At 33.8% G+C, this 103,944-nt stretch overlaps 6 protein-coding genes across 8 annotated transcripts; all 6 read left to right on the forward strand.

Moving 5' to 3' along the window:
* The first annotated feature begins 647 nt into the window (after positions 1-647).
* On the forward strand, positions 648-32,565 carry LOC134258412 (organic cation transporter protein-like). The gene is made up of 10 exons (XM_062740958.1): positions 648-823; positions 22,142-22,337; positions 23,470-23,573; positions 25,337-25,491; positions 25,677-25,845; positions 28,879-29,103; positions 29,868-30,091; positions 31,461-31,642; positions 31,790-31,947; positions 32,242-32,565. The coding sequence occupies exons 1-10, from the start codon at positions 681-683 to the stop codon at positions 32,354-32,356; spliced, it is 1,671 nt and encodes a 556-aa protein (XP_062596942.1). The 5' UTR covers positions 648-680; the 3' UTR covers positions 32,357-32,565.
* A 4,469-nt stretch (positions 32,566-37,034) lies between these two features.
* LOC134258378 (C-type lectin domain family 3 member A-like) lies at positions 37,035-58,983 on the forward strand. Of its 3 annotated transcripts, none has more exons than XM_062740906.1 (5): positions 37,035-37,337; positions 53,543-53,622; positions 58,357-58,444; positions 58,561-58,780; positions 58,894-58,983. In XM_062740906.1, the coding sequence occupies exons 1-5, from the start codon at positions 37,274-37,276 to the stop codon at positions 58,916-58,918; spliced, it is 477 nt and encodes a 158-aa protein (XP_062596890.1). In that variant the 5' UTR covers positions 37,035-37,273; the 3' UTR covers positions 58,919-58,983. The 3 variants fall into 3 exon arrangements, with proteins under 3 accessions (XP_062596890.1, XP_062596887.1, XP_062596888.1); XM_062740903.1 differs by lacking the exons at positions 53,543-53,622; positions 58,357-58,444; positions 58,561-58,780; positions 58,894-58,983 and adding exons at positions 37,456-37,535; positions 44,116-44,203; positions 44,321-44,540; positions 44,685-44,781 and having other exon boundaries at positions 37,066-37,337; XM_062740904.1 differs by lacking the exon at positions 37,035-37,337 and adding an exon at positions 53,304-53,424.
* Positions 58,984-64,629: 5,646 nt separating this feature from the next.
* Positions 64,630-69,929, forward strand: LOC134258379 (C-type lectin domain family 17, member A-like). Its single transcript, XM_062740907.1, has 5 exons — positions 64,630-64,766; positions 64,885-64,964; positions 69,310-69,397; positions 69,514-69,733; positions 69,861-69,929. Exons 1-5 carry the CDS (start codon positions 64,718-64,720, stop codon positions 69,883-69,885), a joined length of 462 nt encoding a protein of 153 aa, XP_062596891.1. The 5' UTR covers positions 64,630-64,717; the 3' UTR covers positions 69,886-69,929.
* A 3,673-nt stretch (positions 69,930-73,602) lies between these two features.
* On the forward strand, positions 73,603-75,736 carry LOC134258380 (uncharacterized). The gene is made up of 3 exons (XM_062740908.1): positions 73,603-73,804; positions 74,684-75,193; positions 75,497-75,736. The coding sequence occupies exons 2-3, from the start codon at positions 74,684-74,686 to the stop codon at positions 75,506-75,508; spliced, it is 522 nt and encodes a 173-aa protein (XP_062596892.1). The 5' UTR covers positions 73,603-73,804; the 3' UTR covers positions 75,509-75,736.
* Positions 75,737-83,667: 7,931 nt separating this feature from the next.
* LOC134258381 (uncharacterized) lies at positions 83,668-85,906 on the forward strand. Its single transcript, XM_062740909.1, has 3 exons — positions 83,668-83,744; positions 84,320-84,875; positions 85,812-85,906. Exons 2-3 carry the CDS (start codon positions 84,321-84,323, stop codon positions 85,821-85,823), a joined length of 567 nt encoding a protein of 188 aa, XP_062596893.1. The 5' UTR covers positions 83,668-83,744; position 84,320; the 3' UTR covers positions 85,824-85,906.
* Positions 85,907-91,187: 5,281 nt separating this feature from the next.
* On the forward strand, positions 91,188-92,136 carry LOC134258382 (uncharacterized). The gene is made up of 2 exons (XM_062740910.1): positions 91,188-91,426; positions 91,756-92,136. Exons 1-2 carry the CDS (start codon positions 91,421-91,423, stop codon positions 92,101-92,103), a joined length of 354 nt encoding a protein of 117 aa, XP_062596894.1. The 5' UTR covers positions 91,188-91,420; the 3' UTR covers positions 92,104-92,136.
* Positions 92,137-103,944: the final 11,808 nt, after the last annotated feature.

A 103,944-nucleotide genomic window follows, 5' to 3' on the forward strand; every position in this document is an offset into this window, starting at 1 on the left:
GGAATTTCTCCCCGTGCAGTATGGGGTTTTCCAGCCTAAGTACAAACTAAGTATAAACTTTTTAAGATATGTTACAAACACGGTTCAAAAGAAAACCAAAGTATTCGGTTTCATTCCAACTGAAATTTTTTCCAACTTCAGTGTGCTTTATTGTTCCTGTTTATATGTTGTAGGACAATAAAGGTCTCCTGTAACAAGAAGCGTGGAACACGCACCATCTCCATCTCAGGTAAGCCAGTCAGGGGACTTTTCTTTTTAGTCAGGCCGTGGGCTGGTTAATTGTCTGGTTACTGGATCTGTTTGTAAACTCCCGGGATCGTTCTTCGCTTTTAAGCATGTGAGAGGTTTTCTTTACTGCAATTTTTGTTATGATAAAGAGACAAATATACAATAGAATCTGCATGCACAAACGCTTTTGTTCCTATGTGGAAAACTGTTAAGACGAGGTTTTTAAAGTAGCCTTATCTGCTAATAATGAAAAAAAAATGTTGAAAGCAATTTTTATTCAGTTACCTATTATTTTTTTAAAACATTATCACAGAGAAGAAAATCCTCTGGCTGACTCTCTAAACTTTTTATAAAAGCTAAACTTGTTAGAAATGTATTGTGTTCATTTTGTGCCTCATTGATTCTTTCGCCACAACCGCTTCCTACGTAGGAACAAATGAGAAGCTGAGACAATGGATTACGATGCCCTCATTAAGAAGTTGGGAACTTTTGGTCCTTATCAGAAGCGTCTTTTTTTCATCGTTTTCTTTCCAGTAATATTCAATTCCTTTGGTACGCCAGTTTCAAATTTTTTACTTGGAGACCAACTCTATAGGTAAGAAAGATGTTAAGTTTCTATGGATAAGCATTGTAATTCTTGCTAATGCTAAAGAACAATTTTATGTCAATGGTCTACCTTTCAAAATACTCAAATCTTGGGCGCATGAAATTTTTGATCAATATTTATTAGCTCAGTTGATGGAAATTAAGTTTAGATTTTCTTCCACTCAGTAAATTTACAGCATGACATAATTCTCTACTCAACGCGTAACACTATGACACAATTTTCTACTCCACGTATAGAAGTATGACAATTTTCAACTCAGTGCGTAAAAGTTTGACCAATTTTCAACTCAACGTGTAAAAGTATGGCACAATTTTCAACTCTACATGTAACAATATGACACAATAATCCACACGTAAGAATATGACACAATTTTTAACTCAGCTTGTAAAAGCATGACACAATTTTCTACTCTATACATATATATGTCATAAAAGTATGACACAATTTTCAACTCAACGTGTAACAATATGACAACATTTTCTACTTTATGTGTAAAAGTATGACCCATGTGTGAGTGGAAAAATGCAAGTTTTAAAAGAATCAACACTTTCCTGATCAAAAATACCGATAAAACCAGAGGTACTGTGAGCATTGAGCTTACTAAATCATACCCTCGCCTCCCATATGAATATAATGGCACAGTCCATGTTTCGCTCTGGGAAACCCGAACTATTAGGTATCGTGTTACATCAAAAAGTAGAAGTAAAAATAATATATCACCCACAAAGACACCGAAAGCGGGGGACCACAATTCTTTGAATTTGCTTCTTTTATATTTTTATTTGATCTGCATCATGTTTTGTATGTTAAGAATGAGTAAAAAAAATACTAAAGTAAATATTTGATAAATTATCATAAAGGGAAGTAAATCCTTGAAAATCCTTTAACCAGCAGAAATATGATAATCATTTTAATATGCAGATATCCTTAGTGCAAATTAAAAACCATGGCCCCAAGGGATAGGTGAAGTGGGCCAATATAGGGGTTAAATAGATAAAAAAATATTTAAATGTTCACAAGAACCCCGGAGCTTATGATAAGTTATATTCAAATATTTCTACAGTGTATCTCTTTTTGTTGTCCCCCGCTTTCGAGAAAGCGAGGGGACATTAAATCTCATTCGTCTGTCCGTCAGTCTGTCTAGCTGTCCGTCCGTCACAAAATCTTTAACCTTTCTCATAACTTTTGATTCAGTCAAAAGTAGGTCAATCTCCAAGGTCAAGGTCAAAGTTCTTGGTACCCAATGAAAGATATTCTCACATTACATATGTGAAGTACGAGAGCCCTAGCCCTTACCGTTCAAAAGTTATGGTCAAGGTTAAAGTTTTTTTTCATAAGTACAGTAATCTCCAAGGTAAATGTCAAAATTGTTGGTATCCAATGAAAGGCCTTGCCACAAAGAATACATATGTGAAATATGAAAGTCCTAGTTTCTAGCATTCATAAAATATGGTCAAGGTTAAAGTTTTTTCATAAGTACGGAAATCTCCAAGGTCAAGGTCAAAAGGTCAAAGTTGTTGGTATTCAATGAAAGGTCTTGCCACAAAAAATACATATGTGAAATAGGAAAGTCCTAGTATCTACCGTTCAAAACTTGTGACCAAGGTCAAAGTTTTTGAAAAGTAGGTCAATCTACAAGGTCAAAGGGTCAAAGTTGTTGGTATCCAATGAAAGTTCTTCTTACAAGGATTACATATGTGAAGTATAATAGCCCTTACCGTTCAAAAGTTATGATCAAGGTTAAAGTTTTTCACAAGTACGGAAATCTCCAAGGTCAAGGTCAGAAGGTCAAAATTGTTGGTATCCAATGAAAGGCCTTGCCACAAAGAATACATATGAGAAATATGAAAGTCCTAGTTTTTACCATTAAAAAGATATGGCCAAAGTAAAAGTTTTGAATTTTTGTGTAAAAGTGGGTCAAACTCGAAGGTTAAGGTCAAAAGGTCAACTTTGGTGGTACCCAAAGAAAGGTCTTGTCACAAGGAATATACATGTGAAATATGAAAGTCATAGCTCCACTAAATCAAAAGTTATGAGCAAGGTTAAAGTTTTTGTTACGAACGGACAGACTGACGGACAGACGAATGAGATTTAATGTCTCCTCGCTTTCGTAAAAGCAGGGGACAATAATGCGGCTGGAAAGTTTGTCAGGAGACCAACGGCCTCGAACTTAAGGGCCCTGAGCCCATGACTTGTAAGATTTAATTTTACTAGTGTGCCTAGTAAAGCGTTCGTCGTGATTAGTAAACATTCTGTTAGTGAGAATTGGAGTGGAGGTCGTAAAGATATTTAGATACCCAGTTAAAGTTACTTATAAATTCTAGATTTACTAATCTTATCTAGTAAATCTACCCAATACCTAGTAAAACTACTTTTGAGGTAGTGATTGTATGTACAGTAAGTTTACTAGTCTTCTTCTTAGTGACTTTAACTAGATATTTTGTTTCGGTGATGTTGATAATAATCATTTTACATATATACTATATATATATGTTCTAAATCCTGGTATAATAAACTGTATGGGTTTTGTTAATCAAAATATTTCAAATTTTTTATCCGTTCTAAATGTAATTTTAATCCAAAAGGTTATCTATTATGTTACCGTGATTCAATAAACATAATGCATACTGGTTTAAAAATCGTCATATGATAACTCGCGTTAATTTGTGAGACACAATCGCAGTAATATGAATTACCGGGAGTTTTATTTTGACATTGTACACCCCGATATTTACAACCTGATGCTGCGTTATAAATTATATGAAGTCTACATAAGCAATAAAATGCTTACTTTGATTGTTAGAACGGTAATAAATGTCGTAGCTGTTAAAGGAAAAATGCATAAAAAATGCTTTCTTTAGCTGTTTTTTAAATAAATGTCGCAAATTTTGCAGAAAATAGATATAAATTGCTTACTTTGGTTGTTAGCACATTGATCACAGTACTTCTAGTTTATATATATTATATATATGTATGTTTTAATAATCATTAAAATCAATAATCAATGAATTTAATAATCATCAAATAAAGTAGGATAAAAAAGGTATATTATTATATTATTGATATTTGAAACAATGTATTCGACAAATGGTGCAAATTGGAAATTTTGAAATTACAAGACTTTACCAAATCGACAGCTTAAAAACTTGCGACTTTTCAACTTTATACACGGCCATTCCCCATGATAAATTAAAGTCCAGACTTGTTGATATCATTGACAGCTGCTTTTCCAATAAAAATGGAAGTCGACAATTTGCTTACATCACAGGGGCTTGTCACGAAATATTTATCTTCTTTTAAGGTGATTCCACCCTCACAATTTTATAGGTTCAAAGTACAAAAACTGCATTTATTTTCATTTAATATACTTTAATCTTTCCACTTATTGCAAAAATTGTATAGGTCACCATATTATTTAAGATGCGAAACATAAATAAACAGAAGTGTATGTCAACATAAAAAAATCAGACATTGTTTGTAAACAGTATATATATATGTACCTAAACACTTCCTACTTAAAAGATACTTTTGAATTATGAATATCAGGGACACTATTTTACAATAAAGCAAATGCCTGAATGAAGAGACCTTAGAAGGAGTTATTGCCCTTGTCAACATTTTTTAAAGATTGAATAATTGATTAAATATAGAAAATATGCATTTTTTAAATTCTTAAACTTAACAATATTTATCATTACACCTATTGTAAAGCATTCTTCCTAGAGATATTGTTCTATTAGGTATGAATTTAAACTAATTACAGGTTTTGCCAAAAACCTATGACATCATAGGAGGGTGGAATTACTTTAATAAAGTTACCCCTACTATAAAAATACACAAGGGAGGAATCTAAAAATAGGAAATTCGCTACCACAAATTTTGACCGGACTTTCTATCTTGTTTCTGGGCGACTTTCGTTGCGGACCAAGTAGGAGTGAGTGGAGTATAGATTCAATTTTAATATTCTTCAGTCAAATTCTAATCAACGCGTACCGTTAGTCATATAACTAACCTCTTTTCTCGATATTTGGATCTGGCGACAGCTCTTTACGATAAATCCCGGTGAGCTTGAGATAAAAGAAGCCACAGACAGAGTAATGGTAATCCATTAATTAAGCTCTATGATAAACGTGATGACCTTAACTTTTCAATCGTCAACTTCCCTTACTTATGCAGCAGTATACCTTCATCACCTGCATACGGCGCACTGGTTTATATCTCTCAGGTAATTCGATAAGCAATAGCATGATTTACCTATGTACAATTTCTAACGCGTCGTAAATTATTGACAAACAAGTTGATGAAACAAGTCATCATTTCGTAGTTTTAGGGTCGATACATTGACCTTATCAGCAAATACTAAAAATATTTATTTCAAAAAGGATCTTAAAATTTACCTTTTTAAGCTAGCCTTTAATTTGTGATTCTCTTTTAAATATAAATTAGACAGTGACATCATGACTAGTTTTATTTACATGTATATATATATTCAATTACTATCTCTTTGACATATTTTAATTGTAAAGCGCTTTAGAGGACTCCAATCGATAGAGCGCTATATAAATTTTATATTACATTTACAATTACAAATTACTATTTATCATTTAATCAAATGCTTACTGACGTTTTCATACTAATTATTAGACCATTATTTAAACATTAAATTGTCGACAGATTTTCCTGTCACTTTCCAATCATGATAAGGAGCACACGGCGGATGTGACCAGTTGGCAGGAGATGCTCACTCCTCCATGGCACCTGATCCCACCTCTGTTGTTTTGGAGGTCCGTGTTTGCTCTGCTCCAATTTGTATTGTTCAATGCATATACACTAGACAAAATTGCTAACGCACCACCTAAGAGAATTAATATTGTACTTTTAAAAACCTGTTTATGATGCATTTGATATATAAATATTTTACTTTAACAAAAAATAAGGCATATTAATTTCAAACCTTATAAATAACTACAATGTTTATTGAAGTGTGACCAATTCAAAGAATAAGATAAAATCGTGTCTATTCCATTTTTGAAGAAAAAAAATTCAATTTTGTCTTTGTATTTGTGTTCTTTCCATTTGTATTAATTGAAAACTCAGAAAAAAAAAATTACACCGTATGCAGCGTTTGACGCTAAAAGAGCGTGCAAAAGCAGACAAGATGGAATCTGTAAATCTGTAAAAAATAAAACAATAAAAAGCTTATGAATTCCACTCATGAAAAATTGTTCCAAATAGATAAATAAACATAAAAATGTTTTAAAAACTATAGAAAACCACGGCATTAAGTTGACAGCATACAATAAGTTGAAAATTGTTCGACAAAACTGGGTCAACCGGAAGTGGAGTGGATTTGGTATGGACACTAAGGTATCAGATGATTACTAGGAGATATTAGAGTCAATGACTGTTTGTTATTTTATTTTTAACTGGGGGACTACTCCTGTGGCAATCTCACAGACCCCTATAGTGATCAAGAATTTCTATCTGTGCAAAAATGGTGCGCAGTGCACAACTGGAAATTGGTTTTCGGACAAGAAGGTCATTCAAGGGTTTTTTATGATGCCAAGACATTTGTCAATCCCACTGCTTTTGAAACAACCTAATTCAGAGAATTTGTGTCCCCCGCTTAGGGAAAAAGTAAACCATGCACAGTTCGGAGGGGGGGGGGGGGTCGGATCCCCTTGACTGAATTTGTATGATTATTAAATGTATACATGTATACTGAAGCAATAAAATATGCCAATATGAATATAAAGGTTTCATTTCTTATTCTTTATTATGTGTATAGAAGATTTTTTTATAGGGAGTATTTATCACACTGTAATGATGATTTTGAGTTTGTACAAGCCAGACCTCATAAATTTTTCATTTCACATGAATACTATCATTTAGTAAAAAAAAGTATTTCGAAAAAAAAAAAAAACTTACATCGCCTGGGATGCGAACGCCTCTCTCACATGTGAAGCGAGAGACATACCACTAAACCACAGAACCGCTTTAAACTAGTGAAAATTATATGCAAAGATGAAGTCACATACATGTATACATTCACGTTCTATATTGTCAAAATTTTACACAATGTATGGTATCTAATTTAACCTTTATTAAACAGTTCTAATAGATGTAATAAGAATATAAAGTCCACCGAGAACCTGTTTTATACGTAATAACTCTCCTCATGCCCCTGTGCTAAAAATAGCGACATGTAATACAAAAAATACCTACAAGCTAATTCAGAGAATTTGTGTCCTCCGCTTAAGGAAAAAGTAAAACATGCGCAGTTCGGGGGGAGGGAGGGGGGAGAGTTGGATCCCCCTCACTGTATTTGTAGAATTATTAAATGTATACATGCATGCATACTGAAGCAAATAAAATATACCATTATGGATAAAAAGATTTAATTGCTTATTCTTTATTATGTGTATAGAAGATTCTTTTTATATGGAATATTTATCACACTGTAATGATGATTTTATGAGTTTGTACAAGCCAGACCTCGTAAATTCTTCATTTTGCGTGCTGAATACTATTGTTTAGTAAAAAATAAAAAGTATTTAAAAAAAAAAGTTGTCCGTCTGGGACTTGAACTCGGGATCTCCCACACTGGAAGCGGGAGACATACCACTAGACCACGGAATCGCTTTAAATAGATGCAACTATATGCAGAAGTGAAGTCACATACATGTATATATTCATGTTCGGTATTATCAAAATTTTACACAATCCATGGTGTTTGATTTCTTTATTGTTTATTAAACAGTTCTAATAGATGCAATAAAAACATAAAGTCCGCCGAGAACCTGTTTTATATGCAATAACTCCCCTCATGCCCCTGTGCTAAAAATAGCGACATGTAATACTATAAATACTAATAAAACAAACGGGGTGGGGCACTTTGAGAGGGGTGAGAGAGGTCCTAGAGAGTTTTGGTATAAAATTACATTGCATAAGCTCAAAATCGTTTTGAAATATCGCCCGAAATGATAGTGTTACACACATAGAGAATGCATAAATTTACGACCTTGAACTTTGACCTTTTGACCTCAAAATCAAAAGGGGTCTTCCTTCGGCCAGAGGGAGTTGTTATGTAAATTTGCATTGCAATAGCTCAAATGATTCTAGAGATATCGCGTGGAAACGAACGTATTATAACAGACAGAATTTGCTTATTTATGACCTTGACCTTTGACCTTTTGACCTCAAAATCAATAGGATTCTTCTTTAGTCCATAGGGAGTTGCTATGCAAAATTTCATTGCAAAAGCTCAAAGGGTTCTCGAGATATCGTGTGGAAACGAAAGCGTTACAGACAGACAGAAAGACGGACAGACGGACGGACGGACAATCCCAAATTAATATCCCCCACTTTTCAAGCGGGGGATAATAAAACGAACGGGGCGGGACACTTTGAGAGGGGTGAGAGAAGTTCTAGGGAGTTTTGGTATAAAATTTCATTGCAAAAGCTCAAAATCTACTTGAAATATCGCCCGGAAATGATAGTGTTTCATACAGACAGAATGCATAAATTTACGACCTTGAACTTTGACCTTTTGACCTCAAAATCAAAAGGGGTCTTCCCTCGGCCACGGAGAGTTGTTATGTAAAATTTCATTGCAAAAGCTCAAAGAGTTCTCGAGATATCGCGCGGAAACGAAAGTGTTATAAAAGACAGAATTTGCTTATTTATGACCTTGACCTTTGACCTTTTGACCTCAAAATCAATAGGATTCTTCTTTATTTCATAGGGAGTTCTATGCAAAATTTCATTGCGAAAGCTTAAAGGGTTCTCGAGATATCGTGTGGAAACGAAAGCGTTACAGACAGACAGAAAAACGGACGGACGGACGGACGGACAGACCCAAATTAATATCCCCCACTTTTCAAGCGGGGGACAATAATGTCATATCATATTCACTAGAACCGATCCGGCAAATGTTCAATTCACAAATAAAAATTTATAAGTAGTGCGTTAGCAATTTTGTCTAGTGTACATGTATTTCATGTACTTCGTACTATTGATGGAACAGCCACGTCCGTCCGTCCGTCCGTCTTTCTGTCTGTCTGTAACGCTTTCGTTTCCACAGGACATCTCGAGAACCCTTTGAGCTTTTGCAATGAAATTTTGCATAGCAACTCCCTATAGACTAAAGAAGAACCTTATTGATTTTGAGGTCAAAAGGTCAAGGTCGTAAATAAGCAAATTCTGTCTGTTGTGGCAGAGTCATATATTTTATTTATTTAGTCCAAGTTATAATCTCAAGTATTTTTCATATTTTTGAAAGAAAGGTATTTTAAACTATGAAATTGACGTTTTGGGCTTCGTAAACTTAAATTTTCTTATTTTTGAAGTGAATAGGAAATAAAAGTATTTTGTCTCAGTGTCTATGTGTATTATGATATTGTATATATGTTTTTGTATTTGTAGATCTGCCATTGCTTTTTCATTTCCAAATAAAGAACTATATGCGGTATATTGCATGTGTTTGCCCCCACAAAAGTCAAATTTTGAAAACTTCCTGAAATGTGCTGAATTCAATAAATTGTACGAGAAATATAAGTTAACAGAAAATATTATAGTTCCAGAGCAGTGTATTCACAATTTCTGTTTTTATGACGTCACAAACTAGTCCGATTTTATATCCTTTTTCAGAAAGAGGACAAAATGGACAAAATTTCAACAATTTAAGCTTTAAAATTTATAGAGCGCATGTGTGTTCAGGAACAATATTGACATATTTCATTGATATTATCATTCTACACATTATATCAAAATATTTATCCTGAACACACATGCGCTCGGTGACTTTTATTTAAAATATCGACAAAATATGTACATTTTTCTGCAAAATTCATAAAAAACTTAAATTTACGTCATATTTGTGACGTCATTACGTACATATGACGTCATTACTTATGAAATTATTCAGTGCTTTGAAGTCAGCATATACTCCCCTGTTTAAGGACTTAATTAAATATTACTCCATCAAAGTTTGATTTTGGGGGGCAAATGTTGGTAAATACCGCCTATAGTTCTTTATTAAAATGAACCTCCATCTCCGCTTGGTTACACTGTTATAACACTTTAGTTTCCACACGATATCTCTAGAACCGTTTGAGCTATTGCAATGAATTTTTACATAACAACTCCCTGTGGCCGAGGGAAGACCCTTTTTGATTTTGAGGTCAAAAGGTCAAAGTTCAAGGTCGTAAATTTATACATTCTGTCTGTGTGTAACACTATCATTTCCGGGCGATATTTCAAGACGATTTTGAGCTTATGCAATGTAATTTTATACCAAAACTCCCTAGGACCTTTCTCACCCCTCTTAAAGTGCCCCGCGCCGTTTGTTGTCCCCCGCTTGAAAAGTGGGGGATATTAATTTGGGTTTGTCCGTCCGTCCGTTTTCTGTCTGTCTGTAACGCTTTCGTTTCCACACGATATCTCGAGAACCCTTTGAGCTTTTGCAATGAAATTTAGCACAGCAACTCCCTATGGACTAAAGAAGAATCCTCTTGATTTTGAGGTCAAAAGGTCAAAGGTCAAGGTCATAAATAAGCAAATTCTGTCTGTTATAACACTTTCGTTTCCACACGATATCTCTAGAACCATTTAAGCTATTGCAATGCAAATTTACATAACAACTCCCTGTGGCCAAAGGAAGACCCCTATTGATTTTGAGGTCAAAAGGTCAAAGTTCAAGGTCGTAAATTTATGCATTCTCTATGTGTGTAACACTATCATTTCGGGCGATATTTCAAAACGATTTTGAGCTTATGCAATGTAATTTTATACCAAAACTCCCTAGGACCTCTCTCACCCCTCTCAAAGTGCCTCACCCCGTTTGTTTTATTAGTATTTATAGTATTACATGTCGCTATTTTTAGCACAGGGGCATGAGGAGAGTTATTGCATATAAAACAGGTTCTCGGCGGACTTTATGTTCTTATTACATCTATTAGAACTGTTTAATAAACACTAAAGAAATCAAACACCATGGATTGTGTAAAATTTTGAGAATACCGAACATGAATATATACATGTATGTGACTTCACTTCTGCATATACTTCACTGTTTGTAAAGCGATTCCGTGGTCTAGTGGTATTTTTCTCGCTTCCAGTGTGTGAGGTCCCGAGTTCAAGTCCCGGACGGACCACTTTTTTTTTTAGAAATACTTTTTTTTTTACTAAATAATAGTATTCAGCACGCGAAATGAAAAATTTACGAGGTCTGGCTTGTACAAACTCATAAAATCATCATTACAGTGTGATAAATTTTCCATACAAAAGGAATCTTCTATACACATAATTAAGAATAAGCAATCAAATCTTTATATCCGTATTGACATATTTTATTTGCTTAAGTATACATGTATACATTTAAGGTAGGTCCGTACTTTCAGAATTTTCTGTCAAACTGATAATTTTTTAATTTGAATACCTTGAATAAGTCTTAAACTAACTAAAACACCCATAAAAGACATATCTTTGCAGGTTAATTTTCATACATGTCTCAGAGCACATACCTCTAAAAACTCAACAGCCAAAATTGAACATAAAGAAGTGTGATACCATATTTCTTTTAGTTATGCACCAAATCACATCAAATTTATGTTAAAACTTATGAAGATAAAAAATATCCATTTGCCAAGAGAATATTTGAAATTTTTACTTCGAAACATTAACAAATTGATGTTGAATCTGTCCATGTCTTTCAGAAAAAAATCTCAAAATATCTTTATTTTTTATAATTCTCAAAATCCAAACTGTTTAGATGCCATTTTCTCTATAAAACTATTAAGAATTATATCCAATGTTAACAAAAACACATACTTTATTATGGTTGACCAGAGAATTTTAAGAAAACAGTCTTTTGAAGACGTATACCCCCATTTTTGGAATATAATTTTTTTCAATTATTCATTGCAAATTTTTTTAAAAAGTAAAAATGAAATGGATGATATAGGCTCTAAATCAATAAAAATAGATTTCAGGTTAGTTTGCTTAAAAGAAAATTAAAAAGATTTAGGTCCATAAAAACAATTTAGGATTTTGTGTCTGTGTATGTACAATGTACTAAATGACATATAGATCTTATGGACAGAGTGCAAAGTGTTAATTTCCATAAAAAATGTATATTAATTAAATGCTTTGTTTGCACAATAACACTATAATAAACAAATATATACTTGCTAAATCATTTTCAATCACCAAAAAAGATTTTATATCAATAGACAAGTGAAAATCAGAATTTTATGCTGATGTGTAATATTAGAACCGGATCCGTAAAAGTGTGGGCCTTCCTTAATAATTCTACTAATTCAGTCAGCCGACGCCCCCCCCCCCCCCCGAACTGCGCATGGTTTACTTTTTCCCTAAGCGGGGGGCATAAATTCTCTGAATTAGCTTGTTTTATTAGTATTTATAGTATTACATGTCGCTATTTTTAGCACAGGGGCATGAGGAGAGTTATTGCGTATAAAACAGGTTCTCGGCGGACTTTATGTTCTTATTACATGTACATCTATTAGAACTGTTTAAAAAAGGCTAAATAAATCAAACACCCTGGATTGTGTAAAATTTTGAGAATACCGAACATGAATATATACATGTATGTGACTTCAGTTCTGCATATACTTAACACCATTTAAAGCGATTACGTGGTCTAGTTTTATGTCTCTCGCTTCACATGTAAGAGGTCCCGGGATCGAATCTCAGTCGAACTTTTTTTTTTTAAAAATACTTTTCTTTTTTTTTTTACTAAATGATAGTATTCAGCATGTGAAATGAAAAATTTATGAGGTTATAAAATCGTCATTACAGTGTGATAAATATACCATATAAAAAGAATCTTCTAAACACATAATAAAGAATAAGCAATCAAATCTTTATATGCATATTGACATACATGTATTTTACTTGCTTCAGTATACATATATATACATTTAATAATTCTGTAAATTCAGTCAGGGGGATCCGACTTCTTCCCTAAGCGGGGGACACGAATTCTCTGAATTCGCTTGTACTTTTTGATAGGATGTTTATTTTTTTTAGTCTCCCAGAGCAAAACATTGACTTTGCCATTATAATCATATGGGAGGCAGGGGGTATCATTTAGTGAGCTAAGTGCTCACAGTACCTCTAGTTTTCAATAGATTTTGTGGTGGCGAAGAGAAAGTCAAAAACCACAGCGATAGCAAAGGCGCCGGATTATTATAATATTTAAGAAGAGGTTTAAATTATAACAAGTTAAGGATTCTCAAAAACTCCAAGGAAAATTTAGGAAAACTAATAAGAATGTTTAAACCGTCACGGTAGCTCAGTCGGTATAGAGCCCTCTGCATGATCCGAAGGAAGGTCGTAAGTTCAAATCTCGGCCGCGACTGACCTAAGTCGATAAAAATGGGTTACTTTGCAAGCCTCTCAGCACTATGAAGTGAAAGTTTCGGTTCCTTTGAATGAGATCTTAAAAACGGAGGCCCCGTGTCACGACAGGCGTTGGGTTAGGCTAAAGATCACCCCTCACTGCCTTATGGTCCGAGTAAAGTTCTTTACCGGGATATGATGACATCGAGTGAAAAATTATCTTAAAACAACAAACAATCGATCAAAATTTTAAAAAATCAAAATGACTAAGATCAAACGATAATCTTTCCAGTTCCGGTTATAGATGCACGGTTGATGAAAAAATAGCCAGCGTTGTTGTCCCTTTCTATGGAATAGAAGTGTATGAATGTAGATTGGCACAAAGGTATACAGATATTTTACGCTGGAAATTAATTTACAAACAGTACATTGACGTATAGAAAATGGATGAAAGTGAAATCTATAAACAATAACGATGACAGGGATGGCGCCAAAGTCAAAATGGCGGAGGTAGTGAGTTTACCTTTCAAAATAGATCTAACGAAGGTGGATTTGTCTGTGAGTGTAATTTACAAGGAATACCCTCAAGAGTGCTTAACTGATAACTTCAAAAACCCATCAGGGCCTAAAGCAAAGAAACTAGAAATTGAAAAGATCGACAACTCCATGTATGATCAGGCGGCTCACATGGTAGCATTTCGTATCACTAGGGAGAGATTGGAAGCATGGATACGAGCTTTGGGAATATTCTATTATGAACATTATGGGAAGGTAGAGGCTTTATCATATCTAGTAGACTGGTATGACGAACCGAATGACTGGGTGGCTGAAAGTAACAAAGCAATTTGTATTGGTTTAGTACAGGACACACAACTAATGTACAAGGTCACCCTATTTATTACAACTGGAGTGATACAAGCACAAGGGTTGCATCACAACATTTTTTCAAGAAATGATTTCCCAATCCTTCTATCCCTTGTGAACGCCATTTGTCATTATGATATCGAAGGATGAAGTAGAGGACCCTGATCATGAAACCTGATTAAAAACTCTTGATCATGAACATATGCCGAAAGATCAGATAGAAGATTTGTCACAACCAGAAAATACCGATACCTGTACTCCGCAAGTGACGTACAAAGATTTTGATAAATTACAAACTATTTTCGTCGAATCTTTGACCAAGTTAACTGAAACACAATCAACACTAATGTCAAAAATTGAGAAAAACTTGTCCGACGCCTTACAGAAAGTGACCAGAACTGTAAATAATTTGCAGACAGAGTTAGATACAATTAAATCTCTGAAGTTTAAGGATCAAACAGTAGAAACTGCAAGACTGGAATCTCAGCTAAAAACAGAAAAAGCAAGAAACAACACCACAGATGAGACACTGAGAGGAGAACTCAAGAATTTGAAACATGAAAACGAATATCTGTCAGAAAAGCTTAACACAAAAAATGAAGAAAATGATCAGCTCACGGATGACAATAGATCACTCAGAAAAAAAACTGATGAACAATTCAATGAGATTTTGTCCCTAAAATCACAGCTATCCAGCATGTTCATAAGCAGCAGAAACAATACCAAGGATGAGACGGGGAGAAAAGTCAAGAATTTGGAGCATGAAAATGAACACCTATCAGAAAAGTTAAGCATGAAAAATGAAGAAAATGATCAGCTCATGGATGAAGATAGATCACTCAGAAAAAAAGCTGACGACTACTGCAATGAAATTTTGTCCCTAAAATCGCAGTTCTCCAGAATGTTCATAAGCAGCGAAAAGGACATTGAAATCAGCAGGGCGAAAGATTTGGAAACCAATACCGAGAAGAATCGAAAACCAATGGCGTTATTGATGGGTACTTCTAATGTGAATGGCATTAAAGAGGATAAACTTACATCTGATGTAAACGTTTCCAAAGTTACAGCATATACTCTGGATGAAACAAAGGATGTTATTATTAATTCTTCTTGCATACCTGATGTAGTAGTCCTCCACCCTCTAACAAACGATGTTAGGAATGTTAGTCCCGAAGAATGCGCTGAGAAACTGAACGATGTGGTTGAGGTCATTAAAAAGAAGTGGAAAGATGTCAACACCATCATATCTCTAACCACTCCAAGAGAAGGCAACTCCTTGCACAAGGTTAACTGTGAGATTCTGGATGGAATCATAAAGAGGGACTACATGGAGTGTCCTGGAGCTCATATTTCTGACAACGAAAACATGTGGCACGGATATCTACCTACAATCCAGTTACTGAATCCCAAGGACAAATTTCACCTGTCTCCAAAGGGAACATCCATACTAGCGTCCAACATGAAGAGAGCAATACACACCGTATTAAAAATAAGCAACGTCTCTAAGGGAAATGCGAATAAATACCAAAACAGATTCAACTACACCAGGAAAAGCATTTCCAGTCGAATAACGGGGACCATTACTACAAGGGCAACCCGAGCTGGAATTATGGATACCAGGGCAATAGTTATAACCGTAAATTTAAACAAAGTCCAAACTTTTTTCGCTGAACATAGAAAGGGCCATCAACACAATGGTGATAAATATTTGAAATTGTAAATCAAAACTTGTTTTACATCTGAAACTAGAGAATCTTAGAATTTATATAACTTAGTTAATTTTACTTATTTGTATAATTTTTTATTCAGTAGTATACAATTAAGAGTCCAATATGGACAAGTATATGTATAAATACAGCATAAAAATTTGTTACTGGAATGTTGGAGGAATTTTTACACAAGGTGAGAATAAGCTAAATGATGAATTATTTTTGAAGGAGGTAAAAAACTATGATCTTATTATATTAGGTGAAACACATGTTGGGTATCATACGAATCTTTTTATTGATGGTTTTTCATACTTCCCTGTATGTAGGGACATGTCTACAAATGGAAGATTTTATGGGCAAATTGGCATTTTTCGTAGAAATTGTATTAAGGAACATATCAAGTTGTTACCAGGTACCCAGAAAGATTTTCAATGGATTAAAATTCAAAAACAGTTTTTTAATCTTCAACAGGACATTTATCTTTGTGCATGTTATATTCCACCCTCAAATTCAACCTACTTTCAGAAGTTAAATTATGATGTTATTGAAATTATTGAGAAAGATGTTAATAAGTTTAAGACTAAGGGGGAAATAATGATCTGTGGGAATATGAATGCACGCACTGCTGCATCAGATGATTTTATTGTACATGATGATGTAAGATACCTTCCTCTGTATAAAACTTACAAGGTTGATAATGATTTTTGTAAACGTAGTAACTGTGATGTCATTTTAAATGAAAGAGGAAAAGAATTGATCGATTTTTGTATTAGTAATCAGATGAGAATTATAAATGGTAGATGCATGGGGGATTTGTTTGGTGATTACACATGTTTTTACACGCATGGTCAAAGCACAGTAGACTACCTTGTTGCAAGTGAAAACTTAGTTAAACTATATTTCAGGGTATCTAGTTTTATTCCTACTCTTTCTGACTGTCACTGTAAAATATCATGGGAAGTTCTAGCAAAGTTTCAGGAGAGTTCAAATGTTACTAATACTAAAACCTTACACCCTGCCCCTCAGAATTTTAAATGGAATGATGATTCCCCTATTAAATTTCAATTGGCTCTAAGTTCAGATAAGATACAAGAAAAAATCATCATGTCTTTTTTAGATTCCTTTATTACAGAAGCTACATCTACTGATATAGAGAAAAAGGCTTCAATGATATAATCATAACTGCTGCTAACATGTCATTAAATAGGACAAGTTATAAAAGAAAGAATGTTAAAAAGCATAAAAATAAAAAGTGGTTTGATTCAGACTTGCAAACAATGCGCTGTAGACTAATTGCACATGGAAAAATTTATAGCATGTTTCCTAAGGATCCACTTGTTAAGAATCATCACTATAAACTTTATAGAGAGTACAATAAATTAAGAAAATTTCCAAAACTCTATTCTAAATCAACTTTAAGCACTTCAAAATTAACAACCAAAACAATATTGGAAATTAATCAATGACCTAAAGTATGATAATAAAGATAATTCTGCAGCAAACATAGATCCTGAAACATGGGTTAATCATTTTCGCAATCTTCACTCTGTGTGTGATAACTCTTTTAATTCTAGGCTACAAGACAGTGGCGGATCCAGAAGTTCATGTGGGGGGGTTTTGAGGCCCAAAGGGCTGAAGGGGGACGCCATGGGAGGGGGTGTCCCCTCCCATAGGTGGGGGTTCGGGGAGAAAATTTTGTTTTAAATGGTTCTAAATGGTGCATTTTCCAGCATTCTTTTGTACTTTTTGTAGCTTTTTTAAAGACCAATCATAAGAATCCAGAAAAATAAAATGTTTCAATTTGATTTAACTTTAACACAAGACTTTAGACCTTGTTTAAAAAAAATGGAGTGGGGGGGGGGCTCCCCCCGAAAAAAATGTTTTAAATAGTTCTAAAATGGTGCATTTTCCATCATTTCTTGTACTTTTTGTAGCTTTTTTAAAGACCAATCATCACAAATATTTAAGAATTTAGATAAATAAAATGTTTCAAATTACATGTAATTTAACTTTAACACAAGACTTTAGACTTTGCTTTAAAAAATTGTTACATCTGACAATTTTAGGAATACAAGCAGTTGACTTCAAGTTGTCTTTTAAATGCATTTTCAATTAATTTAGTCAAGCTGACTTCTAAGATACAACTGATGTGCAATTTTAAACACTTTCAAAAAATCAAACATTGGATTCTTTTCAGAATTCCTAATTAGTGCTTTTCAATTTACTTGAGTATACTGTCAATATGATGTAAAAAAAAAAAATGTATTAATTTAATTTTTAAAACGGTAAATAAAAAACCCTATATATAATAGTTTATTCAAATAGTTAATAAAAAAAACCATGCATTTTATCAGCAAAGGAATATTACTGAGCAGCACCGTAACTATGCAGTTTTCTGTTGTTAATACTTGACTACATTGTACTGCACAATGATACCCAGTGACTTCACTAGACTCACGGATCACCCCTCTCTCTGTTGATTACCTGTGTATTGTGTGCGTTCAAGCGGAAAGTGATTTCCTGTTACGTGGCTGAAGTATATTTCACAGTTGTACAGAACAATGGATTCGTGTATATTAGAGTCTTATCAATGCAACAAAATGATAAAATGACACTTGTAAAAAAAAAAAATTCAATGAGCGGGGGGGTTTTCCCGAACCCCCCCAAACCCCCCTGAATCCGCCCTTGCAAGAGATAGATTTAATGTTGGCTAACATGGAGAATAACCCATCCTTCAATGAATTGGATTATATGATTACAAATAAAGAAATTGTTGATGCAATAGCAAATTCAAAATATGGAAAAGCCAAGGGACTTAATTTGATATCTAATGAAATGTTAAAGCATAGTCAATCTTATTTACTTCCCTGTATACATAAACTTTTTGATAGCTGTTTCACATATGGTTTTTATCCTCAAGCTTGGAGTAATGGGTACATAAGTCCAATTTTTAAGTCTGATGATCCAAATAATCCTTCAAATTATAGGGGTATCACAATTACCAGCACTCTTGGCAAGTTATTCAACAGTGTTTTGAACTTTAGACTAGATGAATTTCTTCAAGAACATAATTTAATTCATCAATCTCAGATGGGTTTTACCAAAAATGCAAGAACATCTGATCATCTATTTGTTCTAAAATGTCTAATTGATAAATACTGTAGCACAAAAGAAGGAAGACTCTATGCGTGTTTTGTTGACTTTCATAAAGCTTTTGACAGTGTTATACATACAGGATTAAAGCTAAAATTACTTAACATGAATGTTGGATCTAAATTTTATAATATCATTAGTAATATACATAAGAATAGTCAAGCATGTGTGAAAATTGGGAGATTCTTCTCAGATCCATTTCACATAGCTATAGGCGTCCGTCAAGGGGATAATTTGAGCCCCTCCCTATTTAAAATATTTATCAATGATTTCCCATCATATTTAGATTCATGTATTGATGAAGTATCGCTTCAGACACAAACTGTTAATTGTTTAATGTATGCAGATGACATTGTTATTTTATCCTCATCAGCTAAAGGTATACAAGCAAGACTCGCTAAACTTGAAAAGTATTGCTTTGATTGGTGTTTAAAGGTAAACATTCAAAAAACAAGTCCTGATCTTTAATAAGGCTGGTCGTAATATTACACAAAAACTAATGTTTCAAAATAATATGATAGAATGTTGGCCTAGCTACAAATATCTTGGAGTCCACCTAAGTGTATTTGGAAGCTTTCATTTAGCAAGATTAGTGCTTTATAAAAAAAAAAGCATTAAAAGCATATTATAAGTTAAGAAAGGATTTTATTGATTTGAACCCTGGGATTAAAACCAGTATACATGTATTTGACTCTACCATTAAACCAATTCTTTTGTATAATGCAGAGGTGGGGGGTGCAAGTAATATAAATACTAAAAAATTCCTAAACTGCCAAAATTTAACACTTGAAGACTGTTTTAAAAATCTACCCTGTGAAAGAATACACCTTAAAATCTGTAAATATATTCTCGGCGTTCATAAGAAAAGCACAAATTTTGCAGTACTGTCTTAATTGGGAAGGTTCCCCCTGCATTATGATATTGTCAGATTGTTGATTAAAAGTTGGTATAGATTTGAAAATTTGTCCATAGAATTTCCTTTACTTAAAGATGGATATGAATGTAGTGAAAAAATTTTTGTGAATGGAAAGAACTCATGGTTTGCATTTATACAGAAATTAAGAAAATTACTGAATATTAAAGATGAAGTTATTTGTTATGGGAAATATAAATTTAAGTCATTTTGTCATAAAATTTTATTAGATTATTATGTGAAGAAATGGTATACAAGTCATCAAAGTTACTAGTATACCGATGGCAAATTATCCACATATGTGAAACTCAAACAAAATTGGGGTTATGAGAATTATTTATCAGTTGTTAAAAATTTTCATCACAGAAAATCTCTTTGTAAATTAAGAATTTCCTGTCACAGATTACAAATTGAAGTGGGAAGATTTACCAATATTCCTCGAGAAGATCGATTATGTAAGAGATGTAATTCTAACAACATAGATGATTAAACTCATTTTTTAATAACATGTAAAAAATTTGATCATCAAAGAAAAGAAATATTGTAGTTAATTAATCATAAATTTCCACTATTTTCAGCTTTAGATGCTGAACAAAAACTTTATTGGTTACTCAATACAGAAGATAAGGAAATTTTAATTTTGTGGGCAAATTTTTTAATGATAACATGTTATAGTAGCAATAATCTTTTACACATACATGCATATTTGATGTATTCCTTTTAGACAGGATAATGTTGAAATGATTTATATCAATTACTAATTGTATAATTGTTTTGCTATTCATTGGCTTATTAAGGTCTTCCGTCTCCAACGGAAGACCTTATTGTTTTCGTTCGGTTTCTTTTTCCCTATTATTATTATTTTTTTTCTTACCGATTTTGTGCACGCGATTTCTCGGAAACGGCTCGCCCGATTTTCACCAAACTTTCAAACCTGATAGATATTCATCTGAACCTTGTCGGAAATTTTCGTCGCTGATGACGTCACTTCCGGTCGTGAGATATGGACGATTTTCTGATTTTTAGAGGGTAGGCTTGTCCTGTGATCTCCTCCTAAACGACTGAAGATATCGACTTGAGATTTTCAGTGAAGGTAGAGGAAGGATTGTAGATGTGACATTTTGCATAGAGAGCTTTCCAGGTAAAAAGGAATCGACGCTCGCCTAGGCTCAAAAAATAGGTTCATACGTATCTCGCAAAAATTGATACGTTTTCTTTTATATCTTTTTACTGGTTAATATTTTGTTAAGACATATATAATAAAAAATGTGCAATATAGTAAGACCTTTCATTTGATATGAAGAAAATGGGGTTAGCCCTTCAAATTAGGGGCAAAGAGGGGCCAAAAGTCTCTCGTCTTTAACTCTTTGATGATCAATATTTTGTGATATATTACTGAAGCAAAGATACTCAACTTAACTATTTGCAACAATATATACTAAAAATTTGATCATATGTTACGTAATAAAGGGTCACAAGGGGCTAGAATGCTAAATCTTTGACGCTTTATATCTCGAAAAGCGTGAATATTTTGATAAGCAATAATGAACAAAAGATGGTCAAAATAATGTTCCCAACAATATGCATACATTAAATTTGTTCGTTTTTTCCGTCGACACTTCTGTTGTATACCGGAAGTACATTAAATTTAAATACATGTACATGTATCGCGATTTTTTTTCATTTTCTAATGAATGTAATTGTTCATTATAGAGATTTAAAGAATGCGTAGCATCTTAATATTTCCACCGGAAGTACGGTTCGTTCAAACCGGAAGTTGTCTAGAAATGAGTATTTTCCATCGAAACTTTCAGGGATGATTACTGCATGCTAGATGTAGAGTTGAAAGTAGTTTTTCACCGGAAGTGAAGAAATAGAACCGAAAGTTGATTGGAATTGATAGATCCTACATTTTTGTGTTTCTAAACATATTTTGAAGAATTCTTGTGCCTTTTTGACATTTTTCATCCTATCAGTGGAACTATCCCAACACAGGTCTTATTCAATCAGATATCGGACGGAAGACCTACTCGTTGCTTGCAACGAGATCGCATCTAGTCTTTTTCTTATTATTGTAACAAGCTCATACTTGTCTGTTATGGGCTCTAAATTAGTAATAAAATGTTCTGTTCTGTTCTGTTCTATTTGTTAACACCCTCCATGATAAAGACCATGAATTCCATTTTACAAAAGAACTTGCTTTAAATTGAAGTCAGTTTAATAATACTTTATATATTTTTACATTATTTTGACCTGCGTTGTGTGTAGTTCTATTTCTCATGCCTGTGTTGTTTGTGTATACAGGTGCAAGATCCCAGGTTTACAGAACGATACATATGCAGTTCAGAATCAGTTCCACGATGACGTCATTAATGCGACAATCCCCAAGCATCCAGATGGCAGCTACTATCAATGTAAAATCTTGGTCAATGGAACGATTGAAAAGTGTTCCGAGTGGGTGTATGACCAATCAGTTTTCACACTAACAGTCAACTCCCAGGTAAGCTTTTCAGAATACACACACATCAGTTCGATATCTGAAAGCGTTTAGAAAAAAAAGCTCGGGGAACCGACTTGAACAGACTAACAGACAGACAAAGGGACAGCTGGACGGACTGAAAGACAGACATAGGGACAGCTGGACAGACAGACAAAGGGACAGCTGGACAGACTGAAAGACAGACAGAGGGACAGCTGGACAGACTGAAAGACAGACATAGGGACAACTGGACGGACTGAAAGACAGACATAGGGACAGCTGGACAGACTGAAAGACAGACATAGGGACAGCTGGACAGACTGAAAGACAGACATAGGGACAGCTGGACAGCTAGACAAAGGGACAGCTGGACAGACAGACATAGGGACAGCTGGACGGACTGAAAGACAGACATAGGGACAGCTGGACAGACAGACAAAGGGACAGCTGGACGGACTGAAAGACATACATAGGGATAGCTGGACAGACAGACATAGGGACAGCTAGGCAGACTGAAAGACTACAGGGGCTTGCTCCTGGCGTGTAAAAAATATTTATTAAAAAACATTAACGATATACTATAAAAGTTTTATAGTATATCGTTTATGTTTTTTTAATAAATATTTTTTACACGCCAGGAGCAAGCCCCTGTAGACAGACAGACAAAGGGACAGATGGACAGACAGACAAAGGGACAGACTGACAGACAGACAAAGGGACAGTTAGACAGACAGACAAAGAGACAGCTGGAAAGATTGACAGACAGACAGACAGACATAGGGACAGCTGGACAGCTAGACAGACAGACATTGGGATAGCTGGACAGACAAACATAGGGGCAGCTGGACAGACGACAGACAGACATAGGGCCAGCTGGACAGACGACAACATGCAGACAGACGAGGAGGAGACCTATGGTTCCTTCGGGACTCACTGGTAGGGAATTAATGAACGTCATTTAATGAAAATCGTCTTCCTATTTTCTTTTCTTTTTTTTTTTTAGCATTTTATTCTTCTTTGCATTGTTGTGTAAATTTAAGTCAATAAATGTAATATGAAAGGTGTTATATAATTTTGTTTGTTCGTAACTTTCTCTTCCTTCATTTATGAATTGGGTACATGTAACTCATTTCAATTTTTTCTTTCCCTTTAGTTTGACCTAGTTTGTGACAACGAAATCCTACACTCGCTGTCCATTTCTGCGTACTTTTTTGGCTATGTCTTTGCCACAGTAACTTTGTGCCCTCTGGCCGATGTGTAAGCAATCATTTGTGTATAAATCTTAAAGTTTTCTCTAACTCTTGAGAATTATTGTGCCATTTATTTATTGCATGATGTTCATAAATTCACAGTTCCAAGTCAAAGTTTGATTTTACTGGGTTTAGTGATGAAATATTAGGAGACAACGAACAGCATTCAAGTCCATAAAACAATAAAAACAGGAGGGAGTAAACACGGACCTCCAAAACATCTTCTTGTCCAATATGTGTAGCTTAGTTATACCATAACATAATATTTCCTCAGCATATACATATGCCCTTTAAAATTTCTCTTTAAGTAGTGTGATGACACTTTTTTTAAACCAGAAGTCTCTGTCGAGACTGAAGCTCTACTGGTTTGTACTTATAGCAAAGGAAGAGAAAAGTTCTTAAGCAGTTGGAAATTGAAACTTTTCAACAGCGATAAATAGAATAATGATCCTTGATTAAGTCTCTTTATGTTCTTAGTGCAGTCTACTTGCATACCACATTTATATTATAATCAGACTAAAATTGTAGGAGGAGTAGCATTTTGAAAGAATTTCACAGAAATTTCTATTTTTAGTAACCACGGCAACACCGTTCATCGAAATCAAAAACCGATACACAGAATTATGTATCTTATTGTAGTCTACTTGTGTGCCAAGTTATATTGAAATCAGACTAAAACTGTAGGAGGAGTAGCATTTTGAAACAATTTCACAGAAATTTCTATTTTTAGTAACCACGGCAACACCGTTCATCGAAATCAAAAACTGATACACAGAATTGTGTATCTTATTGTAGTCTACTTGTGTGCCAAGTTCTATTGAAATCAGACTACAAATGTAGAAGGAGTAGCATTTTGAAAGAATTTCACAGAAATTTCTATTTTTAGTAACCACGGCAACACCGTTCATCGAAATCAAAAACCGATAGACAGAATTGTGTATCTTAGTGTAGTCTACTTGTGTGCCAAGTTATATTGAAATCAGACTAAAACTGTTGGAGGAATAGCATTTTGAAACAATTTCACAGAAATTTCTATTTTTAGTAACCACGGCAACACCGTTCATCGAACTAAAAAACCAATATACAGAATTATGTATCTTAGTGCAGTCTACTTGTGTGCCAAGTTATATTGAAATCAGACCAAAACTGTAGGAGGAGTAGCATTTTGAAACAATTTCACAGAAATTTCTATTTTTAGTAACCACGGCAACACCGTTCATTGAAATCAAAAACCGATATACAGAATTATGTATCTTAGTGTAGTCTACTTGTGTGCCAAGTTATATTGAAATCAGACTAAAACTGTAGGAGGAGTAGCATTTTGAAACAATTTCACAGAAATTTCTATTTTTAGTAACCGCGGCAACACCGTTCATCAGAATTATGTATCTTAGTGTGGTCTACTTGTGTGCCAAGTTATATTGAAATCTGACCAAAACTGTAGGAGGAGTAGCATTTTGAAAAATTGTTTACAGACAGACAGACAGACGGACAGACAGACAGACGGACAGACGGACGGACGACGGACGCATTACTATCGCATAAGCTCTTCTGGTCTCTGACCAGTAGAGCTAAAAATCCTAAACTTTTTCCAGTCAAGAGTTATTTGCTAAATTTTGGTGAAAACCAAATGGGCATGGAAATTCAATAAATTATACAAACTTAACATTGTACGACGGGCTAAAATTGATCAGGAAAGCTTACTCGAGTCCTTGACTCAAAAGAGTTTCAAAACCATTTAATAATATGAATTTTAATGATTTGTTTCAGGATCGGTAGGCGTAAGATGGTGATTTTGGCTACCACCCTACAGTTCGTCGTTAACATAATCATGCCTTTCTCCTACAATGTGGTCATGTTTATCATTCTCCGCTTCTTTGATGGCACCTGTGGGTTATCGTATTATCATGGAGCCTTTATAATCGGTATGCATGTTTTTGTATACTTAAATACGTACATACTTTTTTGTTGATTCATTAAAAAGGGGGACCATGTTATACTGTTTCTACTCAAAAATTTCTTACTCACCTTTGTTCTCCCACTTCGAGTCTGTTGAACGAAACAAAATTGTAGTTAAAATTGATAAAAAATTAAAGATCTACACTTGTAGGTATGGAGATGGTTGGGCCATCAAAAAGACTGTTTTCTGGGACGATGATTTTAGAGGTGTATGTGTTTGGGGAGTTTCTGCTGTTGATTTTTGCCTACTTTATCAGAGATTGGCGATGGCTACAACTGGCACTGGCTGTTCCGATGGTGTCTACGCTATGTTATTGGTGGTACGTTCTTAAAATGCTGCTAAAGTCTACCGTATTTATGGGTGGTATGCTATGTTCTTATATCATGTCTCTATTGGTGGTACTTTATTATAATGTTGCTAAAGTCTATCGTATCTATTGGTTGTAACGTCATAAGCCGATAGTCCCTTCAATTTAGGCCTATGATATATTTGAATGTCGAGTTAAAGTCCACGGCAAGTTTTTTCCTTTTTGATATGTAGAAATTTTGAAAAATAATCTGCTTAAAAATGGACCAAAATTAGTGTCAATCAGATCAATTCTAGGAGTTTGTTGGAAAAGCCTGTCTCCGAAGACTACTGCAGTGTTGCAAGAAGGGTGATAAGAGTAAGCCTGCAAACTACCGCCCTGTGTCCCTGACCTCTGTGTGTTGCAAGGTGATAGAGCACATCATCCACAGCCACCTGATGAATTTCTTCGAGCATCACAGTATCCTAACCGACTACCAGCATGGGTTCAGGAAGAAGCGATCCTGTGAGTCCCAACTAATAACAACAATCCAGGACCTCGGCATGAGTATTGAAAACAACACCCAGGTTGATGCAGTGCTCTTGGACTTTTCCAAAGCATTTGACAAGGTCCCACATGAGAGATTGCTAGCCAAACTAGACCACTACGGGGTACGAGGCAACCTACTCAATTGGATCAGGAGTTTCTTGTCTGGACGAACGCAGAAGGTATTGGTCGAGGGCCATTTCTCACCAACCGCACCGGTTACATCTGGAGTGCCCCAAGGAACGGTCCTCGGCCCTTTGCTATTCTTGGCATACATAAACGATCTACCCTCCAGAGTGAGGTCCAAGGCCAGGTTATTTGCAGATGACTGCCTTCTGTATAGGACCATCACTACAGAGGCTGACGCCAGACAACTCCAGAAGGACCTTGACAACCTCCAAGATTGGGAAACAGACTGGCTAATGCATTTCAACCCAGACAAGTGCGAGGTTATCCGTATCACCACCAAACGGAAGCAACGCATTACCCCATATTACATCCATGGGAAGGAGTTAGCCACTACCACCAAGGCTAAGTACCTAGGGGTCAACATCTCCAACAACCTATAGTGGAACCATCATATTGATAGTGTATGTAAGAAGGCAAACAACACCACTGCCTTCTTAAGGAGGAACCTCTCGTCCTGTCCCAGTAACATCAAGGACAAGTGTTACAAGACATTGGTCCGACCCCAGGTAGAATGTGCATCCACCGTCTGGGACCCTCACACAAAGAAAAACATTGACAAACTGGAAACTGTACAAAGAAGGGCAGCTAGGTTCGTGACCAATAACTACAACACCACCAGTAGTGTCACAACGATGATTGACAGGCTAGAATGGGAAAATCTACAACAACGCAGAATCAAAGCAAAGGCTATTATGATGTACCGTGTCATCCATTCCCTTGTTGCCATAGACCTGCCTCCCCAATTCAGCCAAACAGGAGCAGCCACAAGGGGACACCAACAGCGCTACAGGATCCCATTCTGCCGTACCAACGTCTACAAGGAATCGTTCTTTCCTACTACCATCAGGATATGGAACCAGCTGCCAGAAGATACCATCACAGCCATATCCCTGGAGTCCTTTAAGACCAGGATTCAGGGATACAAAGCACCATAACAAAGCAGGACATGTTTTTATCAGTTTTTAAAATTGTAAATAGACGCTTGGACTCCCCCTCACGTACACGTTTTTAAACAAAAGTGAGAAAATGCCGCAGCAGCGGCCCTTCACTTGACAGGAAGAAGAAAAAGAAGAAGACTCCAGGTTTTTTAAGATAATACTTGTATTGTACATAGAAACAGAATGTTTTTACAAAGTTATTTTGTATCAACCACTACAAAAAAGCAGTATTTTGTCAAATATTTTATTTACTTTGAGTAGATAAATTCATAAGATTAATTGAAAATACTTTAATTTCTGGTTAAGTGTAAATATTATGAATGACTTTCGAAAACATGGATCTATTATCATTTGCATTAAAAGATGTGGTATGAAATGCTCTTGTAACTACGAGGGGTGATCAAAAAGTTCGCAAACTAATTGAATAACTTCCATACAAGAAACAATATTTGGTTTTAATGTTGATTATATTTTAAATTAATCCTCCCCGATTTTAATGCACATCAACCACCGTTCTGCGCATGCGCGAATCACGTCATATTGGCGGTCACGTGACCCCCTCCGTAGCGTTCTGTCACAAATGTTAAAAGATTTTTCCGAGTTTTATATTTCTTTTCATATGAGTTAATTTTTATGACAAGAACAGTTAATTTTTCAGAAATGGTCATATCTCAGCAACAGAATGGGTGGATAATAACATCCTTTCCAAAAATAAGCATGGCGACCATTAAAACACAAATCTTCTGTCTCAGGAGAGATCTTTATTCAATGTGGATAGAGAATGGGTGCATCCTTTTTATCATATCTAATATGTTTAAAATCTAAAGTAAACGATATCTTAGGTATTTAATACTTATATCATTGTTCAAATATTCAACTATTTTTCAAAGTGCTAACTGGAGGTCTTTGGTAGCAAATTGCTTAATTAAAAATACATACCATTTCAAACTTGCTTTCACTGGGCAAGATGACAAGTATCATTTTTAACCATCAGCCTTCCTTCACTAAAACGATTAATCCAATCATTAATTGAATTTATAGGAACTCATTTATCTCAATAAACTGTGTACAAATTATTATATGATACTGTAGAGGGATTTCTAAGATATTACAATAAATTGTACAGTCGTTTGTTCAACGAGTTCGACTGAGACAACCATTTTTCGTCACAAGTGACCTAAATAGTGACGTAATTTTCACATTGTGACGTCATAAACAAGGAGAGAAACTTTATTCAGCATATGCTATTTATAGACCTTGTGTATGGCTATGTGTGTACCGAATTTCATTCTAATCTGAATTGTGGTTTTATAGATATAGAGATAATTTGCGAACTTTTTGATCACCCCTCGTAACATTAAAATTTCTGATATGATTGTCATTTTTTGTACAGGCCTCAAGTCCTACCAGAATCACCCCGTTGGCTGCTATCCCGCGGAAGAAACACAGATGCCGTTAAGATATTACGGAAAGCGGCCAAAGCCAATAGTACGGAGTTTGAGGATTTACCACGTGACTTTAAACTGGAGGAGGAGGATAGAGGAGTTCGGGAGATCCTGAGAGAACTGTTTCACTCCAGAAAGCTGCTGCTCAGATGGATTATCATTTTCTGTAACTGGTTTGTAGTCTGACAGAATATCCAGCCTTTCCTGTTTTCGGGATCAAGATTCAGGTCTTTGAATTTCAATTATTTGTTTTTAATATGTAGAATGTGTATGAACTTATAATCACGAAACTCACCTGAATTTTCTGTATTCATAAAAAGTTCTAGTAGGGTTCATCCCTCATTGATGTAAGTTATGGGAGGAACTGTTCAACTGTATTTTTTTTTTTAGAATTTGAATTGATCATTCCCCAGAATTCGGCATAGTAAGTGTGCGCCCTTAGATGCGTCGCCTACATTATATGCAAGTTTAGTCAGCATAAGATTATAGATACCTTAGAATATTGACCAACTCTAAAATCTTCAGCTGGTATTCATATGAAAATGTACGTCAAATTCAGCAAGTCTGGTTGTGTCCATCCCTAGCTGCCTCAAATGACTAAGAAAGTTGCTTAAATACTAGCCTTTTCAATCATTCAAAAAGTTGCGAGACAAATCCAGCTGTCTGCATTCTATGATACATCATCCTTATTTATCATCAAGCGTAGAGTTAAACATGTTATAAAGCATTCTGGATAGACTTGATATAAAAACGTTAATCTACTATAAAGCGTCAGGCTATACCGTACTACAGTAGATGCATTATTGTTCAACTTTCAATAAAGTGGGGCACAAAAAACTGCACCAAAAGAAAGCCAAGGGTATACCATAAATTCGTCTAACTACAATAAATGAAATGAAATTACAGATTTTAAATACACGATATATTATTTTATCAGGTTCATTATATCGTTTATTTACTACGGATTAACTCTTCACATTGGGAAGTTAGGAGGCGACTTGTACATCAATTTTGCCATATCCTGCGTGATGGAATTCATTGGTTACTTCCTCTGTATATTTATGGACAGAACAGGACGAAAGCCTATGCATCTGACAGTGATGTTCCTCAGTGGAACTGCGTGCCTGGCCTCCGTGTTTCCCGTCCTCTTTGGAGACGAATGTAAGGCTCATTGATGGGGTACATTCTACCCACAATTCAAGCAAGCTTTCTTTGAATATTGTTTAGGCAAAAGCGAATAAAAAAATCCCAATGCATTGTCATTAGTTTCAATTATCAATTGTTTTATTCATATGGACACAAAGATTCGTTACCATGGTACATCAAATAATCCCCTTAAATCCTTGATTGAACCTGAAAAATATCTTTTTGTGCGTTACGTTTTTTAGCAGGCCTATTTTTGTATTCATATGAAGCAGAATCTGTTCAAAATCTTATGCGTGAAAAGAAGAAACACTTGCTTTGGCCTTCAACTCGACATTCAGATATATCGACGACGTATTGTCAATTAACAATGGTAATTTTCATTCTTATATCGATAAGATATATATCCTGGTGAGCTTGAAATAAAAGATAACAGAGTCTGACACATCTGTTGCAAATTTGGATATTTCAATTGAAAAAGACGTTAATGGTCATCTATCTACCAAGCTCTATGATAAACTTGATAACTTAACTTTTCAATCGTCAACTTCCCTTACTTTTGCAGCAATATACCTTTATCACCTGCATACGGAGTTAATTAATATTTCTCACTTGATTCATACGCAAGAGTATGTTCTACGTATGAACAATTTCTAAAACGAGGTAAATTATTTACAAGCAAGTTGATGAAACAAGGATGTCATAGAAATTATTTATAAACAAGTTGATGAAACAACAATATCAGTAGTCTCGTTGAAAGTCATCATTTCGTAAGTTCTATGGTCGATACAATATGACCTTGTCAGCAAATACAATTTGTCATTGAATCAAATACTGACTGGCGTTTTTATACTAGGCCTAATTGTTAGTCTATTATTTTTTATACAATGAATTGACGACGGATTTTCCCATTATTTCCTGATCATGACAAGGAGCACACGGCGGGTTTGACCGGTCGGCAGAGGATGCTCACTCCTCCATGATCCCACTTCTGCTGTTTTGGAGGTCTGTGTTTGCTCTGCTCATATTTTTTTTATTGTTTTATGGACTTTTTGATTTTGAATACTGATCGTTGTCATCATATTGACCATCGTCTCAAACCACGGTCCTGAGTCCGCATATAGGTCTCTCCAGAATGAGAGAGGATCGTACATTTTGGCCGTGGTTTGCGACGATGCATATTGCCATGATAAGTAAAAATGCACTTCACCAACATCAACATGATGTCACATTATCGGCAAGCCTCACCAAAAAGCCATCTCGACTTGATAAATCATATATAAAATCAGTTAATTAAATCACACAATATTTTTTCTATAAATTTGAAAGTCAGTAGAGATTAAATTTTAGACATTTTAAATGTACTGAAACATGCATTACACTTCAGCTCACAACTGGATAATGATAGCGTTTTCCATGGTCGGGAAACTGGGAATATCAGCGGGATTCGGTGAGATCTTTATCTACACCGGAGAACTATTTCCTACAGTCGTCCGGAGCTTGGTGATGGGAATTTGTAGCTGTGGAGCTAGAATTGGTTCTAACATTTCACCTTATATGTACCAACTAGTAAGCTATTGGAATTTTTAATGAAAGAAATTCCATTCATCTCTCTAAATCTAGTTAAAGTTATTTTCTACATGCACCATCTATAATTAGGGATTTTTTTTTATCCTAGTCCTTTACATATATAAATATAACACCAATCTATTGCAGACGGATGGTAAAATGCAAACAGCTCTTCCATTGTTAATTTATGGAATCATTACCATTATTGTGGCTCTCCTATCGATAACTCTACCGGAAACGAAAAAGCGGAAGCTGTTGGAGCAGGTAGAAGACGCAGAGCACGAGGAAGATTTAGTGACAGAGAGGTTGGTTTTAAATTGTATATGTAATTTTACGTAATACTGAGTAATTGTCGACCAACGACAATAATTTACCGATGCGGGTGGCCTTTGTTGATGAAGTAATATAAAATCAAGTCTGTAGGTGCCAGGTAGAATTAATAAATCAATGCCAGGGCATCAACGATAGTGGGAAACATGGAATAATATGCATCGACTTTATTTTACTAGTAATTCATTCGAAGCAAAGTGAGGTTAAATTAAGGTTACAACTAAGTATATTGGCATCAATATGGATAATCTGAATCTTTTATATTTCAGTGAGACTTCTGAGAATGAAGAAAATTCATATGTACCAAAGAGGATGGAAGAAAATGATAGTGAATACTTAAAATTGACAAAGACCAGTAATGGAGAACACAATGATATACTGTAAAGTACTGGACGAAAACAAGACTTGAAGATTCATTAAGCAGTTGTTAAAGGCTATACCGACTTATTCGACTTATTTTCTTGTATTCTATAATCTAAATCGATTGTATTTCATAGACTTTGTTAAGTTTTGAAAGGAAAAATTCAATTATTTTCCAACAATTTATTACATATGCATTTGTTTATTTTTGTATTTTTTAATAATAACATTTCTTACCTACATATAGTTGTTATGGTTTTTATCCGTTTAATTTATATATATCGTTTTCCATTCTCGGCCTTATTTAAAAATAAAATTGGTATTGCTCAGATTGTAAGAGAAGTTTTAAAAAGGATGTACAGAAGAGAGGCTAGTTCATGGACAGAATAACAGCAATTTACCCTAACTTTATTCGGAAAATGTAAGCACAAAAGAAATTCACAAAAGAAACATGGGTAAAATCAAACGATGTTTTGTTTTATATTAAGCTGAAGTGGGTAAATTTAATCTTTGTTAATTAATAAAGAGCTTCTAGGCGATCGATTTTCCCTTATGACCTCAGTAACTCGAAGTTATTGTTCTACACTCATTCACTCTCAGAAAAATTACATAACTTAATGTAAATGTTAATAAAAGTTCAATGTTTCGTGTGAACTATAAGTGTAAGCAATCAAATTTTATTTCGATCCTGATTTTTTAAAAAAAGAAGACAGGTATAAACTGTAAAAATCGGAAATACTGTTGCAGATAGCACAGGATATTTCATTCAGCATGGTTAGTAGAAAACAGTTTATTTCAAGTTTCAACTCTTTTTGAATTGACACATGTCATTAGATACAAACTTTTCTTGTAGCGGCGACAATGCATTGGGATTTTAATTCTCCTCCTCACCACACGGATCCAAGCTCTTCCACAAGGAGGTAAGTGAAAATACAGTGCTGCAAAAGGGATTTCGTAATACTAGTATGCAATTATTTTCGTGGAATAAAAGATTCAGTTGTATTCCTTACCTGACTCCATGTTTGTTCATGTTCTGGTTCTCATACAATGGATAGCTCCAACTGTTCCAACTTTATTTAACTTCAGTCTCGCCAGGGTTTAAAACAGTCAGATTTCACAGTAGATATACATGTGTATCGTTCGGTTAATTGCAAGATGAAAAATATTCAATTGCAATGTACGACCCCTTCAGCAAGAACAGAAATATAAGGAATTTTTTTTTTTTTTTTTAAATTATACTGCATAGAAAATAAATAAAACTTATTTCAACTTCATGTATCACAAAAGAAGGAAATGTCATTTGTTTTCATTTCAATTTATACTTAAGGGGACGAAGGTTTGGTGTATTTTCAAAACCTTCTAGGCCTAAGTTATAAATTGAATATCCAGTGCTAAAAAAAATCATTCTTTGACTGAAACAAGAAATAGAAATATACTGATATTAGCTTTTGATTCTGACTGTATTTTTAATTAATTTTCTTTTCCCAGCAAACATTTCTGATTGGCGAGAACGCACCATTCATTGGCTGAGAAGCCGAGGTTTTGTAGGCCAGTATTCTGACAGACAATTAGACAGAAGATATGGTTCACCGAGAAAACAAAGCCCAGCGATGCAGAGATTCAAAGGCTTTGATCAAAGGAGCTATAACTTAGGATGAGCTTTTAAAAAGATTTGTTTATCATTGTGACATATTTGTAGCAATCATGTCACTGCATGTATATAATGTTGACACGCGTTCAGGTTTTGTGATGAGAACGTAAGCATGATATGTCAATATGACCATGATTTGATATCTAATAATATCTCAAATCTGTGTTTAACCGTCATTTTATATTAAAAATTTCGTATGCATATAACAACTTGTGTTGAGATGCTTTTTAAAGGAATATGTGGAGATAACAAACAGTATTCGAGCTCAAAAGTCCATAAAACAATACAAAATAGGAGCAGAGCAAACACGGACCTCTAAAACATCAGAGGTGGGATGAGGTGCGATGGAGGAGTGAGCATCCCCTGCCGACCGGTCACACCCGCCGTGTGATCCTTTTCATGATCGGGAAATAACGTGAAAATCCGTCGTCATCTCTGTGTGTAAATGATGGACTAACAATAAGTATGAAAAACGTCAGTCAGCATTTGACTCAATATGACTAAATTGTATTGGCTGTCAAGGCCATTGTATCGACCATAGAACTTCCAAATAATGACTTAAAACGAGACTGCTGATATTCTTGTTTCATCAACTTGTTTGTCAATACTTATCTAGTTTTAGAAATTGTTTAAATGTAGAGCATGCTCTTGCATATCGAAGCAACTGCGAGAAATAAACCCCATATGCAGGTGATGAGGGTATAATATATTGTTGCATAAAATGGAGTCTCAACTAATTTTTTAAACATTAGTAGTAATGACTTTGAAAACTTCATAAGTCAAAGAACATAGTTCATTAGCGTAAGGATTTTTGATAATCAGTGTTACCGTCGTTTCTACACATACCAGATAAAGCAGGAGAGGGAACCAGACTGGCCTACTATTTTTTTTATTCAAAAATCATCTTTTTCAGTGATCAAATATTAATGATTCATTCTTGAAGTTAATAAAAAGCGTCATATGGCACAAAATTGAAATGAAAGAAATCAACAATTATAATTTGTGGAAAATATGCTAGAAGTTGTAAAAGAAAATAAATGAATTTCCACTTTGGGATGTTTTTATTAAAAACGTTTGCATTTTTCACTATTAAGATCAGCATAGTTACAATGCCATATAAAGTTGTACATCTGTATGTGGATGCAGGCAATTCACACTTTCCTTCTCAACATTCCTCGATGCAGGGAATTATTGATTTTGAGAAGGTAATGCAAAGCTTTGATCAACAATTCAATCTCTCAATTCAGGCATTATCTAGCATTATGATTTCTCAAGGCATTGGCCAACTTCAGTGTTTCTCAATGCAGGCATTGGCGGACTTCAGTGTCTCTCAATGCAGACATTGGCCGACTTCAATGTCTCTCAATGCAGGCATTGTCCGACTTCAAGACTTCTCGATGCTGGCATTGGCCGACTTCAATGTCTCTCAATGCAGGCATTATCCGACTTCAAGACTTCTCAATGTAAGCATTGGCCGACTTCAATGTCTTACAATGCAGGCATTGGCCGCCTTCCTGAGTTCTCAATGCAGGCATTGGCCAACTTCAGTGTCTCTCAGTGCAGGCATTGGCGGACTTCAATGTCTCTCAATGCAGACAATGGCTGACTTCATATACTCAATGCGGGCTTGATAATTCGTTTCAATTAGACTAGACTAAATTAATTCTTGCAGTCATCATTGACTGACTTAAGAAATTTCTCAGAGGTTTTCATGAAGATTCTTACTAGAATCAAGGGTATGTTATTTTCCCATTTAATATTACAGGGAGTCAATGTTTTAAAATCTTTTTTGCAAAAAATAACTCTTTACAGTAAAACCACACATCATTAACACACGTTCAAACAAATGGACACTTAATCAGAATTTTTATTAATAGTTTTATGCATTGATATTGACCTTAATCTGAATCCTTCAATGCCCCCACCACCAACTACAAAAGATGAATCCGCAGTATATAATTTGAACGCTGCAAATAGAGATAAAAATAATATTTATTCATGTAGTTCAGCCAGCTGTTTTCCTCTTCTTTTGTTTTAAGTACCTGCCAGTGTATACCTGAAATTAAGAAGATATGCTTTAATCAACTTTGGTCTCATATACCAAACTTTTCTTTAAACAGATTCATTGAATCAGTAAAATAATATTTGGGTATTAATGTATGTGTTATGAACAAAACTGTGTTTCATGAAATATCTTGATAATTTTTGTATATATAAAGTATGCGTTATGCATAAAACGTGTTTCATAGAAGATCTTAATTTTAAATGGTTCATTATTATACCGTCTACAGGAAATTTTCATGTCCGTTTTATTTTCGCCCCTTTTGCCCTACTCACAGGTGGGCAAATTTAAAACGGGGTGAATTCAAAGAATACGGCATAATTTCTTAAACAGAACTTTCATGTAACTGGGCGAATTTAAAACAGGGCAGAATTGTTTGCAAGTAATGTGCCTTACTTCAACCAGAAATAAATTCTCCAGTCTGAATTTATATTCGATCAAAAAGGGTCATTGGTTATCAAGAGAAATTTCCACCAAGACATTCATGCACCTTTCTTATCGGAGAGTACTGAAAGATTGCCTCACTTACTTATGCAGCAATATACTTTCATCACCTGCATACGGAGTGCATATATCTCAGTTGATTCGATACGCAAGAGCATGCTCTATATATGAATAATTTCTAAAACGAGGTAAATTATAGACAAACAAGTTGATGAAACAAGAATATCAGTAGTCTCGTTTTAAGTCATCATTTCGTAAGTTCTTTGGTCTATACAATGACCTTGTCAGCCAATACAATTTATCATTGATTCATATGCTGACTGACGTTTTTCATACTAATTGTTAGTCCATTATTTATACACTGAATTGACGACGGATTTTTCCGTTATTTCCAGATAATGACAAGGAGCACACGGAGGGTGTGACCGTCAGCAGGGGATGCTCGCTCTATCATGGCACCTGATCCCACCTCTAATGTTTGGGAGGTCCGTGTTTGCTCTACTCCTATTTTGTATAGTTTTATGGACTTTGATATTGAATACTGTTCGTTATCTCCATATCTTTCTCAAAGGATATGCTTTTTATATTCACATAACAGTTAAATATTCCGAATGTCTTTTATTAAAATGTAGGATAAAATCTAAAGTATGGGTTAGTTGAAGTGTCTTGTGATTTTGTCATGTTTAATTGTGATATTATATACCTTAAACCAGTGCGCATTTTGAACGCTCTGTAATAAGGTCGCTGTTTATCGCGTAAGGAGAGCGACAAAATCATCAGTCTAATGGAAGACATTACAATGATCCGAGTGTTAATATTATGGTCGGCTCCTTTGCTTATTTGCGCAGGTTAGTCACTTTCTTAAACAATTGGAATCTGGTTGCTGTCTCATTATTATCCGGTTAATTCTAAATATTTCCAAAGACTGGATGGGCATGGTGATTACTATAACTTGATATTTTTCAGATTGCCCGACAGGATGGAGGAACTTCCAAGACAAGTGTTACTTTTTTTCGCATACTTTAGAAACCTGGTCGGGGGCCTCGGTATCATTTTATTTTAATTTAATTTTTCAATCACTTGATTGGCTAAAAGATTTAGTTCATATTGTATAACATAAGTTGAGTTTCGTCAAAAATGTATTACTCCGCTTAACGTGTCATTATAAAAATTAGCTCAATTCGAAGCCATTTCTGAAGGGAACAGTTGTCGTATCATCTACACGAATGAGTGATGGAAAATTAAAAGATGAGGAATGAATTTATTAGTTATCAAAGTTATAGTGGTATAACAAAGCTTACAGTTAACGCATTTTATGAATGCTTCGGTTTATAAGGCGTTAATTGTCACAACCCATATTATATGGGCATATAGTTTTATATATGTCATTACAGGGTACATGGTTTATACTGGTTACATAAAAAGATAAGTATTTTTGTGTGCATGTGAGACGTTAGTCATTCATGTCAAAAGTTAGTTGTATCCCATTCGTTTTATCCATCTTAAAGAAGCAACAGTGTCACATTATGCCCGTTACTAAAAACTTAATTTTGTATTTATATGGAGCAGAATTTGTCCAAAATCTTATGCCTGAAAAGAAGAAAACACTTGTTGTGACATTCAACTCCACATTTAGATATATTGACGACGTATGGTCAATTGACAATGATTATTTGCATTATTATGTTATTTACATATATCCCGGTGAGCTTGAGATAAAAGATACAACAGTGTCTGACACATTTGTATCATATTAAGATATTTTACTTGAAAAAGCCGTTAATGGTAATCTAACAACCGAGCTCTATGATAAATGTTCCCTTACTTATGTAGCAATATACCTTCATTACCTTCATACGGTTTTATCTCTCAATTGATTCTATACGCGAGAGCATGCTGTACGTAAGAACAGTTTCTAAAACGAGTAACGTACAACTCTCGATTACAAAAGGCTATCAAGTGAAACGAGTTTCATTTACAAACAAGTTGCTGTTAAGTCATCCTTTCTTAAGTTCTTTGGTCGATGCACTGACCACTTGTAAGTTATTGCAATTTATCAGTCAGTCAAATGATGACTGACGTTTTTAGTACTAATACTTATTTCACAATCATGACTAGGTTGTTCAGCTGTTTAAAAGAGTGTTGAATATTTCAGATTTCTAGAAAACAGCAACGGTAACACTTACATTTCAGATTATTTGTAAATCTTTTCTGTCAAAGCTCGCAGAACATAAAACTCAATCCGAAATTGGATATTTATCTAGTGAGGTATCGCATGTCAGTAAGTAACATAGATCAATGAAATAAACTCAGTAAATATTTTCCCACTATGCAACTATGATGAAACTATTGTTAACTGATAAAAGTCATAAAGTTGAAGGCCACAGCAGTATTTTCCCATCTATTATAGACATATTTTAATGTGAATATAAATACAGGTTGGCTAATTAAAGAGTACAGTTAATACACATCGGAATTCCAACAGATAAGAAGGATGTGGTCTTTCAAGACTTTTTTAGCAATGTTCCAATATCACATGCATCAGGTAGTGGTAATTCACTACTGGCTTTTAAAACCCCTGTCCGTGTGAAAATCCACTGTCTTTCTCTGTATCCTACAGCATTTTTACAGTAATCTACGGTATATCTACAGTATGCTACGGTATACTAGCTTTGTATTTACAGTAAATCTCTGTATGCCACTGTATGTATCCCCAGCATGCCACAGTAACATACAATAGGCCCCGATACGCCTACAGTATGCCCCTATATGGCTACTGTTTCCTACAGACAACTACGGTAAACCACAGTATATGCCCCAGTAAGCCCCTGTATATGTTCATTGAAGCAAAAATAAGAAGTTTATACGCTCCCAGAGCACTGTAGGTTTACCTAAGATGTAAGATTATCAATTTAGTACACATAGTTACTTACCTTAGAAATTTTTGAACATTATTTTAAACACATAGTAGTATTTTTCTAACTTGTTAGGAAACTTATTGTGTTCTTTTATAACTCTGAAATAACTACGAAAAATAATTAAATCATTGTTTCAAAGAATATTTATCTATCAATTTTTTAAAATTAATTATTTAATTTATTCTTTGGTTTGATTTATTAGTTAATTAATTAATTTTAAATTATTTATTTTGCGAACATTTATTTGATCCATAAAATACTTGGAATGATTTTGTAACTTTTGTAAAAAAAAAAAAAAACACAACCGGGGTATTTCTTGTTTGTTTTTTTTTTTTAACTTATTGATGTTCTTTAAAGAAAATAACCTAATTAATTGCAGGTAATCAATCATTTTTTTCTTATTTTTAAATTGAATAAACAAACAAAATTATTAATTGTATACCTGAAAGTTGGATTTATTTTGCTAACTTTATGTAAACAATTTTACGCTAAAATGTCTCTCAAAGTCTTTTTGAAGCATATTTATACTTCTTTTAATTATTTTACTTCCGCGTTGGATATTAAAATAATCGTCTCATTATGCACAATCTTAAGCCGTCAATAGCTTTTTTGATACTATTTTGTTTTGATTGAAAAAAATCGATTCTCTCACAAAGAGAAAATGTTATTTCAAACAGCCTCAGAGTGGACACGGTCGCTCTCTGTCACAAAATAAACAAGGTATAGTGATCAGGTGTCATTACTGGGTTTATTCCCACTTAGCCAACATTTTGAAAAAACCTATTCCCACATAGCCAACATTTTGATTTTTACACCTGAGTGACCAACAGGCTATAGTCTGTTTTCAGGTATGAGTATAATTATATAGATTACCTGAGAATTACCGTACTACCATTGAAATGTGTAAAAATACATAAATTGAAATTAAAATTTGAATCAATATAATTATAAAATCAGAGTAATAAAATTAAAGTTCCAGAATTTTTTTTGTAAATATTGTAAAATCTGCAATTTTTAAAAAATTAAATATTAATAAAATTATAAAATTAATTTTATAAGAAATGAAGTATTTAATGATGAAACAAAAAAGAAAAGTGAGAGAATTTTGAATATTCTAATATAATTAACATTTGAGATTAGAAATATTATTTTATCTGAGTATGTAATATTTGATCATGGTAATTTATGAACACAGTAATCAAAGCTGATGCAATGTGATTTATTATCTGATGAAGACACCAGCTTAAATATTCATTTTATTTGTATAGTTTTACTCTACTATGGAAAATGCCCCAAAATTATTAAATAATTTTGGGGCATTTTCCATAGTAGAGTAAAACTATACAAATAAAATGAATATTTTAATATGAATTAAAAAATTATAAAATGAATCAATTAAAAATACATGTATCAATGTTTGTACATTTTAAAATAGGCATGTTGCAGCGTATTTTGTCTTTTTCATTTTAAAACAATAAAAGAAGGAAAGACTATATACAATCTAAATATAACCAATGAATTATGCATTTTTATTTTATAAGAATTATACCTAAATCTACATGTTTATATGGCATATCTGAGCTAAAATATGAAAAGGGATTAAGTGTAAATATACGAGTGTAAATATACATGGTAAAATTAATCTGATATATGTTTAAATTCAAATTCTCACCAATTTTGAACTTGTAAAACCTAGCGTTTCTAGAGTTTAATTGACTTAAATTTTTTCTCCTCTCTAAATGTAAAGTCGACAAATAAATGGGTTATTGTTAAAAATCCTTGATATCTTTACTTTGAAATGTGCATGATTATGTAATTTACAAAATAACCCTATCTTTACACAAAATAATCAGAAAGTTTTTTTTTTTTAAATTTTGATTATCTGATGTAACTGTTCTTAAATAAATACATCAAATTAAAATAGACAAAAATTAATAAATATTTTATTCATCTTAAAACAGACTATAGCCTACCTGTAATTAATTTCTTTTGTTCTCCTCCTGTACCCCATTCCCACTTAGCCAACACAGATTTACCTGTGTTTTACCTGTATTTTTTCAAAATGTTGGCTAAGTGGGAAGACACCCATTACTGTGTACCCCATGACACTTGTAAACAATCAATGGCTTTGAAGTTCTTTCATAATCGTGTTAGGGTTTTGAAAACCGATTTTTTTTTTCAATCAAAACAAAGTAAAAATATGAAGTTGCAATTGACAAATAAAGATTGTGTATAATCTGACGATTATTTTGATTTTCATCATGGACGTAAAATAACTGAAATTTGTTTTAATATGCTTTAAAAAATACTTTGTTACATAGTTAAGGATAAAAATATTTGTGCAAAAAACCCTAAAATATCTCATTTTCGGGGATATAATTTATTTATTATTCTGTTGTATTGTCAATGTAAAACATTTTATTAAATATTTGAACATTTTTATGGTGATTAATTAATTAATTAATTATTTTATTTATTTACCATTTATTTAATATTTATTTTTCTAACACCTGCTTAATCCATAAAATAATTGGAATGGCTTTTTTGTTCCTAATGTAGAAAAAAAATACACAAACACACACCTACACAAGAAGAGTAATGCTGCATTTTAGAAAATTTTAGCTTTCAAAAACCATCTATAATTGATTTTTAAATGGTTAGTGAATAAATTAATAAAACTGATTTAAAGCACGTATTTAAACATTGTAAAAAGAACAATTTATTTATCTATTATTTTTTAAAATTGACGATACAACAAATTTAATAATTATAACCCCGAAAGTTGGATTTCATTGGCTTATATCATGTAAACAATTTTCCGCTTAAATGTCTCTCAAAGTCTTTTTGAAGCATATTTATACTACTTTTAATTATTTTACTTCCGTATTGGATATCAAAATAATCGTCTCATTATGCACAATCTTAACCCGTCAATCGCTTTTTTGATACTTTTATTTTGTTTTGATTGAAAAAAATCGGTTCTCTCACAAACAGAAAATGTTATTTCAAACAGCCTCAGAGTGGACACGGTCGCTCTCTGTCACAAAATAAACAAGGTATAGTGGTCAGTGAAAAAGACAATAGGTGTCATTACTGTGTACCCCATGTCACTTGTAAACAATCAATGGCTTTGAAGTTCTTTCATAATCGTGTAAGGGTTTTGAAAACTGATTTTTTTTTCAATCAAAACAAAGTAAATATAAGAAATTGCAATTAACAAATTAAAATAGTGCATGTTCTGACGATTATTTTGATATCCATCATGGACGTAAAATAATTGAAATTTGTTTTAATATGCTTTAAAAAATACTTTGTAGCATATTTTAGGAGAAATAATTTTCATATAAAAATAAAACCAAGAAAAAAAATGCATTGGGGGGGGGGGGTATATTTAATCACTGTGTTGTCTTGTCAATTACAAAAAAATCAATATTTTTTTTTATATTTATTCTGTTTATTTATGTATTTGTAGATAAATTGATAAACAGAATAAAAAAGAAGATAAATAATTAGTTCATATATTAATTTTGTTTTTTTAAAGTTATTTATTTTATTTAATTTTCACTTTCCACTTCACCTTATTAATATTTTGCCATGTCTACTATGCACTCTGCATTTGTCAAGAAATAGATTGATTTGATTTTAAATGATTAATTTCATGCCGTTAATTATTTTTTTTGTCAAAGAAACTATATCAATTTTAAAAACTACAATTTTGCAAAATGCAGAATTACCCCGGCCGTAATTTTTTTTTTTTTCAAAAGTACAAAGTCACTTCAAGTATTTTATGGATTAAATAGGTGTTTGCAAAATAAATAAATAAACAAATTAACTAATAAATCAATACAAAGAATAATTTAATAATTAGTTTTAAAAATTGATAGATAAATATTTTTTGAAGCAATGATTTATTAATTTTTAATAGTTGTTTCAGATAAGTGTTCGCAAAATAAATAATTTAAAATTAATTAATTAACTAATAAATCAAACCAAAGAATAAATTAAATAATTAATTTTAAAAGATTGATAGATAAATATTCTTTGAAGCAATGATTTAATTATTTTTCGTAGTTATTTCAGAGTTATAAAAGAACACGATAAGTTTCCTAACAAATTAAAAAAATACTACTATGTGTTTAAAATAATGTTCAAAAATTTCTAAGGTAAGTAACTATGTGTACTAAATTGATAATCCCACATTTTAGGTAAAAGTACAGTGCTCTGGGAGCGTATAAACTTCTTATTTTTGCTTCAGTGAACATATACAGGTGCTTACTGGGGCATATTCTGTGGTTTACCGTAGTTGTCTGTAGGAAACAGTAGCCATACAGTGGCATACTGTAGGCGTATCGGGGCCTACTGTATGTTACTGTGGCATGCTGGGGATACATACAGTGGCATACAGAGATTTACTGTATATACAGAGCTAGCATACCGTAGCATACTGTAGATATACCGTAGATTACTGTGAAAATGCTGTAGGATACAGAGAAAGACAGTGGATTTTCATACGGACAGGGGTTTTAAAAGCCAGTAGTGATTATGTCTCTAAGCTGAATCTGTACAAGAAAGCTTGGTCTGGTGACGATAAAATTTATATGAGACCAGCTACTGACAAACAGATTGAGATTACTTTTGCTTTGTCCTGTTCAAGTTTCGATTTGTTCAATGGATTTATGCTATTGATAATTTCATTGATATGTTTCAGATTATTTGTCAATCGTACCATTCAAAGCTTGCAGAACCCAAGACAAACTCTGAAATTGGATATTTATCCAGCGAGGTGTCAAGCGTCGGTAAGTATAGCATAGAACAAGGAAGATATGAACAGTAAACATGGTAAATTACAGTAAAGTTCTCAACTGCTTTCTTGAAAGATGATTAGACGTACTTTTTAACTTGTCTCTTTCGAGGTGCTGGTGACTTCTGGGTTGGGATTACCGACATTATTTTGGAAAATCAGTGGATCTACGATTCATCTTTAACTCCGATAGAAATAACAAACTGGGGTCCAAACGAACCCGACGGACATCAGGGAGAGAACTGTGTTGTAATGTCTTTGGGGTATCATGGAAAATACGCCGATGTTGAATGTCACACAAAGCGCAAATTCATTTGTGAACGAAACGAATTGTAAGTAATACAAAATTAAATTCTGTAATTGTTCAGTAAAAGGAAGAAATAATTCGCGACATTCTCAAAAACAAGTTTGTTTCTGTAGCATTATTTCTTTCCAATGTTCTTTCAGATAAATATTTTTTCCTTCATTGCTTACAGGTTGACAGGAGAAATTATTGGATAGATTGTATGACATCAAAGGAATAAACATTTTTATACCCCTTTGTGTGTTGATATTACCTTTAATGTAGAAATTGTTGAAATAATAAATTCGTTACGAGTTTGAGATAACAAAACGTTTTAAAAAAGCAAAAGTAGTACCAACAGCTGTTTTGAAGACTTGGTTTTCAAGGACTACCTAGATATTGTCATTGAAGTACATTTAGCACCAAAGTTCTTATTGTGAAGAATGAAAAGGATGAAAATAACGAACAGTAATCGATCAATATGAAATCAAACTATTTTGTCATCTTTAACATTCAGAAGGTGAATAACTTTGTCAGATTTTGTTCGTGGGAATACTTACATTGCCCGACAGGATGGAAAAGCTTCCAGTAAAAGTGTTACTTTTTCTTGCACACTCTAGAAACCTGGATCAGTGCCTCGGTATTCACATTGTTTATTACGACGATAACGAACAGCTGCTACTGCAGCTGGATCATAGTTCATTAGGAGGAGACAGATTGCTAAAATATCAAATGTGTCATGGAGGAGTTAGCATCCCCTTGGTGACTGGTGTCGCACTAGACGTGTGCATCTTGTCATGGTTAACGGGAAAATCCGCAGAAAATTCAGTGAGAAATAACGGACTAATCATTAAATTGTATGAAAACCATTATATGATTTCATGATGTAGTTGTTAACGAGTTCAGTATATCGACCATAAAATTCGCTAAATGTTGACTTAAAACGAGACAGTATAATTAACTTATTGTTAAGAATTTGCCATTTTTAGATATTGTGCGTACCCAGAAGACTGGGTTGCGTATTGAAAGAGGCATAAACTGCATATGCAGGCGATACGTTTCATGGTACCAGTTTATTGCAAAATTTGATGAAACTTGATTAAAAAAAAGTTGAAAGCCATCGTGTTGAAGAACTTGCTGTGCTCCATGGCCCTGATTGTCTGGTTTAGGTCTAATTTTGAAGTCATTCACCAGTATACATACTATAGTAAGTGAAAGCGTTTCAGGTAAAAAGTAAAAGAAAATGCTAGCAATTTATCTCTTTATCAACTAAAATATCCAAATGTATATTTATTTGGTTGCGGCCATTAAAGTTCTGTGTGTGAGGTAGGAAGGATAGTCAGAATTATTGAAACGCTTTCCAATAGCCAGGATGATAACGATATGTCGAAGTTTTGAGAATAAACATTGGTAATAAAAATTTAAAATTCAATTTAGCACTACATATTTAAAACAATAAATGACATACAAGACAAAGAAAATAGAGGAAAAATCGTTTTAAAAGTAAACAGTTTTGTTTAAATACAATGCTTAATAATACAACCGAGAAACTGTCATGATTTTTATTTGAAAAGTTGGTTCCAATCTCAACCACTGGTCTTCTAAGGGATTCCAAGCTTGTTGATTCATATTTTGACATAATTTTTTATATCACATGACACATTGACTTTGATAAAAACGGCACCACAGATCGTGTCTATCATTAGCACACTATTCTAGGCACATATATAAAAAATAGACTTTCAAATTATGCTATTGGAAGTGAATTCACTTAGAATTGAGTAATTAATTTTGTAAATAGCTGCAGATCTGTAGCTCTCCGAAAAAATATATTGATAGACCGGATAGCTACAGTGCCACCCATTGAAAAAACTGTATATTTATTGCGCACAAAAAAGTGCGCTCGCTTCTCGATTTATTCCTACAAATTCTTATCTCAATTGCAAAAAAAAGGAAGATTTCGAAAAATCCCTTTCTCCTTTATCAAGTATTCTCGTAGTTAACATCTGAACGAAGCATATTGGACCGAATTATCTTTGAAACCAAAATGGATGTATATATAAGCGAAATGTTCGATGATTACAATATAAGAGTCAGGAGGACTATTAACAACAATTATTAGGAATGTTTGGTTGTGGAAACAGTGAATGAATATGTAATGAATATACGGTGAGTAATATTTTGAGATTACGAGGGGTTATCAAAAAGTTCGTGGACTAGCGCCATAAAATTAAAACCGCTTTTTTGGTACATAAATATGACAGTTTTTGAAATATCTAGTGTAGCATCATCTTTTCTATCAAAAGAATAAACCACAAATCATGAATTTTATTTTTTGATAAATTAGTAAGGTTTTTGTAAGCAATGTGTGTCGAAGAGCGGCAGAACCTGATGGAAAAGAAACTGATAACGTTTTAAGGATATCGACCTATTTGTAACTCCAAAAATTAATATTTAATGGTTTGAAATGCATCAAAATGAAGCTTGAAAATTAATTTTTTTCATGCAACAATTTTCATTTAATTCATCTTTATAAGATGCAAGGTCTATGGAAGTCTTAGAAAAGGTCGTATAAAAGTTGACATTTGTAACCTATAAAAGAAGAAAAAAAAATACAGTTTCTGGAATTTCTATGAATTTTAGCAATGCTTTTAGCATGATATGAAAGCAAAGTGATTTGTGGTGTCTTGCAATGATAGCAAAAGCCTTTTACACTATGTATTATAAAATACATGACGGAAATAGAAGGCAAAAAAACCAAATAAGTATAAAAATCATGACAAATTCTCTGAATGCCTGAATACGTATAGTTTTTAAACATAAAATATATTTGTTGATCAATTTGTAATTAGAAAATGCATTGCTGATATTCCAATTCGCTTTTTCTGCAAAAATATTGGAGATTTGACCATTTTTACCTATATAATATGATAAACTTTAATCTTTAACTTTAAAGAAATACTGTGGATAAACTTACATAACTTTGTGGATTCAGAGTTATTCTTATGAGTATTTTTGATTACTAAACTGCTAATTTTATAAACCTGAGGATCGGACTACCTTAATAAGAAAAGGCACAATATTTAAAAACAATTATGTGCTCAATTTTTCGTCCCTCAGTGCGCTAATTAACAAATACAGAAATCTTGAGTCAAATGATATTTTAAGAGCATAAAGCCTATCATGAAAGAGAAAAAAAATAATAAAATGTTTTTCGATTTTGATATACAATTATAGTTAATGAGTAGCTGAAATATTAAAAATCTTAACTGAAAGCAGAATTGTTTCCAGTGGAAAAGTTGAAAATAATGAACGGTGATTAATCTGAAGAAATCGACAAACGATACAAATCTGTGAACAGGGGCATAAAACACGGACACCTGGTATTCCAGAAACAGCAACAGATGCTTGGACGTTTGAGGAAGCATCCCTTGTCATTACCGGTCACACCCAATGTATAAAATATCAGTCAAAATACGACCCAGTGTTAAAATATATGCTAACAATGTCATTATAACTAGCCTTTGATTTACTAAATACTGACCTTTAACGAGGTCTTGGAAATGTCTCGATTTGATAATTAATCGAACATGTTCCTGAGTAAAGAGTAAATTGGGGAACCTGAGGCATATGTTCACGAAAGTAGAATACTTCTACAATATTAGAAATGGTGACGATTGAAAATCTGAAGTCACCCTGTTTGTCATTCAATTTAGTTGTTTACTGGCCCTTATAGTCTATAGTTAGCAAAACATACCTGTATGAATATGAAAAGATACTGCACACTCTATGGTGTGTCTTTTTCCAGTTTTCTGGGATATATCGAGTCGACTAGGAATGGAAGCAACTATGATGAAACTATTGTTAACTGATAAAAGTCATAAAGTTGAAGGCCGCAGCAGCGTTTTCCCATCTATTGTAGACATATTCTTATAAATTCGGCTTCATGTGAATATAAATACAGGTTGGCTAATTAAAAGGAATACAGTTAATACACATCGGAATTCCAACAGATATGAAGGATGTGGTCTTTCAAGACTTTCAGCAATGTTCCAATATCACATGCATCAGGTAGTGGTATTTATGTCTCTAAGCTGAATCTGTACAAGAAAGCTTGGTCTGGTGACGATAAAATTTATATGAGACCAGCTACTGACAAATAAATGAGATTACCTTTGCTTTTCCTGTTCAAGTTTCAATTTGTTCAATGGATTTATGCTGTTGATAATTTCATTGATACATTTCAGATTATTTGTCAATCGTACCATTAAAAGTTGACAGAACCTATACAAACTCTGAAATGGAATAAAATAATACAGTTTTAGAGACAAGGAAGATATGAACAGTAAACATGGTAAATTACAGTAGAGTTCTCAACTGCTTTCTTGATAAGTGATTTGTCATTTTTAACTTGTCTGATAGCAAAAGCCTTTTACACATTATTTAAAATACATGTGGAAATAGAAGGCAAAAAAACCAAATAAGTATAAAAACATGACACAGGGAGAGATTGTGTTATAATGCGTGGTTTCATGGAAAATACGCCGATTTTTTAAAAATAAAATATATTTGTTGATCAATTTGTAAGTTAGAAAATGAAGTTTTTGCTGATATTCCAAAAATTCCTTTTTTCTGCAAAAATTTTGGCAGACAAACAAATAACGTTCCTATATGTTCACAAGCTGACTGGGAAACTTGTTGGATAAAATGTATATATTTGAAGGATTTCCAAAAATGTCCTACAATTTGTGTTGAAAAATATTTTCTTGAAACATGAAACGTGTTGTTCTAAAATGTGTTGTATCTAAATTTGCGAGAAATCATGAGACACAAATGACATTTTTGATTACTATCTCTCTGCTAATTTTATAAACCTGAAACTGGATTTCCATGAGTTTGTAAATTTTTGAAAAGGCACAATATTTAAAAACAATTACAGTGCTCAATTTTTGTCCACGGGCCAGTGCGTAATTAACAAATGCAGAAATCTTGGTCAAATGATAGCCAAATAGACTTGATTAAAGGATATGGATGATAACAAGAAATTAAAATAGAAGTTACAAAATGCCGACTTTAAACGAAGGTGTTGAAAACTCTTGATATACAATTATAGTTAATGAGCATAGCTGAAATATCAAAAACTTAACTGAAAGCATGAATTATTTTATAAGTTTGGAATAAAATAAAATGTGTAATGAAAACGGGATATTACTACAGAAATACACCAATCAACAATTATTTTCTTCCAAATCTGTGAACGATATATAGGTGAGCTTGAAATAAATGAACCACGTCTGACAAATCTGTTTCATATTTGATTAACAGCAAAAGATGTTTGGACAAGTTATGATAAAGTGATTACTTTAAATTTTACCGGTCACACCAGCAATGTGTAAAATATATCTCAAAATTCGATACGCCATGTGTTGAACAATTTCCAAAACAATGTCATTACAAACAAGTTGATTTACAAGAAATAGCTGTACCTTTAAAGTCATCATTTTGAAAGTCTCGATTGTCAGCAAATAATATTTATCATTAAGTCATATGCTGACTGAAATTTTTCATAAATTGGGGAACCTTAACACACAGTTCACGGAAAGATCATGACATGGAGCACATGGCTGTCTACAATATTAGAAACTGGTGATGTTTGAAAATCCGTGTCACCCTGTTGTGTAATATTCAATTTAGTTGTTTACTGGTTATCTCCTTATGTTTCTATAGTTAGCAAAACATACCTGTATGACCATATGACAGTTAAGATACTTATATGCACAGTAAACTATGGTGTGTCTTTTTCAAGTTTTCTTGGATATATCGAGTCGACATAATGAATGTAACTTTGATTAAACTATTGTTAACTGATATAATCATAAAGTTGAAAGTCGCAGCAAGTTTTATTTTTGTAGACATACATTATTGTATTCTTATAAATTCGGCTTCATGTGAATATAAATACAGGCTGGCTAATTAAAGAGTACACTTAATACACGTCGGAATTCCAACAGATAAGAAGGATGTGGTCTTTCAAGACCTTTTTAGCAATGTTCCAATATCACATGCATCAGGTAGTGGTAATTATGTCTCTAAGCTGAATCTGTACAAGAAAGCTTGCTCTGATGATGATAACATTTTTATGAGACAAGCTACTGACAAATAAATTGAGATTACCTTTGCTTTGTCCTGTTCAAGTTTCGATTTGTTCAATGGATTTATGCTATTGATAATTTCATTGATACATTTCAGATTATTTGTCAATCATACCATTCAAAGCTTGCAGAACCTTATACCCCATTCATACGACATGATTTGCATACCTCAGTGTATTGTACACATAAGTAAATGTACTCATATGTGCAATTTTTGTGATATGAACTGATTTACTCATATGCAAATTCTGCACTGTTGAGTAAATTTAAACCTGGTCAGGACTAGGTGCAAATTAACTTTTGGATACACTTTGTAGCAAATTATTAGTTCATGTGTGTAAATTTTGTCGTATGAACACACAGCAAATTTACTTATGTATGAATTTTGGTTTGTTTATTGCATAAATCTCCATGTTAAGTGTTGTTTCGGTTGTGTATGCAATGGCGTGTAAAATATCAGTTGGTAAACATGGTGGTTAGAAGGCAAAAGTCTGAAACATGGATTCAACTCCTCCGAGATAAATTTTCGAGTTTGCAAAAACGAGGGCATCTTGCACCCTCTCTTGCAAACTTATGTTTATGTCTATGAAGTAGAAAGATACAGCAATGGTCGCAGACACATGCCTTGTAGGATCAATAAGTAATGTCCTTACTATTCAAGTTGTTTCCTTGGGAATGCTCCGGAGCTATGATATATAGGTACATGCAATCCATCAATCGCTCGGTCCCCATTACCGTTTAGCTCTTGATGACTTTCCTCTACCTTTCTCTGTTTTTAATTCAGGCAAGCTACTCACATATAAGTTAATGTTACAGGAATTTCAATAAACTCTTTGAAAGTAAGCATTCGTAAGTATCTTGGCAATTGATCCCACCGTGTATTTCTAGGGGTTGGTGTTAACTTCCTATTCACATATTTGTATTGTTCAAATATTTTTGAGATCGATCACTTAGTTTTCTTCATCCTTTTCATTCTTTTGGAAAATACATAATTATCCTATTCAAGCAGATATTTTATAATGGCTTTGCACACTTGATATACTGTGGATTTCTCAACACCAAAGAGATTCCAATAGTCCCTTTTCTGCTGAAGACGTCATCCAGTAGATGGCAATAGTCACTTTTTTCATTACACCCCAAAGATTGCTATTACCTTCCTTTAGGACCAAGGCGTAAAACATTTCCAAACATTAAACAAAATTTTAATAATTTTTTTTCTTCGTGTATAAATTCTTAGAATACAGTTCTTTGTCCTTAAAATCATAAACAAAGTTGAAAATTTGTTTGACATGTTCATAAATCTAGTGGTGATAGGTCCTCCTGGATTTCATGATTTTGATGAAGGATTCAAAAGTTAGTCTTTTATCAAACAGTAAAAAAATACCCTTTTTCTATAAAAATCATAATTCTGAAACTGTCCATCTGCCTTATTTCATATGAAAATGGTCACACCGGCTGTATGCTCCTTGTCATGATCAGGTACATAAATCTCGTCAACATGTATAAATAATGGATTAACAATTTTACTAAAAAACGTGTGTAAATTTATTATATGTAAATTTGCACACAAGGTCATTTTCGACCATCGACCTTATGAAATGATGACTTTAAACGAAACTCTGAAATTGTAATGTTAGCATTTTATTATCCTTTTTATAGTTTTATTACACTCAGTTAAATATTCAGATATATATTCTTCATTTTGAAGGTATATTGCTGAAGATAGAAAAGTTAAAAATTATCATATACCATTTTGTTGCCATTTTGACCATTAACGCAAGTAAAATTTTCATGAAGGCCAGCATATTTTTTCGGATTCAGCATACAGGATATATCGTATCGATAGTAGTTATGAAAAACCTTGTTAATTGACCAAAAATAATTATTATGGAGTTAGAAGTTATTTCAAGCTTCTTTTTAAAAGGTCCATAAAACAATACAGAAAAGGAGCATTGCAAACACGAACCTCTAAAACATCAGAGGTGGGACCAGGTGCCATGGAGGAGTGAGCATCCCCTGTCGTCCGGTCACACCCGTCTTGTGCTCCTTGTCATGACCGGGAAATAAGGGGAAAATCCGTCGTCAATTAAGTGTGGAATTAGTGGCCTAACAATAAGTATGAAAAACGTCAGTCAGCATTTGACTCAATGATAATTATATTTGCTGAAAAGGTAATTATATAGACCCTAGAACTTACCAAATGATGACTCCAAACGAGACTGTTGATATTTTTGTTTTATCAACTTGTTTGTCAATACTTGCCTAGTCTTAGAAATTATTTATATGTAAAGTATGTTCTTTCATATCGAACCAAAAGCGAGAAATAAACCCCATATGCAGGTGATGACTGAGGGTATATTGCTGCATGAGTAAGGTGCTTAAGTTCAACTCGAAATAAAGTCTCCAGTCTGAATTTCTATTCGATCTTAAACAGGTCATTAGATATCAAAAGAAATTTCCACCAAGACATTCAACTTTCTTATCAGAGAGTACTGAAAGATGACCTCAAAGGATATGCTTTTTATATTCACATAACAGTTAAATATTCCGAAAATCTTTTATTGAAATATATAATAAAATCTAAAGTATGGTTTAGTTGAAGTGTCTTGTGATTTTGCCATGTTTAATAGTGATGTTATACCTTAAGCCAGATTTTGAACGCTCTGTAATAAGGTCGCTGTTTATCGCGTAAGGAGAGCGACAAAATAATCAATCTAATGGAAGACATTACAATGATCCAAGTGTTAATATTATGGTCGGCTCCTTTGCTTACTTGCGCAGGTTAGTCACTTTGTTAAACAATTGGAATCTGGTTGCTGTCTCATTAGTATCCGGTTAATTCTAAATATTTTCAAAGACTGGATGGACATGGTGATTACTATATCTTGATATTTTTCAGATTGCCCGACAGGATGGAAGAACTTCCAAGACAAGTGTTACTTTTTGTCGCATACTTTAGAAACCTGGACGGGGGCCTCGGTATTATTTTATTTTCATTTAAAACTATGCTCATTCATTCAATTCGAAGCCATTTCTGAAGGGAACTGTTGTCGTATTATCTACACGAATGAGTGATGGAAAATTAAAAGATGAAAGAATTTTATAACAATTCTAGTTATAGTGGTATAACATGGGTTAGAACAATTAACGCTTTTTATGAACGCTTCGCGGTTTTATAAAGCGTTCACTGTCCTAACCCACGTTATATGGATATATAGTTTAATATCTGTCATTACAGGGTATATGGTTAATACTTGTTACATTAAAAGATAAGTATTTTTGAGTGCATGTGAGACGTTAGTCATCCATGTCAAAAGTAATTTGTATCCCATGCGGCCTACATCATTTTTGTTTATCAATCTTAAAGTAGAGTAGAGTAGTACAGTGTCACATGATGTCTTCCTTTAAATAAATAAATAGAGCTTTTTTTAGCAGAATATTAATCCATTGGAATTCCCATGGGTACCAATTCCGCCCCGTTACTAAAGACCAATTTTTGTATTCGTTTGGAGCAGAATTTGTCCAAAATCTTATGCCTGAAAAGAAGAAAACACTAGTTGTGGCATTCAACTCCACATTTAAAGATATCGACGTAGTCAATTGACAATGATTATTTGCATTATTATGATATTTACATATATCCCGGTGAGGCTGAGATAAAAGATAAAATAAAGTTCGACACATCTGTATCATATTAAGATATTTTACTAGTAAAAGACGTTAACGGTAACCTAACAACCGAGCTTTATGATAAACGTGATGACTTTAACTTTTCAATCGTCAACTACCTTTACTCATGCTGTAATATACCTTCATCACCTGCATACGGAGTTTTTATATCTCAGTTGATTCGATACGCGAGAGCATGCTCTACGTATGAACAATTTCTAAAACGAGTTGATTCACTTACAAAAAAGTTGCTGTAAAGTCATCCTTTCTTAAGTTCTTTGGTCGATGCAATGACCACTTGTAAGCAAATACAATTTATCAGTCAGTCAAATGCTGACTGATGTTTTTAGTACTAATACTTATTTCACAATCATGACTAGGTTCAACTGTTTCAAAAAAGTTTTGAATAATCCAGATTTCTGGAAATCAGCTACTGTAACACTTACATTTCAGATTATGTGTAAATCCTTTCTGTCAAAGCTTGCAGAACCAAAAACTCAATCTGAAATTGGATATTTATCTAGCGAGGTATCTCATGTCACTAAGTAACATAGATCAACGAAAGTAAAATCAGTAAATATTTTTCAACTATTTTCTGTTGAATTATTAACCATTTAAACCTGTGCATACCTTTTGAGATGCCAATTTTGAGTTGGGACTTACAAACAAGTTGTGGATAATCAGTCCTTTCTTAAGTTCTTTGGTCGATGCAATGAAAACTTGTAAGCAAATACAATTTATCCGTCAGTCAAATGCTGACTGTGTTTTAATGTCTAATACTTATTTCATGGAAAATATGACGATGTTGAATGTTTCAAAAAAGTTTTGCATAATTCAGATTTGTGGAAAACAGCTATTGTAACATATTTCCATTATGTGTAAATTTTTTTCAAAGCTGTGAATAACTCAATCTGAAATTGGATATTTATCTTGATAAGCTGAGGAATGTAAATTAGGCAAGTCGATAGGTCAACTAAAGTAAAATCAGCAAATATTTTTCAATCTTTCTGTGTTGAGATTAGGAACCAAATATTGTAAACCTGTGCATATGTGTTTGAGATGCCGGTGGGGGTTGGGATTACTGAAATTGGCATGGGATAATCAGTGTAATTTAAGTCTATGTCTACATTTTCAAAGTCTAAATCTACAGTTTTGTTTCACAATGAAATGGAAATATAAGGAATCATTGTCTAGTTAGTATAGTATGCCAGGGACATCAACGATAGTGGGAAATATGGGATAATTTGCATAACGGGCGAAGTAACGAATTGTAAGTAATTCAAAATAAGATTCTGTTATTGTTCAGTAAAAGGAAGAAATAATTCGCGACATTCTCAAAAACAAGTATGTTTCTGTAGCAAAATTATTTGCCAATGTTCTTCCAGATAAATATTTTTTCGTCCATTGCTTACAGGTTGACAGGACGACATATTGGATAAAATGTATGTTATCAAAGGAATTTTATTCCCCTTTGTGTGTTTATATCACCTTTAATGTAGAAATTGTTAAAAGAACAAATTCTTTACGAGTTTGAGATAATAAAACGTTTATAAAGCAAAATAATTACCCAACAGCTGTTTTGAAGACTCGATTTTCAAGGACTACCTAGATATTGTCATGGAAGAACATTAAGCATCAGAGTTCTTATTGTGAAGAATGAAAAGGGTGAAAGTAATGAACAGTAATCTATCAATATAAAATCAAACTATTTTGTCATCTTGAACATTTTGAAAGGTGAATTAACTTTGTCTGTTTTTGTAAAATAAAATAACATCGATTTTTGTATCATAAATCCAACTGTAAAATTTGCCTCTTTTTTCTTTAGAATTTAAACGTCTTGAATTTATCGAAATAAATGTTAACGAAGTCAATTTAATTGATAATAAATAATAATTTTTTTATAAATAAGTATAAGAATACCTATATAAGTTACTCCAAAGAAGTGATAACACTCAAGTCTTGAAAGCAGTAGATAGATGTTTCTCACACACTATCATGCTAATCGTCGTTGTGAGTCTGGGTTTGAGACTTTTTTTGTGAGTGTTTACGAGATCCGGAAATGTTTCGTCTTCGCGGAGCTCTAAGCTCAGATAAGATGCTGGATATGTCTGGTTGAGATGCGTTCTTTGTAATACGCGGTGTGGAGCTCGAACGCTGGGAATTACGAACTTTGTCGCTAGAATGAGAGACAAGGACGTTACCGAGGATTTCCCCTAATTTATTTTGGCCAGGCCATGCTGAGGGAACTGTATGGATGGTGCCATCTTTGTCCAACTCGGATGCCCAATAGTCGTCATATGTAGCCTCAACAAAGATTGTCGATTTTTTTTGTTTACAAAGAGCCTCGCGAAAATCAGACACTTATTCGAATTTAGCCTCGATTATTTCAGTCATGAGAGCCACTTTGTTGGATTCGAAGTTGTCAGAGGGCGAAATCTTACCAATTCGTTTTGCATCAAGAGCAGAAGACGCAGACTAAATGGCGTTGGCTCTGAGTATGTCCCCGCTCCTATTGGCTTTCACATACTGGAAGGCGTGTTCAGATGATTTGTGTTGGACACCGAAAGTTTTTATTTCGCATGGAAAGAAGTTGGACAATGCATCATCAGCGCTTGCAAACGACACAACTTTAGGGGAGTCTTCTGTGTATCGGTCACAAGACTCATCTCCCGGGGAATGCCCCTCCTCTTTGCACACTTTGTATCTGGGCTGGTTCGGACAGTCTCGTCTATAGTGGGAAACTTCCCTGCAATTTGTACATTGTGGAGTACGTTTGTTAGAAGGCTGTCCGTAATGGTAGATAAAGCACTCCAAGCCAGCACATCTGCATGTACGAAAGAGAAATTTTCCTTCTGGGAGCGCACTCACATAGATAAAACGGTTTCCATTCAAAATCTCAGTCATTTTCTGTATTTCTGGATGCCTTATTTTCTCAAACTTCAGATCACTTGTGAAATTAAGATCGAATTGTTTTAGCATTTTCATGATTTCCTCATCATCCACAGACAGCGGAATCCCTTTGACAGTTTTCTTCAATACCTGTTCAGATGGGTCCTTGATTCCCGCAGAGAAGGGATTGTTGTCTTAGACACTGTGTGTTTGTTTCTAACATCAAAACCCTCCTGTAGAAGTTTCGATCTGCTCTCTAATGTTTTGACATAGACTCTCCACAAATATCTGTCTTTTTGAACACAAAGAATATCTGGCACAATTTTACCAACTTCGACAGATACATGTAACTCATAATCAGAAATACGGTTAACACCGTTAATTGCATTTACTTGCACTTCCTTCTCCTTGAAATATGTAGGTTTGATTAACTCCGTGTTTTTACAGTTGAGTAGATAACGGTCAAACACTCAGGCTAGACTGCTAAGCTAATGAACTGTTGCACACAAACACGGGTGACAGTTCAGGATAGGTAACAAGTGGACACGGTAATCACTGATCACTACTCACGGTGTTCTCACAAGTTAAAGATCCAAACAAATAGTTAGATAAGTTAAATAAATTCTTCAAATTCACGAAAATCAAAATCAAAAACATATATACACAAGCGCAGAAAGCATAAGAATAGTGCAGGAATACAAATTCACTACAAAAGCACTTAGACTTCCAAAAATAAGCCAAAACACGTTCTCTCGGCTCAGTATCACGTGGCGTTAATTCTGGATGTCAAGTTGAAGGTCACACCAGTCTTTTCTCATCTATTGTAGACATTTCTTTAATAAATTCGGCTTCATATGAATATAAATACAGGTTAGCTAATTAAGGAGTACACTTAATACACGTCAGAATTCCAACAGATAAAGGATGTGGCCTCCTAAGACATTTTTAAGCAAAATTCCAATACCACTTGCTTGAGATAGTGGTATTTACGTCTCTAAGCTGAATCTGTACACAAAAGCTTGCTCTGGTGACGATAAAAGTTTTAACGAGACACGCTAGTGACAATTAAATCGAGATTACCTTTGCTTTGTCCCGTTCAAGTTTCGATTTGTTCAATGGATTTATGCTATTGATAATTGCATTGATACATTTCAGATTATTTGTCAATCGTACCATTCAAAGCTTGCAGAACCTAATACACACTCTGAAATTGGATATTTATCCAGCGAGGTATCAAGCGTGAGTAAGTATAGCATAGAACAAGGAAGATATGAACAGTAAACATGGTAAATTACAGTAGAGTTCTGAACTGTTTTCTTGAAAGATGATAAGACGTTATTTTTAATTGTCTCTTTCCAGGTGCCGGTGAGTTTTGGGTTGGGATTACCGACATTATTGCGGAAAATCAGTGGATTTACGATTCATCTTTAACTCCGATAGAAATAACAAACTGGGGTCCAAACGAACCCGACGGACAACAGGGAGAGAACTGTGTTATAATGTCTGCGTGGTTTCATGGAAAATACGCCGATGTTGAATGTCACACAAAGCGCAAATTCATTTGTGAAAGAGACAAACCGTAAGTTATGCAAAACAGAAGTTTTTATGTATCAGTTTAGCGCAAAACATTACCTTTCCTAATTCTTAACAATTTTGGCAGACAAACAAATAACTTTCCTATATGTTTTACAGGTTAATTGGGCAAATTGTTGGATAAAATGTACGTATTTCAAGGATTCCCAAAAATGTCCTACCATTTGTGTTAAAAATATCTTCTTGAAACATGAAATGTGTTGTTCTCAAATGTGTTGTTCTAAAATGTGTTGTTCTAAATTTGAGAGAAATCAAGAAACACAAAACACATCCAGGATCTAAGGATGGTCTATCCCTCTTGGTCCCTGAAATTAAGTAATCAGAATGATACTGGATTTCCATGACTTAGTAAATTTTTGCAGTTGGGCAACAGCAAGAAAAGGTTCGAGAAATTCGAGAGGTGGGTCAGGACCCTAGAAACAGTAAGCCTCCCTTGTCCACTGGTCACACCTGTCGTGAGCCTTATGTAATGATCAGTAGACGGAACATTCTCAAGTCAAAGTCGGTAATATGAGTATAGTAAAAAAGGCCTTACAATTAGTATAAAAAACAAGTCAGCCAAATACGACTTGATTAGAGGATATATAAGTATGATAACAAGATCATTTTTAAAATAGAAGTTATAAAATGCCGACTTTAAACGAAGGTGTTAAAAACTCTGTAACATCTGCTTGTATGTCAGGAGCATCCCTCGATTCAAAAACTGATTTCTCTCGGAGCATGCTCTTGAGTATTTTATAAGTTTGGACATATAAATACCAAATGTGTACATAGGTAAAACGGATATTACTACATAAATACACCAATCAACAATGTTTGTCTTCCATTCTTATGTGACACGATCCCGGTGAGCTTGAAATAAAAGATACCACAGAATCTGACACATCTGTTTCATATCTGAATATTTTACTTGAAAAAGACGTTAATGGTAATCAAACAACCAAGCTTTATGATAAACGTGATTACTTTAAATTTTCAATCGTCAACTACTTATGCAGCAATATATTCTTATCACCTGCATACGGGGTTTACATGTATATCTCTAAGTAGATTCGATACGCAAGAGCATGCTCTAATTATGAACAATTTCTAAAACGATGTAAGTTATTGACAAACAAGTTGATGAAACAAGAATATCAGCAGTATCGTTTAAAGTCATCATTTTGTAAGTTCTGTCGTCGATTGTCAGCAAATACAATTTATCATTAAGTCATATGCTGACTGATATTTTTCATACTAATTGTTAGGCCAGGCCATTATTAACACAAAGAATTGTGGACGGACTTTTCCGTTATGTCTTGATCATGACAAGGAGCACATGGCAGGTGTGGCCGGTCGGCAGGGGATGCTCACTCCTCCATGGCACTTGATCCCACTGTGATGTTTTGGAGGTTCGTGTTTTCTCTGATTTTATTGTGTAATATTAAATGGAATTTTGAGCTCGAATACTGTTCGTTATCTCCATATGTTTCACACGGAAGATTGACGATGGGGACAACAAAATCATCCTCCCCTTTTTTCGAAACATCCCTTTTCACACAGTTAAGATGGCCCTTATCTTATATAGTCAGTAAGTAAACATCCATACGTGAAACCAATTTGGCAGACTTTGTAGTGTCCTTACTTTCAAGTTCTCTTGGATATATCGAATCGACATAATGAATGTAATTATTTGAATTAATACGTCGTAAATATATCATAATATCGAGTTGAAAGTCACAGCAAATGTTATTTTTGTTCTCATACAAAAGATTTTGAATAAATTCTGATTTATGGGAATATAAAGACAGGTCAGATTATAAAGGGTCCCAATAAGTACCGCTCGAAATTCCAACGATAAAACCTTATTATACCCCACGCAACTAGTTGCGTGAGGTATAATGTTTTTGACCCGTCTGTCAGAGTGTCAGTCAGTCAGTCAGTCCGTCCGTCAGTCCTGTTTTTTGTCAGCGCATCTCCTCATAATTAAACCGCTGCACAGAATTTCGTCAAACTTTGCAGATATTTAGGACACAATGTGTAGATGTGCATATTACCAGAAAATTCCGATTCCGTTATTTTTTCCGGGAATTTCCGCACTTTTTAACTTAGGCATTTGGCTATACCTTGAATAAAGAGATGAACATTTTGTCAGCGCAACTCCTCATAAACCGCTACACAGAATTTCGTCAAACTTTGCAGATATTTAGGACACAATGTGTAGATGTGCATATTACCAGGAAATTCCGATTCCATTTACGCGTTTTTTTTAGGGAATTTCCGCATATTTGAACCCAATTTTTAATTTCCTTATGGTTTTGGCCTATACCTTATATATAAAGAGATGAACATTTTGTCAGCGCAACTCCTCATAAACCGCTACACAGAATTTCGTGCAAACTTTGCAGATATTTAGGACACAATAACTTTTCACACGTGTAGATGAAAGCATATTACCAGAAAATTCCATAATGAAATTCGTTATTTTTTCAATTGAAATTATTTAAAAGATGAATTTCCTGCACTTTTTAACGATTTTAAAGGCATTTGGCTATACCTTGAATAAAAAAGAGATGAACATTTTGTCAGCGCAACTCCTCATAAACCGCTACACAGAATTTCGTCAAACTTTGCAGATATTTTGGACACAATGTGTAGATTTGCATATTACCAGGAAATTCCGATTCCTTTATTTTTTTTCCGGGAATTTCCGCACTTAAACCTCAGGTTTCTGGCCATACCTTTTACATAGAGATGAACAGTTTGTCAGCGCAACTCCTCATAAACCGCTGCACAGATTTTCGTCAAACTTTGGAGATATTTAGGACACAGTGTGTAGATGAGCATATTACCAGGAAATTCCGATTCCTTTATTTTTCTGGGAATTTCGGCACTTTTCAACTTAGATTTTTTGGGATATCTTGAATGTAGTGATGAACAGTTTGACAGCGCAACTCCTCATAAACCGCTGCACAGAATTTCATTAAACTTTGCAGATATTTAGGACACAATTTGTAGATGTGCATATTACCGGAAAATTTCGATTCTTTCATTTTTTTTTCCGGGATTTTCAGCACTTTGAGTTTTGGGGGAGCGTGGAGTATGTGAGCTTGCTCACTTTTTCTTTCATTCTAATGGTTAGAGGATACATGTATTTAGAAAAACGAATTAGGGTGAACCAGCTGTGACAAGAACCTATGCAATTCTTGTCCACCCCGAGCGGAGTAATATTTGAAAAATCATCTAAGACCCATGCTAAAAAGCTCATGTTTGAAAATAAAAACAGAGAGGAAGCAAAACATATTAATTGATTTTATTGTTTTAAGAAATATTTCTCATAAATCCAATATTGAATGTGAATCATGAACAGGGGCAAAAACACTTATGCCTGGAGACACCAGATGTGGGAATAGGAACCTATCAACTACGGACACCAGAGGTGGGAACAGGTACCTATCGGCCAGGGACACCACAGGTAGAATGGGTACCTATCATCTAGAAACACTAGAGGTGGAAACAGGTCCTAAATATCGGCTAGAGACACCAGAGGTTGGAACAGGTTCCTATCGACTAGATACATTACAGGCCAGAACAAGTACCTATCGACTTCAAATGCCAGAGGTGTGAATTAAGTATCAGCAAAAGACACCAGAGGTGGGAACAGGTCCTAAGTATCGGCTAGAGACTCCAGAGGTGGGAACAGGTCCTAAGTATCGGCTAGAGACTCCAGAGGTGGGAACAGGTCCTAAGTATCGGCTAGAGACTCCAGAGGTGGGAACAGATACCTATCACCTAGAAACATAAGAAGTGGGTACATGTACCTATCACATAAAGACATATGAGGTGGGAATAAGTACCTATCGGCTAGAGACATCAAAGATGGGAACATGTACCTTTAACTAGAAAGACCAGAGGCGGGAACGGGTAAATATCGGCTAAAGACATCTGAGATCAGAACAGGTACAAGTTCCTGTCGGCTAAAGATACCAGAGGTGGGTAAATACCGTTATGTTTTATAGGTGATACTGACACTCTCGTGAGGGCCACTTTTGTGACGGAATTCAGAAGCAAGGTAAGCTGGGATACAGAACTGGCCCACGAGATTGATGTGTTTTCTCCATTCTGTTTATGTCATCTGACACCTTTGTGGCCTATGATTGCTATTGTCCTTCCTTTTATATCGCACGTAAAATTTTGTGCATTTCATTCTTTGTTTGTTAATTGATGAAACAGTTTGTGTTTTTATTTTTTTTTTTATGGAAGATAAATATACTTAGAATTTTTACAGTTATTAGGCTTCAACCAAATCATAAACAATGAGTTCAAAATTTGTGCTGACATGTTCATACTATCTAGTGGTGATAGGTACTAAAAAGCAACAGGATTTCATGATTTTGATGAAGGATATGGAGATAACGAACAATATTCAATATCAAAGTCCGTAAAAAAAACCAAATAGGAGCAGAGCAAACACAGACCTCCGAAATATCAGGGGTGGGATAAGGTGCCATGGAGAAGTGAGCATCCCATGCTGACCCTGGTCACACCGGCTGTATGCTCCTTGTCATGATCAGGATATAATGGAAAAATCCGTCGTCAATTCAGTGTATAAATAATGGACTAACAATTAGTATGAAAAACGTCAGTCAGCATTTGACCAAATGATAAATATTTTATTTCCTAACAAGGTCATTGTATCGACCATAGACTTTACGAAATGATGACTTTAAACGAAACTGCTCACACATATTCTTGTTTCATCATTTTGCTTGTCAATAATTTACCTCGTTTTAGAAATTGTTCATACGTAGAGCATGCTCTTGCGTATCGAAATCAACTGAGATATATATACTCCGTATGCAGGTGATGAAGGTATATTGCTGCATAAGTAAAGGAAGTCGACGATAGAAAAGTTAAAGTCATCATGTTTATCATATACCTTGGTTGTTAGATTACCATTAATGTCTTTTTCAAGTAAAATATCCAAGTATGAAAGAGATGTGTCATACTCTGTGGTATCTTTTATCTCAAGCTCACCGGGATATATCGTATCGACGTAGTTATGAAAATTACCATTGTTAATTGACAATAAGAAAATAAAAGAAGTATACATGGAGATAACGAACAGTATTCAAGCTCAAAAGTCCATAAAACAATACAGAAATAGGAGCAGAGCAAACACGAACCTCTAAAACATCAGAGGTGGGACCAGGTGCCATGGAGGAGTGAGCATCCCCTGCCGACCGGTCACACCCGCCGTGTGCTCCTTGTCATAACCGGGAAATAAGGGGAAAATCTGTCGTCAATTAAGTGTGGAATTAATGGCCTAACAATAAGTATGAAAAACGTCAGTCAGCATTTGACTCAATGATAATTGTATTTGCTGGAAAGGTAATTATATCGACCCTAGAACTTACAAAATGATGACTCCAAACGAGACTGTTCATATTTTTGTTTTATCAACTTGTTTGTCAATACTTACCTAGTTTAAGAAATTGTTTATATGTAGAGTATGTTCTTTCATATCGAATCAAAAGCGAGAAATAAACCCCATATGCAGGTGATGACTGAGGGTATATTGCTGCATTAGTAAGGTGCGTAAGTTCAACTCGACATAAAGTCTCCAGTCTGAATTTCTATTCGATCTTAAACAGGTCATTAGAGATCAAAAGAACTTTCCACCAAGACATTCAACTTTCTTATCAGAGAGTTCAAAGGATATGCTTTTTATATTCACATAACAGTTAAATATTCCGAAAATCTTTTATTGAAATATAGAATAATATCTAAAGTATGGTTTTAGTTGAAGTGTCTTGTGATTTTGTCATGTTTAATTGTGATGTTATACCTTAAACCATTGCTGATTTTGAACGTTGTGTAATAAGGTCGCTGTTTATCGCGTAAGGAGAGCGACAAAATAATCAATCTAATAGAAGACATTACAATGATTCGAGTGTTAATATTATGGTCGGCTCCTTTGCTTATTTGCGCAGGTTAGTTACTTTCTTAAACAATTGGAATGTGGTTGCTGTCTCTTTAGTATCCGGTTAATTCTAAATATTTCCAAAGACTGGATAGGCATGGTGATTACTATGTCTTGATATTTTTCAGATTGCCCGACAGGATGGAAGAACTTCCAAGACAAGTGTTACTTTTTTTCGCATACTTTAGAAACCTGGACGGGGGCCTCGGTATTATTTTATTTTAATTTAAAACTATGCTCATTCAATTCGAAGCCATTTCTGAAGGGAACAGTTGTCATATTGTCTACACGAATGAGTGATGGAAAATTAAAAGATGAGGAATAAGTTATAGTGGTATAACATGGGTTAGAACAATTAACGCTTTTTTATGAACGCTTCGCGGTTTTATAAAGCGTTAACAGTCCCAACCCATAATATATGGGTATATAGTTTAATATCTGCCATTACAGGGTACATGGTTAATACTGGTTACATTAAAAGATAAGTATCTTTAAGTGCACGTGAGACGTTAGTCATCCATGTCAAAAGTTAATTATATCCCATACGGCCTACATCGTTTTTGTTTATCTATCTTAAAGTAGTGACAGTGTCACATGATGTCTTCCTTTAAATAGAGGCATAACTTTTTCTTGCAGAATATTAATCCATTGGAATTCCCATGGGTACCAATTCTGCCCCATTACTAAAGACCTATTTTGAATTCATATGGAGCAGAATTTGTCTAAAATCTTATGCATGAAAAGAAGAAAACACTTGTTGTGGCATTCAACTCCACATTTAAAGATATCGACGTAGTCAATTAACAATGGTTATTTGCCTTATTAAGTTATTTACATATATCCCGGTGAGCTTGAGATAAAAAATCAAATAAAGTTTGACACATCTGTATCATATTAAGATATTTTACTAGTAAAAGACGATAACGGTAGTCTAACAACCAAGCTTTATGATAGACGTGATGCATTCAACTTTTCAATCGTCAACTACCTTTACTGATGCAGCAATATACCTTCATCACCTGCATACGGAGTTTATATATCTCAGTTGATTCGATACGCGAGAGCATGCTCTACGAATGAACAATTTCTAAAACGAGTTGATTCACTTACAAACAAGTTCTATAAAGTCATCCTTTGTTAAGTTCTTTGGTCGATGTAATGACCACTTGTAAGCAAATACACTAATACTTATTTCACAATCATCACTATGTTCAGCTATTTCAAAAAAGTTTTGAATAATTCAGATTTCTGGAAAACAGCTTCTGTAACACTTACATTTCAGATTATTTGTAAATCCTTTCTGTCAAAACTAGCAGAACCCAAACTCAATCCGATATTGGATATTTATCTAGCGAGGTATCGCATGTCAGTAAGTAACATAAGATCAACGAAAGTAAATTCAGTAAATATGTTTCAACTATTTTCTAGAAAGATTATTAACCGTTTAAACCTGTGTGTGTATTTTGAGATGCCGGTAGATTTTGGGTCAAGATTACAGACATTGTTGTTGACAATCAGTGGGTTTATGACTCCTCTTGGACTCCGACAGAAGTAACAAACTGGGTTCCAAATGAACTGAACGGATACCTCGGGGGAAACTGTCTTATTATGTCTGCATTCCACGGAAAATACGCCGATGTGGAATGTCATAAAAAATAGCAAATTCATATGTGAACGAAACGAATTGTAAGTAATACAAAATAAAATTCTGTTATAGTTCAGTAAAAGCAAGAAATATATAATTCGCCACAATCTCAAAAACAAGTATGTTTCTGTCGAACAATTTCTCTCCAATGTTCTTCCAAATAAAATTTTTTTCGTCCATTGCTTACAGGTTGACAGGACAAGTTATTGGATAAAATGGGTGTTAGCAAAGGAATAAACATTTTTTTATATCCCTTTGTGTGTTTATATCACCTTTAATGTAAAAATTGTTGAAAGAATAACTTATTTACGAGTTTGAGATAACAAAAAGCAAAATTATTACCCAACAGCTGTTTTGAAGACTTGGTTTTCAAGGACTACCTTGATATTGTCATGGAAGAACATTTAGCATCCCAGTTCTTATTGTGAAGAATGAAAAGGGTGAAAGTAATGAACAGTAATCGATCAATATAAAATCAAATTAGTTTGTCATCTTGAACATTCGCAAGGTGAATAAACATGGTCAGTTTTCTTGGACCAGATTGCCCGACAGGATGGAAAAGCTTACAGTAGAAGTGTTACTTTTTCTTTCACACTTTAAGAAACCTGGATCAGAGCCTCGGTATTCGCATTGTTTATTACGAGGATAACGAACAGTAGTCTGGATCATAAGTTCATTAGGAGCGGAGGAGATACAGATTGCTAAAACATTTAAATGTGTCATAGAGGAGTTAGCATCCCCTTGGTGACTGTTGTCGCACCAGACGTGTGAATCTTGTCATGGTTAACGGGAAAATCCGCAGAAAATTCAGTAAGAAATAACGGACTAACCATTAAATGGTATAAAAACCATCAGTCATTTTATGATTTCATGATTTAGTTGTTAACGAGTTCAGTACCATCTATAGAATTCGCTAAATGTTGACTGAACGGTATCAAAAACTTATTCTTAAGTAGTTTGCATTGTTGAGGGAGACATAAACTGCATATGCAGGCGATGCATGAATAGTACACGTATATTGCAAAATGTAATGGAAGTTGAGGATAAAAAAATTAAAGAACTTTCTGTGCCCCATGGCTCCGACTGCCAGGTTTTGGTCTTATTTTGAAGTCATTCACCAGTTTACATACTATAGGTAGAAAGTAAAAGAAAATGCCATCGATCAATCTCTTTATCTACTAAAATATCCAAATGTATTTTTTTATTGTGGTCATTAAAGTTCTGTGTGTGGGGTAGGGAGGAGAGTCAGAGTTATGGAAACGCTTTCCAATAGCCAGGATGATAAAGATATGTCAAAGTTTTGAGATTAAGCGTTGGTAATAAAAATTTAAAATTCAATGCAGCACTACATATTTAAAACAATAAATACAGGAAAATATCGCTTTAAAAGTCAACAAAGTATTTAAATACAATGCTTATCAATATAACCGAGATACTATCATGATTTTTAAATTGAAAATGTGGTTCTAGTCTCAACCACTGGTCTTCTAAAGGATTCCAAGCTTGTTGATTCATATTTTGACATAATTATTTGTATCACATGACACACTGACTTTGATTGATAAAAATGGTACCACAGATCGTTTCTATTATTAGTATACCATTCTAGGCGCATATATAAAAATAGACTTTCAAATTATGCAATTGAAAGTGAATTCACTTAGAGTTGAATAGTTAATTTTGTAAATATGACCACAAGAGCTTTTCAGGAGATGTGGTCATTGAACCAAAACCTGATAGAAAAATAAATTGATAACGAACTTAATAAGAAACGTGCACAATGTTTAAAAAACAATATGTACTCAATTTTTCTTTTCCAAGAGCGCTAATTAACAAATACAAGAATCTTGAGTCAAAATATATTTTAAGAGCATAAAGTATAACATGAAAGAGAAAAAAATAATTCAAAGTTTTTCGTTTTTGCTCTACGGTTATGGTTAATGAGTAGCTTAAATATTAAAAATCTTAACTGAAAACAGAATCGTTTCCCGTGGGAAAGCTGAAATTAAAGAATGGTGATTAATCTCAAGAAATTTACAAACGATACAAATCTGAACAGGAGCATAAAACACGGACCCCCTAATATTCCAGAAACAGCAACAGGTGCTTGGACAAGAAAGCATCCCCTGTCAACCGGTCACACCCACTGATATAAAATACTAGTCAAAATACGACCCAGTGTTAAGATATATATACTAACAATGTCATTATAACGAGCCTTTAATTTACTAAATACTGATCTTAAACGAGGTCTTTGAAATGTCTAGGTTTGATAATTAATCAGAGTATAATATAAGAAATGGTGACGATTGAAATTCTAAAGTCATCCTGTGCTGTTTGTCACAAATTGTAGTTGTTTATTAGCCCTTATCGTCTTTAGTTAGTAAACTTTAGGTGTAAAAATATGAAAAAAATACGGCAGACTCTGTGATGTGTCTTTTTTCTAGTTTTCTGGGATATATACACTGTAGAGTCGACTATGAATAGAAGCAACTATGATGAATCTACTGTTAACTGATAAATGTCATAAAGATAGAAATATGGATGTCAAGTTGAAGGCCACAGCAGTGTTTTCTCATGTATTGTAGACATTTCTGAATAAATTCATGTGAATATAAATACAGGTTAGCTAATTAAGGAGTACAGTTAATACACATCAGAATTTCAACAGATAAAGGGTGTGGTCTTTCAAGACTTTTTTTAGCAATATTCCAATATCACATGCATGAGGTAGTAGTATTTATGTCTCTAAATTGAATCTGTACAAAAAAGCTTGCTCTGATGATGATAACATTTTTATAAGACAATCTACTGACAATCAAATTGAGATTACCCTTGCTTTGTCCCGTTCAAGTTTCGATTTGTTCAATGGATTTATGCTATTGATAATTCTTTTGATACATTTCAGATTATTTGTCAGTCGTACCATTCAAAGCTTGCAGAACCTAATACACACTCTGAGATTGGATATTTATCCAGCGAGGTATCAAGCGTGAGTAAGTATAGCATAGAACAAGGAAGATATGAACAGTAAACATGGTATATTACGTTAACTTTTCAACTGTTTACTGGAAAGATGATAAGACGTTATTTTTAACTTGTCTCTTTCGAGGAGCCGGTGAGTTTTGGGTCGGGATTACAGACATTATTGTGGAAAATCAGTGGATCTACGATTCATCGTTAACTCCGATAGAAATAACATACTGGGGTCCGAACGAACCCGGCGGACAACAGGGAAAGAACTGTGTTATAATGTCTGCGTGGTTTCATGGAAAATACGCCGATGTTGAATGTCACACAAAGCGCAAATTCATTTGTGAAAGAGACAAAGCGTAAGTTATACAAAAAAACAAAAACAAAAAAAAAACAAAAAAAAAACAGGAGAAGTTATAATGCAAAACTTTCCTAATTCTTACCAATTTTGACAGACAAACAAAAAACTTCCTTATATATTTACAGGTTGGTTGGGCAACTTGTTGGATAAGATGTTCGTATTTCAACGATTCCCAAAAATGTTCTACCATTTGTGTTACAAATATCTTCTTGAAACATGAAATGTGTTGTTCTTAAAATTTGTTTTTCATTTAATGTGCTGTTCTAAAATGTGTTGTTTTAAAATGTGTAGGTCTAAATTTGCGAGAAATCATGAGACACAAAACACATCCATTGTAAGGATGGTATATTCCTCTTGTTCCCCGAACTTAAGTAGGCCTACTAGTAATCAGAATGAAACTGGATTTCCATGAGTTAGTAAATTTTTGCAGTTGAGCAACAGCAAGAAAAAAGTTCCAGAAATTCCAGAGGTGGGCACAGGACCCTAGAAAGAATAAGTATCCCTTGTCGATGGGCCACACCGGTCGTGAGCCTTATGTAGACAAAGATCTTACAATTGGTATAAAACAAGTCAGCCAAATACGATTTGATGATAGGATATATATAAGTATGGTAACTGACTTTTACGAGAAGCGCTGACTTTTACGGTTGACGAATTATTCTCACACTAGGACAGTGTACGGAAGCTCTTTTACGATATAATAATTTAGCTCAACATTTAATTCAACGAAAATAACGGGCTATTTCAGAGAACAGATAAGCTGTCCTTGAAGAAAACGACAAGCATCCTTCCCGCAAATTCAGGCCTTCACATACAAGGGCCCCTAACACCATTACCATGGCCACTAGAAAGGTTTTCTTATCCATTATCAATTCTGTACCTCCGTAGATGTGAATGTTAAATATGTCCAAAACAACAGTCAACTGTAAAAGTCAGTGCCTCTCGTAAAAGTCCAACAAGATCATTATTACAATAGAAATGCCGACTTTAAACGAAGGTGTTAAAAACTCTGTTACATCTGCTTATCTGTCAGGAGCATCCCTCCATTCAAAAACTGATTTCTCTCGGAGCATGCTCTAGAGTATTTTATAAGTTTGGACATGTGTACATAGGTGAAAACGGGATATTACTACATAAATACACCAACCAACAATGTTTTTCTTCCATTCTTATGTCCACACGATATATCCCGGTGAGCTTGAAATAAAAGATACCACAGAGTCTGACACATCTGTTTCATATTTGAATATTTTGCTTGAAAAATATTTTACTTTAATGGTAATCAAACAACCAAGCTTTATGATAAACGTGATTTCAATCGTCAACTACTAATGCAGCAAAACACTCTTATCACCTGCGTACGGGGTTTATATCTCTAAGTAGATTCGATACGCAAGAGCATGCTCTAATTATGAACAATTTCTAAAACGAGGTAAATTATTGACAAACAAGTTGATGAAACAAAAATATCAGCAGTATCATTTAAAGTCATCATTTTGTAAGTTCTATCGCTATCATCGATTGTCAGCAAATAAAAATTTATCATTAAGTCATATGCTGACTGATATTTTTTATACTAATTGTTAGGCCATTATTAACACACAGAATTGTGGACGGATTTTTCCGTTATTCTTGATCATGACAAGGAGCACATGGCAGGTGTGGCCGGTCGGCAGGGGATGCTCACTCCTTCATGGCACTTGATCCCACTCTGATGTTTTAGAAGTCCGAAGTTAAATTAATACATCGTAGATATATCATAATGTCGAGTTGAAAGTCACAGCAAGTGTTATTTTTCTTCTCATACAAAAGGTTTTGAATAAATTCTGATTCATGGGAATATAAAGACAGGTCAGTTTATAAAGGGTCCCAATAAGTACTGTTCGAAATTTCAACGATAAAACTTTATTCTAGTGGTTAGAGGATATCTAGAAAAACGAATTAGGTGGAACCAGCTGTGACAAGAACCTATGCAATTCTTGTCCACCCCGAGCGGAGTTTGGTAAAAATATTTGAAAAATCTTTTAAGACGCATGCTAAAAAGGTCATGTTTGAAAAAAAAAAACAGAGAGGAAACTAAACATATCAATTGATTTTACTGTTTTAAGAAATATTTCTCATAAATCCAATATTGAATGCGAATCATGAACAGGGGTAAAAACACTTATGCCTGGAGACACCAGATGTGGGAATAGGAGCCTATCAACTAGGGACACCAGAGGTGGGAACAGGTACCTATCGGCCAGAGACACCACAGGTAGGAATAGGTACCTATCAACTAGAAACACTAGAGGTGGAAACAGGTCCTAAGTATCGGCTAGAGACACCAGAGGTAGAAACAGGAAAATATCGGCTAAAGACATCAGAGTTGGGATCAGGTATCTATCGGCCAGAGACACCACAGGTAGGATTAGGTACCTATCGACTAGAGACAGTAGAGGTGGAGACAGGTCCTAAGTATCGGCTAGAGACACAACAGGTAGGAATATATATAGGTACCTATCAACTAGAAACACCAGAATTGGAAACAAGTCCCAAGTATCGGCTAGAGACATCAGATGTTGGAATAGGTTCCTATCAGCTAGATACATCACAGGCCAGAACAGGTACCTATCGACATCGACTTGAAATACCAGAGGTGTGAACAGGTACCTAAGTATCAGCAAAAGACACAAGAGGTAGGAACAGGTCCTAAGTATCGGCTAGGAACAGATACCTATCACCTAGAGACATAAGAGGTGGGTACAGATTTCAATCACCTAGAGACATAATAGGTGGGTACAGATTTCTATCACCTAGAGACATAAGAGGTGGGAACACATACCTATCACCTAGAGACATAAAAGGTGGGTACAGATTTCAATCACCTAGAGACATAATAGGTGGGTACAGATTTCTATCACCTAGAGACATAAGAGGTGGGAACACATACCTATCAGGTAGAGACATAATAGGTGGGAATAAGTACCTATCGGCTAGAGAAATCAAAGATGGGAACATGTCCCTTCAACTAAAACACCAGAGGCGGGAACAGGTAAATATCGGCTAGAGACATCAGAGGTAAGAACAGGTACAAGTATCGTCGGCTAAAGAAAGCAGAGATGGAAACAGGTAAATACCGTTATCGGATTATTATAACTTGCTGTGATCTTTAAGTGCTTTCCTCTGGAAAACATGTAATTTTTAGTCAAAATAAGTGTAAAATGACCTAACAATAGGTTTGATTCACTTCAGTCAACGTGAATATAATAATCATTTTGCCAGCCCATCTTCTTGAATTGTTTCGATATACTTTAACAGGGTGTTTTAGCACCTTAAAGATTTGGTAATCATATCAGGAAATCTACTGTACGGATGGACAGACTTCCTACAAGCGGAAGTATAATGTATGTACTCTATGTAGTCATCTAGCTTACACTTGCATTTTCGTTGTGGACACAAAAAAGTAATAGTGCAAATTTAGGCGTTGTGTGCAAGAAGAACAGAAATAGATTTTTAATAAAAGCACAAGACGTGCACCATTTGACAGGGATCATTGATGTCTGCAAATGTGTCAGAAACTAGACAGTAAAATACTTCTTCAAATTTCCTTTTCGCTTTAATTACGCATATATTTTTAGCAATTTAATATATAAAGTTCATACTTTTCGCCGAGCTGTTAAAAGTAGATCGTAATTTATGGATTCGGTGTATTAATATATTTGACTTCTTGCACACTTCGTTCTGTGATGCTTTTACAGCTTTATTACAAAGCGACACACTTAATAAATCAGACATTAATATTGAACCCACGCGCATGCAGATTTCCAATTAATATAATACACGTCGCGTACATCACACCTGTTCTATGAATGACTGACTTCCCGACCCAAAACTTGATTCGGGAAACTGCATAGCCAAAGAAAATGTCAAGTTTGATAGCTTTTGATCTTTGATGTAGTCTCTTGAATAGACAATGATATTGTATTATGTTTTATAGGTAGATCTGACAGCCCGATATTGTATTATGTTTTATAAGTGATACTGACAATCTCGTGAGGGCCACTTTGTGACGGAATTCAGAAGCAAGGTAAGCTGGGATTCAGAACTCGCTCACGAGATTGATGTGTTTTCTCCATTCTGTTTATGTCATCTGACACCTTTGTGGCCTACTGCTTTTGTCCTTTTATATCGGACGTAAAATTTTGTGCATTTCAGTCCTTGTTTGTAATTGCTGATTATAGAAACAATTTGTGTTTTAAATTTTTTTTTAAATTGAAGATAAATATACTAAGAATTTTTACAGTCATTAGGCCTCTACCAAATCATAAACAATGAGTGTTGACATGTTCATACTTTTTAGTGGTGATAGGTATAAGAAAGCAACAGGATTTCATGATTTGATGAAGGAGGATTCAATACATGACTGTTGCAGATTTTTTGCTGTAGGAAACTTAAGTACGACTGTTTAATAATGATTTTGAAGAAATGAAAGGAATTATATCAAAATGCGAATCCAGAAATGTTTAGAGCTAATGTTTCTTGTTGGTGTACCAGACATTATCTTATCTGATGTAAAAAGGATAGAGATTCCAGAATCTTGTGCATGGCAGCAATTCATGATCATTCAGCTGCATTAATCTAAAGTGTGTCTTAGACTTTTTGGTTCTAGAGAAAAACACTGAAAGCAGCGGGTCTATACTGAAGATGTATTAGTGATAGGCAATCTAAATATAAATAAATTCTAATTTTGCACAATGAGAAGCCCCGATTTTAGCAGACCTAATTTTGTATTCATATGAAGCAGAATTTGTGCAAAATCTTATGCGTGAAAAGAAGAAAACACTTGCTGTGGCCTTCAACTCGCTTAAGTTATCACTTAAGTTGAATTTCCTGTGTGTACATTACATGGTATTGTTTATATACATGCTTAGGATTAAAGGATAACACTACATTTCTTTACTCCTAGATGTCCAGCTTCCCAGATCCTTGGTTAATGATCTGTATTGTTGTCTTCCAAAGAGTGAACGATGTTTTTGGGCAATTTATTCAGCCTTCAAAACCAGCATTGATTGTCCAACCGTCAAGTTTCCAAAGCGCTGGGCAATTGAAACCAAGCCAGATGAACATGTTGGCTCAACGCGAGTACTACAATGGTCTAATGAGCCGAATGTTAGAGATCAACAATAGTAAGTCCACTAAAAACAATCTAAACAATGTTGATGAAATTAAGGAGTGGAGATTCACCGACCCGCACAATTTGATGGATACCTGGGCGCCACCTAGCGGTAGATGGGAGTATTTTGGAGACTGGAGAGAATCAGACCGGAAGAATGACGCACCTTTGCCAAGAGCAATTCACCGAAACAACATCATAAAGTACTTTTTTAGAAGAGGGATATTATTTAGACCAAATTTGGACGGAAGCAATGGGCACCGACCGGCTCACAATATCCCAGTTTTTCATTCGGGACCAATGGTAAATAATGATTCATTGATTAATGATAATATTTATACAAAATTTATTTGAATTGATTTGAATTTGAATGTATTGTTGTTTAAAAATCTTTTAAGCTTTCATGAAATACTAACCCACTGATATCCATCGAAAAACAATACATGACGTAATATCTCTTTTTCATTTCTTGAATATTTTTTTTTATTTCGTATGAAATGGTTGAATGCTTATAAAACATACATAATTTTTTGAGTTAATTTAATTTCCTTTAAGTGTCTTTGACGTATTTAGAATATATATATTTATGATTCTTTTTATTTTCAGAAACTTTTTTGATGATTCCTTCACGTTCCATAACTATTTTATCTTTGGATGATCTTCTGTATGTACATTCGCAGTCAATGTCTTAATTTTTTACAACAGTGAGGAGAGGAATATAACGAGTTTTCTTTCGAAGAGAGCCAATCCTATCGACAAGTTTTTATTTATACATTGAATATATATACTTATATAATTTATTATGTTTTTGTTTTATGTTGCATATTAAAGAATTGTTCAAATTGATGCCCATGTTTTTGAGATTAAATTATATATCAATTAAATAATCAATTCAATTTTTTGTTCAATGTGGTAATCTATGCTCTATCTGTCACGTTGGATGCATCACAAGCTTTGAAATATTTTAAATTGATTTTTAGGAATTTCGGTTAGTGCACAGACAGACATACCTTCTGTATTTCCTGTATAATACAGAAAAAATATTTAAAAGATATATTTAAAATAATAATGATAATACTGACTTCCAACAAAATTTTTAATGAAATAGAAAATTTGGTGTTATTACTATTCAAACTTGCACCATACTATATATGCTTGGATTTTTTACTTTGGTCATACAAGACATACTATGACGTATTCATTTCTTTTTCATATTGTGCTACTCAGAAGACAAATCCCAGTCAATTGATTCTGATAAAATTAACACCACTGGTTATTAGGATTTCTTGAAGTATTATGTAATGATGAGAATGTTTTCAATCCTTGTCAACAAATATGATTCATCATTAAGCCAAATGCTGACTGACATTTTTCATACTAATTGTGAAGGCAAGCCATCATCTGCACATTGAATGTTAGACGGATATTGAGCAGACTACGGGTGTGACCGGACGGCAGGTGATGCTCACTCCTCCATGACACCTGATCCCACCTCTGATATTTTGGAGGACCGTGATTGCTCTGATCCTATTTTGTATTGTTTAATTGACTATTGGCCATGAATACTGTTCTTTATCTTTATGTCCCTCTTCATATAAGTCCAAATAATACTTTATTTCACTTTTAACCCTTAAATAATTTTACTAAAAATTAAGACTAAAATCAAATTTCCACAGCCATACAGTTAACTAATAAGATTTAACATTTCGTCAAGCATCACTACGGTAATTTGTGATTTCTGCATTTTGTAAACACCATATTACCTTTTTGTTTAGTCATTATCAAGTTTTCATATTAAACTCTAATAGACTGTAAAAACATGAAAATATCGAAGAGTTATCCTTCTCAAAAAAAATCTATACACAATACCGAATGAAGAGGGTTTAAAACATGGACTCATGAAAATTGGAGAGGTGGGATCCAGGTGCCTAGGAGAGCCATTTTCGAAGAAATTTTAAGGTCGGCAGGGGATGCTAATTCCTCCATTGTACCTGATCTCTCCGCTGATGTTAATAGAGGTCCGACTTAGCTCTGCTCCGGATATGTATTGTTTGAATGGGTTTTTGAGCTTGCATATTAAACATTTCATAATGATTGGTCTTCTATAATCAAATAAGGAATCAATTACCGCGAAGCGATTTATAAAAAAACGTAAACCGCTCCAACCCAGCAGTATAACTTGGGTTACTATTTAAATCACTCCCTATAATTTAATTTTTCAATAATTAGATGTAGAAAACAAGACAATATCTCCCTTGAGGAGGTTCGATCCTGAGCTTTTGAGCAGATTCTGGTCTGCAACTTTATTTCTAAAATTCTACATCATTTTTAATTTCTAACATTGAATCTGAAATCTACAATGCAATTTAAATTATTTTCAATGAAAAAGATGCGATTAAATTCCATTCAAATAGGATTATGCCGGAAATCATATTTTGTGGCTGAAGGTTTTTTTTAGAAGAAAATGTTCCATTTTTCCCATTTGAACTATATACTGTACTGTTCATTTTAGATTCCTATTGTCTATGCTGGTTGCACACAAAGCTTATTTTTTGCAGTAAAATGTGCTATGCTGGTTCTGAAATATCTATTAAAGTGTTTCGTATGAATTCTTTCAACGAATTGTGACAAATATAGAAAATATCTTCTGAAAGTCCAGGAAAAAATTGAGCCAATTTTAACATTAAATTGACAATTTCTTATTAGTATCTAAAAAAAAATGTACATCATATACCCCACTTTTGAGGTTCTTAAAGATAACTTTGATCTATCTGCTTAAATTCAGCAAAAGTTTAAGACATTTTACTAATCTTCTTGCTTATTAAGTTGTCAATGCCAGAAAAGTAACATTCTGTGAGTACAGAAAGTCAAACAATTAATTGCAAAGCAGTTTGAAACTATTTCTTAGTCACAATTTTAAAGTGATTCTTTTAAAAAAAAAAATAGACTTATAGTATATTTTGTTCCACACTTTATTTTTATAAAAAAATATTGGGGGGGGGGGGGGTTAGACGATGTAATTTTTAATTAAGAGACAAATTTCAATGCAAAAAGGTCATATTAAATGTACTCTAGCGCCAAAAGAAGTATATTGAACCCCATTTTTTTAGTTGATTTTTTGATTAAGCTATGTGTGAAGACACTAAAAATATACTTGACAAAAAAGTTTCAGGCTTGAAATATCAGGATCCATCCTCGTTAATGATGCCTTCAAATTGTTCATATTTTAAACGTACGAGGGTTGTCCAAAAAGTTCGCGGACAATGGCGTTTTCTTTAAAATAAATGATTCTATTTATATCTATTGTATATCAAAATATTTCTTATGAAAAACTAAGTCAGAATGATTTAATTTTTATTGATGGAACTTTATATTTTTGTAAAAATCGGGGTCTTTAATGGTCGCGGATAGTGCGCACGGACCACTTTAAAGTCAAGCTAATTTCATTATAACGTCAACATTTGGATTTTGAATTTTAATATACATGTTCATGGACACACACTACATTTCCTTTTTAATGGTACCACACTTCCAAGTGCTATCAATAATCTTTAAGAATAAATTAGATTTATTATACATCATTTTTATCATAGAGTTTGATTGTTAGATTACCATTAAATTATATTATTTAATTTTAAAAATTCGAATCAATACACAGAAAATTACGAGTGTCATCAACATACACAGTTTGTATACACAAATTGCACAGCCCAGTCAGACGCTGTGCTAGAATTATAACAACGTCATGAATAAAAATCTCCATTTTCAGCAAATTACATGTGTTTTTAAATTCTTTTAGTGTCTTTAAATTTGTACACACCGTTATAGCCTCTTTACTTGTGTTACATATAGTTTTCATTAAGTTTTGACTTGTTTTATATAGAAAATAATCATTTATTCCAAACACTGTATATAAGAGTTTATGGTATTTTAACCTTGGTCCGTAAGCACTATCTGCGATCTTTAAAGACCCCAATTTTTACAAAAATACTAAGTTCCATCAATAAAAATCAAATTATTTTGACTTGGTCTTTCATGAGAAATGTTTTGACATACAATAGATTTATATAGAACCATTCATTTTAACAAAAACTTCATTGTCCACGAACATTTTGGACAACCCTCGTAATGTTAATCGGATTGATACGTTTTTGACGTAAGTCATTGTGACGTAAGCAACCCGGGTTATACAATTTAAATTATTTTTTATCCAATCAAAAAAAGGCGTTATAACCAAATTAAATTATAGTGAGAGAAACAGAGAGAATGCTAATATACAAAAATGTAGACAGGTAAAGGTACTACATTCTTTAGTTGATTATAGAAGACCAATCAAGATCTAATGATTGATAAAGAGAACACTTCCTCGCTGCTGATTATGCTTTCATGTTATAAAAATGAAATACAAACGTTCAGTAAAACAATTAACAAATGATTGATTGTGTTTTAGCGTTTTGAATCTATTATTAATTCTCTCTTGCATAGGTGTTTTCAGCAATTAGTACAGTTTTTAATAAATATTGTACAGAAATTAATTACTGCTTTAAATTATTAAAGTACATGCAAAAGAAATAATGTAACATTGAAGTTCAAGGAAGGAATCTTCCAAGATTCAAAGAGGACGGAAAAATAATGGACGAATTAGTATGAAAAACGTCGGTCAGCATTTAATTAACTCAATGAAAAATTGTTTTTGCTGACAAGGTCATAACATCGACCGTAGAACTTATGAAATTATGACTTAAAACGAGACTGTTGATATTTTTGTTTCATCAACTTGCTTGTGAATAATTTACGTCGTTTAAGAAATTGTTCATACTTTGAGCATGCTCTTGCGTATCGAATCAGCTGAAATATATAAACTCCGTATGCAGGCGATGAAGGTATACTGCTGCATTAGTAAGGAAAGTTGACGATTGAAAAGTTAAAGTCATCTCGTTTATCATAGAGCTTGGTTGTTAGATTACCATTAACGTTTTTTTTTTCAAGTAAAGTATCCAAAGATGAAACAGATGTGTCAGACTCTAGTATGGTATCTTTTATCCCAAGCTCACCGGGATATATCGTATCGACATAAGAAGGGAAATTACTATTCTTAATTGATAATACGTCGTTGATATTTCTATATGAGTTGAAGGCCACAGCTAGTGTTTTCTTCTTTTCACGCATAAGATTTTGGACAAATTCTGCTTCATATGAATACAAAATTAGGTCTGCTAAAAACAGGGTGCAATTGGTAACCATGGGAATTCCAATAGCTTGTTGGAAGATCCCGTCTCCAAAACCCACATAGATATTGTCAACCAGAAACTCAAACATGTTTTTAATATCAACGTCAGAGCACTTGTATGTACAATCAGAATGTTTTTAACTAAATAATTTTGCATTTGACCAATGACAAGGTAAGTAAATTTTCGATTTCCATTTTTATTGAAAAAAAAAAGCCGTCAATGATATCATAAAGCCTGGACTTTAACTTATCGTGGGGAATGGTTGTGTATAAAGTTGAAAAGTCGTAAGTTTTAAAGCTGTTTGGAAAAATCTTTTGATTTCAAATTGTCTAAAAGTTCCTTGGAATTTTTAAGTATCCACATCTTATTTATACCACTTCTTGAATATATTGTTGCACAGTACTGTTGAAGTTTCTCCTTCAATACTATTGATATCTAAGTGAGGAGTAAAAAACGAGTATAGAAAGATTTACTGGGACGCGCTATGTATCTTTGTTTGTAATGATTTTGTGAAGTTTCAGAATCCAAGATAGGTATGGTAATTCAAATTCATTTTGGTTCTTTGGGATCCTTGGGATCTTAAAAATATTCAAAACTGCATTATAATTTTTGAAGAATTTCTTTCTTATTAGAAATCACTGTTGTCATCATGGGATGCCTACTTCTATTTCAACAGATAAAAACTTTCTCCTTTTGCATAAAAATTATCTCACCATAGAGGGTCTATCAGGTGATACTTCCAAATTAACATAAATAATTTAATTAAAATAGTTATTGGCTAACCTTAGCCTTATTAAGTATAAAAAAATAAAGGCCTGCCAATAAAAATGAAATATATCAGCCTAATATGATCCAATGATAAGTAACACTTTTTAACAAGTTCATTATAAGGATCATAGTTCAGTCTTTAAATAGCATTTGATATACAAAAACAAGATATTCCTCTCCCATTTATACTTATCAATTGACCTTTCAACTACGTTTTTACAGAGATAAATTATCATAAGTGAATAGCAAATACGAAAAACTTCTTTCAGTAAAATGTCAACAAATATATTGACCAAGTGGTGCAGTACTTAAAATATTGGTTTAAAAAATACCCTTGCTTTTTACAACTTTATATACTCGGTTTGACTCTTAGATGCCCAAAAAGCAAAGAAATAAATACAAAACATGATTAAAAAAGAAAGAAAAGCACAGGAAGCAATTTCTTAACATCCCTCAAAATATTCCCGGTTAAACTTTACAATCTAAAGTCTTTGACAAGAATTTTTTTGAAGATTCCAAAACAAAAATGGTTTACTATAATATATCCTATTTTGCATATCAATGATATAATTGTTTTTTCATAAGATATGGTAATATATAAGATTAAGAGACAGTTCATTTTCAAATAAGAAAATCACTTGAAGGATGTTGATGAATTAAAATATACATGTATCTACATGTATCTGAAATTCTTAGTGAAAATAATTTAATTTACTATAGCTAATTATAGTACTTTTTGTTAGGGATTGCTCAAACTAATGAACTAAAAAGTTGCTAACTTTCCTCAATGTAATAATAACACGAAACTACCACTGATGGCCCTTTCTTTTGGATGTAGGTTCGAGTACTGAGTATTATCGGGCGTTTTGACCGAAGAGAGAACATGTATTTGTAAGATTTGTTTGCGATTCTTGCCTTTCTTCCTTCGCTATATTTCTTCCTTTTAATCAATTAAAGGTGCACTAATATTTCGACATTCATCAATCAATTTCATATCTTTTGTAATAATGTTTATGTTTTAAATAAATTACTGTAGAAGCACATTCAACTCATGTTTTCTCTTCAGCATCTTTAAGGAGATTAGGAAATCCAACTGATACAGAAATATTTTTAGATTCATATTTACCTTTCTCAGATCTCTCTAAATTTCCATATCATTCATGGTCAGCAGAGCATTTACAGATATCAAGTTGCTCACAACATGTACATTTTTGGTGTTCCTACAGATTTTGATTAACTAGTTCCACAGCGCCCTTATTACACTCCTTTTCCATTTCTGGATTTCTTAATTTTCATGGACACAAAGTCCATAATACTGTCCATCGGAGGAGTGAGCATCCCCCGCCGACCGGCCCCACCCGCCGTGTGCTCACTGTCACGATTATGAAATAACGGAAACATCCGTCGTCAATTCAGATATCAAAAACAATTTTTTTTTTTAATGATAAATTGTAGCAAGCTCAGTTTTTACATATGCCCTCATTTTCATGTTTTTGGCATAGACTTTGTTAAACAGTCTCAGTTTTCTGATCGGTATAGAAATAGTTTAAAATTTCTAAGAAAAATATAGAAAAATGAACGGTGCTTTTGAATTCTTTATTGTATTTTTTGACTGTGAAAAAATAAAATAAATTGCTTCTACGTTTATTATGATAAACTGTGTGTTGCATTATTTATTAAAAGTAATCCTTGAATGGATATAATTATATTTTATTCGAATCTCGATCTTTGCAATTCAAAAGGCGACTTTATAAAGCTAATTGTGTAATTAATTCATTTGATTAAGAACATTGTAAATCATAACCAAATAGGTTTATCTTTTACAAGATTTACTGTCTAAGGAAGCCTCGGTATGAAAAGGTCAACTCAAATGTGTTGCCATTAATCAAATAACAGTTAATCAACACCAGCTTCTGATGGACCGATTTACAAAATAACTTACTAATCAGACATATTTTAACTTCATGCATTATCTTGCAAAATCGTTTATTTTCTTTTTGAAAAAAATGCTTGCGTAAAACTAGCTACAGAGACGTAGATGAGGAATGTTTTGTTCTGGAAATAGTAAATGAATAAGTTATGAATATACAGTAAGTAATATTTTAAAATGGCAGTTTGAAAAACTGGAGAAATAAATCGAGAAACAGCACACTTTTTGTGTGCTATGAATATACATTTTTTTCAATCTGGTTGCTCTGCAGCTCTCTGGTCTGTCATATTACTTTTTGGAGAGAGCTATACAGTTCTGCAGCTAAATGAACCCCTGATCCACCAATAAAATTAATCAGGTTAGACTTACATCAATCGGGAAGAACATTGAAAATTATATAAATTTAGTATCGTATCACGAGTGTTGAGGCAGATTTCACGTTGAAAGTACTGCATCACTACTTGATTTCATCGACGTCATTATTACTTAACCGATTTATTTCCGCCAGAAAGTCGAAAAATTTAACACGTTTTCTAAATTTAGACAAGCATCAACCAAAAGGCTCAATCACTGTCATACCCAGAGAACAAAATACCTTCATCATGGGGTCGTTGATAAAAGTATCACGCCTCGACGGATAGCTCTCACCTGTTTGAAGGTTCTTTTCCATAAATCATTTTATTTACATATAAACATTACAGAAGTCGCAATAATCTTTAAACCAATAATTGAACTATAAAAACCCAATTAAAATGATTTATTTCAAGATTAATCATAACACATTTTTTGTGGCTAACTTGCTATTTTAAGTAAATAAGCGGACGTGAGTCTATTCTGATCAGGTATCTGGAATAATGATGAGGATATAGGGTATATAAATAGGCAGCAAGATAGAACTCCTTCAGTCCTGTCAGCAACCCATAAAGTAAGTAGCATAGGTACTCAACTTAAATAAAATATTTATCTCTAATCTAAAGTATTTTCTCTCTCTATCTCTCCTTTTTTTAATAATATAGCAACTTTCTTCTTTGATTTGCAAACATGTTTCATATTTTGTTTTGCAAACAATATGTTATACCAAATAGAAATTCTTTTCGAAAATCACTACGTGTGCAAATATTTCTTCAACATGTATTTCCATCTGCTAAAAAAACGAAGGATATTATAATAATATTTTTGTTTTATAACATTTTAACTTTATCAATTGTCTTCTTTGACTTATCTGGTTTTAAGTATTGTTTTTAAAAACATATAAAAACAAATTTATCTGATTTATTCATTTTGTTCAGATTTCTTTGTCATATCTTCTTAAAGACAAAAGGAATTTAATATTTCACAAAGAATGAAATTAATATTTTTATACAGCAATCTAAATAAATTAATTTTTTTGCTTATATTTCAAACAAATTATTAAAATGCAAAAAGAAAAAAAAATCTTCCGAAAACGTCAAAAAAATCTTGAAAGCAAGACTAAAGTTTTTTATTGAAATATTTTTCCAGAATGTTCTCCCTGATTTGCGCTGTTGCTTTGGTTGCCTCGGCTGTCGCCGATTCTAGTCCCAGTGACTATGGCAAGACCAAACGCGTCCACAATGCCGTGCCCTACACAGCTGGTCTGGGAACTACGGGTGTGCTTGGCGCTGTACAGACACCCTACTCATACATGGGCGTCAACCAAGGGTTAGCTGGACTCCAAGGACTCCAAGGAAACATGTTGAACCAATATGCTTACCAGGGTCCTCAAGGTTATCTGAACCAAGGATATTTGACACAAGGCATGGTGGGTTTGAACCAGGGAGTTCTTGCTGGTGGCATGAATTACGGAGATGACGATTATCTCCGACTGCAGTACGCCTCCATGTACCAGCCTAACCTCAATCAATATGGATCATATGGTCCATACTCGAACCTCAACCAATATGGGTCATTTGGTCCATACATGAATCTCAACCAATATGGGTCATTTGGTCCATACAGGAACCTCAACCAATATTCATCTGGTCAATACATGAACAGTTATCGACGACCCAACGTTGGAGGGTACGGCCGGAGAAGGGTAAGGCAGACTAAATTCTGTATTGCAATATGAGCTGCATGTTTGACATCGGAAAAAAACGTTACAAATTTGTAATTAACTTTTTCAATGACAGAAAAATAGAATATTAATAAACTTCTCTTGTTCATATTTGCTATGAAAGAACTTTTTATACGCTTTGATTGAAGCAAAATTGAATTATTGTCGTCCGTACAATAATGATTTCTTATATAATACTGTATATTCAGTTGTACAGAAATATTTCTTCTGAAACATTTTAAAATTTTATTTTGGTTTTATTGATCATAAGGGTTTAGATTACATACAAATTCATCATAATAACACATTTTACCAGCAAAATAAAATTCTCAAAAATGCAGCTCATATTGCTTTAAGGACATGAACTTTTTGTCTTTTTCTATAGAGTTGAAAAGTTCCAATTCTTAGAGGAACTGTGTTCTGCACTTTAATGTTTATACGAGATAGTGTTGTACACTTCTAACACAATCTTGGATAAAAGAAACACATCTAGAATATATGTTTAGTATTTTTTAAATATATTTTTCTTTGAATCACCCAAGAATATTCATCAATTGATATCTTTCAAAAAACATGGTAATGCATGCTGATTTTTTGTCTATGAATATCTGATGGTACTATAATCTTAAATTAAGAATATCTTGAAAATTTATTAGTAGGTAAGCTACGTTGCATATGGCCTTAAGTTAATTGTTTATTTTTTTTTCTAATTCTTTTTCTTTCTTCCATAGACACTGAATTTTTATTTTAAAAAAAATAGATTAAAACATTATATACTTTCTAACATATCTATTTAAATTGTGTTCGGACATTCTATTCAATCTGAACACACATTTACACGTTTAATAAAAAAAAAATCATATAAAAAGTTTATCCCTTTCATGATTTAATGATAAACTGTCCTTTTTCTTATTTCAGGGTGTGTATTGATAGACAAGGGCGATTAATCCGCATTGTTGAACCATAATTATGTATGTTTGTGTTTTATGATTAAATACTGCAGTTTAAAACTACTGAGTAATTGTTTCTTATAATGCCATGGCAGACGTTTCCAGAAGTGGTTTATACTTTGATCAATTCATATTTTGACGTATACATCGGTCGTTGTTTAGAAAATAATGTTTCGATCAGAAAATCTTGTCTATGAAGACCAGTGTCTTTAATAAAAATTTTATGTAGTATTTATAAACTCGACCTATAAAGGATTAAAAAGCAATTTGTTTGTCAATAACTTACTTCGTTATAAAATTTGTTCATATGTAGAACATGCATAATTGCGTATCGAATCAACTGAGATATATAAACTCCATTTGACGAAAGGGAATTTGACGATTGAAATGTAAAAGTCATCACGTTTATCATAGAGCTTTGTTGCTATCTAAATATGAAACAGACTCTGTGATATCTTTTAATATCTCAAGCTCGCCAGAATACATGTATATCGTATCGACATAAGGATGGAAATAACCATTTGTTAATTGACAAATATACACTAGACAAAATTGCTAACGCACCACTTGTTGATTCTTATTTCTGAATTGAACATTTGCCAGATCATTGCTAGTGTTTATAATATGCCATTATTTCCAATACAGTGGGACTGACAAGTCTTGCTATCATCAAAAGACCCTTGAGTGACCTTCTTGTACGAAAACCAATTTCCAGCTGTGCATTGTGCATCATCTTTGCCCAGATATGAAATTCTTGATCACTAAAGGTGGTCTGTGAGGTTGCCACAGGGGTAGTCCCCCAGTTATAAATCAAATAACAATCTGTCATTGACTCTCATATCACCTAGTAATCATCCGGTACCTTAGTGTCATACCAAATCCACTCAACTTCCGGTTTATCTAGTTTTGTGGAACAATTTTCAACTTATTGTATGCTGCTAACTTAATGCAGTGGTAAACATTTTTATGCTTGCTAATATATTTGCAACATTTTTCACGAGTTGAATCGATAAGCTTTGCATTGTTTTCATTTTTTACAGATTTCTGTTAAGAAACCCCCTGCAGACGCCATGGTGTCTGCTTTAGCACGCTTTTCTAGCGTCAAACGCCGCATTCGGTGTAACTTTTTTCTGAGTTTTAATTAGTAGGAATGTAAAGAACACGATTACGAAGAAAAAATTGAATTTTTTCTCTTCAAAAATGCAATAGAAACGATTTTATTATTTTCTTTGAATCGGTCACACTTCAGTGAACACTGTAGTAACTTATAAGGTTTGACATTAATATGCCTCATTTTTTATTATTCTAACATATTTATAGATATAGTATATGTGTCGATATATCTAAATGTCAAATTAAAGGCCACAGCAAGTGTTTTCTTCTATAATGCATAAGATTTTGCATAAATTCTGCTTTATATGAATACAAAAATAGGTTTGCTAATAACAGGGCGCAATTTGTACCCATGTAAATTCCAAAAGATTCTATAAAATCTGGCCCTCAAAAACCACAAAGATATTGTCAATCAAAAACTTAAGCATCATGTCAACTTCAGAGTACTTTTGTGTACAATCAGAATGTATTTTTAAAGAAACAATTTTGAAGTTTTATTGCGTAAAATAATTTCGAATTTTAATTAATGTAGAATTCTTCTCATATTTCTTGTATTTAAAAATTAATGAAATTTTCACAGAATCAAGAAGACAATATCACTAAGTGATGGTATCAGTCAAATCAAATTTGAGACAAGGTCAGTTCAAGGTCATAACCTTTTCCCTGGACATTAAGAATTAAAAAATTCTAATCATACGATTCCTACTAGCATTTCGAAAGATTGAATGATTTTCTTTTTGGATAAATACCCCGGTAGATATTGTACCATGTAGGGCCTACTAGATGATAGTAATTACATATTTAACTGAAATGGATATTGGCTAATCCGAAATTCCTCTACTTTTCTTAAATTTTTAGAATATATTAATTAATAGTTATTTCTATATGCTTCTTATGTAGCATAGCAGAATTTTGTGTATATAACTTTAAAATTGTGTTTTTATTTTTATGCGTTTATAATTATGAAATAGAGGTAGATAAATAAAAGTTTTACAAATATATAAAATTACAAAGTTATTAAAAGTGTTTGTGTTGATTTATTTTACAATTTTGTTAAATTAATTATTTTCCCACCAAAACTCTATTGAGCGATTGGTGTGGACATATCACATGACTAGTGACCATAGACAGGTTTTTGAATCTATTGGGGGTGTTGGTCATTCTTGTCCAGCGCTGTGGTACCAGCAGGTTGTGTTTGTTATTTCAATTTACATTAGTGGACTTAGGATTTTTCATTCATGGTATGTTTGACTTTTTGTTTGGTTTTTATCTTTGAGGTTTGAGCATTGTTTCAGGATGAGATTTCTATTTTTCCAGTAGTTAAAACTTGCATGTTTAATTCTTTTAGTTTAGCACAGCACTTAGTAAAATTACCAGATAATTTGGAGAGCCTAAATTCCATAATTTTGGTAAGTCGTTTGTTAAATATTATTTGTAAATGTAAGTGTAAATAATTGTTTTATTTTATCACTAAACTTTCATAGTTAAATAGGTTCAGTGGAGATTACCTTATAAATTAAATTTATAAGTGTTTAAACTATAACGATATTGAGTTAATGCGTTCAGATACGTATTAATCAGTGAAAGACTATTTTATGATTAGTGTTTTGTATTATAATATGAACACTTGATTATTATATACATTGCTGAGGTTTTGTACATTATTTTACAGGGCCAATTATCTTTATTATCAAGGAATATCTATTTACTATGTGTGAGATGAGTTGGAAATATCATAATATATAACCTGCTGAACTTTGAAACCTGTGTTGTCTTCTTTTACTACGCAAACAAGGCGGGACTGAAGAATTGGTTCAGGATTAAAGAACTTCGACAGGTATTCGGAGGGATCTGAGTTCGATTCTCGTCAGGAGCGTCAAGTGTTCTCCTTCCCATTAGAGCCGAGGTTGGCGGCCAAAGGAAATGTGAGTATGCGTCAAGGCGGGAAAATAATTAATTTAACAAAATTGTAAAATAAATCAACACAAACGCTTTTAATAACTTTGTAATTTTATATATTTGTAAAACTTTTATTTATCTACCTATATTTCATAATCATAAACGCATAAAAATAAAAACACAATTTTAAAGTTATATACACAAAATTCTGCTATGCTACACTTATATTTAAGTTTTTCTTATTTTCACAAACAGTAAACTGGTCACATAAAGATACAAAATGATACATAAACAAAAAGTTCTGATGGTTTACTAAGAGAGAAAAAATACTTTTACGGATTTTCGGCTCAAATATGTAGCTTTCAAAAGCTAACATAGTTCTAGTTTGTTTGAAATATCATACTTATTTGATATATTTTGAATGTTTAGTCCCTTATTATTAATTAAACTTAACATTTGTATATTTCTTCAAGTCTTTGATTGTGTAAAAATTATAACTAAATTCATTGTTCTGTAATAATTTTGAGAGACAGAAAAAAAGCATTCCGCCAAAAAGATAGTCCCTGATAGTTTTCAAATAGTTTACCATTTCTATTTAAAGTTGTATAATTGTGATGAGGAAAGAAAAATGTGGTCTTTTAAATCTCCTACACCTAAATATATAAGAAATATGAGCAAATATACTTTGAATATTTCTTCTAGTCAGAAACCAGAGAAGAATCCTACCTTACAAAGTTTTGGAATCAGTATAGGTATGGTAATTCAAATTCAAAACTGACATATGATTTTGAAGAATTTCCACCTCAATAAAGGGAGCTATGGGTATTATTTGGATTACCACTAGTAGAATCAAATCCAAGTTTCTGTAAAATATAATTCATATAATAGACCTTACAAACAAAGACAATTTTGTTATCTGGTTTGTCAGCACTCAGCAGAGACCAGTACATACTGATCGTGTATTCTATCTAATTCTTTCTTCATACGTAAAATTGGATTTCACTACGTATACGACCCTTTTCAGTGTAACAGTCTAACATTGTCCCCTGTCCCGTTCTTTGTACAAAATAAATCTCAAAGCAAATTTTCAGCTAGGATATTTAAATGATCAATCTATACCAAAGCAAGAGGATATGTCTCAAATCAAATTCAACAAGTCCAATGAATCTTTTATAACTTTTCAAAAATCAAATCATTTTTTTTAATTTACGCTTAGAAAATAAAATTGTTCTTCAAAAGCCTTTAACTTTGTATTGAGGTTGGATTGTCTTGCAGAAGGAACCTGATTCATTTTTTAATGTTGTAAACGTAAATAAGTGAAACCACACATTCGAATAAGTAAAAATTACAAAGTCAATTTTAATAGGTAAAATAACTTGATCGGAAAGGTGATACATGTATCATCTACTTACCTACCCATAGCCCTTGTTATGCCCGCGGGCACATACCGGGTAGGGCAAGGACTTCTCCCTATCTTAATCTTGAAAGAGATGCTCAAGAACCTTTACTTTTAATTGATATCTACTTTTTATTTCGGGTAAGTAATATCACCAATACGAAAATGGGATACCATACATGTATACTTGAAGTAAACAGATGAAATGATCTTTTTGAATAGCTGATATCTATTTTCTTAACATTTTTCATGAATTTGTGGATAGTTGTCCGCAAGGGAAAAAAATACGCTAAAATGTTGGGTCCGTATTTGAAGTACTTGTACTGTAATAACTATACTAAAAACTTCCAAAAAAGATTTTCACATTTCACTAAATTGTAAATGACAAACTCTCGATAGCCAGGTGACTGTTCTGGTCTGATGGCCTCTTTTCACTCAACATCTAAGCCCTGAACATTGACAACACTGGCGTTAAATACGTCTAATTCTTTACAAGAAGCTATAAACTGTCCATAAAGCATGCAGGACGTGATGAATTTATAGCCTCCGTGAAATATGTAAATTCTCGGGTTCACTGAGTGACTTTAGATCTGGATATTATCTTTAATAGTATTCATTAATCACTGGGATACGTTCATTAGCAGCATTTTTAAATGATAATTTACACCTTTCTAGAGACTGAATTAAACCGTCAAGTAAACAGGCAACCACGATTACAATATGGTATGGTATGGATTGTGTTCAAATTTCACACTGAGGACCGTTTTACGGGTTATACTTTTGCGGAGATATCTTAATTTAACCAAAAGATATGAAACCTGTATAAAATCTGTATCAGTCAAAATACAAAGCACGTTTATAAAAGGTTTTTAAACAGGAAGCGTATAAATTCTTTCGATGAATTTCTGCAAACATTCTGACCACAAAAAGATGTTTTAGATCACATTTCCAGAACGTCGAATCCTAGGTGAGAAGGAATTGACAAATGATGGTTGATGACTTTAAGGTGGTGGAACATCACACGCAGATCAACCAATGAAGAATCTCTTGACTGCCCGTCAGTTTGACGAAGGTGTCAAAGGTTTCCGTTGTCGTTGTTGTTTGAATGATAATTACAAAATCCTGCATTGTCTAATTTCAACTAACCTACTTCCCCTTGAACGAGCAACATGAAGGTAAGAAATTGTTTTATACTGATTGTTGACATTTAATTCTTAACTGTTGATCAAATTTTTTTTACAATACATTAACGGAGGAAGTAAAAGGATACAAGGGATATTTATCTTCAGTTCACTGATAAAGATTTAATAATTAATGATGATTCTTAAAACGAGATTAATGGATATTAAAAACAAACAATCATAGTATATAATATCACAAGAAAAGAATTTGAGAGAAAGCAATATTGAAAATATAAAAAAAAACTGTATTTGTAAAACTTGATGATTTATCAGTTTTATATAAATTTCTGTTTTGAAACTTGTCAAATCGGTGTCATTTACAGGAAGTGGTGGTAGTTCTGTTAACACTGTTCATAACAACCCAAGTGTACGGGGAAATCCTACTGTCCGATAAAACTTATGTTAATGGCGTCCTAGTGGCCGATAAAAAAGTCCCGGAAGTCCGGAAGCGGAACTATCAGCGAGTTTGGGTTGATGAGGCTGTCAGCGTTATGTCCATGGGTGAAATCCCGAAACCGCTGTACGTGGGCAACGCCATCGTCATGCAGTCACATGACTACAAAAATGGCGCCTTCTTCCCTATCGGACCAAAAAAGAGTTTTAAAGCTTTTTATTTCCGAAACCAGCAACCTATTCCACGATCTGTGATGGCAAAATATGAACTTTTATAAATGGTTTATATCAAATACAACGTTTTCATTTAATATTTGTTGAATTTCTTTACTAAAAGGAGATAGTGATGATTATAACTCGTATTTCTATTCCTAATTAACCAGAGAAAAAAGCAATAATAGTTGGCAAAGCTGGATACCTACAACGAACATACTGCACCATACAAAACACAGTGAATTTCTTTTGCATAAATCAAAGATCATAGGAGAAAAACATACATACATGTATGTACACAAAAGCAAATTTCTAAATATAGTGAAATATGCCACTGATAGTGATTAAGAATTTGACCCTTGTATGTTTATCATGAATACTTTAGAACCTTGATTTACTATAAAATATACTTTAATTTAACAAAAAAAAAAACCCCCACCCAAATGCTCAATCTGATTAAAATCCTCTGTGGGCGTGTCAAAGGATCTGATTTTTTAAAATCAGATTGACTTAATGCTTTGATTTCGTATAATGGAAGGGTTATTTACTTAAATTGAAAAAAAGTTTACTTACTTTAATGTAAAACGTTGTTCAAAACTTTGATTTGGTTCATATAGCTAAAACTTTGGCATTCTGATTTAATACAGTAAAGAAACAAGTTTAAATTTACATAGTAAGATTCCAAGATCTCCACGATATGTGTTAATTAATACAATGATTTTAGGGAATGCTAAATATTGTTAATTTTATTGTGGATCCAATCATAAAGTTTCAAACTTTGTCATCAGAATCCCCCTCCGGTCATGGGCGTATATCATGAGCGTATATCATGGGCGTATATCATGAGCGTATATCATGGGCGTATATCATGAGCGTATATCATGGGCGTATATCATGAGCGCATATCGCCAATCAAAGAAAAACAATGGAAAAAATATAAGAAATGCTTATGAAATAGTTTAAGGGTGTTTTTCTTCAGACACTTTTGAGTTTCAAAACGGTAAGGATATGTTGCCGTGTAAGAAGTCCTAATTAAGATGTCGACCATTATATCTGATCACACAAGGAGTTCATTGAATTATAAGCAGAGTTGTGTGTTTAACACAGACTCGGAATGTGATTCAACGTTCTATAGATTTCATTATTTGCGGAAATGTTTAATTCAACCGAGAACTTATATACATATGTCTTGTGAAACCAATGGAATATTTCCCCTCGTATATAAACCTGCGGGCAAAATAACTACTTTGATTTCCGTGTTTTCTTTTAATTAAGCATAATTAATTATGTGTTTTCAATTAAGGGGAAAGGACATACGACAATAGCTAATTAATACATTTAAAATACTCCTTCATGAATGTTAGCACTAGATGATGCGTGACCGCGGAACACACCTTTGTCAAATGACTATATATAACGAAAACGCTTTTAATTAATATCAGTTGACACAGGTACATATTTGGAAATACACCGATTGTGAACATATCATACAATGCAGAGCTTCTATAATAGGAATAATTCAAGAGAGAGAGAGAGAGAATTAGAGATATGAAAGAGGGGGAGTGCAAGAGAAAAGGAGAGCTGTGTTAATTATATTACTGATAGGACTTTGTCTAAAAATTGCAAGATATCTTAACTGGAATTGAGCTTTCAAATCAACTACTACAATCTCTTGGAAACTATATTATGAACTTTACAAAAATGGTAAACTATTTAAATTATAAAATTTTAGTTCGCGCACCTTCTATTATTCCTTCATTTAAATTGAAGAATTGAGTCCTCACATCATTATCTAGTAACGTTCAATCCCATTTTGAGTCAATCCTTACGTCGCGGGTTCGAATCCCACTGTGGGACGTGGAGACCGGTCCTTCGGGTGAAACCGTATAACCAGAGGTTCCGTGTCGTAGTAGTGCTGGAAAAGATCCCTCCCTGCTCAATGACCCTAAGTGGCAAGCATAGGACAAAATTTGTAGCTCTCCACCGGGTAACGTTGAATATTGACCCGAGTTGAAAATTGACCCGGGGTTCATTTTTCAACGTTGAATATTGAACCGCGGGTGTTTTTTCTCAGTTGAAAATTGAGACCAAGAGTCGTTGAATTTATACCCGGGGTCATTTTTCAACAGCTTGATTATTTTTTAACTTATCTCCGATGACCTCAACAAGTTGAAAATTGACCCTGTTGAATATTGACCCCAACGCAGATTTTGAACATTTTTTGAACTGGGAAGGTAATTGTTTTACGGGATTTATCAGTATTTGTATATTTATATTTCGGTTTCAATTTTTTCCATTTTCAAGAATATTAGAAATAAACCTATCATCCCGTGTAAATATGACTTTGTACATTTTGATCAGTACACGATTTCAGTTATCTACAAGCATGACAACTTTATTTTTTGACAATACTTTCTAAAATCTATAGCATCAATAAATAACTACAAAACTATAAATAGGGCATAAAACAAAAATCCTGGAAAGCTGGTGTCTAGAGAGTGAGCGCTATATATATTGATCAGGTGGACAGAACATCCCATCTAGTCAAATTCCGTATAAAAAAATTAACAAAATTCATACCCTAAAAATTAGAATGAAACACATCGGCCAAAATGAATCCAATGATAGGTTATATTTGTGAAAAAGGTCAATCTAGCGACCACAGCATATAAGTAATGCTGACTTTAAACAAGGTTGGTGAAATCCCTGTAACAAACTTATCTGTCAGTAGCCTGCCTCGGCCTAAAACTTGATCGTTCGAAGCATAACCTTGAGAAAGAAAACTAAAGTTAGAGTCTGGGATGGACTAGAAGCTACACCTCTCACAATCTTTGATATCAACAATTAAAAAAAACGCCGTCCCTGCTACTTCTTTTGATCTAGACAAAAAGCGCATTCCTCTTCAAAGAAACCGAGAGAGAGAGAGGGGGGGATCCTAGAGTTTTTCTCGGAGGCGGGGGTATGGTGTCAAAACCATATGAAATATTGTGACAAAAAAACCATAAACAAAATAAATAAACGAAACGAAACAAACAAACAAGCAAACAAAAAGGGGAAAGGAAAACTAGCCTATGTTGAAAACAATACCATGTTTTTTTCTTGGATGGAAGGGCCACTTCAGAAATTCCTCACAAACTATCCTGTGTTTCCCCGATTTTGGGGGAATCAATGTTGTATTTTGGCTACTTTATTATAAATTAAATAACGCTGAAAGTCAGGGTTGTGTATCTAAGGCACACATTTTTTATTTAAAAAACTACAAAAATGAAGAAAACAGCCCAGTCACAAAAACAAAAAAACAAAAAACAAAAAACAACAACACATTCTTCAAATATATATGGTACTTATCCCACAAAGGGTAGATCACCCCCACACCCTTTTCCATCCTCTACTTAACAAAATAGATATATATTGTGAGATTCGTTTTTGAACTGTTTGATGAACTATGCGAAAAAGATCACTAAACCTTTTATTTTGAAACTATTGAATTTAGAACCGGTTTCGTGATCAAAATTCCACGACCCGACTCAGTTTTCAATGGACTAGGGTCTAAATTCAACACTAAGGGTTTCACTATTCAACGTTGAAAAATGACCCCCGGGTCAATTTTCAACCCGGGTCAAAATTCAACGTTACACCGGCAAGTGGTAGCGTCTCTATATGATTAAGAAATTCCTGAGAGGGACGTTAAACAACATACAATCAATCCAATTTTATAACATCATTTATACCTAAAATATTTATTTTTTTCTAATGTGTAGCTACATGTATTGTATTTTGGACTTTTTATTCACTGAAAAGTAATTTAGCGGTACATTTCTCACAAGGAATCTTGAATATCAGAATGCTACTCCATTTTACTTCTGAAAAAAAGATGCTACATGTTCTAAGTCCAACATGTTAAACAGAAGACTTTCCCCTTTTTTTTATGAAACCAGATAATAAGACATTGGTGTGCTCGGCATAACAAGATGAAGCAGTGTTTTGTTCAAATTTTATATTGAGAATAAAGATGTAATTGTACCTGGAATGCCGATTTTCTGTTGCAATCAGTTATTGACATATTTGAAATAGTTTGATACTCTGCCAGTCTAGCTTCCATCTTTCTGACACAATTGATCACAATCTATCACACTACGCCCAATCCAAACTAGAAAACGTCATAAACAGAATCTCTTCATCTAGTGGAGGCCTACCTGAACTTGTGGATGATTCTCCACCGGATCATAGCTGTTCATCTGGTGGGGTTCTACCTGAACCTGTAGATTATCCTCGCTGGGTTATAGAACGCCTGTGCAGTAATTACGAACTAAGGCAAAGAAAGAGTCTGAGAGCAAACGAATGACCCCAAATATAGGGCTTATCATAAATTTGTGAATGGTCTGTCGTCCATCTTCGAACACTGAAGGTTACATCCTGAATCCAAAACAAGTTTTGTAGCGCATATCGCTAGGTTTATTAATGCAACATTGATCATCAATAGGCCTACACCCACTTGGGAATGTATTTTTTCTTAAAACTTTAACCAATCTGTTCATTAACACTGAAAGAAAAGGCCTGATCCAGCACTTGGATGAATCATCCGTGTAAGTTTGATTGAACCATAAAGCTTATATATTTTCTTTGGGATGAATGTGCTCCAAAGGCGTTAACCTGGTTACTAATCCTGAAAATGCAAAAAAACAGCATCTAAAGCAAGTTTTACATTGTTTGTTTGTCTGTTTCTTAAATTCCCTTTGAGAATTTTTCATTTATATAGAGAAACCACAACAATCAAGTAAAGCACTGCAGTTAGATCTTTACTCGGCGTTTATCAGTTTATGGCTTTTGAGAGTGAAGTCTTTTTTCTGCCAGCACCTACTTCGACACGGGACCTCGGTGCAATGCATGTAAGTGTGGTAACCAAATGGGTTATAGTTTCCTGGAAAAAAACCTACTCCCAAAACTCTGATATTATCGCTAATCCATAAAATGTACGTCAGATCCAATTCCAAGCTTTTGGACAATTTGAAATCACAAATTTTACTAAAATCAACAGCTGAAAAATGTTCGACTGTTCAAATTTATACACAGCCATTCCTCACGTTTAATTAAAGTTCTGGCTTTTTGATATCATTGACAGTTGCTTCTTCAATAAAAATGGAACTCGTAAATTTACTGACTTAGTACCTTGTCATTGGTCATTTGCAAAATCATTTTGTTAAAAAAACACTTTCTGATTGTACACACAATTACACTGAAGCTGACATTAAAAAGATGCTTGAGTTTCTGATTGACAATATATATGTTGTTCCTGGAAATCAGGTCTTCCAACAATCTACTGGAAATCCCCTGGGTATCAATTGCGCCTCGTTATTAGCAGACATATTTCTGTATTCATATGAAGCAAATTGTTTACAAAATCTCATGCGTGAAAAGAGGAAAACACTTACTGTGACGTTCAACTTGACATTTAGTTTTATTATACTTTCATGTAAAATACTAAAATCTGATTGGTTTAGACGCAGTTAACAATCCGTTCTATTACCCTCAGCCTTAGCAACACACGTGACAACGGGTAACACAACGGTAATGTCACATGCGTGGAAATTATGCGCGTACGGTTCACCGTAGAATTCTCAAAACGTCAGTTGCGCGTTTGAAAGAACCGGAATAAACTTGACGCCAATAAAAGCTTGCGTCCGATGTAGCTTACTTGAAAACAACAAACGACAGACGAAACATGTTTGCGAGTGCAGAAATAACGAACTTTACATGATAAAGGACTCTTAGAGAATCAAACAAACAATAAAGAGGTTAGTTAATCTTTTTCGCAGTAGCGGGGAGTTTGAAAGCTTTCTTAACTTGAACGTAAAGATGATCGACGATTTTTTTTTTGCTGACATCCTAAATCAATAAGACATTCAGTATAATAAAATAAATGGTGCCTGATTTGGAGGGTAACAGTTGAAATTGACACCCCTCGGAAAACCATTGTCAACCTCCGCTGACGCGTTGGTTGACAATGGTTTTCCTTGGGGTGTCAATTTCAACTGTTACCCTCCAAAACAGGCACCATTTATATAATATCGACGACGTATTGTCAATCACAATGTTAATTTCCATTCTTATGTCGATATGATATATCCTGGTGAGATTAAGATAAAAGATGCCACAGAGTCTGACACATCTGTTTAATAATTGGATATTTTACTTTACATTAATGGTAGTCGAACAACCAAGCTCTACGATAAACGTGATGATTTTAACTTTTCTTTCGTCAACTTTCATTTCTTATGCATCAATACCTTCATCACCTGCCTACGGAGTTTATATATCTCAGTTGATTGTGCTCTACGTTTGAACAATTTCTAATACCAGGTAAATTATTGACAAACAAGTTGATGAAACAAGAATATCTGCAGTCTCGTTTCACGTAATCATTTCGAAAATTCTATCGTCTATACAATGACCTTGTCAGCAAATACAATTTATCATTGAGTCAATTCTGACTGACGTTTTTTATACTAATTGTTAGTTCATTATTCATATACTGACTTGAAGACGGATTTTCCCGTTATTTCCTGATTGTGACAAGGAGCACACGGCGGGGGTGATCGGTCGGCAGGGGATGCCCACTCCTTCATGGCACCTGATCTCACCTCTGATGTTTTGGAAGTCCGTGTTTGCTCGGCTGAATTGCTTTATGGAATTTTGATCTTGAATACTGTTCGTTATCACCATATATGTCATCCAAATCTGCTCACGTGCAGCATGATCCTAGATGCAGCATCAATGCACATGTATTTACCATATTGCTCATAATTATTTTTAAATGATCTGCCATCAATCCTCAGTCTCTTGAGTCAACTAGAAGATGTAGGTCAGATCCTGCATCCATACTCTACCCCATTCATGCAAATTAGTCATCAGTTTGTTCTAAAACGTTTAATCTGATCACTTCCAAGAAAATGCAGGTCAAATGTAGAATTTGCATTAAACCTGGTAGTGAATTCGAACATTCTGATGATTCTTAGATATATCGTCCATGAAAGTCTGGTCACCACAAAGCTTAAAGTATCTTGGGAACGAGCATCTGCAATAAACATAACCTGATAACTCATTCAGAAAATGTTTATCGAGCACAGCATTTGGAGCAAGACTTTGAGTATATATTCATACACAACCATGCAAGTAAAATTATGATCTTTGGAAATGAAATTCAAATTTAAGACCACAGTGTATTCTCGGAATGAAACTGGTCAAAAGACTTGAACCTAGTTAAATACTCAGAAAATGTAGGCAGATCCATCCTCTGAAGCCAATCTAGTAGCATGAACTTAAATGCATCATCAAGTTAAGTCACCACAGAGCTTGGTCAGTTATCCGGAATAGGCCTGGGTTTACGATCTGAAGCATGCAAAGTAGTGTACATCCCTTTATGCATAATCCATACTAGTTTGCTACAGGTAGGGCATAATTCTCCTTCTAACCATGCTGACAACGCCACTTGGATGGATATATAAAAAGCAAAAGCTAATCTCGACTTTTGGCTCAACTCCAATATAAGGATAAAGTAGTACTTTGACTGAAACAATATTAACATATTCATACATCACTGTATATTTAAGTAATGTTACGGAGTTAATTATTTCTACATTCCACACATGAATTTACTGTCGACCAGGGACAGGTTGACGGTTAAAACATGACACTTCCCTTGTGTTCTAGTGTCGACCGGGGACAGGTCGACGGTTGACAGTTGACACTTCCCTTGTGTTTTAGTGTCGACCAGGGACAGGTTGACGGTTGACAGTTGACACTTCCCTAGTGTTCTAGTGTCGACCGGGGACAGGTCGACAGTTGACAGTTGACACTTCTCTTGTGTTCTAGTGTCGACTGGGGACAGGTTGACGGTTGACAGTTGACACTTCCCTAGTGTTCTAGTGTCGACCGGGGAAAGGTCGACAGTTGACACTTCTCTTGTGTTCTAGTAAAAGAACCGGGGACAGGTCGAATAATGACTTTGACACATCCATTGTGTTCTAGTGTTGACTGGGGACAGGTTGACGGTTGACACTTTCCACATGATCTAGTGTCGACCGGGGACAGGTCGACGGTTGACAGTTGACACTTTCCATATCTTCTACTGTCGGCAGGGGACACTAACCCTAATCACATCTATAAATGCGAAACTAACCCTAATCACAGCTATAAATGCGAAACTGCTATTTATACGAAACTAACCCTAATCACAGCTATAAATGCGAAACTAACCCTAATCACAGCTATTTATACGCGAGACTAACCCTAATCACAGCTATTTATACGAGACTAACCCTAATCACACTTATGAATGCGAAACTAACCCTAATCACAGTTATGTATGCGCGACTAATCTTAATCACAGTAATGTATGCGAGACTAACCAACTGTCAACTGTCCCCGGTCGACAGTAGAAATGATTAAATGTCAACTGTCAACTGTCCCCGGTCGACAGTAGAAATAGTTAAATGTCAACTGTCAACTGTCCCCGGTCGACAGTAGAAATGGTTAAATGTCAACTGTCAACCGTTCCCTGTCAACAGTAGAAATGGTTTAATGTCAACTGTCAACTGTCCCCGGTCGACAGTAGAAATGGTTAAATGTCAACTGTCAACCGTTCCCGGTCGACAGTAGAAATTGTTAAATGTCAACTGTCAACTGTCCACGGTCAACAGTGGAACCGAATCACTACTTTTATATATATAAGCTTCCGAATTGGGACTACATACCCTTATATTGGATTAATTTTAGGTAATACATTAAAAACTCAATGCACTGTAGTGTTTACTTTCAATGAAGGATATGGAAATAACAAACAGTATTCAATATCAAAGTCAATAAAACAATACAAAATAGGAGCAGAGCAAACACGGACCTCTAAAACATCAGAGGTGGGATCAGGTGTCATTGAGGAGTGAGCATCCCCTGCTGACCGGTCACATCCGCCGTGTGCTCCTTGTCATATTCGGGAAATAACGGAAAAATCCATCGTCAAATCAGTGTATAATGATAGACTAACAATAAGTATGAAAAACGTCAGTCAGCATTTGACTTGAATGATATATTGTATTTTCTGACAAGGTCATTGTATCGATAAAAGAACCTACGAAATAATGACTTTAATCTAGAACTGCTGATATTCTTGTTTGATCAACTTGCTTGTCAATAATTTACTTCGTTTTAGAAATTGTTCATACGTAGAGCATGTTCTTGCGTATCGAATCGTCTGAGATATATACACTCCGTATGCAGGTGATGAAGGTATATTGTTGCATAAGTGAGGAAAGTTGACGATTGAAAAGTTAAGGTCATCATGTTTATCATAGAGATTGGTTGTTAGATTACCGTTAATGTCTTTTTCAAGTAAAATATCCAAGTATGAAACAGATGTGTCAGACTCTGTGGTATCTTTTATCTCAAGCTCTCCAGGATATATCGTATCGACATAGGAATGGAAATTATCATTTTTAATTGACAATACGTCGTCGATATATCTAAATGTTGAGTTGAAGGCCACAGCAAGTGTTTTCTTCTTTTCACGCATAAGATTTTGCACAAATTCAGCTTCATATGAATACAAAAATGCAATTGGTACACATGGGAATTCCAATAGATTGTTGGAAGACCCTGGTCTCCAAAAACCACATAGATTTTGTAAATCAGAAACTCAAGCATCTTTTCGATGTCAACTTCAGAGTACTTGTGTGTGCAATCAGAATGTGTTTTAACAAAATAATTTTGCAAATGACCAATGACCAGGTAAGTAAATTTACGAGTACTATTTTTATTGAAAAAGCAGTTGTCAATGATATCAAAAAGCCTGGACTTTAATTTGTCGTGGGGAATGGTTGTGTATAAAGTTGAAAAGTCGAAAGTTTTTAAGCTGTTGATTTTGGTAAAATCTTGTGATTTCAAATATCTGATTCACACCACTTCTTGAATATATTGTTGCATAGTATTCTTGAAGTTTTTCCTTCACTACTGTCAATATCTTAGTGAGGAGTAACGAAAGAAGCTTTGTTGAACATTTACTGGAACTCGGAATGTATCTTTGTTTGTAAGGATTCTTATGAAGTTTCGGAATCCAATATATATATATAGGGTAGTTCAAATTCATATACACACTCTGTGGAATATTAAAAATATTCAAAACTGAAACATGATTTTGAAGAATTTCTTCCTTAGAAAGGGAAGTATGAGTATACATGTAAGTAGGATTACCACTTGTATAATTAAATCTAAGTTCTTCTAAAATACAATTTATATAATGAGCCTTACAAATGAAGACAATGTTGTTATCTGCTTTATCGTCAGGGACCAGTACGTACTGATCATGTACTAAGTAATCTATTAATTCTTGTTTCACTTCCGGATTATTCAACACAGAAGGATAGATGGTTTTCATATTGCCCCTCAATCTTTTAATACGCGACTTTAACATGGATCTAATACATTTAATCCATTCTGACAATGTGTCAACGTCTTCTTTTTCATATCTGGCCCATCGATATCGTCTGGCGTAATTATCAACAGAATCCGTAATAGTTATGAAATTCCGACGCCAGTTGAAGGATCGGGTTCCCTATATTTAGGACCTTTTAAAATAGGTGATTTAAGGTCCTCATTATTAACTATATTTACGTCACCTGTATGCAGGAGATGAAGGTATATTGTTGCATAAGTGAGGAAAGTTGACGATTGAAAAGTTAAGGTCATCATGTTTATCATAGAGATTGGTTGTTAGATTACCGTTAATGTCTTTTTCAAGTAAAATATCCAAGTATGAAACAGATGTGTCAGACTCTGTGGTATCTTTTATCTCAAGCTCTCCAGGATATATCGTATCGACATAGGAATGGAAATTATCAGTTTTAATTGACAATACGTCGTCGATATATCTAAATGTTGAGTTGAAGGCCACAGCAAGTGTTTTCTTCTTTTCACGCATAAGATTTTGCACAAATTCAGCTTCATATGAATACAAAAATAGGTCTTCTAATAACAGAGCGCAATTGGTACCCATCGGATTTCCAATAGATTGTTGGAAGACCCCTGGTCTCCAAAAACCACATAGATATTGTAAATCAGAAACTCAAGCATCTTTTCGATGTCAACTTCAGAGTACTTGTGTGTGCAATCAGAATGTGTTTTAACAAAATTTTGCAAATGACCAATGACCAGGTAAGTAAATTTTCGAGTTGCATTTTTATTGAAAAAGCAGCTGTCTATGATATCAAAAAGCCTGGACTTTAATTTATCATGGTATTTTCAAGCATTTTGCTCACCTAAACAAGTCGATATTAGCTTTTGCTTTAAATATATCTAACCAAGTGGTGTCGTTGGCATGGTTAGAAGAAGAATATACAGTTTTTGTCCTTTCCTTTGTCCGATAAAAATTCACTTCTATATTGCCAATAACTTTTGATTGGTCTGAGCTATGACTTTTCATATTTCCCAAGTGTATTCCTCGTGACAAGACCTTTCTTTGGGAACCAACATACTTGACGTTAGATTTTGTCCACTTTTGCAAAAATTCACTAAAAAAATTCACCGTTATCCTTGACCATAACATTTGAACAATTGGTGCTAGGGGTCTCGTATTTCATACATGTATTCATTGTGACAAGACCTTTGGTGTCACTACTTTTGACCCTTTTACCTTGACCTAGGAATTAGACTTACTGTTAAAAGCTTTAACATTGGAATTAATTTTTGAATGGTTTGTGTTTGGGCTATATTTGTGGACATTTTGCAAAAATGTTGCTTCATATGAATACAGAAATAGGTCTGCTAATAACGGGGCGCTTTAACGTTACAGTTACCAAAGCTTAACATAGAAATTGTATAATACTTCAGACTGATGATCTTCTTCTGTCCATTCC

The sequence above is a fragment of the Saccostrea cucullata genome, unplaced genomic scaffold (genome assembly GCF_032062105.1).
Source record: "Saccostrea cucullata isolate Sc308-1 unplaced genomic scaffold, CSIRO_AGI_Scuc_v1 ctg4, whole genome shotgun sequence".
NCBI classification, from domain to species: domain Eukaryota; kingdom Metazoa; phylum Mollusca; class Bivalvia; order Ostreida; family Ostreidae; genus Saccostrea; species Saccostrea cuccullata.

Bases quoted from the DNA above. Each gene is read 5' to 3' on its own strand.
- LOC134258412 (XM_062740958.1), top strand. From the start codon at position 681: ATGGATTACGATGCCCTCATTAAGAAGTTGGGAACTTTTGGTCCTTAT. The intron at 22,338-23,469 runs GTAAGCTTTTCA...CTTTCCCTTTAG, and splicing joins CACTAACAGTCAACTCCCAG to TTTGACCTAGTTTGTGACAA. The intron at 23,574-25,336 runs GTAAGCAATCAT...GATTTGTTTCAG, and splicing joins TTGTGCCCTCTGGCCGATGT to GATCGGTAGGCGTAAGATGG.
- LOC134258378 (XM_062740906.1), top strand. From the start codon at position 37,274: ATGGAAGACATTACAATGATCCGAGTGTTAATATTATGGTCGGCTCCT. The intron at 37,338-53,542 runs GTTAGTCACTTT...GATATTTTTCAG, and splicing joins TCCTTTGCTTATTTGCGCAG to ATTGCCCGACAGGATGGAAG. The intron at 58,781-58,893 runs GTAAGTTATGCA...TATGTTTTACAG, and splicing joins ATTTGTGAAAGAGACAAACC to GTTAATTGGGCAAATTGTTG.
- LOC134258379 (XM_062740907.1), top strand. From the start codon at position 64,718: ATGATTCGAGTGTTAATATTATGGTCGGCTCCTTTGCTTATTTGCGCA. The intron at 64,965-69,309 runs GTATTATTTTAT...GATACATTTCAG, and splicing joins AAACCTGGACGGGGGCCTCG to ATTATTTGTCAGTCGTACCA. The intron at 69,398-69,513 runs GTAAGTATAGCA...GTCTCTTTCGAG, and splicing joins CAGCGAGGTATCAAGCGTGA to GAGCCGGTGAGTTTTGGGTC.
- LOC134258380 (XM_062740908.1), top strand. From the start codon at position 74,684: ATGTCCAGCTTCCCAGATCCTTGGTTAATGATCTGTATTGTTGTCTTC.
- LOC134258381 (XM_062740909.1), top strand. From the start codon at position 84,321: ATGTTCTCCCTGATTTGCGCTGTTGCTTTGGTTGCCTCGGCTGTCGCC.